Raw genomic sequence first — 107,667 nt, forward strand, 5'->3', positions numbered from 1 at the left:
TTGTTGGTTCCGTGTCTGTTATTTTGGAGTCATCCGGAATCCTTCCAGAAGGATTTGGTTAGTGAGTTTCTTAAACCATAGCAAACCGATCGTGGTTTGATTCAATTGTCATCCAAACCATAAATGAGCAGTTTGGATACTACTAGATACCGAACCTACCACTAAGTTGAACCTTCATTAGTGTTAGGTTCTACCTACTTTAACTAAAATATCATATATTCTAGTCCGTATAACCTAGGGTAGTTTGTACACCGGTCCTCTTGGTTATTTATGTGTTCTGGAGGTAATGTGAGACCAAGTATAGTCATCTGACCAACAACTGTTTGGCCAGTTGGTTGTGCATCTTACAGGTCCGATTTACAGTGGAGGTGAAATCCATCATATATTGACTTGTGTTAAATGATATAAATAAAGTAAAAGTAGGGATGTGCTTTCACCCCCTAACATAGCCTTAACTGTTTTTATATGACCTTTAGGACCTAAGATATCTGTGATGATGTAGTTAGCGAGTTTATTCAATTTAGGTATTTATTCATGATGTATCCATATCATATTGAATGTAATAACTCTTGGAGTCCATTGCAAAAAAAAAAAAGTATAGTCATTTGAAAGAGTAAAAGCTATATTTTGGTACCCTATTTTTGTTCTTTATAGCATCTCTGCAACAAACATTACTAATTTGGAATAGATGTTAGGTTTCTGTTTAAAAAAAAAGTTGTTCTTTATATGTTTTTTTGTTCTTTTATGTGGTTGTTAACTAGACCTGTTTGTTCGCTAGTGATTGATGGTGTATTATTTAAGATAGGTAGATCATATATATGTATATTCTCTGCGATTTATTTAAGATCGGTTTCAAATTTTGGTGCAACTGTTGTAATTGTTGTTACCAGATGCTTTAGAAGATAATGGCTTGTCATTTGAGTAAATATAAATATAGAAGAACGATTTTCTTAGAAGAATAATTGAACATATAGTGGCAATACAATTTTTCTTCTAACGTTTGATTTCCAATGAAAAACAGGTATAACAGAGCGAGGCGAGGAAATCATTACCTTCATTCCAGGAATGTCTGTCTTACGCATAAACGATTTACAAGAAGGTGTTCTTTTCGGAGGTTTAGAAACCGATTTTTCACTCATGCTACTACAAATGGGTCGAATGATGTCACGAGCAACCGCAGTTCTTATTAACTCCTTTGATGAATTAGATCTTCCTGTTCTTGAAGATTTAAGATCAAAGTTTCAAAATTGTCTAACTTTAGGTCCTTTCACTTTAACTTCACCTTCACTTTCTCATATTGATGATGTTAATGGTTGCATTTCTTGGTTAGATACTAAAAAACCAACTTCAGTAGTATATATAAGCTTTGGGACAGTCACTACTCCACCACCTAATGAACTAGAAGCCTTGGCAGAAGGACTAGAAGAGAGTGGTGTCCCATTTTTATGGTCTATTAAAGACAATATGAGAGTTCATTTCCCTAATGGGTTTCTTGAAAGGACTAAAGAAAGGGGGTTGGTCGTGTCGTGGGCTCCACAAGAACGGATTTTAGGTCACGCATCTTTAGGTGTTTTTGTTACACACTGTGGATGGAACTCCGTATTGGAAAGTATAACTGCTGGAGTACCGATGATGTGTCGTCCGTTTTTTGGTGACCAGAGAATCAACAGTCGATTAGTTTCCGATATTTGGGGGATCGGTATTAAAATACAAGATGGGGCTTTCACGAAAGACGGAATGATTAATGGTTTAGATTTGATCTTGAAGGTTGAAGGCAAGAGGATGAGGGAGAAAGTTGGTTCACTTAGAGGACTTGCTAAACATGCTGTTAGTCCTTATGGAAGCTCTAGCAAGAATTTTGAAAGCCTTTTAGAAATTGTGTGTGGAAAATGAAATGAACAATATAGAGATAGCTTCTATTTTGGAGCAGAAGTTTACTTGTACTAGTAAAGAATGCATATTTTAGGTTTTTAGCTTTTGATTTTTGATAGGGGAGGGAGTAATCCTTTTTTCCCTTTAGATATGTATGAAGATTAACTTCCATTTCAGAATTTATTAGCTCAACGAAGGTAAATTAGGTTTTTGTGGAATCATTAATTGTTGATTAAGGCCTATGTATTTTGAAAAGAATAGAAAATTTGACTTTTAAGTTTGATGAACGATTCATTTCATAAAAAAAAAAAGTTTGATGAACGAAATTATGGTCTTCGGAGCTAAATTTGAAATATAGACAAATGTAGGAAACAAAGATTTCTACTAGGCTAGAAATTGGGAGCTAAATTGGAATTAACCCAAAAGAAAATAACTTTCTAATGTTTAAAACCTCTAGGTCAACTCTACGGTTGTGGTTTTTCTTCAAATGTCTCAACTCGTACGTGCATATGTCTGAATCTACAATCGGAAATTGATTAGCCACATCCAGACTCATTCAAAAATAAAATAATGTGTTTAACTAATATAGATAGGGTTAGTTTCGTGTTGTCCCCTAATTTCTGATCAATTGGTCATTTTAACCTCTAATTTGTGTCTGCATATTTGTTTTGGTCCAAAATTTCGCCAATTTTTTCTATTTTGCCCTAGTGGCATCCTGCGAATATTTTCAATGTTTCTTGATAAAAAAAATCTCTCTCATTTCCTTTTCTCCTCCACCTAATCTCTCGTGCTTTCGCCACCTAATCTGTTTATGCTCTTGACCTCATCATTTACAAATCATTAGACCCTTCATATGTCTCCAGAGCAGGGCACTTGAAGTCTCGAGGCTTCTCTACAACATCTCCATAGTGAGAGGCGGCGGTGCCAACTTAGCCAGCTTCGGAGTTTCTTTATCTGTTATCTTTTTTTTCATTTCTACTAGTTGTTGTACCATCAAAAACCTAAAGGTAGGTCCTTCCTCCTCTTCGACCTCTGCGCCCAACACAGGAGGTGGTGGTGCTCTATAACCTTCTCCCTCTACTATAAATGTTGCTTCCTCGTGTTCTCTCCGAAGCTTCTCCAATTCCTTATGTCTATACTCTTGTCTTTTCTTCCTTGTTGTTTTCTTTTCTGTCTGTCGAAGTTTTTCCATGACTTCCAAATGCCCATCATTAGTAATTAAGGGAGTGACAAGGTGGGGGCGGTATGGCAATCTATCTCTCACAACGGACGACAGGGATTCCCTTTTCTGTTTCAGTTTTTATCTGCTTCTTCATCTGGTTTAACTCTTCGTGTACCCTCAAGAGGATCACTACATCACAGCCAAAGCATTCCCTTCCCGTTTCATTTTTATGTCAAATGGGTTTCCTCTTCCGTTCAGTTATCACATCTAGACATTTAGATACTGAGTTCATATGAACGAATTTTCAAGAATTGCTTTATGCTATATCAGAGTTCAAGGTGCCTAAGAGACAGGTACCGACTTCCATACATTCTCTCTGGTAGAGTAGGACTCAAGTAGTAAAGCTCAGGAGCGAGCCCACACAAGCCCAAATGTGGGCTCCCTTTAGTAATACCCACATGTTCCTCAGGACCCAGGTTGAGACTTGAGAGCACCCGTTCAAAAAACACTTAAACCGCACTCAGCCGCTGACTAACCAAAAACCACTTATTACTTCTACATAACCAAGTCCTTAACTCTTAAGGAAATTACATACAATCAAAGTCCTTATCTCATAGGGAAATTACATACAATCAAGTCCTCTCACTTGGGAAATTATATACGATGTCGCATATTTTACAAATCCAAAACGACATCCGTTTTTTTACTTCATTAAAGTCTAATTCTTCGTACAAAGTTTTCATTAAGCCCATAACAAAATAATAGAATAGATGATGAACAATCCCGAGGATAACCCTCCACCAATAATATAGACAATTATCAAAAGAGATAGAAAAACTCTCAACAAAAAAAAAGAAAAGAAAAAGAGATAAAAAAAAGACTACGATCAAGAGAGACAGATGGATGGAGATATTTCTCATCAAGGATAGAGACCACTTGATAAGGATAGGGCGAGAGAGAGGAGTACAGACAAAACACGTCGGTAAAAGAGCAACAACCCCTTTGTCGCAAGGCAGAAAAATTGAGAGATTCCCTTTGTCCCATTCTTCACCTCTCCATATTTCTCAATCGCCGGTAGAGGAAACCTCTCTATTCACGACACTATTTATTATTATAATTTTTTATGTTGTGTGTACAAGGTAATGCATGTGGGCAAAATTCTCAGTTTTTTCCAATGAGTTGGTTATAAATGAGTAGACTTGTAATTTCGGTTTGTGTATATATAATTTTTCGTTTCACTTTTAACCCAACTAGTATAATTCTTTTTGTGTACGGAGTTCTTTTTATCATTAACACTGAAACGTGCCCCCACAACAAATAATTTCTCGCCTTGTCCACCCTCTATCAGTCCAGCGGAAATTCGTTCCTCATACATGTGGTTGAAGTTAACATGTGCCATTTAGGTTAATTCTTCGACATCTTGACTTGGTTAAGGCTGATCAATTATTGGATCAACTGTGGTGGGCGGAGATGAAGAAGAAGATCATAACTTTTTTGAAAGGGTGGTTGGTGGTGACAATATGTAGGCAACTTTTGTTGGCGTAAAGAGAATAAGTGGTGGTGAGCACACAGAACGGAGTAAGTGCCAAATTGTCAATGAGTCAGTGGGACAGGGTGGCTAGTGGTGGTAGTTGCTCATGGGTTTGATCTTCACTCTTTTTTAAGTTTAGATCAAATTCTCTTGAATGGTGAGCATAACCAATGTTTTCCCCTTTCATGGTGGAGGTGCCTACAAAACCCAAGTCCAATAGTTTTGACCATAGTCAAAGATTTAAAGAGCACCTCTATTCAAAATTATTTTCGACCGTTACAGAGTGGTCAGTTTCATTGACGCGTTGATTTCCCGCGTAAACCCTAACTTGATAACCCTAAGAATTATCAAGACAATTAGAAACTAACAGAGAATTAGAAACTAACAGAGAATTAGAAACTAGAGAGAGAGAGAAATTAGAAAGTCAGAGTCCTTCTCCAGAGGGATAATCTTTGACTTGTTATTTACTCTCTGGTAAGTACTTCAATTTCCTTTTGGTTTTATCATCTTTTATTCCCATTAAACCCTAAACCCTTGTTTCTTGTTTGTTTCTATATCTGACAGAATTCTTAAACCCTAGTTCCAATCATAATTTCCTTACAAACCCTAAACTCTTTTTATGTGTAGTGTTTTTCCCATTATTTGATCGTTTACGAATCTCATCAGACAGGATCTTTGAACCCATTATTGCTTATAGTAATTTTTACCATATTTGAAAAATTAAAAAGAAAAGCCATGAGCATTCTTCAATATCATTCTAGTGCTGGTTTTGGAAATGGTGGTGACAAAAGAAGGTGTTGTTCAATGGGTTATTAGAGAATACAAGAGCTGTTAAACTCCTCAAAGTGATGGAAAAGTCGGAAAGTACATATTGTGTTACTCGTGCTAATGATGAACAAACTGTTGAAATATCTTTCTATATATTAAGATATCTATATAATAGATATTGGGTAATATCAAATATTAGAAACTAGTAAAGTTAGAAACTAGTAGTATTGTAACTCTATAAATAGAGTCTTATATTTCTTTTGTAATCCATCAAGGAATAAAACAAGTTCTTTGATCAATTTCAACTTGGTACCAGAGCCAAAAGTCTTAAATTTGTGTTTGGAAATTTATATTGATTGAAAGAGAAGAGCCTTTCACCTTCATCTTGTTTTTCCGGTTTAGCTAAAGTGAAGGGCAATTGATGCTTCCGCAATAATGATTCTCAATAAGGCAAATTCAAATTTTGCTAAAGTTGTTGGTCAATCTGACAAAATTACTTATAAGTGTACACACTGCAACAAAATTGGTCATACCAAAAGTCATTGTTATGAACTATTAGGCTATCCAGAATGGTGGGATCATAATCGAAAGAAAATTTCTAAGAAGACCCTAGTAGATCCAACTGTTAAGCAAGCTTCATCGACGATAGCCACTACAGGTAATGTAGGCAAGACTTTAAATATGTCTACACAATTTTCGAATAGTACTTGGATAATTGATTCTGGTGCTACAGATCATATGACTTTTGATTCTAAACAGGTCTCAACCATAAACCAATCTTCACATAAATATGTCTCTAGTGCCAATGGCACCTCAGCCCCTGTTATAGGGGAAGGACCATTAACTCTGACGAACACATTGAACTTAGACTCTGTTTTGGTTGTCCCATCTTTAGATCATAATTTATTATCAGTGTCTCAAATAACCACCACTCTATTTTGTGTTGTCATCTTTTGGCCTGAATTTTGTGTCTTTAAGGACATCCGGACAAGGCAAACAATTGGTTATGGTGTTAGGCGAGGAAAGTTATATTACTTGGATTTAGTATCTGAAAGCTCTAATAAATTGCGTCAGGCATTAGTAGTGAACAATTCTGAAAGAAAAAATAAAAATGAAATATGGTTATGGCATCGCCGTCTGGGGCACGCGTCCTTTGGTTACCTTAAGAAATTATTTCCATCGCTATTTATTAAATGCGATGTTTCAAGTTTTCAATGTGATGTTTGTGCACTTGCAAAAAGTCATCGTGCATCGTTTCCGTTAAATTTAAATAAAAGTCCAACTCCTTTTATGATCTTACATTCCGATGTCTGGGGTCCATCTAAGGTTCCTACTTTGGGTGGGGCACGGTGGTTCGTTACCTTTATTGATGATTGTACTAGGATGACTTGGTTGTGTTTGATGAAATCTAAAAGTGAGGTAAAGTTATTGTTTCAGAAGGTTCATAAACTGTTTAGTACTCAGTACAACGCAAATGTTCAGATACTTCGTAGTGACAACGGAGGAGAGTATATGGATCATGAACTTCAAACTTATTTGGTTTCTCATGGTATTGTTCATCAAACTACTTGTCCAAATACCCCTCAACAAAATGGGGTCGCTGAAAGAAAGAATCGTCACTTGTTAGAAGTTATCAGGGCTATGTTGATCGAAGCACATATGCCATTATCTTATTGGGGAGAAGCACTTCTTGCTGCAACCTATTTAATTAATAGAATACCATCCAGTACTATTGATTTTAAGACTCTTTTTCAAGCTCTATCGGATGTTACAACTTCTCCGACAGTTTCAAATTTACCTCCCCGTGTCTTTGGGTGTGTAGCATTTGTTCATCTTCATGAGCACCAACGTACAAAATTAACTCCAAGGGCATTAAGATGTGTATTTGTAGGGTACGGTGCAAATCAGAAAGGGTACAGATGTTATCATCCTCCAACTAAACGAATGTTTGTTACATCAGATGTTATCTTTCATGAAGATTCTAAATATTTTTCACCTGAGTCTGAACTTCAGGGGGAGAAAACTAAGCAGGAAGTTATGACTCTTGATTATGAAGAAACGGATAATCATATGGAAGAGAACAAAATTGGATCTAATATTGAAGTAAATTTGATTCCTGAAGAAATAAGTAGAGCTGAAATTGAAATTCCAGAATTACCAACACCTAAATCGGTAATGGAAGAAAGTGTTAATGAAATCGTTGAAATTATGGATTCACCTCCAATTGAAGTCGTTGAACCAAGGGTTAGTAATACACCAAACCAATCAGTTGTCGAGGATGTTCCTGAAGCACCTTCCGAACCACCTAGGAAAATATTACCGTCGCGTCAAACCAGAGGTATTCCTAAACCAACATATGAACCTGAGCTGTCTAGTAGAGTCAAATATCCTATGAGTCAGTATGTGTCAGATCATCGGTTGTCAGAATCAAATAAGTCGTTTGTAAATCAATTATCTACTGTATATATTCCTAACAATGTACAGGAAGCCTTATCTGATTCAAAATGGAAAGCAGCTATGAATGAGGAGATGAAATCCTTACAAAAGAATGACACTTGGGAGCTAGTTGATCGTCCAAAAGATAAAAATCCAGTGGGATGTCGGTGGATTTATTCAGTGAAGTATAAAGCAAATGGTACAATTGAACGTTACAAAGCGAGACTAGTGGCAAAAGGCTACACTCAAACTTATGGAGTCGATTACACAGAGACATTCGCTCCAGTTACAAAAATCAACACTGTTCGCGTCTTGTTATCGTTAGCAGCAAATTTAGATTGGCCACTACAACAATTTGATGTAAAGAATGCTTTTTTGCATGGGGAACTATTAGAAGAAGTCTATATGGACCTTCTACCGGGATGCAAGATACCACAAATACATAACCAGAAGGTATGTAGATTGAAAAACTCATTGTATGGATTAAAACGATCACCAAGAGCGTGGTTTGGAAGGTTTACAAAGGCTATGAAGGAATTCGGTTATCACCAAAGCAATTCTGACCATACCTTATTTACAAAAAGGCAGAAAGGAAAACTCACAGCGCTTATTGTATATGTTGATGACATGGTGGTTACTGGGGATGATCCTGAAGAACGAAAGGCTTTACAGAATTACTTATCTAAAGAGTTTGAGATGAAAGACCTTGGTCCATTGAAATACTTTCTTGGAATTGAAGTATCTCGATCTAGTAATGGAATTTTCTTATCCCAAAGAAAGTATACTTTAGATTTGTTACATGAGGTGGGTATGTCAGCGTGTGAGTCGATTGATACACCTGTCGAAGAAGGATTAAAGTTGTTAGTGGAGCCTAATCAGATACCGGTTGATAAAGGAAGATATCAACGACTGGTTGGAAGGTTGATGTATTTGGCGCACACGAGGCCAGATCTTGCATATGCGTTAAGTATTGTTAGTCAATTTATGCACAATCCCGGTGAAAAACACATGAATGCTGTTTTACGCATTTTGAGATATTTGAAGGCGGCTCCTGGAAATACCTTTTGTTTACTAAAAATTCGAGTTGTCGAACTATTGATGTATATACTGATGCAGATTGGGCCGGGGAAGTAAATGGTAGGCGATCAACTGCAGGATATTTTACCTTTGTTGGTGGAAATCTTGTTACATGGAGAAGTAAAAAACAAAACGTTGTTGCACGTTCAAGTGCAGAGTCTGAATTTAGAGGAATGGCTGATGGTATATGTGAAGCGTTATGGTTAAGACTCCTGTTGGATGATTTAGGATATCCTTCTGAAAGACCAATTCAATTATATTGTGACAATAAAGCAGCATGTGATATTGCTCACAATCCTGTTCAGCACGACCGCACAAAGCATGTTGAGGTGGATCGATGTTTTATTAAAGAAAAGTTGGAAGACAACATTGTAGAGTTACCAAAGGTCCAATCTGAAGATCAGTTGGCTGATGTTCTTACCAAAGCAGTTTCAAGTCGAATATTTTCGAAAATGGTAGACAAGTTGGGCATGTGCGATATCTATGCACCAACTTGAGGAGGAGTGTTGAAATATCTTTCTATATATTAAGATATCTATATAATAGATATTGGGTAATATCAAATATTAGAAACTAGTAAAGTTAGAAACTAGTAGTATTGTAACTCTATAAATAGAGTCTTATATTTCTTTTGTAATCCATCAAGGAATAAAACAAGTTCGTTGATCAATTTCAACTCAAACTTCATCTAGGGTTCTTCGCGCTGAAATGCTAAAGAGGCGCTTCAGCGAGACAATTCTAAAAGCAAAGCAAAAGGAAATTCAGTTATTCGAAATCGACCAACAACGACAAGGTATTCATTTTGTCTCAACTTTATATATATTATATATAAATTATTTTATTTTAATTCAGTATCGTAGTTACGGTTTTCTAACTTTTGTTTGATAAATAGCCAAAAGAAGAGCTACTGAAATTGAAGTCGAGTTATGGATGAATCCGAAAGTGAAGAAACCAAAGATGCAAGAGGAGAGCCAAAGAAAACTAGCCCGAATTGCACTAGATAAAGTATGTACTACTCTTTGTTTTGCTTTCGGATCATCTTTTAAAATCTAACAGCCTTCTTTTTTGTCTTTGTAACTAATCATGAGTGATCTTATTGTTTTGTGTAGATGGGGAAAAACTGTGGATATAGATGAGAATAAAGATATCATCAAGGAAATCGATACGTTGGCTTATCGTGGGCATCTTAAGGTCAACTCACTTGAAATGTTTGGACTTACATGAAAGATCAATCATTATTCTGCGAAAGAAGACGAAGAGATGTGAACGGAGGAAAACCTAGAGCTTGATCAATAAGAGAACAATATAATGGAGAGTATTTAATGTACTATAATGGAGTGAAGTTCAAAAGAGTACAGTCTTCTTTTATTATGTAAAAATTAGGGATGGACGTATTCTATTTGAGGAGTAACTATGTGTTGCGGCCGTACCCCGATACCAAATGCAATGCTTCGCCCTTCCCAAGGGCATATGCAAGAGCATTTCGACTTTGCAAAAGTCGTTCTGGTGGGGTAAGTCCAAAGGCATATGTACCAAATCTTGGTCTTCGATATGCCTTCCTAAATTCCTGGGTGGCCTTGGAATCCACTCCCCAGAGCTGGATAATCACGCTATGTTGAGTAAATTAGCCTGGAGAATTAAATCTGAGCCGGAGTCCAAGTGGGTACAGCTTTTGAAAGCCAAATATTTTTATAAAACTGATAATCCAGGCCCGGCTAAATCCCATCATTCATGGATTTGGAAGAATATTAATAAATATCTCAATATAATGGGAAATTATACTATGTGGGAGGTACATAACGGAAAAAGTATAAATATTTGGACCGATAATTGGATTCCCACTCTCCCATCTATTCCCTATAACCATAATTCTAACCTATCTAAGGTATCTCAGCTTATTGACCAAGGTAACTGGAACGAAAACCTTCTTAATAATGAGTTCGATACTGCGACTAAGAATCTTATTCTAGCGATCCCGATTTCGATAGATAGTGAAGACCAAAGGAAATGGACTCTTACTAAAACAGGCAAATTTAGTGTCAAATCCATGTATTAACACCTGTGTATTAGTATGAATTCACCCTAACCCCTTTCTCCTAATTGGAACTTTCTATGGTCCTTACCGGTTGTTCCTAGGGTAAAAATATTTTTATGGAAAATTTGTGTTAAAGCCCTCCCTGTTAAGGATAGGATAGGAAGATATATTGATAATAACCGAAACTGCCCGAATTGTAATGAGATAGAATCCATAGAACATGCCATACTCCACTGTCCACTGGCAAAAAATATTTGGTTCTATTTTAATATAATATTTGAAAATATTATATCTGTTAGAGAATGGATTTTCTCCTGGGAAATCAATGACCAAACGGCTTACACAGCTAACAACATTCATTACGCTACCATCATGTGGAACATATGGAAAATTAGATGTGACCATTGCTTTCAACATGAAATCAATACGCTAGACAAAATTATTACTATCATAACGACTTTCCCACAAATTCAAAAAGTGAACGACACAAAAACCAAAACAGAACAAGGAAAATGGAACCCCCCTGAAACGTCCTTTTTAAAGATCAATGTGGATGCATCTTTTATAGACACACAAAGTATTACTGGTATCAGTCTAATCATCCATGACAATGAATCTAAATTAGTCGAAGCTGTCTCTTACACTTCAAGAAGCAGAAACCCGGAGGAAGGTGAAGCAATTGCGATCCTTAAAGGAATGCAATGGGCAGAATCTCATGAATATAAAAGAATCATTATCGAAAGTGACAACATTAATATCATAAAATATCTACAGAAAGGAAAGAATAATATTCAATGGCAATCCCAAATACATATCAATAGAATCCAAGAAATAAAAAGGAGGTTGGAAGTAGTTAAATTCTCTCATACAAGCAGGAAATTCAATAAAGCAGCGGATAAGTTGGCAAAATGGGCAAGAAAGAAAAACAGATCGAAGGTTTGGAAACAAGTACCTTATTTTCTTTGTAAGTTGTATTGTAATAGAACTCTTATTTCTAGCTAATATATATTACCTTTCAACAAAAAAAACTATGTGTTGCGAATATGCGTAACTCTTCGCTAACAAGATTTTATTACATTCAAATACGCAAGAGCTTTTCTCTTCTACAACATGGTCGATATTTCCTCATTCAATCTCATTTCAGCGAAACAGCATTCCGTTCGACCTTCGTTTTGTTAGCATTTGGAACACACACACAAAAAAGCCTACCAACCTTTGTTTTACTAAGGAGGAGGAGGAGGGCATTGGAGAGACTACTCTAAGCCCAGTGCTAAGAAGGTAGCTTATAATTGGAATATGGATGTTTTTTTCGATGGGTCAATAGAGGCGCAATATTCTCTTTTTTGTTTTCATTTTTTATAGAAAAGTAATATAGCATCCGTATCTTGGACCGAGATCTAGAAGGTGAAAACCAACTTCGTAACCACTCCCACCAAGGGTTGTTGACAACAGAGGTGTTGGTCTTATTAATTCTGATGGGGCCATAAGGGACAGGTTGTTGCAACTTGCAACAGCCAGAGATGCCTTTATTCCCATTGCTGTTGAAGGATTGGACAATAGTTATGGTATCCTAGGAGACGAGCGCCCGTATAATAATATGGTGTAATTTTCTCAAGGAAATATCTCACTCGCCTAGACTCTACTATTCTCTTTATCTAAATTTCAAACTCATTCGAACGTTTCAACTGGTAAGTTCATCCGAATCTTCGAGGTTTTCTTATAGCCTTATGTATGACCACATAACGACAATTATAAAAACAATCATCATACTGAATAAGTAACTAAATTAAAAAAAAGAACATTTATTAATTTCTTTAAGTTCTTCTCTTTTGATGATACTTTATTTATTTTAAGTAGTATAATTTGACCTTTCCCTCCACCAAACTAAAATTCAAAATTCTTCTCTTCTCACTACTCCATCTTCTCATTCTTCCCCTTGCCATCATTCTCCACCTCCTCACATTCTTCTCTTTCTCTCTCTACTTGTCTCTTCTCTTCCTCTACTACCTCCCTCGCCATCTTCTTCTTCTTCGAAGCTCTCATCTTCAAACTCTGCAACAATTCCTTCAAAGCCTTATCTTTGTTCCTTCTATTCTTTATCAAAATTTCACTTATATCAGCTGGTGTCATCTCTGCATTTTCAATCACTTCTTCCATTTCTATCACAACCCCATTTTCCATTTGCTCTTCTTCATTCAATCCAACATAATTTTTCAGTAAAACTTTCAAAGCTTCAAATGAACAATAACTCATATTTATATGCATATCCATTCTTCCACTTCTAAGCAATGCCGGATCCAATTTTTCGATATGGTTTGTCGTAAAAATGAAAATCCTTTCACTTCCACAACATGACCATAACCCATCTGTGAAATTCAATAAACCAGAAAGGGTTATCGAATTTTCTCCATCAGGAATCGAATTCGGAATAAACCCATTTCCCATTTCTACTAGTAGTGGAGTTACATTACTTTTTTTTGCTTCTTTCTTCCTGTTTGTGAGATTGACTGAACAATCAATATCTTCAATAACTATGATTGATTTTGATGTAGTCTTCATTAGTAGTTTTCTAAGATCGGAATTTGTTTTAACTTCAGTTAACTCAAGATCATAGATATCATACTTGAGAAAGTTGGCCATGGCAGCAATCATACTAGATTTTCCTGTACCAGGGGGGCCATAGAGAAGGTACCTGTTGGGTCACCAAAATATATCAGAAGTGAATATCATTAGTTTATCTATTAGCACCATAACTATTTTTGTAATAGAATATACGATCAAGCTATATATATCTATTAAAATAACTTCGATAAGAAAACAATCTAATGAGCCCAAGCTAAAATTGTGATATATGACCCCTAGTTAACGGTCGTGGGATCTGTATTTGATACAGTTGGTCAGTTGGACACTGGAACTTCATACTATATCTAGTAAGAATCTATAACCTCAAAGATCGATCATCGTTTGAGCTCAAAGTCATTGAATCATGGCTATGGTTAACACATGGCAATACAAATCCTCGAATCCAATATCGACAATGTTGCTAATAGGTGAAGGAATTGTGTTTCCCACAAAATCCCTATTTTGAACCACCTTAGGATTTTGGTTCTTTTACACCTAAAATGTCAAGTCAATTTTGAGCATCCAAATTCTTAATTGGTGATATTTTTTCTTATTATAATCTTTTTCAGTTTACCTTTATAATAATATATAAGTTCTCAAATAACTAAAGCAAAATCCAAAAAAATCTTATTTTAATTTAAAAGGATTCTTTTTTTTTTTACTAAACAAATTAAGAATATTTTCTTGAAATCAGATTTGAAAATGTTTGTTTTTTGCCCTGTTCGTTTGCTCATGTCGAACCCATCCTTTTCAAATATAAGAAAAACCCGAATTAAGAATCCATTGACTGGAATAACTTAAAACATTTTTCGAATTTGATTAGTTTGAAACATAATTTTCGAATCCAATAGACAAAAAATTAGCCAAAATCATAAACCGAGTCAAACATCGGGAATAAAAAAAACAAACATTTTGAAATCTAATTCGAGTTAATTAAGATCTCAGAGTCACATTATCTTAAAAACAAACATTTTGAAATCTAATTCGAGTTAATTGAGATCTCAGAGTCAGATTATCTTAAAAAACCCACTACCATAGACAATTAGGAAAAAAACAAACATTTTCAAATTTCGGAGTTAATTGAGATGTCAGAGTCGGATTATCTTTAAAAAAAAACCAACTACCATAGACAATCAGGGAAAAAACAAACATTTTGAAATCTAATTCGAATTAATTGAGATATAGAGTTGGATTATCTTAAAAAAAACCCACTACGATAATTAGGGAAAAAACAAACATTTTGAAATCTAATTCGAGTTAATTGAGACCTCAAGTCACATTATCTTTAAAAAAAAAACACTACCATAAAGAATTAGGGAAAAAAACTCTAGATAAAGAAAATAGTAGCTAGAAGATGAAACTTACCCTCTTTTCCAAGCTCGACCAGTTTGTTGATAAAATGCTTTACCATCTACAAACCCTAGAAGATCATCCATGATTTCTGATTTCTTCTTAGGATCCATTGCCAAAGTTTCAAAAGTACTTGGGTGTTTGAAAGATACAGGTTCCCATGGATGACCACCTCTTTCAACTGATCCACCACCTGTATTAGTATAAATCAAACGATCTTCATTTGCTCTTCTAATTTCACCAGCTTTATCTATAATATGATCAAGATATGAATCAAGAATCAAATTTTTATCGTTTTTCTTGATTTTTAAAGTAAACCCTCTTTTTTCTTCAGGTAATGGACGCCATGAAAATGCTTGATTTTGTCTTTGAGTTACTGTATGTTCCCAATAAGCTATAACTCCCTTAAAGTTATCAATAATGGAGTCATTATTTGATAACCCATATGTTAATGAACTTGAATTTAGGGCTTTTGTTAGACTTAAACGATTCCCTGTTATTGAAGCAGAACTACTAAGATAGATTTGAACTGAATTATAGAGTTCATTTGTATTTACTCCATCAATTTCAGTTATATCAAAGTAACAATATGGAGAGAGAAAGAGAAAGATTTTGTTGAAGAATTTGTTTACAGCAAATCTAAGTTCTGGTGGGAATACAGAATTCAGTATACTTTGACAAAAAGCAAAAACCCCCATTAGTGAAGCTAATGATGTCCAAATTTCTTTCATTTTGAATTTTGAATTTTGAAGATTGAATTGATAAATTATGAAGGTTTTTGTTGATGGGTATGTTTGATTATTTGATTTGATAAGAGGGTTTAAGCATATAGAGAGGGGGAATAGAATTTGGATTGATTTTGGGGAAGATGGATTTTGATGACTAAGAAAAATGGGTTCTCTTTGAGTTTGGAACTTTTTATATTTTGTGGGGTTATTGGAGTAAGAAAGAAGTTTGACCTTTTGAGTTTTTTTTTTTATAGGAGAATTTGTTTGTATGCTTTTATTGAATAGAGAGAAGTCAAAGAAGAAAAATGAGGCTTTGGGATGAGAGGCTGAAATCTAGATAGAGAATGTGAATATCTAAAGAGACATTTTTGTAGATGAATTGATCAACAAAAAGAAGTATTTTAAATCACAAGGATAGCAAGTGTGTCAAACATTTAAGATTTAAGATTTAAGATAATATATTTAAGATCTGAGAGATAATCTCACAATAACTAGAGAAGATGTAAGAAGATGATATCTTTGAGTTGATCTTTGGGATTCTAATCTTTCAAAGAAAATATGTGGTAAAATGATATTTTTTGTTACTTGTGGGAAGTCTAGAGCTTCTAAGAAAATATTATAAGATCTTTTGGACATTTTACTCCTAAGAATTAAGATAAAAATATCTTTGTTACTTTAAATGAACTAAACTATCAAAAGAAATTTGCATATACCATGACATAGATATGAATGAAAAAGGAAGAGCATAATGATATTATTAAGGTTTATTTTTCAAATGGCCCATTAGTTTATGACCAGCTTCTTGCGTAGCCCCTTACTTTATCGAAAATATCTAGATGACCTATTTTTTCTTACGGTTAAGTTTCCGTTAACTCTCTCTCCTCCATCTCATCACCTCTCTCTGTCACGTCATCCCTTTTGCCACCTCATCATCTTCTCCGATAAAGTCGTCGACCGAGCAAAATTTTCGGCGGCCAGCTGGCTACCTTCATAAGTAAAAAAATATATTTTTTTAATCTCTCTCATTTTCTCTCTCTTCTTCCTTTTCTCTTTCTTCTCAATCTCTCTCCCTCTCTATTTGGCGGCAAAGAGTTCCCCCTTCGCCGTCCAGATAGAGAGAGGGAAATTTTTTTTTTTTTAAATAAGAAGATCGCCAGCCGGCCACAAAAAATTTTGGTCCGTTGGCGACCTTATCAGAGAAGATGATGAGTTGGAAAGAGGGATGATGTGGCAAAGAGAGGTGATGAGATGGAAGAGAGAGAGTTAGCGGACATTTAACATTAACGAAAAAAAGAGGGTCATCTGGATATCTTCGATAAAATAGGGAGCCATTTGGAAAATAACTCTATTGTTCAAGTAGGACCATTAGATTTTTAAAAGTTTCTATGGTAATGAACTCCGTTTAAATATGTTTAAATTTTTTGTGGCGATACATTATTTTATTGACTAGATCGTAATCCTAAATATCACATTTTTCTGAAAACCAATTTTAAACTTGATATAAAGTAGGTGTGAGATTAAAAATTCTTTTTTGATGATCATAATCTTTTAATATTATCGTACTCTTAACTTTGACGCATGGCTACATGCAAAAACAAAATCTCAAATAACTAGTACTATTTTTTTTGAAGATGTTATGTACTTAAGATCGTGACTTAATGACTCACCCGAGTGAAAGAACAGTGTAGATCGAAGTTAAATTTTAATAATTTTTTGTCTTTTAGTGAAGGTGGTCATCAAGTCATAAATTAAGTCACTTTTTTTTGTCACTGTAGCATTCCCCATTTTTCCCCCTCAAAACGACTAGCTCCTCTAAAATGACTCATTTATTTTCACGAGCTTCAACGGAAGGGTCTTTAAATCACATTTTATAAAAAATCAAATGGTATATACTATATACTTTGCTTTCCGTATTTGTTTTTTAGTGTTTTAGACATAGATTAAGGTAGTCGTAACACGGGGTTGATGCATCATCAAGATATGATAAGCACGAAACCGCCGAAGTTAAAATCACTAATCGAATTTTTGTGTAGTCAATATTCTCAGCTAATTCATGTTCAACAATAAATAAAGCTAATCCATTTACCCTTTCTTGAGACCTGGTAGAACGCAAGTAAGACTTGATTAACTTCAACTTTGAAAAACTTCTCTCTGCAGAAGACACAGTAATCAGAATGGTCAAAAGAATAGACACCCTTCCATCAATTTCAAATACTCTAACACTTCAATTGGTCTTTTAGCATTGTCTGGCAAAACCCTCTTTAAAACTTTATGTTCAGAATACAAATCATCCCCATCAATGTCGGCGTGTTATTCATCCATATGAAAGCTTTCTAAATTGGTGCAACAAACCTTTAAACTCTCATTGTCTAACTTCTTTAAATAAAATAAAAATCCAAAAACGTTTGCATATACTTGAAACTGTTTAAACCTAATTTTAATAGATGAAATAGCTTGATCAACAATATGAAAAAAGTAGTTGATTCGAAGTGTAAATGTGAGATAAACCTTTGTTGAGATTCTAGATAATGAAATAGAAACGTGAGATTGATGATTGAAGAGAAATTAGGAAAAAAAATTAGATTTTAAAAATATGTATTTAATTGAAGATTTAATGTGTCTTTTAGGCTTCCATGAGTAGCTAATTAAGTTTAAATGTTATGACTTTTTCTTTTCAACCTAATTTGAGTAGATTTGTAAGTTTTGTTATTCGGTATCTACATTTTTACTTTTAGAGTGATTTCTAAATGAAAAAATTATCTAAAAAATAATATAAGTTGTTGGAGTCGAATCCCTGACCTAAGGTGCGCATTTAAACTACTCTAACAACTCTACTACCCAAATAGATTTGATACATAAGTGCAGACAATAATACATATAATATTATCTATATATAATGTTATAAATTAGAGGCCCCTTAAATTTGAGGGCCCTAGGCGACCGCCTGGGTCACCTAGGCTCAGAGCCGGCCCTGCCACCATTCCGGACCATAACCAACTTTTGGACCAAGGCTCATGCCTTAATAGCAATATAAGTCCAATATTCACACAAAATCCACAAAAATGTCAAAATTTTACAAATTTTTTGATTCATCAAACAAATCATTTTTTATGACACAGTATAACAAATCATTTTCCCATGACACTGTTATGTTACTGCATTAAATAAAATGTAGGTAACTTTAGACTTTTGCTATTTAGATGCAAGTTAGTTTGTATTACGTAAAAACAACCATGTCCTTACGCATACCTACACTTTTACTAAACAATTAAAACATTAGTGATACATTTGTGTATTTGCACAAGAAAAAATAAAGACTTTAAAAGAAAAAAATTGTTACTTACATTTATTAAGTTTGGACCTTAAACTTATCTAAACAATTAAAATATTAGTGATACATTTGTCTCTTTGCTCGACCAAAGTTTGGACTTTAAAAGAAAAAATAAAGAACCTAAAACAAGAACTTTTTAGCTATTTTTTGTCAAGTCTATGTCCATCATATTTTTATTTTAGGCCTATAGCCCACAAACCCTTGTCTTCATCTCTCTGCCTCTCCATATTCTCCCCACTTTCTCTCTAAATTCGCCAAAATAGAGTCCTTTTGTCAGCAGAAGGCCAATTCCCCCTTCACTAGGAAGGGCCACAAGAAAGGGACACTTCGCTTGTCATGGTCATGGGGGTTTCATGGAAGTTTTTATGAACAGAGAATATTTTGGCAACAGTCTAAATTAATTACACAAGACAGAGTGAATGCCCCACATGCACCTCTTTTTATTCTCTTGGCTCATTCTGATATATATATATATTAGAGATTAAGATAAAAATCAAGACTAAAATATAAACTCATTTATTCAAAAACTCACTGACTTCCTCATTATCCAACTCAATATTTAAATGTACTACATATGATGGATCAGACACCCAAATTTAGGTTTATATATTTTAAAAACATTTGGTAAGTACAAGTTAAAAAATTGGGTTTGTTTAAGTTTCATGACCTAAATGGGTGAGGGAATCATCATCTCACTAAACATAGTTCTTAACCAATCAAAATGAGTTATTATGAGATGACTCATTTCATTCCTTGTCAATTTTTAAATGTTTTTGGATAGCTACTAACTTTGAATCAGACATTACATCACCAAAAGCAATATAAAAATGTTTTTGGATGAAAGAGACTTTATCTGCATCTACTATAGAATGTAAATAAACCCTAGTTTTCTATGTTGAATATAAACAAAAATTTCAATAACACAAACAGAAAATTGGAGGGTAGGCAGGTAATTTGAAATTTAAGATGGAGTATTATATGGAAAACACAAGTTTGTTCAATAAGATTAACCATGTCAAACAAAACCTACACACAATAAAGTTGGATCATTTCCAAAACTGGGTTCAATTCCCATGATCAATTTTGTTCCTTTAACCCTTTTTAGGGTTCAAAAAATTATACCAGAATGTGAATTGTATAGAACTAGAAAGGGATAGAGAAAGGTTAAAGATAGCTCACATAATCTCATGGCTTTAGAGCAAGAGCTAGGCCAAATTTGGGTACTGAATAAAAGGACTTGGAGTCATACTCTGCAGAAACCGTAATGAAAGATTTTGGCCTCCATTCTCGCTGGCATAGCATTGATGTTTTTCCATTATCACAAAATCGCGTTTTTATGACAGTGAAAGGATCAACGATGTGAGAGCTTCCAATTGTGAAACTGTTTTCGTAGGTGGAAAATCTCCGAGTCAATTCAGCAGCTACTGTAGTACCATTAATGGGATTCACCGCATGAATATACGAGAACTTCAAAGTTTCTCCTCTGTCCGCTCTGCATTTACAAAATAAACGTAATTAGACGATTCATTTTCATTTCATAAGTGGACGAGAGAGATAGAGACTGCATACAGGATAAGAGCAGCAGAAAACTCAGGTGTATTTAGCCCAATCCCAGCATTGTACTTGATAAAGGAAGCAGATTTACTGTCGAAGGCAACTTCACCACCAAGACTGAGACTTTTGCTGCCAATGGTTGCTGCTAGCTCTAGGAGTGGGGTTGGAGTCAACCCAATGCTAGAATTGATAGCTGAATGAGGATGAAGATACTGCAAATCTAACTGGGGAACCAATAAAAGGGAACAGCATCAGAAATTTGTTTCACCATACAATAACATACTATCTGTATTTATAGATATAACTGAAGAGTTTGTTTGAATTCTAAAACATGATAACTCTGCAAAGTATCTTACCTCATTTATCAAGATCATGAAGTACCGGAAAAATTTATTTGTAAGTCGTGAAATTACTAACCTTGGCAGATCTCTGATCAGGTAACTTGAAGGTAAGTGCCGCTTTGGTATTTGGAAGAACTTCATTCATAATAACTGTAGTAGAGACCTGTACCGGAAAACACAAGTAGGTTTCAAAACCTCAGAAGCTTCTGTGACTCAAGAAAAATACGAGGATGAGGCACCCATGAGGTATATGTATTATTCTTTCATATAATCAATTTAAACACGAAAAACATAGTATAGAATGATAAGGGAGCAACCTATGCTCAAACAGTAACTTGGGATACTTATGAAATCACTAAGAACAACACATTAAATTTGAGATCTTGGTTCAGAATCATACATTTGAACCAGTATCAACTTTGACATTGACTGTAGTACTTCCACTGTTGTATTGGGTGCTTATATCTCCACGAAAAAATTGATCTTTCTTCAAACCAGTAGCAGTAAGGCCCTGCAATATAAAAAATGTTCTACAGTGACAAAAAGGTTCGATATAGATGTTGAAATAATGGTCGTTACATATTTAATGCTTTTGTGGATGAAGAAATCAGTAGTAACTTGAAGGGGAAGTCCCACATAAAGGATTCAGCTACCTTCTCAAGTGACACGTTCTAAATTTGTGCAGTCAGAAAGTGCTCAAGTGAACAAAAGCTCTAGCATACCAGAAGGCTGGCTGAGCCAACACAATCATATAATACGTTTGCTGCAACCTTTTCTGAATGTGGTTTTGGGGGTTGTTTTGTAGATTAATCCCACATCATTCGGAGGTTGGAAAGAGAAGCTCCACAATAAGTGGTTGGACCTCGTTTTGCACATAAGTGGTCAGAATCTTTGTGGGGTAACTTTTTGAAGTATTGGAAGAACAGTCGGCTGAGGGAAACTTAACCCTAAACACCTTAGGGGACCATAACGACCAATTAAACAGAGGGAGAAATATACAGGCCAGCTGATGCATGTAGTGCACAACAGCTTTCTACTGACGAAACTAAAAAGGAAGACCATAAATTACCATTCCACCATTGCTGGCCACTGTCACAGTAAGCTTCTGATCGAAGTTGTAATCTCTGGTCAAAAGATCTGCATAGAGCAACAAAGTTTTGAATGACAAGTTGATCAACAGATGAGTATTCGTGACAACTTGTCATAGCATAAACAAGACCAAAACATAATTATTGTTCTGATATAAAGCAGCGAGATATTACCTCATTGTCAAGACCTTTACAAAGTAACAAAGTACTGTGTGTTCACTCGGATGCAGTTAACTTTCGAATTTTTTTAACAAGAAATTAACTAATATAGGTTTATTATGAACTCACGTCAGCAAGATAGGACTCACTGAAGGAACAATCCTTGGGAACAAACTTGTGAGCCTAATCTACTTTAAATTTATTATAAACATTGGTGGTTACCACTCATACGAAAATAGAAATATATATGTGAATATAGGAAAATATTACGTATATATCTTTTATAAGTTATTCTACTTGTGGAGCCAAAAACACGCACAACACATATTGGAGCACCTCATGGGTTTTGCATGTGGCAACTTGAGGTTTTGCCGTACCATAATGCAAACGAAAATTCTTTCATCTTTTTAGAGAGGAAAACTCAAGCGGTCAACTAATAGAGAATGATTTTGCATAGCTATAATGAAAACTTACTACGTTAAATTGAGATCTTAAGAGTTACAGAAATAGAAGGAAGTTCTAAACGTGACAATTTTGGATTTGATAGGTTGAAGTAGTACGTTCCCGGCAAGGGGTTTATTTTAGAAGGTTTTACCGGCTGTGGCTGTTACGTCAGAGTTATCTATATTTTTCCAAAAACGAAAATTTGAAGTTTTTTGAATGATAAAATCATTAATTAGATCTTTGCCTTCTACAAATGCGTCTTTTCCAGATGATGTTAACCTTGCATTGAGGTGCACGTCAAAAAGGAAAACTAAGAATTATAAGTTTGCACAATAACAACATCGATCATACCAAATAAATCCATCTATCTGAAGTCCAACCCACATGTTGAATCAAGTAAGACATAAAATATAACATTCATGAGGTTTACTAACTTCACAAAACTAGATATTAAAAACAATATTATTACCTTTTGCTCTCTTGCCAATTTCCGCAAATGGTGCTGGACCGTTGCCCATGTCTACTCCAAATTGTGGTGCACTGAACTATCCTTTAATAACCTTTAATAGCATAGAGATTACAACTTTTATGTATAGAATTATAAGCACAAAAAAGTAGGTACTAGGTAGTACACAACGTTATTATTATGCAAGTATAGAAAATGTGAGTCATGTATTTCAGCACAAATAATTTTGCAGCTTAAATCCACAAAGCTGTTAGAAATATGTATGCAGCAAAATTCCGAGATGAATGCATCCTATTCACGTGTTCATTAGCTGTGCCCCAAAAACATGGTGGTATTGAGAAAGAATAAGCTAAACTGTGTCACCTCCTTTGCACCAACAAAAAAGTTTAAGTGACACACCCACACACTATCTTTTTATATCTCCACAGCTCCACTATCAGTAGAAGTGGTTTTTGTGGTTGTTAACGTAGTCCAGAGCTTAAAAGAAGCATAAAATCCACCACTAGCATTAATAATTCGACAATTCCAGCAACCTAATACCCAAAAGAATACTTTATATGAATTTAGTCCATCCCCCATCAAAGATCAAAACCCATAGTAAATTTGCGACGACTCTCTCCAGCCATTAAATTTTTTTATAGAACGGTTGGTAGCTTAAAAGACACCATGACTTAAAAGCCATTACTAACTAGCACTCACCCAAAGCCATTACCGACTAGCACTCACCCAAAGAATTCAAAACCCATAACAGTCCAACTAATATGCCAGAAACCAAAGAAGGGTAGTGGATTAGGACATTTGTCTACTTTCGAGAGTCCACAAATGTCAGTATGGGGACACTCAAGGGGTAGAAAGATGTCTTGCGTAGATAGAGACATTTTCAAGAGTCTATAAACATCAAAGACATCGGATTTGGACATGACATTTTCAAGAGTCTATAAATCACTTTGTAGCAATTTTAATTTTCATAGAATTGAAATGTCAATGAACATTCTGATCAAGACATTCCAAGTTCCATAAATTGTCCACAAATATCCATGGACAATTAGGAAGCGCCTCTAATTGTCAATAAATGTCTATTAGAGACTTTAATAAATCCAAGGTTTTTTCTCTAATACCTAAACTCACTACTCTCCTTTCTCCTTTCAATCAATAAGAGAACCACACCGAAACTAAAGAAGATAAAAAAAAAAAGATGCAACTTAAATCGTCACAAAATCTAACAAAATACAAAAGAACAGATAAAAACCCTAATCGCAAAAACTAGGGTTTTGACATAAAAAATAAACCTTTATCATTTCTAATCACTTTTTCTCTTCCTTAAATCGAAGAGTTTGAACATAGAAAACAGTACTAAACATTAGAAACAGCGATGGGAATTAAGAAGAAGAAGAAGAAGATTGAAGATGAGAGAGAAAGAGCTTACAGAGAGAGAAAGAGAGAAAATGAATCGGAGGCGGTAGTCTATCGCCGAAGTGTTTGATTTGAGGGAATGGCGGCGGTGTACTGGTGGTGCTGTTGCTAAGTTGGATGGAAGGCAACGAGACACCAGAAAACTACAGAAGAAGAATTTGCAATTTCTAGAGAGAGAAACAAAATATAGGAGATCAGCAAAGGGGCCGGCCTTTCACAATTTTAGGTAAATAATTACACAAGTGCCACTGTATTTTCATTATACCGTTTCTGTCCTTCTTCTTTGTTTAAATACCGTTTCTATCCTCGGTATAATTTATGATCGCCCCCCCCCCCTTACCCTTTTATAAGGCCTTCCCAATTTTGTTAAAAGGCCTCTCCATGAACCATTTTACTTGCTAAATTATCACCTACCCGTAAACTATATAAGTTTTTGGACTCCTAGTCCAAAAATCTACTCCCAAACACATATTTAGCCCACCCTAAGATTAATATAGAATTTTAAGTCAAAATAATAATGATAATGGATATTTAGTCCAAATTAAGCAATCTCTATAGAGAAAAAAAAATCTTTATCATTTCTATTTAATCATAATACCTATTATGACATTTTATATAAGAAAAAACTCACTTTTGAAAACCAATCCCCAAAATTCTCTTTCTTTTTTTTTCACAGATTTTTCGATTGATTTCAAACTTACTTTTTGTTTCGTAATATACACGTAATTTAGTATCAATTACGTATATTTCTACAACAAAAAAAATATAGTGTAGTTAAAATATGTATAGATGTCAAAGTTATAGTGTTTTTCTGTTTATTGAGTCTTGTTTTGTTTCATAAATAACGTGTTATTTATTGTTAAAGTTTCATTCTTTATTCCTTTTTTTTATGTGTCATACATAACACATAATGTATCAACAATGTTTCTTCCAAAAGAGAAAATGACTAAAATCTTATTTTCTGGGAAGGTTGGACCTTAATCCTCTTTTGAATTTTATTTTGGGCCTAAACCCCGTGGACCCTAAATGATATTGTCTAAAAGTCCTTCTCAAAATTTAAATTATAGTCCTTCTTAGAATTAAAATAACCTATTTCAAGAAAAAAATAACAGTGTCTTTAGAAAGTGAGAAAAAAAAAGAAAACAAAAGATATTTCAAGAGTTAAAAAAAGAAATTAAAATCTTTACTAATAAAATAATAACTAATTTAAGAAAAGGAAACAAAAGAAAATAATACCAAAAAAAATACAATATCAAGAATATAACAATATTAAATATAGAAAATCGGGTGCCACGTTTGGAGAGAATGCCTAAAACAATACTATGAGGCGACTCTAGAAGCACTGGGTTAGAATTTCGTCACATTAATACAACTGTCCGTGCCTTGGAGCACGAGATATACCCTAGTATAAAAAAAAGCTCAGAGATCCTAAAACAATACCATGTGCTTTATCCAAAGCGTCAGACCTAAAATGAGATCAAAGACATGTATCAGAATGTGATACCAAAATTAAGTTGAGACTCTTCAAGAGACGAGTGTACTCTTTCAGGAATAAGAACATGAACAACATGACTACGTGGATATGGTTGGACCTGGCCAACTGTGAGGTCTTAAGGTCAAATAATTCTACTTCCCTCTTTGGACCAAATATTTAATAAGAAAGAAAAAATAAACACCTAGAGAAATTAAATGTTGGAACATGTCTATGACAGCACGACATGCCACTTTTCCAAGGGCTTCCACCCTCATAGTTGTGTGTGAGAACATTTCAATACTGCATACAGCAGGTATCTATGCAATATATGCTTTAGAAAGAAAATATTTTGAAAAAGAATTCTAAGGGAACCTTTTAGGATGAACATTTCCAAGTTTAAAAAATTTCTCTAGATGAAGCATAAACAACTCAACAACTTGAGAAAGCAAACCACAAAGAGCGGTTCCAACACCTATACATGATCACACCATTATCGACTAACGATTAACTACTGCTTATGTTTAACTTTTCCTTACGCTAAAGTATTTAGGATCTAAAAGTTCTAAGTTAACACTCGTATGATTTTAATATGCTTCTTACACCCATCAATATCATTGTAGGTCAAATTTGACTTTTCGTCTACGACCATCCCTATTAAACTGAAATTTATTTTGGTTGAGCTTACAATAATTGAAACAGGTAAGCAAGAACTCATCAACGGACGTAAACTTCAACATTGAAATTCATATTTAGCAATTGGGTGTTAGGACGTAAACCTCAACGATGAATGCTTTACATCATATTGAGAGAGAGATACTCAAACCACTTCAAAATTTATTTAATGACACTTTGTTGTTGCATACGTAGCTTTAAGGGCGCATTCAACCTCTTATAGTGATTTATGAGACTTTTTGAAAGCTAAGTATCTGGTATTCTATTTGTGGTTGTGTCTAATGACAACAATAATATCTACCCAACTGCATTTGGCATTGGTGATTCGAAAAGTTTGAGTCGTCTGTTTGGTTTTTATCTTATTTAAGTTGAGCTGTTAGTGATGCTGAAGTAATTTTTCTGATCGACGTAAGAGTATTTTGAAAGGAGTTTGGACTGTGTTTTCTGATGCGATACATAATGCATGACATGAAACATAAATGACAACCTTAATGGTTTGATAGTGATGATGCAAGGGAACTTCCTATCATGCACGTTGTGGAATACCTAAGAGCAATGACGCAAAAGTGGTTTTGTGGTTGTCGACAACAAACTTGTAAAGTAGATATAATTTTTACCGAATGGACAACGAACAAGATAACAAAATGGATGGAAGATTCATCCTGGTTTTTTTCGTTATTCTGACTAGTTTAACTGAAATCGATGGAAACTTTGGTCGAAAGTGAAAAAGTTGATCTAGATAACAAAACTTGCATTTGTCGGGTTTTTGATTTAAAACAACCACCATGTGCACATGTTATCGTTGTTTGTAAACAAAACTAAATGTTTAAATTTATTACAATGAATATTTTCATCTTGAAACAGTGTGTGAAGTCGAATATGTGTACCCCATAACCAAGATTTAAAAAAAAAAATTATGCCTTAAGCCAATTTTCTCTCACAAGCTCGAGGCGCGCCTCAATTTGTAAAATACGAAAAAAAAAAATATGAAAGAAAATGATATCAATTATGTAGAAATATATCATGACAAGTTTTTCTACTTCAATACCATAGTTTAAAGTCTTCATTGTGGTCAAACAACTAAAAAGTAACAGCGAAAAACAAACCACAAAAAATTCTATATGTTTCTTCTCAACAGTCAATGCAATGCATTAGTAAATTCCTAATGAGATCATCAACCAAGGATGTGGTAATCATCTACGTCATCACTACTTACATTGTCATCACATTTAACAACTTGCTCATTTTGTTCAGCTGTCTGAAAATCTTCTCAATTGCATGAGTAGTTTTCCTCTCTTTATTTTGAAATAAAAAATGAGATGAACATATTAGTTTCTTTCTTAACAAAATAATTGCATTGTAATAATAATTAAAATACCACTAATAAGTCTTTAATTACATATATCACTTTTTCTCTTTTACTAGATACTACCCTATAATATTTATTTTCCATCTTTTCGTTATTAGTTGTGACGTTTCTTCATCGGACTATACAATCTCCATTTGAAGAGTGTCGATATCTAACTCATTAAGATTTTGCTCCCAATTAGTATTAGTTGTGTTATCTCCCTCTGCAGCGTCCCAAAAAACCATTTGTTGTCACTAATAATTTCATCAACAACCACAGTACCTTCCGCCTTCTTTTTTTGTCTTGCTCTTTTTTTTTTGTCTGACATTTAGCTACGTGTTGTACATGACTAAAACTAGAGCATTTACCTTTGTTATACCCGATATATTCATTCTCTTTATATGAATCTAAAAAGTACGTACATTAAATTACATGTCAATAGTCAGTCGTGCTGATGGCAAAAAATGGTTTTCCGTTAGATCAGCATGAAATAGGGAGTTGATGCATGACAGCCCCCGTTATGTATGAATCCTTTGTTATGTCGGGGATTGATTAGTTTTGTGTTCCTGCTTTCAACTCTGCTTCCTCCTCTGTTTCTCTTTGTTCCAGCTCCTACCTCCTGTTCCTCGCTCATCGCTCATCGTTCCTCGCTCATCGCTCCTCGCTCTTGCTCCTTGCTCCTTACTCCAGCTCCTTGCTCCTGTTCGTTTATTCCTGAGGGACGAAAAACCTGCAAAGGGTTCGGAAACCGCTCCGACGCTCAAGCGAGTCAGGGTGCTCTTTGCAGTAAAGGAATGAATATTGATTGATCGTGTCCTGTGAAGGACGATGTGGGGGGCCTTTTATAGGCGATGTTAGGCGGACTATGATTAATGGCGGTGGTGAGGCGGTTGCCGTCAAACCGAAGGGAAAGTTTTCTCTCTTGAGTATTTAGGGTTTCTCTCAGAGTCTATCCCGGATCTTTGATAAGTGGAAGTTCCTAAGTTCAAGGATCTTTCGTAAATATCTTGTCGGTGTGATAAACTCTAGAAGAGAAGTTTCCTCCTTTTAGATATGTGGAGTTCAAATTAGCTTAAACACTTCGAGATGTGTGGCCGACTGAGATCTTTCTAGAAGTTTCGGGATTAAGTCGGTAGGTCGCTTGGCGCTGCTCCCTCCCCAGTTCTGGGCGTAAGACACTGGTCAAACCTGTGTGGACCCCCCTCACTCCTTGGAAGACCCTAGGGCTGATCTGTCCATGCCAAAATCGTCCTGCAGAGCTGGTTGCTTCCGGCCGACCTCCTAGTTAGGGGAATATTCGGTGGACCATCGAGAACTCAGCGGTCCTGCTGCCTTAAGCCGGTTTGACCATGTAGACTTCAGGTCTGATCTTGACTCTTCAGACGTTAGTCAACGCCTGGACATTTTATGCATCATCAAGTTGTACATGGACGTCTAGTAATTGGACATCTTGCATTTAACATAAATACTACTCCATCCGTCTCAAAATAAAAGTCTATTATTCATTTTTGTATTGTTTCAAAATGAAAGTCTCATACCATACATAGCCTATGATATCCAATATTTTGACAAATATACCCCTCCTTAATTCTATCAATATCAAGTCCATTTATTAGGATAGATAATGCATGTTACTCTTGTCCAACAAAAAACACTGGATTGATGACAATAAATGCTCACATTCTTATGTAATAAGGACAATACACATGCAAAACGAAAATAAATCGAGCGAGTTTCGAAAATGGACAATGAATATGAGGCGGAGGGAGTATTATAAATTATCTGATTAAAGCTTGACCGATTTCTTTCATACGCAGATGAACAACTAGTCAAACTTAACACTCTAATGACAAATTTTTGTAGTACAGTTGTACAAGTGTCATAAGATGTCCACCAATGTGCTGCAAAAAATAATCATTCACCGTTAAAATAGTAATAAACTATGAAAGTGTTAAATTGTAAGTACGAATAATATATGGAGATTACCAGGTGTTCGTTTTTTCCTAGTTGCATTCCGGGTGAGCATAAAGTTTTTTATTGCCTTCATACTTGTCATGTTGTCCAGATCCTCATGAGCTTCATTTCTCTTCATTCGGAATAAGCTTATCTATACAATTGTAACATTTCCTCATGTAGATATCGATATATTTGGAAGTCCAACTTTTCATCAATAATATCTCATATTTCTTTATACTTCGATAGAACATTGTCTAAATATCAACAATATCTTCTTTGAGCTTATACATTGCTCTAAATGTAAATCTCATAACTGACATATTTTCTGAATTAACCAATCTCAACATGTTAACTAAAAGTTTTGTAGCCTTCAACAAATATATTAAACTTGACTACAAATTAACGTCTCTCAATTATATTGTTCTGACTGATTTTCCTTTCTTCTTTATTCGTCCATGAACAATGTTCAACTTACTAGACTTAAACATCTATTTTAAACACGACTTACTTTGCGACAAACTTTGTAGAGTGAGATTTGTCATAACAAATCGTGTTACAATGACCACGAATGAACTCTCTCTTCAAGGTTTTTCTCATTAAAGCAAGCACTCAACCATGACTATATATGAAGTTACTCACTTGTTTGCTTTTCGATAACCAATCAGTTGGGGTAACATATATATTTTCTCAAATTTTAAGTCAATGCAATGGGTAGCACACGATGTCAAATATAAACTCTTTTTCTTTTCCGTTAATTTCTCTTCTTTTTTGCGAGCAACAAAATTATCAGTTACAACTTACCTGACATGCTATTTTCCTACTTATTCAACATCCCATCTAGAAGCTTGAATATCATGTTAAAGTATTTAATTAAGTCTAACTTGTCGATGATTCTCAAAAAGATTGTTCCTTCTGAGGAAATAACTAAAAAGTTAAGCAATTGACTACCTTTAATGTCTGTTCAACCTCACGTCTTCTTCACCTCTTCAACCATCATGTTTGTAGTATTAACTTCCTCTTCTATTATCTAATTAGTCAAATAATAACTCGACAAAATTTTCAACCCACACCATTACTCACCAAGAAGCATATTAGGGAAATGAGGTTATTTACTACACAAGAAGGTATTCCATTTAAAAAAAAATCGACAAATATCTATGCATATTTTTTGGTGGAATTACACGTGGCTCACTTCAATCTTGTATGTTATTTTTTTGAAGCTTCAAATCTATCTATTGGGCTTCGTGTCTCACGACTTGATACTCCACTTGGACCACTACTAGTAGTACTTTGCTTCGTATTTAGTTCTTGTTCTTCTACTTTACCAAAATAAGAACTTTACTTAGCCATAAAGTTAAAGCTCTTTTGTGTTTGATGTCTTGATTTAACCATTAATCCATGTAAGCTTTCATTACTTCTTTTACTTCGGGGTGGTACCTTGTCACATGGTTCAACATCTCGATGATTACACGAGAGATAGTTCTTCGGTCTCGTCACTCCTCCCGTTATCGTCTTCTTTTACTTAGGATGTTATCTTAGGCTAACACTAGTACTTGATCACATCTTCTCCATCTTTTCGACTATTATGTTGTAGTATAAACCTCCTCTTTAAGCATCCAAGTAGTCAAATCATAACTCTATGAAATTTTTAACCTACATCCATACTCACAACCGATTGAAGCATATTGGCAAAAGAGGGGTTCTTGGCTACATTGAAAGGTATTCCATCTTCAAAAAAGAATCGACCAATATATATGCATACTTTTCCAGTGTTCCTTAGCATTTATTGGTGGAACTCACGTGTCTCATTTTGATTTGGTATGTTAACATTTGAAAATAGAAATATCTATTGAGCCTCGTGTCCCACGACTTGATACTCCACTTGGACCACTACTGGTAGTACTTTGCTTCGTATTTAAATCTTGTTCTTTTACTTTACCAAAATAAGAACCTTAATTAGCCATAAAGGCAAAGTTCTTTTGTGATTGAAGCCTTGATTTAGCCATTTTATCTATGTAAGCTTTGTTATCTTCTTTTACTTCGACTGGTACATTATCACATGGTTTAACATCTCGATCATTACGCGAGAGATGGTTCTTCAGTCTCGTTAACGTTTCCTTTATCGTCTCTTTTACTTTGGGTGGTACCTTATGCTAAGACTAGTAATTTGTCACGTATTTTTCACCTCTTCAACCATCATATTTGTAGTATTAACCTCCTCTTCATAGGTTGACGAAATTTTCAATCCACGTCCATACTCACCAACCGATTGAAGCATATTAGCGAAAGAGGAATTATTTGCTACACTGAAAAGTATTTTGTTTTCAAAAAAGAATCGACCAATATCCATGCATACTTATTTCATGTGTTCCTTGACATTTGTTGGTGGAATTACATGTGGCTCACTTCCATCTTGTATGTCATCATTTTAAACGATGAATCTATCAATTGAGCCTCGTGTCCCACGACTTGCTACTCCACTTGGACCACTACTGGTAGTACCTTGTTACGTATTTAAATCTTTCTCTTCTAATCTACCAAAATAAGAACCTTAATTAGCCATAAAGTCAAAGTTCTTTTGTGTTTGATGTCTTCAATTAGCCCTTGTATCCATGTAAACTTTGATCTCTTCTTTTACTTCGGGTGACACCTTATCATATGGTTTAACATCTCGATGATTACACGAAGATGTTTCTTTAGTCTCGTCACCCTTCCCGTTATCGTCTTACTACAAAACTTGCACTAAAAAAAAGTACGCTTTCCCGGTAAGAGTCGGTCTTTGAGTTTGAATTAAGGAATTTCCAAGTTGAAATTTTTCTATGGTTAATACTCATTCTGACTCTCTTGAATAAATAGCTAGAAAATAAAAAGTGAAGCATCAACTATTTACCATTGCATATGAAATGAGACATCAAATGAGTTATGAAATAATAAAATTACATGTGAATTGTGATGATATGAAGACAAGTGTATAGAACAAAGAATAAAAGACTTAACATTATTTATGATACCACTTAATGTAAAGTGTAACAACAAGGAATACACATTAAACTTTTGTGTCACAAAACATTTCGGTCGGTTATCCAAGAGATAAGTCTGTATGTTCGTTTTTATTTGGAACTAGGTTTCCGCCGCGTCTTACGGACGCGACAGATCCCTCTTGCTAACGCCTTCCAAGAGGAGAAATATAAAATAAAAATACAATTTTAAACGAATAACAACAATCCAAAATTCTTCTCTGTAATTAACAATAATCCAAAATTAATTACAGTCAATTTAATTAAACCAAAATGAACAGAGGAGTGGAAGGGGGAGAAAGATACAACCGTATGTTTATGAGAGAAAATATAGGAGTGAGATTTTGAACTGAATTAGAAGCAACTGAATTGATAAAATTCGGGGGAAGTGTACGTGCAATCTTGAGAGAGAAAAGTAGAGAGAGAAGGTTAGTGGGTGGAGTTATTTTAGGGAGGTTATAACCAAATATTCAAATATATATAATTCATTCTTGACACTAAAACCCTTCTATTTTAAGTCTAATTACACGAAAGAGATTTTATATCATCCGTCGGATGTGTTCCCAACCAAATCTCTATGATAAATTGGACGGCCAGACTTATCTCCTGGATAATCGACTGAGCTGTTTTAATATAATAGATTTGGTTTTAATCAGATCCAACGACATATAAAAGTTATAATGATGTAACCAAACTCAAAGCGGAAGGGTATTAGTATCATTTGATGAATCACTATGCGTAACTTTCTCGACTTCACCTCACTCTTCTTTCTTTTTTAAATCATGTTCCCTTTTCTCTAAAACAAACTAATTTCAACATTGGGAACTGAATTGAAACTCTGTGCGATCCTCCCTCATTTTCCTGTGAAAAGATTATTGTTTGATCTTGGAGGTGAAAGAAATAAAGCATACGAATATCTCAAATTCTGACATATTTAAATGTAATCATAAGATGCCGTCCATTAATCATCACACATGGTTCAAAATGACGACCGTTAAAATTTGATGTATTTGATCTAATTTTTGTATTTATTTGGTGAGGATAAAATTTCTTCATTAATGTGTTGTTTAAAATTTGAGTTAATTCCTATATGGCCCCCTACTTTGTGACCAGCTTCCTTTATGGCCCCTTTTTTTTTCGTAAATTCAAATATGGCCCCCTATTTTCAGTTAAATGTCATTACTACCCTTCTTATTAATAAATTTAAAACATTTAAAAAGAAATTATTTCCACCTCACCCCTCTCTCTCTCTCCACCTCACCCCTCTCTCTCTCCACCTCATCTCTCCCTACAATTCACCTCTCTCTCTCTCTCCAACTCACCTCTCTCTCTCCAACTCACCCCTTTCTTCTCCGGCAAGGTGGCCGGCCGGGAAATTTTCCGGCCGGCCACCTTCAAACCAAAAAAAAAAAAAAAATTTCTCTCTCCTCTCTCTCTCTAAATTTTTTTTTTTAAAAAAAAATCTCTCAACTCTCTCTCTCTCTCTAAAACTCCGGCGAAGGGGGTTTCCCTTCGCCGAAGGAACTGTTCGTGAACAGATCTCTGTTCGTGAACAGAGCTGTTCACGAACAGCTCTCTGTTCGTGAACAGATCTGTTCACGAACAGATCTCTGTTCGTGAACAGAGCTGTTCACGAACAGCTCTCTGTTCGTGAACAGAGCTGTTCACGAACAGAGACTCCGGCGAAGGGAAACCCCCTTCGCCGGAGTTTTAGAGAGAGAGAGAGTTGAGAGATTAAAAAAAAAAAAAAATTAGAGAGAGAAATTTTTTATTTTTTTTTAGGTTTGAAGGTGGCCGGCCGGAAAATTTTCCGGCCGGCCACCTTGCCGGAGAAGAAAGGGGTGAGTTGGAGAGAGAGAGAGGTGAGTTGGAGAGAGAGAGAGAGAGGTGAGTTGGAGAGAGAGAGGTGAATTGGAGAGAGAGAGAGAGGGGTGAGGTGTAGGGAGAGATAAGGTGGAGAGAGAGAGGGGTGAGGTGGAAATAATTTCTTTTTAAATGTTTTAAATTTATTAATAAGAAGGGTAGTAATGACATTTAACTGAAAATAGGGGGCCATATTTGAATTTACGAAAAAAAGGGGGCCATAAAGGAAGCTGGTCACAAAGTAGGGGGCCATATAGGAATTAACTCTTTTTTTTTTTTTTTTTGAGAATTCGACTACGATCAACGTTAGTCGTTACAAGGCATTGATGCATCATGGAGATGTAATAAGCACGACAACCGCCTAATTTAAACCGAGAATGAAAGAGGCCTAAAGCCCGACAACAAAGAGGCCTAAAGCCCGACAAATTATTACATTATTTATAGCCTACATTACATAGGATAAATCTTGATGGCAACAGCTTCCACCGAGACTCGATCCCACGACCTCATGGTCTTAAGAGGGGTGTCCAACCGTTACACCATAGGGTGGTGGACAATTAACTCTTAAAATTTTGACTTATCCCCGTAATATGTTTTCTTTTGTCTAAAAATAACTTTTTTTTTTGTGTTTTCTTGGGTTAAATATTACATTCAACAGAAATCTTCTTTTGACTATTTGACTTCATTTAGTTCAAAAAAAAAAAAACTATTCGACTTCATTTTTATTTTTTATTTTTCTCATAATTTGTAGAAGTTGGAATAAAAGTACCCGAGGATTGGAAAGTGGTCAATATTTTAATTGGGGCATTGTGTTGTTTTTTTTCATTCCCCCTCAAGTTAACTTCTAATGTTTTGGTCTACCACATTTTGGTGTAGCGGTTGGACACCCCTCTTAAGCACACCCCTTTTAAGCCTATGAGGTCGTGAAACCTTATCTCGTTGGAAGCAGTTTGACATCAAGATATATCACATGTAATATAGGCATATATAAAGTAAATAATATAATAAATTTGTCCTGTTTTAGGCCTCTTTCATGTTGTCAGGCTCTAGGCCTATTTCATTTAAATTTGGCGATTATCGTGCTCATCACATCTTTCATGATGTATCAATGCCTTGTAACGACTCGCTCAAAAAAAATGCTTTGTAACGACTAACGTAGATCGTAGTCGATTTCTCAAAAAAAAAAAAAAATCTATTTTATTGAAGATAATCAACAATGTATTAAGCTTCGATCAATCTTTTATTGGTGTAGTTTGCGATTTTTTCTGCTAAAGGTGAGTGATTTGAGATTGAAGGGGAAACCTCAAAAAAAGTGTTCCACACGCCAATGGTGAATCACAGTGAATCAATGGTGAAGGAAGTGATGGTTTCTGTGTAATGATTTTTGTTTTTCTTTCACACACACACTCTGTCTCTGCTAATAGTTGAACATGGTGAACCACGGTTACCAATTTTTTGATTGGTAATCTTCCAAATTAGCATGTATTGTTCCACAACTGTATGAGCGACAACTGAGCTTACAAAATCAGAAGACACAAATGCAGTTTATTTTGCAAAGGAAGAACAATTCATGTCACAAAGTCGACTGAATCAACCATTAAGAGGTAATCGCTTTCAACAAACTAGACAACCGAATCAATATTCTAAACAAATTAATCAATCTCAACAAACAAGATCTTATCAAGCAGGGGAGAAGGCTATTGATTTCGATTTCACAAGTATACCTTGTGGAATCTGTCGAAAATGGGGGCATTTAGCTTCAGAGTGCAGATTTAGGTATGCACCACCTGAAGATGAATATAAATATTTAACAGCAACAACAATCAAAATAACAGTGTTTCAACAAACAATTTTAAAAAGAAAAATCTCTATGAAAAAAAGGAGATAGTTCTGACCAAGTTAAATCTGAGTTAACACCTCAAACACATCAGTAGCAACAGTTTCGTCGGCAGATACAGGAGCTTCGAGTCATATAACTCATGATATAACCACAATCTTTATCCTATTACTTTTCGAGTTCAGCCATCAACTTCTCAAGAAGCATATCTTTTATACAGAAATAAGATTATACACATTTTTCTCAAAGACTCAGAAGGACCATGTCATTTCTGTCGATTAAGCAAGAGAAAAGCACTTCCCTTTGCCCACTCAGAATGTCTAACTACTTCTCCTTTATATGTGATTCATTGAGATATCTAAGGTCCCTCACCTGTATCATGTAAAGAAGACTACAAGCATTACATCCTGTTCCTAGATGACTTCGTCAGAAATGTCTCGCTTTATCCTCTCAGAGCAAGGTCAGATACCTTCCAATGTTTTACAAAATTTAAACAACTACGTGAAAATATGTTCTCTACAACCATCACCATCAAGTATTTTGTAGGTGATGGGGCACCTGAATTACCTAACGGAGAGTTTAGTGACGACCCCGTTCTGCTTTACCAGTCCCAAAAATAGTCCGATTACATGCCAAGATAGTTGGAACAAGCCGACTATATGGATGCCAAAGACACCCCCCCTCCCCCCGGCTGGAGCAGCCAAGAACTTTGTTTCTGACCTCAAGGTCAGGGGTTAGAGGCGTTCTGGGTTCCTATTCCCTTTAAAAAGTCTGTTGAACCTTAAGAAAAATCATACCTAAGCACTCGCTTAGTGGAAAGAAAGTGATCTGAGCTATGACAACCAGAAGCTTGGCTCGGAAGCAGTCATCGTTTGAGGAAAGTGTAATAACTCACTGGTCTAGCTCCATCTCTCTCGTTCCAACTCTCTAGCATATCTGAGAAGAGTCTGATTGATGATTTGCAGTGAAATATCTCCTTGCAAAGTGCAGATTCTTTTCCTCTCTATAAAAATTAAACTCCAGTCTTTATTTCCCAGTCACCTACAAACAAAGATTCTTATGAGATATAGAAAATTCAATCTTTTTAAAGTTAACGAATGCATGTGTTGCCATTATTAACCTCATTCCTCCTTTAAAAGAAGTGAAATGCATGTACGATTTCTTATCGTTCAACACCTATAAGTAACTCAAGACCCGATGGTGACAACTCCAACAACCGGCACCAAACTAGAGAATGAATAAACAATTCATTTCAGTTACTAAGAGAAAGTATTGAATGTTAAGTAAAAGAAGTTGACCCATGTCAAATATGCATGTCCCAACTGCCAAATACCATGTGCTATTTGATTAAACTTCCCATAGATCACATATTCGATAAGATATAACAAACACAGGTTCTTGATATAAAGATACTCAGATAACTCTTGGTCAGAAGAGAACATCGACAATTGTTTGCCATCAAAGAGAAATAGTCATAGACTCGTGCGCCTTCTTGCTGCATCCTGAAATTTCATCTTTACAAGGAGACGAAACATTTTATAAAGCTCAATGAATTTATTTTCGATAATTAAGTTCGGAAGGGGAAAACCTAGGTAGCTGGCTAAGAAATTTTTCCGATGCATTAGCAAGCGAAGACAAAAGGACTTACTCTTACCCTTTGGGCTTTGATAGGTCACACCCAAGAGATCTACAAGACTGGCTATCATCACAACTATGCAGCAGTATGTTTTATTGTTCATGATACATTTGATTTTTAACTTCCGAAACAACAAAGAAATGAATTAACAGTCTGGCAAACATATCAGTTTCAGTGGCAAATCTAAGTTATATTTACATTTATTGAACTTCCCTAAATATTAATACCGAATAATGTAGTTTAAGAATACTACCTTAGTACCTTACTGTCTTCACCAGGAGATCGATGAGTAAATATAAGTCCCACGTTACACACTTTGAGTACTCAAGACACGGCAGTAAGCTCCCCCCATGAAAGCTTGCTGCAAGTTACAGAAAGATTGCTTCAACCATGACTAATTTAGTAACCTGAATTCAAAATAAATGAGAATACTATAAAATATAGGAAAGAAACTCCTTGGTTCCATGGAGGGATCAGGGATAGAAACCCTCCATGAGACTTTAATAGGCACTTACATCGATTGGCTGAATAATCTGAAATTAGTAGCAATTTGATGATTACAACGAAGAGAACTATGGAGATCAATTATAATGCCAAATCCCTTAATCTTTCATAGTTAAAACTATTCAAACCCTTGTTCATTTGGTTCAATAATTGGTAGATTTCGGATGCTTTCGGATGAGAATTATCATAAGCTATAAATCGATGTATATCTCCATTGATCTCAATAAAACTCCATCCAGGACCTGCAGCTACATTTCTCTTCTTCATCATATTCCTTAGCCTCGAAACATCATCCCACCTACCCATTTCGGCATACATATTCGCCAAAAGGACATATCTCCCACTGTGTAGAGGATCTGTTTCGAGTAAGTGCTCCCCGACTGTCATGCCCAATTCGACATACCCATGCATTAAACACCCATTAAGTAAAGCTCCCCAAATAATCTTATCTGGTTTTAACGGCATTGTACTAATAAATTTCTGTGCTTCTTCTATTTGTCCTGCCCGGCCTAATAAATCGACGATGCATCCATAATGCTCAATAGTTGGTGAAATGCCATAACTATCTTTCATATTTGCAAAATATCCCCTTCCTTCATCGACCAAACCTCCATGGACACAAGCTGTAAGAATCCCAATAAAAGTTATGGCATTCGGTTTGACTTCACTCTTCTCCATCTCCACAAAAACCTTTAAAGCTGATTCAGAGTACCCATTAATGGCGAGACCAGAGATCATTGCACTCCATGCTGTCACATCTTTCTTGGGCATCTTGTGAAAAACTTTTTCTGCCATATCTACCGAACCACATTTTGCATAGAAATCTAGCAATGCAGTTCCTAACTCAAGCCCATAAACCAAACCATTATCATCTATGAAGGAATGGATGAACTTTCCCTCTTCCGCAGCACCTAAGCTTGCACATGCATTAAGAACACTCGATAAAAGAGATCGATTAGGCTTCAAACACGAGTGATCCTTTAACTCCCGAAACAACAAAATTGCTTCATTATAGCAACCGTTTCGAACGTACCCAGAAACCATGGCACTCCAAGAAACATCATTTCTCTCAGGCATTACATCGAACAGTTTCCGAGCTTCAGTTACCAACCCATTACCACAGTACCCAGTAATCAAACTAGTCCAACAAACTATATTTCTATCAAGACTTTCATTAAACACTTTATGAGCTAATCCCATCAATCCATAACTAGAGTATTTATTAATCAAAGAACTAGTAATATAAACATCCAAATCTAATGCAAATTTCAATATCTGTCCATGAACTGTAGAAAGTGAAATGCAATTAGGGCATGATTTGATCAAAATGGGGAAAGTATGAACATTAGGACTAACATTTTCACATCTCATTTGGACATAAATCAAAATACCCTTTTCTGGGTTTGAACTTTTTGAGTAAGCTTTGATCATGGTGTTCCAATTAAAGATAGTGGGTAATTGAATTTGACGAAAAATTGATTCAGAATAGCTTAAATCTCTATATTCAGATATTGAACTGAAAGATAAAAGTCTGCTTTTAATGTAAGTGTATCGAATTAAACCAATGGTGATTAACTGAGAATGAATTTGTTTTAGTTCTTTCATGTTTGAACATCTCTCTAATAGATTTAGATATTCAGTTTTTGTTGGATCAAAGAAGGGTTTTTTAGGGTTTAATTTTGGGGGAACAGATCGGAGATATTCGTTGGATAAAAAGCGGGAAGATTTGAGAATGTTACTGGTCATAACGAACTTGCTGAATTAATGTCGAAATTTTCTTAAGCTTTTAGCTTTTATATGGCCAGAGCTTTGGGGAACCCTCAACTCCTCAAGGGGTTTAGTGTCTCGATAGTGTTTCGTGGACGGCTTGAGTCGCCGATCGAGGGTTTTAGGATTTCGTGTGAGAATTTTACCTTCTTCTCAGAATGGTGCTTCATCGAAAAAGTGGTCGGGGTCGGGGGTGGTGCTAAGAGGGGGTGAATATGGAGATTAAAGAGTAAATGTAGACACGTTAATTGTTGAAGTGAAATTGAAGTTGCGCGTCAATTTGAGTCAAATCTACATGCCCCTAGAATTAAACTACAGGCGGCAAAATAGCGACCTTCCGTATTATCACGGGTGGGTCCCTAACTAGCCACGCTGATCTCTTACGTGATATGTCAAGTATAACCTATACTCGTAGGTCACAAAGAATTCTTTCGAACACGTTACGCAAGACTTAATTACTTGAGTACGTTACAAAGTGATAACAAAAAATATAATGTGTGCCTTACATGACAAGCAATTTCGTCAGCGCCACAAAATTCGAACATTTAAAAAGTAATCATAATATGCTACAACGGGTCGAGGAAAATATAACATACACACAAGACAACTTCCTCCGACGGGTTACAAGTCATGCATTTCAAAAATGTAACAATAATATGGGGCATGCTCTTGATAATAGACCCAGGCATGTAGGATGGATCCCTCTTCCTTTTTAATTTACAAAATCTAAGTCGATGCGGCTCTAAAAAAACATTATGGAAAATGTTGGAATTAACTTGGTCATTCGTGACCAAAATGCTTACACAATCAACACCAAAATGACGCATACAAGAGCAATAAATTGTGAAAAAGGAGAAGCTAAACCAATCGTAGACGGAATTCACCTTAGGAGATGAGGTGTTAGATTGGGACAAACGTTTTGACATCCATATCTCATGTACAATTGTACGTTTCATGAGCAATACCAGCCAGTATTGCTCATAGAACTCAGAGCCTCAGACTAAGTAATGCGAGACAAACATCCCATTATCACCATATGTTTTTGTATATATAGATGTCATCTGTCTCTATACATATTTGTTTTTCTTTCCAAGTCAGATGAGTCGATTTCAGATCAGTTTGATTCAGAAGATTCAGATCTAAAAGAGTTAAACCAATCAGATTCAGACAATAGAACAAAATAGAAGCATAAGACATTATATGTCTCTCCACTGAAGAAACCAAGGCTTGAATCTTACCATTTCTAATCAAAGTTCATCATATTTTGAGTTACGACACCATTAAAATTTCTCTCACCAAACAGGTGGTACAATGCATGGAAGTATAAAATAAGCAAAGAAACACATAAAGTGATCATCTAGGAGTAATAGAACTATCCTAATCTTCGTTTTTTGTTCTGGTCATAGTGAGATGTTCTTTCTCTGACTGAAATGAGTCTCAAATTCGCATTTAGGAATACGAGTTTCCACGGAGAAACTTGTTTGTTCTATACGATTCTTTCCAACTCTCTTGCGTAGCTGAGAGTCTGATTGATGAGTTGCAGTGAAGGTATTTCCTTGCACGGTGCAGACTCTTTTCCTTTCTGAAAAAATACAACTCCTTTCTTGATCTCCCAGTCCGGGCGCTCCTGCAAGCAACGAATAGTATCAGATACAGATAATTTGATCTTATTATATCATGAATAAATGTTGGCATTGTTCGTCTGTCAACGAACTGGTTTTCGTATTTGATTATGTTGATTAGTCGGACTCCCAAGTTTGGGCAAATAAATCTTTTACATGGCCCAGACCGTACAAAGACTTCAGTACCCATGGTTAGTCGCAACCAAACTCCCACCCCTAAATCCTGTGCCTATTAGTATGTTCTAGAATGCAGATGCCAGATTTGATCGGTAGAAACTTCCGATCATCCCATCATATAGACAAAATATAACAAACAAACAAAATTAAGACCACCAAGTCCTGATTTAGAGAGAGAAAGTTCTGTACCTGTGTTACATACTCAGCCAACTCTTGATCAGAAGAGAACATCAATATTTGTTTGGCATCAATGAGAGAAAGGGAGTCATATGCCTTCTCGCTGCAACCCGCGATTTCATCTCTACAAGAAGCGGAAATGTTTTAAGAAAATTAACGAAGCTTGATTTCCTTTTTGAAATGTTTTAAGAAGATTAATGAGTAATGACTTTATTTTTTATAATGAAGTTCGAAAGGGGAAATCTAGGTAATGCTGGGTCGACAATTAAACAGTTGTCCTACGCTTATTGAAAGACAAGAATTCCCTCTCTGACCGGTCTCACCCAAGATAGCTATAAAACTCTATAGTTGCTTATGTAAAATTATTTTTTATAATATCTGAAAATCAAAAGCTACTTTTACCAGATCTAACACACTAATCGGTGTAAATGGCAAACCATGTTTATTTTATCTGATAGTTATTGAATTTTCCTAAAGGTCGATAACGAAATAATGTTGTTTAAGAATACCAATACTACCTAACTGTTTTTGCCAAAAGATCCATGAAGTAGACATAAGTCTCATGTGGAACAGTTTGTCTAGCACTCAGCACACGATTATAAGCCCCCTCCATGAAAGATTGCTCCAGTACGACCGCATGCTTTATGCAAGGATTCTCCATAGCAGATGCAGAGAGAAGCTCTAGTTCAGTGTGGAATTCTGCAATCCTATTTTGGACCAGGAGCCTTAGAAGGTTAAGGCCCAAGATAGGATACTCCTGAGGGGATGGTGGGAGACGGTTACTGGTAAGCAAAACATAAGTGATATTAGAAGGAGACGAGAAAGTTAACTTTTGAAATATTACTATATTAAAGATTCATACACCTCTCAGAAGAAAACAACCCGAGATGCTTACCTTGTATCTGTATAGTAAGGTTTCAACTGAAAGAAATCCCTCTCAAAGGCCTCTTGATCTTCTGCCTTCACACTAAGAACAACAGCATGCTCATATATGTCCCCTGAAATTTATCATAGTAAACATCATACAACAATGTAATTATAAACTATGAATAATACTACAAGATATTAAGATCTTAAACACCTACATAATGCTAAAATGTACTTCGGTTATAGAACTATATATAAGCTTACTAAAAGGATCCATGAACTAAGGATATGCATGCTGCTGGAAATAAAAATTCCATTCACATGTTAGGATAGCTGCACTAAATTGGAAATTGCATCAAGCTTGGTTGGTGGAGGACTAAACCCAACTTGGAGTTTGTGGGTCTGAAGCATCTAACAGTCTCTAGTAGTGGAAAAAAACCTGTTTGTTTCGTTGCTTACCCTTATCTAATAGCAAAGTGGAGTGTTGGTCAGAGCAAGCCGCCCTATTCTATAATACGTATTATTTCATTCAGAGATTTCCGCTTCATAGAGTCCTCCACCAGATATTTGTTAAGAAGATCATCATTGGTCTGACTTAGGCTAAAATTAATGCGTTGCACCTAATGAATTGATGGTAGGAATAGATAGATATGCACGTAGCATAAAACTAAATCTAGAGAGAGAAATATCGGAAGAAACCAAGGGTCGTGCAACCGCTATCCTTTCTAAGCTCAAATTCACTATCAATTTTGTATGTATCGAACCAAATACTTTTCAGTAAGTTGGAAAACGCAGTCTAACTAACACGTAAGAGAAGTCCAATCTCTCATAGCCGAACCGTCTAAATCCTTTCGACCTCCACAACAAAATTTCTAGAACAAGAGTTCTATTGGAGGTGCCTACCGTAAGCAACAAAGTGATATGCAAGAAAAACACTTCATGTCTATCTTCTCTAAGAGGGTAGAGAAGATCACAGAAAACATAAAATATACAATTACATACCAGTAAGTATGTTACCACTTGCTATAACGAAACAGAATTAAACGAAAAAGTAACAGTTTGAAATGGATCTTACTTGCAATGGACAATTCATGAACCGCATTAGGTGATGCTTCCAACATTGGTGGTAGGCTTCTAAATTCTGTCAACATGACCTAAAGAAAAACAGTAGTAAAGAACCAAAATTGAGAATTCGAGCTTCTTCGAAAGTTAATTTTCCAGAAGGAACTCAACCCACAAAGTAACTTCTACTAAATCACTGATATTCACTATACCCAAGTATGTTTAACCCTAAAACAAGGTTCCTTCTTTGAAGAATTTTCATAGTTTCAGGATACCGTAGGAAAATCATATTCAAAGATTAGATTCATGAGTAACCCAGAGCACTAAACTCCAAAGCAACAAAAGAACGAACAGTTGATCTTAAACATGCTATAAGAAGAAAAAAAAAAGGGAATTTTAGGGTTAGGGTTTGTGAATAATGGTGATTACCTTAAGCTGAGAGAGTAAATTTGTGCAAGTATCGAGATCATTCCTAACGAAAGCAGCTTTGAATCGTTCGAATAACTGAGTTACCTCTGTGAGTTTTGGATCCATCTCTTTTTTTTTTTTTCTCTCTCTCTCTCTAAAAGAAGTGAAGAACAAAGAAATAAAGGAAATCGTTGTTGGAGTGGTATGGAAGAAATAGAGAGTGGGAATTAGGAACCGGACTGGAGACGGAACCAGCCTGATTATCCTGATTTAAAAATAACCTAGTTCTTGACTCGATGAGTCACACGTTTAAAGGAATGGTCCAGATTTAAGTCACACTTTGTAAAACTTTTGTCTTTTAGTGAAATGGAAAATTAAGTCACGAATTTTGTACATGTAGCACTCCCGATATTAAAATTGACTCGAGCGAGAGTACCTGTATTTATTTTGTCCCCACTTTCGGAGAAACAATGATATTTGAGTTAATTCCTATATGGCCCCCTACTTTGTGACCAGCTTCCTTTATGGCCCCCTTTTTTTCGTAAATTCAAATATGACCCCCTTTTTTTATGTAATTGTCCTAACTACCCTTCCTTAAAATCTTTTTTCAAAATTAAAAATAAAAATAAAATTATAATTCCACCTCATTTCCTCTCCACCACACATCTCTCTCCATGTCAACTCTCTCTCTCCACATCACCTCTCTTTCCAACTCACCTCTCTCTCTTTCTCCAACTCACCTCTCTCTCTTTCTCCAACTCACCCCTCTCTCTCTCCAACTCACCCCTCTCTCTCTCCAACTCACCCCTCTCTCCAACTCACCTTCATCTTCTCCGATTGAAGTCGCCGGCCGGAGATTTTTCCGGCCGGCGACTTCCAAAAAAAAAAAAAAAAAATTTTCTCTCATCTCTCTCTCTCTAAAAATCCGGCGAAGGGGGTTTCCCTTCGCCGGAACCGTGAACAGACCGATCTGGTCTGTTCACGGCAGACCTTCAAAGAGAGGTACTACTTACCAGATCTATAACCTTATCATCTCTCTCTCTAGAACTTTCTCTCTCTCTAACTATATTGATGATTTCAGGAGTTCCATGGACAGAAGAAGAACATCGATTGTTTTTGTTAGGTTTACAGAAAGTAGGTAAAGGAGATTGGAGAGGAATTTCAAGAATTTTTGTTAAAACAAGAACACCAACACAAGTAGCAAGTCACGCACAGAAATATTTTCTCCGACGAAGTAATCTCAATCGGCGACGTCGGAGATCTAGTTTATTCGATATTACAACTGAACTTGATAATCATCATCATCAGCAATTTCCTTCATCATCAATTCCACCTCCTTTTCAATTAAATCTCGGAATCTCCATGAATACTTCATCAAATCTCACCGATTTAACTAATTCACAGATGAATATTGTTTCATCGATTCCACCAGCTTCAAGAATGAAAGATCTAACCTTGGATTCAAAATTTCACACGGATTTGTCGTTGAATCTGGCTACTACTACTACTACTTCAACTGATCATCATCATCATCATCAGAAGATGTCAATCTCATCATCTTCGTCGTCATCATCATCATCAAGGCATTCAGGTTATCAAGTTACTAATAATTTCAGTAATGGTGGTGATATTGATTTGAATAATGTTATTAGTGTGGCTTAAGATGGTGTAAAAATGACAGAGGAGAGAGAGAGATCCGATTAATTAGTGGTTAATCATGATTAGGATGTTGGTTAATCTATATTTAACTCCTCTCCTTTGAAGGTCTGCCGTGAACAGACCAGATCGGTCTGTTCACAGCTCCGGCGAAGGGAAACCCCCTTCGCCGGATTTTTAGAGAGAGAGAGAGATGAGAGAAAATTTTTTTTTTTTTTGGAAGTCGCCGGCCGGAAAAATCTCCGGCCGGCGACTTCAATCGGAGAAGATGAAGGTGAGTTGGAGAGAGAGAGAGGGTGAGTTGGAGAGAGAGAGAGGTGAGTTGGAAAGAGAGAGGGGTGAGTTGTAGAGAAAGATGAGGTGGAGAGAGAGAGAGAGGGGTGAGGTGGAAATAACTTTTTTTAAATGTTTTAAATTTAGAATTAAGAAGGGTAGTAATGACATTTACTTGAAAATAGGGGGCTATATTTGAATTTACGAAAAAAAAGGGGGCCATAAAGGAAGCTGGTCACAAAGTAGGGGGCCATATAGGAATTAACTCATGATATTTTCTAGGGTACAAACTTTTGGAGAAAACAAGAAAAGTTAGTACTCTTTTGTTTCCTCCAAACACCCACTTACCCATCTTTAATATTTTTTTAGTTTCTACGTCCTTCATCTTCCCCTCCCCAACCACCAACATCAACTCCGCTAATACCTCCACCACCAATTCCAACCACCATCAGCTAATACCTCCACTACCATTTCCGACCATCATCGTCATTCTCCTTCTTTTTATATCTTCTTCCCTCTTTCTTTTCTAGCCCCTTGGTTGAATGGAATCACTTCCCTTTGTATGATATGACTACTTCCTTGTTTTACAAGATAAGTAACAGATTAAAAAGTTCAATCTCATTCGAGGGCAAACGAGCGAGTTCCGAATCTTTTGATATTGTAGGTGGAGAATGTTTTCTTACAAGAAACGTATATAAGTTTTCTACTTTTAATATAATATATACTTTTGGAAAAATACCACGAAATAGTTGCATGTTAAGGTACAGATGATAACAAGCATTCCATCTTAACACTGACTATTCGAATTCGGTGAAGCAAAAACGTATCTAATTAGCAAGTTGTATATACTTGTCATGATATTAGCTTATCAATGAATGTTGGGTCATCTAGGGAGAAAGTGACTTACCTACTTAAGGGTAAGATACTTTCTTGAGAAACTATTGGTATTTTGGTTAGTGTTGGTACGGGATGGTACTGGGCAACGTATTATATAGTTCTCTGGGTAACTCTCTGTCGATTAAGAGTCAACCATGGGTATGCAGTTAAGTCTGTTATTGTTTGCTAGTCCATGATTGATATATATATATATATATATATATATATATATATATATATATATATATCAGTGTGTGTGTGTGTCTGCTACTATCGAAAAAGATTGTCTCGTCGTCTTGTTTTGGACTCCTCTACTAACTTGACTCGTGTCGGTGAATTACTGACCTACTACCAATTTTTAGTATGTAGGCTTGTAGTTAGTAGTTCATCTGGAGTGATGGGATTAGATGATGGTCTTGGATTACAGAGGTTCTAGCACGATGGCTCTTTGGTGTTATTTCTTTATTTTTCTTTAGCTTCAAAGTTATACTTTTCCACGTATATACGCATTACATAAGTTGTATAAGAATATATAGACTTGCACGGGTTTAATAGAGTTCTAGTGGTTCGGCTTGGAACCATAGTTTGTTAGAATTTAAGTTGGTTCAACTGTTGTGTCAAAATGAGAATGCATGTTTAATATGACAGGTTGGACGGTTCGATTTACAGAAGAGACTCTGTCAAAGTTAGTCTTCTGTCTAAATTGTCGGAATGTGCTCGTATCTATTTTTGGGACACATGGCAATGCAAAAAGAATGTTCTAGGGGTTTGAAGAGACACCCTTTGTGTCCAATGGCTAAGATATAACTCAGCCATTGGATGTGTTAAGTCGATCGAGTTTGTCGGCGAACACGTAGGTCACACCAGTAGTAAACGAGCCCATACATGCAGGCGGGTAATGAGCCGGCGTAAAAAAACCAGGAGCTGGGTGAGGATCCTACTCGTCTCCCGAGTGGCCAGCTATGAATGCTCGAACCCATGGATCGAACCTGCCTGGTATTAGGCACCCATTAACACCTTTCGGAACGACGAGCCCGTGCAGCCGTGCAGATCACATGCTCTTGGTTTGTTTTCCCAACGGACCCATGGACATGATTTGATACCAATGGCATATAACAAGGGCCATCTCCACACTAACACAGGTAATTCTATACTAAAATAAAACCATTCCTTCGCTTATAGACTAATAATGGAAAAAAAATCAATATTTTATAATAAAAACTAACCATTTGTAGTCTACGGTTATGCCCTTTATAGTTTACATATTATTTTTTTCTTAATGGTACATTGGGTGAAAAGACAATCACACAACAAAACTTTGGTCAAATTTAATGTTTTACATAACTTATGGTTGTACGGTGAGTGACTCACAATTATACAAAGTTGAATATTATTACAGGATACTGTTATCACAGGAGTAAAGTTTTACAGAAAAAAAAAAAAAAAATATCATCAAGCAAGCAAAAGTGTAACATTTACATTCAGTCAACCACTTTTGATTGGAGTGGTTATCAAGTTGGTTTCCAGTTTCCACCCTCTATATGTCAGGAATTAGAGACACGGAGTCATACCTCGTAAAGTATGTTTGAACTTAAAAAAAGAAAACATTTACCTTCTCTCTCTCTCACATGTATATACACATTCCCTTCTCTACCTCACATGTAGAGAGAGAAACACGAAGGAGGAATGAACTTCTCACAAAATTAAATAAGCTTCTATGTGGGTGAGGTTTCTTCTAGACAAGGCTCTTAAATTCCTGTTTAACATGAAGAAACAATACTAAGATCAGCAAGCGATATTCTTGTTCGATACTACGAGCATTGTCTTCCCTCTTTTAGTGAACCGCTGATAAATAACAGATTCGGGATAACTTAATAAGCAATCATGGTAAAATCAAGTGAAAAAATTACAAAAAGCACACACGCACGCGTCTGTGTGTATGTATAAGTTTTTGAGTAGAACAAAATTTGATGGTAATAAAACTCGGTTCAAATTCGAATATGACCCAAATTCATTCTTGCAGCACCTGTTTTATGTGATCTCCCAAAATTTAAAGTACAAAACCACGACTTCGCTATAGTACCCATAACTAGGACGGGGAAGAATATCGACGATGGTGTTCAAGAAAAAAAGAGGGTTTTCGGCAACCATAAACAGAAGTGCTCCTACTTTTGACTAGCCAGAGTTCAGGAGACAAATATGGCAATGTAAGACGAGAAAACGCCAGTTTGCTAGGAGCGCATCCATAGTTTTCTATTATCGGCTAACATTTTTTCGTCTGGTGTTGCCAAACACAACCTAGAGATACTTTGATAGACTAAAGGTGTTGAATATGGTTTCACTGAATTGGGAGATTAACAGAGAAAAATAGAACTGAAAGTGTGGGCTGTTTCTCTAAGATGATCAGATGACATTTTATAATGGTACTTGGTGATGATTTATGGTAAGAAGATAAATGGACTACGGAGACTAACATGAAAGTAGTAAGATCAGAAGAGACCATGTCTTATTGTAAGAAAAATGAAAAAATATACAAGAAGATGAAATATACCTAATGATCATAGAACCGGGAATGCCGCCTTTGAAACCTGTGAAATCCAAATAACAGCAAAGTATCAAGTGATGATGAAGACAACAGCTGATTACAGGGAAGAAAATTACAGAACTAAAAGAATATCATATAGCAAAGAAGAAACGCGAGAATATCATGGCAGATAAGAGCTTCAAGTGGAACAGCCAAAACATGAGAACCATTCTAATAACATGCTTTACTGACCTACGGTGAATAGAGCCTTCTATAGAAGGATCAGGTCCCGTAGTGAACTCGTAATCAGTCTCATCAGCTCTGTACTCCCCAATTTCAACAGATGTCCGAGAACCCTCATCAGAATTTGAACTATCAAAGCTAGAACGACGATGGCCTCTTCTCGTTTGACTGACTCTTGATCTTCTTTGGCTTCTTGATGTCCTACAATTATCAAATACCTTATACAAAATACATGAGGTCCACCAGTTTCCACGACCCCTAGGCCTAGGGTAGTCGTCAAATTCATCTCGTGTTTCGTCTTCCCCATACTCAATAACATAGTCCCCTAGAATCACCACATGTGGAACCTCAGAATGAATGGTACTAAGAACATCGATAATCTCAGAGGATTGCTGAAAATTCTCCCAATCAAGTTGCTGAGCCGGGTCTATCTTCAATGGTCGAGCATCAGGATGTTCAAGCTTTGAATGATTCTGAAGCTCGAAGTAGTTGCCCTTAAATGTACATTTCTCTTGTTCACAGTGTCGTAGCTTTTCGTTTAGATATAGACGAATATCATCAATAACAACCCACCCTGTAACTTCTCCTCTACATAATGGACAAGTGGGTCGTTCATTTCCTTTGAATTCCATCCGATGAACTGTTTCTTCTGATGTTGAAGGATCACTACTAGTTGTTGGTTCCCCAAATGCAGTTTTAAAGCGATCAAGACAGTTTGAATGTGTGTAGTCAGTATCACACATTAATGGTCGACAACCTCTCTCATAGGAAGTACACTGGAGTAGGACTCCATTGTGTGGGAAATCTAGACATATAGGGCAAACTACATCTTCCCAATTCGGAACTAAATGAACAAGCTCCATTTTGGACGAGTTGGTTAGGAGCTTGCTCTCATGAAACATATCAGAAGTCATGCAGTATCTCTGGGTCACTGTATTGGACTTAAAATGTATGACCTGATGATTCAAACCCTCCCAACTGGGCTAGTTGATTGACCGTTGACGTACCAACAATATAGGCAGCTGGTCTAGAGTGAGGCGTCGGAAATACTTCAGCTGCACATGATCAAGTAATTTCAGAGATCCAGATTTATGAACAAAAGAAGTTATGCTTAATTTAAACAGTCTCATCAATGCCATCATCATTCTCTTCAGAAAAATCGTGGTCATCGTCATGGAGTAACCGAGTAAGTTCAGGAAAATATGAATCTAGACCAAAATGCAGCAGTTTTGTTCTATAAGGTATGAAAAGTTCTACAACTCCGTCCCACTTCATGTTACCATCGTCTATGCTACCGATTAACTATAGAAGCGACGTAATCAGAAAATAGAATAGGTTTACTTACACATGTAAATAAATCTATTTTATTTTCTGATTAACATCGCTTCTCAATGATCCCTTCATTAATGGATATTAGGACATCTTCTAATGGGATATTTTGGAACATGGGAAATAAAATAACTATGACTTGAATACTCAATCAAGTCATGAAATCTAATTATCAATAGAAACATATACTTAAACAATATTAGTAATTAAATATAAGAAAAAGCTCACATTCTTTTCTTACTTATTCTAATACCTAACAAAATCATCACTTGTTTTCAAAAACTAAGTTTGTTCGCATAAATTTCGCCCGAGGTTTCTTTAGCTTCCTTAAATTCATCATTTGTATTTTATCTAGGTCATCTTCTTAATGGTAAGAGGAAGCATTTAATCAGATGATCCTAAAAGTCAAAACTGAAACAACTGAATGGAATCCATCAGAAAAACCCTAATCGTCACTCCAACGATTAAGGTAATTATTAAATTCATAAAGAACAAATCGAATCCATCAAAAACGATTATAAAAACTACTGAATCAAAGAGAACCATTAAAATCTGTCCTTATTAAATTGAAAGGAAGAGAAAGAACAATAAAAGTATCAATTTTGTAATCAAATTTTAAATTAGATAGAAGGAATCGAACCTCATTTTGATAATAAATATCAAAATCCTTTCCTCCAATAATTGAACTTTTAGAGAGAGAAAGTAAACCCTAGAAAGAAGATCGTTGTGATGAGAGTCAGAAAGAGTTTCTTCAGATTTTTAGATGATGAGATCATCCCTCGGACTTTTTAGAGGTAAAACTTCAATATTGATATAGTAAATCGCGAGCTACCAAATTTATATGGACTTTTGGAAGTGGACTTTTTAGAAGTTACCCCTTCCCATTACTAAAGTCACTGGGGGTGGGATTTTTACGGGGCTGCCCGTTACCCACTACGGGCACCCGTGTCCGAAACAACCCATGGACGCCCATGTCCGAAACAGGCATAACCCGCCCGACCTGATGAAAAATAGTGGGCGGGCACGGGTGGAAGACCTTACCCGCACCCCCGCTCACACCCGAGCCCGAGTCATATTGTCCATTGGACACCCGCAAAAGTTAGTGTTTATTATGTCTTATTTGATATGAGCACTAATGAAACTAGGCTTCAAGAGTTGGGGTTGACTTTATAAGTCTATCTCCGTGGAAGATTTCCTTCTGTTCCCAATTTGGGACTATCTTCAAGTCCCCATAGAAGATTTCCAACTCAAGGTAACTTGATTTCACATAGTCCCACATTGTCCCTTTACAAGTGAGAGTTTGGTTCAAAGCTTTATAAAGTGGTAGGAGGTTATTTCTTTAATCAAACTATGTTGCTCGGATCCAAGATTGAGAGTGAAGTGTGTATCACTTCTATAACACAGGTTTGGACTAAGAATATGGAGTTGTATCACGACAGCAGGTAGGAAGCTTTAATCAAGCTAGCTTTTAACCCGACACTCGATTCGCCTGAACCCGGATGGCCCGACTATATTAGCGGGTTGTGGGTAAGAGAATTTTGAAAAGTACCCGCCCGATTCGCCCGGTTTCCCTAATAGCCAAACGCCTAATCTACCCGACCCACCCGAGCCCGAAGCTAGTATACCCGTGGGCGCCCATACCCGCCCGATTCCCACCCCTACTAAAGTCTAATGTCCACTGTTTTGGCGAAAGCATTAAAGTTTGCGGGGAAGACGGTGGAAAACAAAAAAAGTTAAACCAAACACCACTTTAATGTCGCCGAAAAAAGTCGTCGACCGGATGTTGCCAGAGACTTCATCATCTTCTCTCTCTCTTCTCTTTCTCTCTCTTCTCCCTCTCTTCTCTCTTTCTTCCCTCTCTTCTCTTGTTCTCTCTTTCTTCGCAATGGCTCCGGCGAAGGGGAGGAGCCCGTTCGCCGGAGCTCGTCTGGTTTAATAACCAGACGAAACCAGATCTGGTTTCGTCTGGAAACCAGACCTCCGGCGAAGGGGCTCCTCCCCATCGCCGGAGATGGAGAGGAGAATAAAAAAAAATTGTCGCCGGAGATGGTGGAGCCGCCGGAGAAAAGAAGAAGCTGAAAAGGATTTGGTTGTTTGGGGGAAATAAAAAAATCTAATTTTTTTTGTTTCCACCCAAAACTTCACACCCCGGAAACTATTTACCTTTCCCCAAAGCGTTGGCCAAGTCTAATTAATGGGAATATTCCAATCAACATATTCATTTCTTGTTATATCACAAGATCTATGGTCTATGTTAGTGACTAAAAAGCATAGATACATCACAAAGATGTGATAAATACGAAAACCGCTTAAATCCAACAGCTAATGAAAGGAGTCTAAAGTTCAATAACATATTAAAGAACCTAAAGCCCAATTAAAATATTATTTGTGTTTGTGAGATACGCATATTTTGAAAACCATCGCTTCCGGGGGGAAAAAGTTATGCCTACAAAATGCGAGCGGCTAAAGGAACCAACCGGAATTGTTATTCGCGTCGGGTGCCTCTAAGCACTCATTCTGCCCTCTGAGCACTCATTCTGTCCTCATAACTTTGTTTTCAAACATCGATATACAATGAGGAGTTAGTGTTGGGTTTTGGAGTCACCTAGTGTTCTAAGCAGTTTTAGACGTCTAGTACGTCTAAAACTAACAGGATCACATGCAAGAACTAAAGATAAACTAGAACGGGATAGATATTTACCTTAATCGTTTTCCCTCGAACTAAATCTAATGCCTTTATCCCGAAGATGAGAGCTTCAAATTGCATATCATCTACTTGAGATACCCGAGAAAACGACTTGATCTCCCGCCTTTACAGTCAGCAAGGACCTTATCGAGAGGTTGAGACGAAGAACTCTTCTTCTTTAACTAGATAAATAGAATGAGAGTTTTTTCTCTAAAATATCTCTCTCCACTCAATGGTTGTAGAGATAGATTTTCTCTAGAGAAACTTTCACACCTTTTCTATTCAAATATTGGTCTGTATATAGAGAATCCTAAAGTTAGAAACTCGTTCGAATTAAGATTTAATGAGACCTCCATAAAAGATAAGACTTAGAATCCCATTCTGAGCAGGATTTCCAGATGGGAGTTTTGTCTCATCTGGGCCTCATTTGAGTGGTCGGCCAGGGCAGCCCAATTAGTGGGTTGGGCCTGGCCGCCCCTTTGCCATGGTCGGCCATGACATGGCCGACCCCTTCCCTTTGATCTGGGCCTCCCTTTTGGGTCTGGTTACTTCTATCTTTGTCTGGATCTCACCCGAACCTTTTGTGCCTATTAGATTTGATCTGATCTACTCTTTTAACCCCATCTGATCAAACTGTCACTCTTTGGTGTAACCCGTTGTACGATCCGGTCGAAATTAGTCGCAGATCAGTAAAGTGATCCGGCGATCGTAATTGGCTTCTAGCTAAGCATTATGATCCCTAAATTGACCGAACTAGATGATCTTTTGCAGAAAGTCATTATTGTCCTATCTGACGAATTGAGCGCATTGTCATCTTGATCGAAGGACACTCCTTCAGAAGGACATCTCCTTTAGACGGAATGATATCTCCTTTAGTTAGAGGGAGTAAAGAACCTTGTTTTAGAGAGAGAAGAATAGTCAAACCACCATGGAAAGAACCTTGGTTCCAAACCAACCTTGATCTAGGATGAAGAGTTAGAGAGAGAAAAAACCTTGGTTCCAACAACCACCATTAAAAATCCTCTCGGATTGGTCTCAGACTGGTTAGTCCGAGACTTGACCTAAACTTTCGGACTGGATAGTTCGAAACATTTTGAACTGGTCGGAGTCTGAAGGTTTGCTTGGGTTTCCAACAGGTCGATCTGAGACCTTTATACATGTGTTCCACTAAATGTTTGGGGTCAACGGGGATTAACCATAGTCAATCTCTTCCCCCGGGTGCTAGCAACAATTTTTCGGTTGCTTTTAACAGCTTCCGACAAATTTATGCGGTAAGTTTGTCAGGATATTGTCCAAAATAATCCCTAAGAGCATTTGCGATGGGACACTCAAGAAAAACTCTATACATGTTAAGTGTCAAAAGTAAATCTATAAAGCGTCTCTGTTCTATGTGGTCATTAAAGACACTCTAGTAAAAATAACTTTTTCCAATGTATGCACTCTAAAACTCATGATATTGAAGTAAATGGTTGAGGTGGGGCCACTAAAAAAAACTCATGTACACACTCTAATTCTAGAGTGTCTCTCTTGATACTCTATATCATAAATGCATACACCTCATAATAGAGTGTTTAACAAAGTGTCCCATTGGAGAAGGTTTTTTAACAATAATTCCAAAAAAGCATATGTAGCACTCAAAGTGTTGGGGTTGAGTCCCATTGGAGATACTCAAAGTTATCTTTTGTAGTTTTCTACTTCGACAGAAAAAAAAAAATTTATACGGTAAAATAATTATTTTTTTGCCATAATTTTCTCCCTATCCACTATATTTTCTGTAGTTTATATTTTTTTTTTCTCCCTCTTACTCTTCATGTTCAATTCATAGTTTGTTTACTTCATTTTTGTGTTTCATTTTCAATTCAAGATTTGACCCGCGACGGAGATTAACTAAGAGGAATCTACGAACGCGGCAGAAACCTAGTAATACAACAAAATAGGTCTCCACTTGTCGCTTAAGCCAAAGAAGATGTGACCCGCGACGGAGATTAACTAAGAGGAATCTACGAACGCGGCAGAAACCTAGTAATACAACAAAATAGGTCTCCACTTGTCGCTTAAGCCAAAGAAGATGTGACCTGCGACGGAGATGGTGCAGTTGGTGAGACAAAATGTGGTTTTCTTCTTAAGAGGTTAAGCACTCTTCACTAGTGAGGTCTTTTAAAATTGTGAGAGCTAGGTGTACCAAAGAGGATAATATCACTAGCAGCCCAAAGGGTGGTCCGCATCATCCCATAACTAATATAAAAATCACAACCAATTTTCTTATAACAATCTGCAAACAAACACAATTATCTCTTTTGGGTCATTTATCCCACAATTCTCTCTCTCTCTCTTAATTACACCCAAGTTTGGGAGGAAAATCCATCTCCATTCCTTAGACAATAAATCCCAACTTGCCCATCCCAAGAACAACTATCAAGCCATGAATAATCTAGCCGACTCTGCTTTTTCAAATATATGTGCAAATCTATATGTAAGGGTAAATCATGATATTATAAAACAAACCTTTTCGAACAATTTATTGGAGCATCTTTTTTTTTTTAGAGATACCCGTTTCATTATGTACATATATCAATTGGTTCCAGCAACCTCATCAGCTTTTTGTCTCATTTTCCATAACTGCAGCTCTCTGCGAATCAGACTGTCGTGGCAACTTCTTGAAATGTTCTTTTAAATCCCTGTGCACAATAGAATAGTATATTAGTGGAGAATAAACCAATGTTTGAAAAATGTTAAAATTAGGGGTGTCAGCGAGTGATCCCAATTTGAGTATCTTGCTACCCAGAATTCTAATCAAACCCTGTTAAAAGTCAGGGTTCTGATTTCTATCAGTTCCAGTACTTCTATAGTATATGGATCCAGAACCGAAACCTACAAAATACTCAAGCACCCATAGGTATCGAATACCAATTGGTCATCTTTGAGGCTTGTTATTTAATAACTTTATACCTATAAACTTAAAGCATCCACGTGACAGAAAGACAAAACTTTTACTAGAGTAACAGTGGAGGAAAGGGAAAACCAGATATTATTATGTTATAACTGCCTCTTTCTAAAGAAGAGAACGAACGAATTATACGTGTTTAGTTGATAAACTTGGATGGTCTTTCAACAAAAAAAACTTGGATGGCATCTAGAAGCAAATGTTGAATGTCACAAAAGAGTAGCTACAAACCTGCAACGGGGTACATGGCATGTTGATTTTTTGCAAACCCGTGCATGAAGTACAAGGAGATACCACATTTTGTAACAGAGAGGACAACCTCCGGAAGCACGAGTTTTGCATTGTATACCATGGCGAAATAACCTCTGGGCTTTACTGCAGTTCTGGTACTGACATTGAGCGTGTCGACATTGACAAGCATGGACGAGAAGGTCAAGCATTTTCCGAAGCTGCAGAAAACCATATTACTATATCATGAGAGAAATTATAGAATGACCTCGAACTGTTCTTTGATAGTAGAAAGACAAAGTATTGATATTGCTTAATACATATACCAGAGTTACGTACACAACACACAATCATAAAAGCATTCTAATTCATCTCGGATTTCATCACTGATGGCACAACGACAATCAGAGTAAAATGTATCTTCGCCCTAAAACTAGAAACAGTTTCCACATCTAAAACTATCGTGACTATACATCCAAGCACCATTGATGCATTTGAAATCACCTGAAATCATTTTACTATCTAATCGTTACAAGGATGATTCAGATGAACATTATTTTGTCCTGTTTCGGCATTATGTTTTCCTACAACAACTAATTTCTTCTACCCTACAATCCCTTCGATCTTCAGAATAAAATCTGCCTTTTCAAAAGAGATGTTGATTCGACAAATAAGACAATATTATTCTTTACAGCTAAAAATGGTTTCTGCAGGGTCTTTGCTTCTTTTCTTCTGATATTGTTTCGAGATGGTCATATTGCTAATACATTGTCCCCTAGCTCGCATGGATACCGCTATACGGATATCAAAGATGTAACATGGTTACTCCTTTTTAGTATTTTTCTTTTTGTTATACCGATTACCAAATATCAGGGTACTAGTGTCGGATACTCGGGTTTCATATTTAAAACAAGCAGTGAGCAACACAACCAAACAAAACACCATTGCACTAAGAGCACATAAACAAAACCTAACAAACATATTTGCGACCATAATTTAGAAGGGGAAAAATTTACTTGTGAAACTCGTTTTTGTCGAGCTTTATTACTCTGAGCATCACACTCAGCAATGGATGGACAATTTGTCATCTCATGCGGCTTATCAATATCCACGTCATTCTGGTAACAAGCAACGTATACATCATAGTTAGGGCATACAGCAATGGATGAATGTCAACGAGTATTTGTGTTCTTTTATCTATCTCAGATGTATAATAAAATAAGTTTTTCATTTCAAATTCTCATTTTCAGCCATAAAATATGTCTGAAATGAATGGGAGTCTTGTTTTAAGGTTAGGATTTATCGAAGTAATTAAATATGTATCAGAACCCTATTAAGTTTGCAGTTATTAGGTTTGGCAGTATTAGAAGAGAACTTACTGGTGTACCAGTATGTTTATCCATATTATCCATAGGGTGTTGGGCCCCTTCGACTTTTTTCTCTGCTTCATAGCAACTGCACCGAAGTTCAAAGAGGGCACGAATCAGAAAGACGAAAATACACAAACTTATACTGAAAACCCAAAGTTAAGACTTCCACAACTTTTATAGGAAAACCACCTTTTTACAATTTTAAGTGATAGGGGAAAAAATATTAACATCATGTCAAACAATCAAGGCTCCACTAAGGCTACCTATATATATATTATGCCGTGTATCCTAAATTACGCATCAGTAACTCCGCGGGCTCAGGATTCAGACCTGGCTGAGTCGAGATAGAGCCAAGCCCAGTTGCATAGGTGGTAAGAATAGGTTAAAGTAACAAAAGTGTCAACGAAGGACAACAAAAATAACATTTTACATAACTTACAAGGGACACCTTACTACTAAAATTGTAGTTCATGAGTAGAACTAGATGGCATGTTTTAGCTCTTAAAATAAAATTCAATTCCATAAAGTATAAAAAATTATATAACTCTGCCCTATTTCACGTTAACATCGTCTTATGTTATGAGTTAACAATAGAATCAATGTAATCAGAAAATAAAATAGGTTTATTTACATGAATTAACAAGCCTATTTATTTCTTTATGCTTCTCAATGATTTGTACATTAATGGATACTAGGACATCTCCTGATCGGATATTATGGAATATGAGAAATAAAATAACTATGACTCAAATGCTCAATCAAGTTGTGAAAGTTCACGATCGTTGATAGATCAGAAGATATGAACTAAAATGAAGAACAAAATAGTTGACGTGGTTCGGTCAGAGGATCATGACCGACATCCACGGAGAAAGCCATTAATGGTTGTATTATATTATCTCTACAATCGTGGGACTGATTGGTCACAACTCCATAGACTTGACAACTCAATGTAACTCAATAATCTAGAATACATAGAGGTCATTTGCATATATATACTTAGGTATCTTAGTTTCCTAAGACTTTGTCTAGACTAAGTACAAGATAACTAAATAATATATTCTAAATCTTCATATATCTTAGGCGGTTAATATTTTATATCTATGGATCCCGATCCATCTCGATCCTTATATTTTAATATTCCCCCTCGAGTTGGAATGCGGAACTTGTGAAGTATCTAATTTGAAGCTTGAACTTGGAAAAGATGAACGTTGCTCGCATACGATTAGATTCAAACCTTGAACTTGAAATTGCTTTTTAACGTCGAACAATTGTCAATGGTTGTGAGTACTTTGTTTGCAACTTCACTACATAAGCAACTTTAGCTTGGTAATTTGAATAGGCTTTGAAACTTGAAATTCATTAACTAAAGTAATCTTGGCTAGTGTTGGGTAGAACTTGGAAAAATTAATCGGCGTCTCATGGGTTGCGCCTAGTTGTCAATACTTTATCGCACGAATGGGCGGCGACTAAAAAGACCTCCCTGGTTACCATGGCTTCGTCAAGTAATGATAAATATCTTGGTCAAACTTAAGTATCATCCTCCATTATAATTGTTGTAGTGAATCGACAAAAATAGTGAAAACTTATCAACCAAACAGTAATTATAGGCAGCTATACTTTTACTTCTTTCATGATTTTTCGTCAAACTCAATTGTGAGATGAATGTAGTCACAAGATAGCTTGGAAAAGTAAAAAATCGACAAAGTGATTGTTGATGATTAAATCACAACGAAAAAACGTTGAAAGAAAATGTCAAAAAAAAATAGTGTCAAGTACAACAAAACAATGTTCTTGTTTTGTCGGATGAGCGGCAACAAAGTAATGTTGTTGGGTTTAAAATCGACAAGAAATTATTGGCGAATGCCAAAAAAAATGTTGGATAAGTAACAACAAAAAATTGATGGTGTCGGGAAAATGCCGATAAGAGATTGATTGTCAGATAAGAGATAACCTAAAATAGACCGAGAAAGAAACAACACAAATGATATCGTTGTTATGGTCGACAAGTAATTCATTGTAGGAAAAAGTAAAGATCACTAGTGGAATTCCGGAATAAAAAAACAAGATAGAGATATTTTATTCGTTAAAGGAAAAGTCAAAAATATAATTTTGTAAGAAAGAGAGATCATTGTAGGCATTATGATTCTGAAAATGTCATGGGTTAATCCTTAAAAGAAATAGATGAAATAATCTTGTTAGTATCACAAAGTAAATCTATTTAGTGTCACAAAGTAAATTGAATTTCGGTACTGGAAGTCTGGAACTACCCAAATTGATGGAGGTAAAGTGGAAATCCGATCGATTGAGCAAAAAAAAGAGACGTTTGATTTGAACAAAGTTGTCTCTCTTAAGGACCCGACTATGAGAGAGACAAAGATAGAAAAATCGTTGGAAAAAAATAGAAGATCGATGAAATAATTATGGCATGAATATCATAATGACAAATTAAAAAAGGGAAGTCGATCGAGAAACCCATCATACTTGTATAAACTTTGAGCAAAGAAAATATATATTAACTAAAGGAGGAAAACAATAGAATAAACATGAAATTGGAAATTCCATCGAGCCTCACCGGATATTAAAGGTGCATACAAGTGATAGATGCATGGTCGGACCCAGTTGGGGCCTATGGGGGCACGTGCCCCCACTACCCATAGTCGAAAGTAATTTTAACCCCAAATTGTCCCAGCTATCTTTCTTGAAATAAACGTAATTCCGCTATTTCAACAAGAAATAATGCTTGGCCAAGTGGTAATGTGTTCAATTAAGTGCAGTGGAGGCCGCAACTTCAAATCTCACTATCTTCCTTCCCTTTAGTTTTTCTAAATAACTTATTTTGAGTGACTTTAAAGGCGATGAAAGTGTTCCTATTTGTTTTTTCCCCTACTTTGTATATAGGGGTGTAATCGAGTCGAGCTGCTCGAGCTTGGGTCGACTATTGCTCGTGCTCGACTCGGAAATTAACGAGCACGGGCCTAAAATCATGCTCATTTCTGTAAAACGAGCCGAACTTGATCATTCTTTAGTGTATCCCGAGCTACTCGTGAACAACTCGTTTAACATAATATCTATAATAGTATAATATATAATTACGTATTAGTATTGAAACTTGTACATAGTATATCAACCATTAAACGTTTATTAGAATATGAAGCATTAATCATTATTGTTGTATGTGACAAATGACAATCGAAGTATTTTGATAATTTAAGAAGCTGTTTTAATTTGAAGTATTTTGATAAACGAGCTTAAAACAATGCGAGTTCGAGCTCTTTCAAACATATACTAGCCAAGCTCGAGAACTTGGACAATTACTCAACCGAGCTCGAGCAAACAGTCAAAGACCCTGACCGAGCTTGAACAATTTACTACTCGATTCACTCGGCCCAATTACACCCCTATTTGTATCCCCATAGTACCCATATGTCCTCTTCATCCTCCATTTTCATGTTTATTTTCTTGTAATATTCTCTTTAAATTCACTCTTATCTCTCTTTCTCTTCTTCCTTAATCTTTACAGAATATGGGTTATTAGGATTTTGGAAGGTAAAAGGTCATTTTATTAACATATAATTCAAATATATTTTATTAATATAATTTAACACTAATTATTTATATTTAGATTTCGCAGCTTAATTAGTTAAGACTGTCGCTATGGCATACATGGATCTTTAGTTTGGACAAAACGTATTATTTTTTTAATAATTTATTTATTATTAATTTCGTTAAAGGTTCTTAATGATGCTCGGCAATTTGTCATTGGTTATGGTATTTTTTTTACTATTTAATATAATCAAATGTGCTCCCACAACAAAAATTTCCTGAGTCCACCACTAGATAGAAGACCACTCAAAGTTTGAATAAACCCAATTAGAAATTTCTAGGGTTTTAGAGATGGGGAGAGTATGAAAGTGATATAACCAGAACAAATTGAACAAAATCTAGGGTTTTAGTTAACAACCCATAAAGGTAAGGAGATGGGGAAACGTGTGGATATGCTTGCCAATTAGAGATCAAAAGCAATCAGGATAGCATCCACATTGAATATATCATATTATGCTAATTGGGACAACTTGCTGGACAAGATTAAAAACCAGATGCCGTAGGCAGTACAAGAAGGTTGGTTAATTGTGGCTTTGTTGGTCTCCAAAAGCAAATAATGAAAGAACAAGATGAGGTCCTTGATCACCAAAGGAGATGAGAAATCCAACGCTTTGTTGCGTCGTTGCGTCATTGAGGATGAGCCAACACAACGATTAGAAACATCATTGGAAAAAATAGGAGTTGAATGAAATCACAACAAATTAAGAAAAAACGGTGGGAATTGCGAAAGCTTGAATCGGGATAAAGAAATCACAACCAAATAGAGAATTTGGCCTGACATAGAAGATTTTTGAAGTGACAATAATTACAAGATGACGTGAAAACATTTAGAGAGAAAAAACTGAAATTCGTTAATCGATTTTGAGATGATGATAGTCACAACGAAAGTCAATTTGATAAAGAATTTAAACATATTAAAAGAGATTATATCATAACGGAAAAGTTTTAAGATTAGGGATTTTGAATAAATTGACAAAAATCAATTGATTAATGATTAAATCACAAGGATTTAAAGACTTTGAAAAATTGGCGATTTTGAATCATGATTGAAATACCTCCAACTTAGATGTAATCACAACGAAAAAAAATCGTCGGAAATAAAGAAGCTTGATTCAGGATAATTAAAACAACGAATAAAAAAGACATTGGAACTTGATAATTACAAGAATAACTTGAGATCGAATTGAAAAAAAAAGTTGGCATAGTAATTGACTGATTATTATATCACAACGAACAACGTTGGAAAATTTACAGTAGCTTGAATCATAAAGTTGCCTTGAAAACAAAATCAAAAGTGCCCTTTTTTATTTCGTCCGCTAGAACTAACTAACCTTGTTAAAATAGTCGCAGCTTTTCAACAAAAAAAAAAGAAAAAATAGTCGCAGCTAAGATAAAAACACGGAAAGGTGCCTTTTATTTGATAAAGGGTGATTTATGTGGCCAAGAATGTTGATAATGCCTAGTGATCCGAAATTTCATGAAGTTGGTTTAAACAGGAAAGCTTGATTAATCACTAGATAGTTTGGAAAAAGAAAATCAACAAAGTAATTTTATCGATTATTTAATCACAAACAACAACAAGAAATAAACGGATCCGAAAGTTTAAATCAGGATTGGACTACCCGCTCAGATACCATGTGAAAGTTCATGCAAGTTGATAAATCAGAAGATATAAACTAAAATAAAGATCTTCAATATCATTAAACATAAATATTACTTACTCATGACAAGTTAACTAATAAAGTCAAAGCTAAAACTACTGAATTTGAATCCATCAAAAACGAATTGAATCTTTACTCTAATAAATTCATAAATAACAAATGGAATCCATCTAAAACGTTATAAAAACTACTAAAATCAAAACCAAGCATTAAAATCTGTACTTATTAAATTGAGAGGAAGAGAAAGAACATTAAAAGTAGTATCAATTTTGTAATCAAATGTTAAATTAGAAATCAAACCTCATTTTGATAATAAAATATACTATCAAATTCCTTCCTCCAACAATTGAACTTTAAGAGAGAGAGAAAGTAAACCCTAGAAGATAGATGAAATGAAATGGAAAGGAGATCATCCAACAGTCATTTTATAGGTTAACTTCAATACCGATATAGTAAATCGCGAGCTATCAAATTTATACTTATGGCGGGGAATTTAGGGTTACCCCGTCCGTATTAAAAAAATCTAATTAAAAAGAGGCATGATTCATTGAACATTTGAACTCGACCTCACCACCGTGGATTTTGAGCTCGAGCTCCACAGCCGTAGATCTCCATAATTAGTTTACCCTTGAGAGTTATTAAAAGCCAATGACTAAATTACATCAATTTTTTGAGTTGATGAAGCCCAACAGTCTGTGTTGCTAGGCCTAGTTAAGATGGTAAACAATATGTTTAAGGGAAGACACACAAACGGGCATTGCTTTCCAATGGGCCATGAGAATTCCTAGTGAGTTGGTGAAGTAGTGTTTGGCTTTGAGGGAGCAAGGAGTGGGATAATTTATAGTATCACAATCTCACGAGATTTTTTCATTAGTTTTCAACGTGGGATTAAATTCTCAAAAGGAACAACACAAATAACTTCTAGTTTTTGTGCTACAGTGCTTGTTTAGAATTAGGAAAGGTGCTTGGACACTTTATAATTGGAGAGGAAGAAGTGAACTTTTTTTACGTCATGGGCTTACCCGCTACCCACCGCCTATACCTGAATCACCCGAGCTTCTTAATGGGCTTGGACGGACAATGGGCAAGGTAAGTTTCAAATTGCCCGTCCGACTAACTCGCTTATCCTAATATCTATTGAAGTTTGGTGTCTGACCCGTCCGACCCCATGCTTCAAATGCCCATGGACGTCCATACCCGCTCGATTCCCACCCCTACCTCCGACCGCCTATCCCTCGAATTTCTCTCAGATTTATATTTCTCGGATCTCTCACTCAAATCTCTTGTTCAGAGATCTCTATGTCTCTCGAAACTATCTTTCTCGGATTTCTCTCTTTCTCGCGGCTGAAACCTTAGGTAAAAGACATATTCGGGAGAGAAAGGGGAAAAATGAAGGTGGTTGTGACTGGAATTGGTGTCCAAAGATGAAGAAGAAAATTTTGTTTTCACAAAAAATTTGACCATAATTTCCCTTAAAAGTTTTGTTCCCAACACATTTTCTACACAATTTTCTCCTTTTGCTATAACGCGGAATGATTCTTTTTTTTATTTGTTAAGGATAACGCGGAATGATTCTAATATAAGGAAGATGTTTTGTTGGGACTACTTTTGCAAAGCTGTTTTTTGTTTTAATGAACAGGGAAACAACAAGAACAAAACATTCTAAAGACCTTATCCCTGCATAGCTGATCTTGCTAGATTATGCGCAAACCAGTTATGCTTTCGATTGCAATGCGTGAATGTGATATTGCTGAAAATTTTTCTCGAATTTTCTATTTCTGCCACCACAGCCTGTGAAGTCCAATGCATATTGGATTTGCTTTGAGTTAACCGTGAAATGAGAGACCGGTTATCTGCTTCAATTATGATGTTGTTTATATCAAGCGATTTTGCCCACTTCATAGCTTCTAAAACAACTTTGACTTCTCCTTCTTCACTGTTTCTTGCTCGAGATCTGATAGAGCGGGTATTTAAAGTACTAAAATTATAAGGTTTTATTTTAACATTCATTCGGAAAACATTATATCCATCTCAGAATGAATCACTACATGGAAAGCAACATTGAAAGATCAATTATTTCCAACCATTCTCTGGAATATCGCGAAAGCTAGATGTAAGACTCAATTTCAACATACTAAAATAGTATTTCAGAATACAATTGATACAATTCAAAATTATCCAAAATATCATCTCACGGAGAACCTTGCCAAAACACATTTGGTTTCTAAATCATTAGATCAATGGAAACCACCTCCTCATGATCATTACAAAATTTATCTAGACGTCTCATTTCTAACTTATACCAAACCTATAGGTATTGGAATTGTGCTTGGCAAAACATTATAAGTAAACTCAATTACCGGCGGATTACATTCAGAAAACCCATGTGTCTTGAGACAAATGTAATATAGAATTAACACATCTAATAACAATCTTCCGTCAAACACAATTATTATTATTTTTTTTGGTCACTTATCCCACACGCATAAATGGACCATCTCCATTTACTTCCTGTGGAAGAAAGAGTATTTTTAAGCCTAGAAGGGGAGCAAAGTTTTTTGCAACACGAAAACGAAAATTATGAAGGAACTGAAAATTATATTTTAAGGATGACTTTTCTACAAAATTAGAAAAATGTATAGTATGTACCCATCCATCCCCACCACACAAGGATGGCACTGTAATACAAAAAAAGGGTGGATTAAATCAAAGAATCACCTCAAAGATACATTCAACAGTTAGGAAATACTCATTATCTCTTTCTAATCTCTCTTTCTCTATCTAAATTACACCCCAAGTTGGGAGGAAGATCCATGATGTTTGATGATCGGCAGCGCTGCTCCGTTCGTCATAGACAATAAATGATAAATCCCAACTGACCCATCCCAAGAACAGCTATCAAGCCATGAACAACCTAGCACTCCTTTGCTTCTCCAAGTATATGTAAAAATCTACATGTAAGGGTAAATCATAATAATATAAAACAAACCTTTTCGAACAATTTATTGGAGCAGCTTCGATCTTTTAACCCGGTATCTCTCTCTTTCAGAGATGCCCATTTCATTATGTACAGATATCAATTGGTTGCAGAAACCTCGGCAGCTCTTTGTCTCATCATTTCCATAACTGCAGCTCTCCGCCGTGAATCAGACTGCTGTTGCAACCTCTTCAAATGATCTTTCAAATCCCTGTGCACAATAGAATAGCATGTCAATGCAGAATAAGCCAACATGAGAAAAATGTTAAAACTTGGGGTTGTCAGCGAGATCCCAATTCGAGTATCTTGCTACCCAGAGCCCGAATCAAACCCTATTAGAAGTCACAGTTCGGGTTTCTATCGGTTCCAGTACTTCTATAATATAAGGATCCAGAACCAAAACCTACAAAATACTCAAGCATCCATGGGCATCGAGTACAAATTGGTTATCTTCAAGGCTTGTTATTTAATAACTTTTCATACATATAAACTTGTAGCATCCACATTACAGAAAGACAATATTTTGACTAAAGTAACTGTGGGGAACTGTAAGGGAAAACCAGATATTATTCTGTTACGACTGCCTCTTTCTAAACGAGGGAAAAAACGAAACCTCTTTAGTTAATAAACCTGGATGGCATCCAGAAATAAATGCTGAATTTCATAAGAGAGTAGCTACGAACCTGCAACGAGGTACATGGCATGCTGATTCTTTGCAAGCCCGGGCATGAAGTTGAAGGAGATACCACATTTTTTTACAGAGAGGACAACCTCCAGAAGCACGAGTTTTGCATTGTATACCATGGCGAAATAACCCCTTGACTTTACGGCAGTTCGGGTACTGACACTGCGGGTATCGACATTGAGAAGCATGGACGAGAAGGTCGAGCATTTTCCGAAGCTGCAGAGCCAGATAATCATATCATGAGAGAAATTAGAGAATGACCTCGAACTGTTCTGTGATGGTTAAAACAAAAAAGTATTCATATTACCTAATACATATACCATATTTACTTACACATTACACACAATCATAAAAGCACTCCAACTCATCTCATATTTCATCACTGATGGCACAACGACCATCAGAATAACATGTATCTTTGTCCTAAAACTTGAAACAATTTTCACATCAAAAATCATCTTCACTGTACACCCAAGTATTATTGATGCATTTGAAGTCACCTGAAATTCATTTTGCTATATAATCGGTACACAAACAATTCAGATGAACACCATTTTGTCCTATTTCAGCATTATGTTTTCCTACAACAGCAGATTTGTTTCCTACCCTACAATCCCTTCAGCCTTCTCAATAAAATCTGCCTTCTCAAAATAGATGTTGATTCGACAACTTAAGGCAATATTATCCTTTACAGCCAAAAAATGGTTTCCACAGGGTCTTTGCTTTTTTTTCTTCTGATATTGTTTCCAGGTTTCCAGCAATGATTTAAAATACGTTTTTGCGCCTCAAGGCGGTTTGCTTTCACAAGGCGAGGCGTGTGCCTCGATGCATAAAAGGCGTAACTTTTTTTTGCAAGGAAAATGATATCAATTATGTAAAAACATAACATTCTACTTTACTAACATAATATAAAGTTGCAAGTATTTAATAAACAAAAATGCTAATATTTTTGTGTTGCCGATCAACTCAAATATAATAGGTTACTTTAGATTAGCACATTCTGTTTTCGAGTTTAAATATGTACGCCTCGAGGTGGAGGGATCAGGTAACCGCCTCGCCTCGAGGTGTACTCCTTGAAAGTTTTAAAAACATTAGTTTCCATATGGTCATAATGTCATATTGCTAATATATTGTCACCTGGATCGCATGGATATGTCCCTATACGGATATCAAAGATGTAACATGGTTACTTCTTGTCAGTATCTTTCTTTTTTGTTATACAGATCATAAAATATTAGGGTACTCGTGTCAGATACTCGGATTTCATTTTCAAAACAAGCAACGAGCAAGAGTCAAACAAAAACATCATTACATAAAAGCACATCAATAAAACCTAAAGAGCATATTTGCGACCACAATTTAAAACGGGGGAAATGTACCTGAGAAACTCGTTTTTGTCGGGCTTCAGTGTTCTGAGCATCACGCTCAGCAATGGATGGGTAATTTGTCAGCTTATGCGGATGATCAATACCCCCGTCCTTCTGGTAACAAGCATTGCATACATCATAGTCGGGGCAAACTTCACATCGCCACCCTTGACCCGCTTCAATATCTTGATGGCAACTGTTACAAGTAGTGACAAAGGCAGGTGCTGTTGGATTATGGAGATGATATAGAACCATCATCGAAGAATGCTTCGCTCGCCTTAGAGTATCATACTGATAATGATTCCCTTGACAAAGACTCAAAAATGCCTGTCTGGTGTCAAAGAATTCACTTTCTAGAATTTCATCCTTATCCTTTGTATCTGCTTCTACACCCTTGACTTCAACCTGCTTAGATATTTATCTCATTAAAGATTTTTCATGACAGCTAGATTACAACTTGGTCACTGTCACGTCAAGGACCAAAGTACGGTTTCTATTTCTGAAGTTGGAAATGTGGAATCTGAATTTTAGTTGATTTTGAATATTAACGAGTGTTTGTATTCTTTTGTCTATCTAATTGAAATACATAATAAAACAAGTTTTCCATCTCGAAGTAATACAGATATGTATCAACTCTTGTACGATACGAATTACAATAGATTTATCAATCATTTTCATTTTTTTTTTCTTTGAAGCTTTTAGTCATTTTCATATTCAGATTTAAAAAGAGAAAAGAACACAAAAACACCGCCTAACTGTGCAGTAACAAGTGGGTTTGGCAGAATTAGAAGAGAACTTACTGGTCTAAAAGAATGTTTATCCCTACTATTCATAGGGTGTTTGGCCCTGTCCTCAACTTTTTGCTCTGCTTCATAGCACCTGCAGCGAAGTTTAAGGAGAGCACAAAGAATCAGAAAGGAGAAAAAACATAAACTTTTATCGAAAACTCGATGTTGACTTCCACAACTTCTCTCGAAAAACCACCTTGTACAATTTGAAGTGGTAGAGGCAAATAACATCATGTCAAACAATCAAGGCTCCACCAAGGTAGTGTCTTGGCTCTAAAAGACTATTTAACATTATCAGTTTATCACCCATCATTCTTAAGACCACCCAGTGGTCAGCACTATAAACCTTAGTATGGTTTTTTATTATGTATCATGCCATGTTATCCTAAATTACACAAGAGCAACTACACGGGCACGGACATAGCTGAGTCGAGATCGAGACCCAAGCCCAGTTGCATAGGTGGTAAGAATAGATTAAAGTTAACAAAGGTGTGAGTGGACGGCAGCAAAAAGAACATATTACATAACGTACAAGGAACACCCTGCTACTAAATTGCACTCCATGAGTAAAACTAGATGGTATGTTTTAGCTCTTAAAGAAAGCTTACTTGTCACAAAGTTGGAAATTTTTGCATTGGTTGCAAGCCCAGCGGTTTCCAGATACCATTAGATTACAACAGTGATTGCAAGCATACTGCAAGTGAACCATGATAAAATCTTCCTTCATAGGGGAAATGGTCTCGCCAAGCTACACAAATCATAGAGACAGTATAGTCAGAAAGAAAAATAAAATCCCAAATAATTTTAAGCTGAAATAAGGATAATAATGAGCGAACAACCGAGCCAAAATGGAAATAAAAATTACTTTCTGCATTAATAGAACATCTTTTGATGCGTTTGCAGAAAGATTAGCTTGACCAGCAGCTTTTAAAGCCCTCTTTGTTATTGTCATTTTTGTTTTCCCTTTCTTTTGTTGCTTTCTACCATCTTCTTCTTGTCGAAGTTGATTGATCATATCCTCCGCAGCACCAGGCCAGTAGTCACCATCAAAATATGGTAGGCGAGCTGCTGTCACCTTAGCTTTACATTCACCAATGGATGTAAAGAAATGGTCATATAAATTAGTAAGTTCAGCCACGATACCCTCCTTAGAAGCCTTCCGTAACATAGATAAATACCTGAAAGAAGAGGAGTTATTACATCCCAAAGAGGTATTTGTGGAGAAGAAGCACTAAATTTTTAGCAGTCCCGGAAAAAAAGTAAAGTTTATTAAGCTCACCACTCCCTGAGCTTATCAGATTTCGGTGTTTTCTGAATTTCGGGGTGGCAATATAATATATAGTCTTCACCCTTCAATGGAGGGCAAGCCCATATGTAGCAGCTCGTGAATCCCCGTAACTTGCAATATTCGAGGTATCCAATCTGGAACAAGTGCCCCATGTTCAAAATTGTCAATGTTATCACTATATCCCAAGTCTTTATTCCAGAAGAAGTTAAGAATCAAGTATCAACCCTAAATATAGTGATCAAATAGAATACCGAAGAAAAATTAAAAATCAACAGCAGAAAAAAATAACTTTTAAGTACCAGAATTTCATGATAAACGAACGTACGGAGAGCTTCTCCAGTAACTGTTCGAATCTCAGGCCTGAAGTATTTGACAGAATCCAGATATGAAAGATACACGCGGCGCTGGTTTGGGTATTGACACTCTGAACCAAATTCTTGAACGTACATACCAAAAAGGCACACTTCCACCCCTTCAATCTTCTGAAACAACAGAATAACCTGGACAAAACATTTTTTTTAATTCATCATGTGCAGACCACAGTTCTATTTCTTTCTTTTTTCCAAACCGTAGTCATTCTATCTCCGAATTGCAAATTACCAACAACATATAGATTATGTGACTCCTATAAACATCAAACTGTTTTTTAAACGCAACAAACGAGAAACAAACTTATACACTAATTCATATTTCAAACAATAAGTCATGCAAACCTTGGATTTGTACGGGAACTCTGACGGGTAATTATCTTCTTGGAAAATTTCTAGAAACCGTTGCTTTACTTCCAATTTTTTATCAACGGATGACACAACTCGCACAACAAGTGCTTCTGCTCCTGGGATCTGAAAAACTAACAGCAGTTAGTTTACACATAACACAAATATAATATAAGAGAATTACTCTCCTACAGAACAAAAGTATTAATCAAAGCTTCATGAATTAAATATACATCCTAAAAATAGGATATGAGTTACTTGCACTAATCAGTGTCTCCAGACTATAAAAAAAGCATTTTGAGAGAACAAATTAAATTCGTACAATATTATGTCATCTCATTTCATTCGTAAAGAAAATATCTGTTGTCACTTCTAGATTCTACATACAGTAGAAATCGTATGCTACGGAAAAATTGGAAAATTATCAAACGTAATAGTTCTGCAAGTTTTCTAAGAGCAAGGAACTTTCTGAATTATTTTTTCAGGTTCAGTATTAGAACAGTAGGATCATTGCAATCCCTAGGGAGACCAAATTTTCACCCCCAGGGTTTTTAGGCTTTCTACAAGAAGTGGCACGTCACCTCATCAATGCTCTTTCCTTGAACCCGCGCCCTTTCTTGTTTCTCATGCTTCAAACGCCTGAAAAGACGATGCTCTATGTGATCACTAAGGATTGTTGTTGGCAAATCTTTTGCACCCAGCACTGCACTTTGCGGCAATGGCTTTCTCTCTCCTCTTTCGACCTCTGCTACATAGCAATTTGGACAAGTATATTCAGCTTGCCCACCATCATTCCTTCGCCCATTAAAGAGGGCACATATTTGATGTTGCCAAGCTTCACATTTGTCACATTGAACCCACTGCAAGGAAACACATAATCATGATCAAATTAGTAGTATAGCCAAAAAAGAACAGTCAACATAGAAAAAATGATGTAGGAATACCACTTACCCATTCCTCAGTTTCCTCGTCGTTTCTCTTCTTCTCTAGCCTCATCTTCAGAATGGCATTTCCATCAACCTCGATAGTGTCACCTCGAGCCTCATTATAACAAGGAATGCAAAAATAATGCCTGGTATCACCACTTCCCATGGTATAAAATGTTGCATTGCGCTTTATTCGAGCACCACATGGTGTGCAATAGATAGGAGGAGGTTCAAATGTAAGTTTTTCCACCGCACACAATTGACATGAGTTCTCAGTCATTGAGTGCTCCAGTGCTTGGTTCTTTTCAGCCTTCGCTTTGCTCTGCAAGAAGAAAATTTTGAAGAAAAATATTTTCATCTTTATCTGAATAGTAGTAACGGAGGGAAATAGGCTCATTAACATTTGAGACAGAACAGTCTACGTACTTCAATAAATTGGTATCTTAAAACCCCCGTTCAAATCTCTTTTGTTAACCACGGTGTTTGTGTTGTTAATCGTTTGCAACATACTAATGGGTGTAAACCCCAAAATGTTATATGTTTTGCATCAGTAACTACTAATAGTAGCAACTGAAGACAAATTCGTTTTGGGACTTAAATCCATTAAGTGGTAGTAAGTGTTCTTAACTTCTTACTTCCTATTATCACTTAACGGGATATATAATATTATGATTCCCGGGAAAACTAGAAACTGATCAGAATATATGCATTTTAGGAGTACATGGCCACATGCAGAACTAGAAAACGCATTCGGAACAATTTAGATGTAAGAAACGAGCGTGTCTAACCTGACCAACCCACTGCCTGAGACCCACAATATGCTCTCTTATTTGCTCCGGTGTGAACAGTTCAGTTAGAGAAACACCCTTTACTTTTGACTTACTGGACTTCCCTGCTGTATTTTCAGCAGGTACTGCAGCAGATTCTTGCATGACCTGATCACTCACTTTCTCAGTTTTCAAGCTCTCCTGCTTAGCAAGAGTAGCAGGTTCATTTGCAATGATAGGTTTGGCATCCGACTTCGTTATGCGATTATCTTCATATTCTTCTTTCTTGACATTGGAGAAATCAGGGCTCCTTCTCTCAACATTCCTCACCTCTCTAACCTTTGATACCGCAGCAAGTTGCATTTCGATCTGTTCTTCACTAGGTTGATTCATAGCAGCTACTGATACAGGAGAACGTGCGGCCTTAAGAACCAAAGAGGGAGAAGGAGAAGGATGTTCCATCCTCATGCGCTTCAATGAGGGTTGTACATTTTGTGAAGTTTCAATTGTTGATGGACTAATCTTTGCTGTGGACCTAGCACTACCTCCAACATCAAGAGATCGCCATGATCCATTCGTGGCGCTTGCTGAACCAGTAGTAGATAGAGCACGAGTACTTGCCTTACAGCGTGACTTGATATAATCACGAACTGGAATACACAGGGGACAATCTGGAAGCCTACAAATTTTACAATGCTGCAACAATCCCCGGGTAGTACGGCAACGATGATATTGACATTGGTCAGTATTGCACCCTAACATATGCTTCAACAAGTTCTGCGCCGTAACACAATTAACTTCTGAACACTTTCCTTCTGGAGCTGAACACTTATGAGCATGACACAAGAATAACAGCCACCTCCGTTGGTCGTAATGCTGCTTATCAAGGTTCACATTCCTACGTGCACCTGCTGCAACACTTGATGCTTGAGGCACCATAGTGCTTCTTGAAGCAACACTTTGACTGGTAAATCCTTCTGAAGGTAGGTGAGGTCTCTGAGCTTCATTTTGTTCTGTCATTCGTTGTTGAAACTCCTCTTGGATGTGCTGGTTGTGTGATCTCTGGTCCAGTGTGTGCATCTTTTCTAGCGATTGAGGACCCTGCAGTAGTGATTCTTGCTGTGAACCACCAGTGAAGGAGCTAAAGTTATTTTGAGATTGTGCAGCTTGACTTTGAGTATGCCCCATTTGTTGAATATGCCGAGAATTTTTTGGTGGAAACGATGTCTGAAAGTCCTGGGTGCCCAATGGGTTACTTAACATTTGAGTATTTCTATAGTGATCTTCAGCAGTCGTGCTTTGATGGAATTGGTTCTGTAGCTCAGAAAGTTGGAATTCTACAGGATCCTGTAAGTGCAACACTTCATTATCAGATTCAAGTCCATGCTCAGGTAGCACGTGACTCCCTACATGAGGTGGCAACTGGGACTGCCCTAAAGCATCACTTTTCAACAAAAGCTGCTGGTGATGTTGATTCTGCTGCATTTGTTGGTCCTGGTGTTGAACAAATTGTTGTTGTTGGAGCTGATTATGACTCTGCTGAATGTTGGGAAGTTGTTGTGGAGCATGGGGCGATTGGAAATTCGTCTTTGATGAGTCAATTATTTGCGGGTTCACGTGAGCAGTCGGTTTCACTGCCTGCAAATTAGCATGATTGCTCATCAACAAAGAGTTTCCCTTTGTGTTTGGCTGCATGTTCATGGGATTAATGTTGTGGCTATCCATCGTAGATCCGAGAGATGCCACACTGCCATATAAGTTTCCCGATCCAGACAAATCAGCAGGGTTTATACCATATCCATCACTGGTCAATGGCACCATTTGCTGGGAAAGTGCTGTAAAATAGGAAAAACAGAAAAAGAACTTCAGTTTATGTTGGACTTAGAAAATTTCATACTAAATGACCCTAAAGAAGAGAATGAGACAGTGAAACAAGACAAGCTTACAAGGCATTAGTTGTTGACGTTGTTGACTGAAGGGTTGAAGCAAAGACTTCGGTGAGTTTCCATAGGCCGGTTGGGTAAGATAGCCATCAGATGCTGCAGGACCATTCATCAGTTGCATGTTGTTTCCAATCAAACCTACACCACCATTTAGAGCCCCATTTGAAAATCCATACGAGGAATTCTTCTGCTGCAAGCTAGATCTCATTCCCATGCCCGCTTGACCTACAAGATTTTGCAACATACGACTGTTTTGACCAGAAACGAACTGCTTTGGCTTTGTTGATTGCGATGCCATTTCCGAGTCAGCTCCAGAAAATCCGCCTATATTGTTAGAACGGTCAGCTTTAGTGTAAGACTCTGCATTGCTGAAACCTGGAGTAGGAATCATTTGACTTGTAGTTCTCTGTGCCACCACTGACGCCATTGTTCCACCAGATCCAAACGACAGACCAGCGGGTGATTGTTCGTTGACATTAGATAGGGATCCTGCAGAGTTATGTCTTATTACCCTATAAATAAGATTTAAGCTAAAGAACTTTATGGAATAGTAGTCTTAGAAGTACCATTAGACGAATTGAAGGTACCACCATGTACTGCACCACGAGAACCGGTTGGCAAAAAGTGGCCTGTATTGAACGTACTTGGTTGCAGGGTATTAACACCAGTAGAAGAAATCATGGGATTAGCCGCAGAAGACGCATGTGTCATGCCAGGAGTTGGTATCATTGTGCCGATGGCTGAGGAAGAAGCCTGCTGAGGTAATTGTTGACTTTGATTTGAACCAGGTAAATGTCTGATTACAGTACTCAGACGCTGCTGCAACGTGTTCATATTCATATAGTCCTCCTGTTGTTATGGAAAAATTGATGGGTTAGAAATGTATCAAGCAATGTGAATTTGCATAAAGCAACCAGGGCTGGTGATGTGAAGTTGTGAACAAGATGATCTCCAACAATTTAATCTTATATAATTCTTCTATAAACCAACAAGTTATAATCCACATAAAAGTTATGCGGTGATCTAGATGTTTTGTAGAAGAAGTTTAGAGGCAAGAATCAGGCACAAGAGTAGACCTTTGAAATTGCTGTCCTGTATAGAAGCTCCTCCAAGCGTTTTACAATATCTTTTATCCTAGGGTTCATTTCTGGATTAGCTGGTTGCTGCTGGAGAAGTCGGTAGCTGCAAAATATTGAAGAGCAATACAAAGTAGTCAGTAATCAAATAATTGTTTTTAATTGTAGAATTGATATATTCCGCTATAAACATATAATAATGAATTCAATGATGAAATAGATTCTAGATGGTCTACCATTTGGGGGAAATAGTCAAACCCAACAAGAAAATATGGCAAGTTATTAAGTAGAGTTCTTTTAAGAAAGCAAGGGAAGTTGTTAATTAGATAAATAGATACTACTCAAAACAAGGCATATTGTTCTGGAAGCAATATGATGAAACTCATCAATGTTCTTATATACATTATATGACAACGGCCGCACAAAGATCAAGTGCTTCTAGGATTACTCTAACTCCGAATGGTTTTGAAAATTTGCAAAATAGTCAGAACCAATTTTCTAAAAGATACATTGACTTAGGGGGATAGGGGCATTCTTGGGACCACATGGCCAGTAATAAGCCCTAATATGCAGCAAGTTGTCAAGACACGAGTACAGTAGGGGTAGTTTCTATGAGTAAGTGAGCATTTCTACTGTTATTAACATCTTGTTACTATTTACAATCTAGGTTGGGGTGAACTTGCTAAGCATTAGCATGGGATGTTTCCAAATACAGTTCAGAGTGAATCAGAAATCAGGTAAGAGCCTAATTGCATATCTATAGATTATAGTTGCCAATAGGTAGTAGACTGGGGCCTAAACTAACAAGAACACACTAAACCTGAAAGATGAGTATAATATTAGCAACTTGAAAGCTTACATTCTTTCCCGCATAAGTTGGCGTGTCCTCTCAAACTCAGGATCCATATTCAAGCCACTTCGTGGACCCCCTACAGTTTGCATCTGGGTAGCTAGAGAACCGCCACTATGCTGAGGTACACCAGGCAACTGAGAGCCTGCTTGATTGGGTACTTGAGCTGAAATATGTCCTGACATATGGGTCTGAGCGTGCATCTTTATTCTGTGTGCCAAGTTTTAACAAGGTTGATACTTGCTCCGGCAATTCCACCATTGAGACATCAATAGCCAATACTTATAATGCAAAGACGACTCTTTGCTGACACCCTCATCAATGAATTGTTTGCCCCTCTTAATCAACAGTTAAAGCACAGAGATCCACTGTACTTGAAGAGAAAAAACAACAATATGCAATTAATACGGGTGCATCCAAATTGAAGCAAAATAGCCCTGCGTATAAAAATTCAAAAAACAGCAAGATTCGACAAAATATTCCGAACATATCAAGCTGAGGTTATGAATACTATTACTTTGATATTCAGTATATACATAAGGAGATATATATTTGTTCGCAAATAGTGGACAAACTAATAAATGTTGTATCAAGAAAATAGATTGAATCCAAATTGTGAGAGTAATTATGAGGACAAAAACCCCAGATTGCATGAATATTTGAAAAAATAAAATTAAATAGGGTGTTAGAAGCCTTGCACAAAATTTTAGTACATCGGCTGCATAATTTTATGTTACCTTTAGTAATTAGTATGCGTGCTTTTCCTACAACAATTTTTCATCACTAGAACAAAGTGGTGAGAATCAGAAGTACACAACTGAAAATAGAAAGGTGGCAAGTACACTTTTTAGGAGGATTTACTTACTAACTAGTTTCTTTTACAGGGTGACAGAACACTGATTGAGCATCAAAATTTGAAGATGTTATTGGCTGGTCGTCTATTTAAGACAGCTAATCTAGGACAGATTTTTTGAAAATTTAGGACAGACTTTTTTGAAAATTTAGGACAGTTTAAGCGAATAGATTGAACAGTTGCATCAAAACTAGGTTACTTTAAATTGGGTTTGGGTTTTACCGTTGTAGTGACAACATTGTGGGAAAGAGGAAGGTAGCAACTATGGGGATTAAAGATAAAATATAGGGGTTACACTCCAAAGTATTTCTAGTAAAGTAGAGCTTTAATTAACACATTCCACAATCCGAATATGAAACAATGAGCGAGTAATTGGAAGTATTGTAATGACTATTTACTTGACACAAGCCAGTAACCCTAATGAGCTGTTGAATAACAGATAAGGGCCTTAACGGATTTCATCCATCAAGAGTTCAAGACAATCAATTACCTCAACTAGTTTAAAATAGATGCAAATATTATTATATAGAAAATGCAACAACTAGACAATCCCAAAATGCTCCACCCAGAATCACATTCTATTCGGTGTGTTTGGAAATGAAGAACACAGAAAAACTACTAGGTCGAGCTGGTTAAGGTCAGAGGTACAACTTGAACTAAACATCGAAGTTAACTACCACATTATATCCACTCAAAAGCGAAAAATATAATTGCAATTCCCAGAGAAACTCCTAAATCACAAACAATTAATGACAATAAGAACGAGGGAGAAAAGAGAGGATGATCACTCATTAAAGTTAATCAGGGTTGAATTCTGAAATCTTTCGCAGCGGAAACAAAATTTGCGAATTGAATGCTAACGATATTATACTGATTTACCTTTGCCTCACTCAACAGAGTTAAATGATCTTCTTGCCCCCCGCCCAAGTACTTCACAGTTATTGTAGCAGTTCTAGCTCTGCAAGTGAGAGAAAAGCATCAGTAATTCAATAATCAGTTAAACGGAAAATTAATCATAAACTAATAACCAATGAGATCAAACTCTAAACCGATTAAAACTCAAAAAATAATCCCCTTTTCAGAAGTGTCTAACTAAAACATACTAAAACCCTAAAATAGTAAACCAAACATAAAAGCTTTTACTTAATTAGACAAGACATAAAGAAAAATTCCTAAATTATAAGTAAAAAAAAGTATGAAAACCTAACAACCCTAACACAAACCCTAATTAGCAAAATAGAGCGACAATAACCTGAAAAAAAAATAAGAGAAATTACGGTCTATTGAAGTTAGCATGAATCGATCAGAACTAGTATTGATTATTATTGTTATTATCCAGTAATCAAACCGGAGTACGAAGAAACTGAGTTTTAGAGAGAGAGAGAGAGTACCAAATTGACGAACGAACGAACGAACGAACGAACCAGTCAACCTCAAAACTTCAATTGGGGATTTTGGGGTTCGATAAAAAAAACACTTTTAATCTTAGAGAGAGAAACAAAGATTGAAATTGGAACTCTATCTAGCCCTTCAAATTCTTTTTCACATTTCTTCTTAAAGAAAAAAAGTTGGTCATTTTTAGACTCTTGTCGGACTCCGCCGTTATTATCATACACGTTTTTTTTTACTAATCAAGATAAGTTTTCCACTTTAGTGGTATGGTCATCGACTCATGGTGTATCAATATTTCTTCTTTCTTTTGAGAGAAAAAAGAGAAAAAAAAAAGAAAGTAGAATTTGGAACTTGAGAGAGAGAGAGAGAGAGGTAAAGACTCAATGTTAATATGTGAGTGGAGTTGGAGGGGTTCCATTTAGAAGTATCATTGGTTTTATGTCAACTCCAATGTTGAGTTGCTATAGTACAAGATTTTTATTGTTGTATTAAGTTTTGGTATAATAATAATGAACGTTCGATATATTTTGTTCATTGATGAAGTTATGATTGCTTCAATCTTCAACAAAAAAAAAAGTTATGATTGCTTCAACATATCTATTTTCGGTATTACTTTATTGAACGAACCAACACATTAAGTACGGTGAAATTAAGACACAATATCTTATGTGGAATACTAAATCTTATGTAATCGCAGGATTTATTAGCATGAATGTTGATGTCATCTTAAGATCATTATTGCTTGCTTTTACGTTGAATTTGTTATCTACGTGCTCTCACGCCTCAGCTATTTAATGTATCAATGTCGTGTGATTATTATTTCTACAAATAACTTGTACTTACAGCATAGAGATCATGTTAATGGCAATACAATATTATTTTTGTTTTTGTTTTTTTCTTATAAGAAATCCCGTTTCCATCTTCGTGGTTGATTTATTAACTTTAGAGTTGACAAAATAATTCTGTACTTTTCAGTCAACTATGTAATCGACAAATCAGATAAATATTTGACAACATTGCTGAACTTTAAATATCGAGAAGGATATTTTAGGCGAAACACCACATCCACCACTACCATAAACCATCTCACAATATCCATAAATGAAGCTTCAAAATCTATTATACAAAAACACAAAGTTTTGTGCTGACTTTGACAAACCGAAAGAAAAAATCCTACCATTTGCTCCCTTTTATATAAAATCTTGACCGTTCGTTCCCTTTGATATAAAATTTTGACTTTTTTTATCTCTCACCTACCTAAAAAAAATTAGTTTACCCACTCAATGAAACATTATACCAAAACAATGAATCTGGACCGTCTAATTTGATTTGTCCTGCTTTATTTACCGTAACGAGGCAATCATACTCCTGACATTATCATCTCCACGATGATATTAACTACCGTTAAGAAGAAATCTATTTTTAACATATGGATTTTAGAAGAAATCTTCCACAATATCCACTTCCATTGTCAAATCTATGCATCCATCTGACAAGGAAAATCTTTAACATGCTTTATCAACTCCATGGTGATATCTATGAGATTTGTCTCACCAAATCTTTCAAAAGAAAACAGATTCTCCAATAGATGGGATAAATTTTGCCATTATCATCTCCGCGGTGAAATTCGACCATTAAGAGGAAATCTGTGTTCTAAAAGGTGGGATTAATGAGAAATCTTTTGCCATAACTACTTCATTTCCTCAAATCTTCACATAGTATCGACTTCTTCATCAAAATCGATTAGAAGATGGGGGTTACAATCTTCCTCGAACTTCTCCTTCAAACTCTGGGCAATGGAGTTACGAATTGGTCGACCTCTCTACAAATTCTTCGTCATTTTAATCGACTAAGTTGCTCTCAGGAAAGCTAAACAATCGATTTTGATTTCCTTTTCCAATTTTTGCCTCAAGTTTCACTACTTTCTCATGGTTGATTGTTCATTTTCAATCGCCTAGAGCTTATAGCTTTTGACTATTATTCAGATGTTTGATTGTTCATATTCAATCTCTTGATCTTGTAGTCTCTCTAACTTTTATATATTAACTAATAATGATTATATCTCATTTATTCCAACGACTCATACTAAAGAAAATAACAAGTTTGTTTAAGTAATTTCAGATCATATTTTCATGTTTATATTAATTTTCTCCCATCTCTTTCGAGAACTTGGGTGATTGTAATTCGTATTTGTCTTATATAGGTTTGTTTATCAACGTCGTTGTTTAACTTCTTTCACAAAAACAAGTGTAGTTCCTTGTGTATGTTTTGCTTCAAAATATCCAAGAGAAAAAAATATACAACTTAAATTCATTAGAGATAAAAAAAAATTCTAAGTTAGTTCATTTTGAATTTTCGCTAAATGCATAAAAAAGTTATGCTTTACATTATCTATAAAGGTCTTGTTTCAGACAACGCTCCATATTCTCAGCTACCCCACAATCACAACCACCTCACCAAAACTCAATCAACACCACCACTACTTAACACCACCACCAACTCAACATCCTTCGTCATTGCGACAACTCCACCACTAATAACCACTACTTATCACCACCACCACCTCATATCCATTACTCAATCACCACATAACTGCCACCATTGTACCACTATCACCACACCTCCATTAATATTATTCCACCGCCACAACTCAACCACTGACACTAGATCTATTCCATCGGCCCTATCGTAAACATAAATTCATTTCTAATCAACACCATTACTGTCAGGGTCGTGACTAACAATTTAGGGGTTCGGTGCTAAATTTGAATCAGGGCTCAGTTGTATAGATGTGAGGTCAAAAAACATTATACGGGAAGATATAAACAAAAATTTAAAATAATTTACCTGTAAGAAATTATATTAAATCATTGATGAATCCAAACTCAATGAATGGCAGTTATAGATGATTGGTCTAACATCTTTTCAAATAAAGATTTCTTTGATTTGTATAAGTTTTATTCGAAATTAGAAACTCAATTTTTCCATCTTCACAATCCAAAATTAGTGGCTAAGGAGGTAGATTTGATAGAGAGCGCAATCGAGAGAATGGGGTAGAAAAAAAGATTAGATAGAAATTTGTAGTTGAGAATAATAGGGGTTTGTGAGAAGGAGAGATACAAAGGGAGTAAGAGAGATAGAGAGAAAAAGTGAAAGAAATTTGTGTGAGAGAGAAAAAGAGAAATTTTCGTGAAAGATATTAGATTTCCAGAGAAAGAGATCTATGTACGTATATATACACACACACACACACACACACATATATATATATATATATATATATATATATTCATACATATAATAGACTAGTCCATAGAGAGACAAAGTGAGAATGTTTCAAAGATAGAGATTTGCGTGAAAGAGATGAGATTTGTAAAGAGCGTGAAGAGACTCGATTTTGAGAGGCTTCAGTGTATTTTCCACTATAAATGAGATTTGAACCTAAGACAATATGTGTTGAGCTCACCCAACTCACATCTGAGGCTCTGAGCTACTACACATTTGTTTTCTAAAGATCACTATTTATTATTAGTATTATTACTAGACCAAAATTAATAATTAATTAACCTCTAAAAAAATTGATCACTTGTGTTGGGGTCCAGTGCGGGCGCAAAACCTGCATCCCCTTCACACGGGCCTGACTGCCACCACTAACGACCACACAACCGCCACAACTCCACGAGCAACAACATGGGAGATTTGCTGTTTGGACTCCCTTTCTTATAATCGACTTGCTGTTTGGACTCCCTTTTTCCAGAGTTGCATTTTGGACTCCCTTTTGACGGAATCATCCAGGAATATTCCGTCTCTAAAGTTATAATTACAAAAATTCCAACTTTATCCTTACATTATTAATATTGTAGTTTGGACTCCCTTATTTATTCATTCATCTTCTTCCTCCATTTAAGAACACACACCATAGAAACCCTAATACCCAAAACCACCCAATCACGACGGCTAATTATCATGGATAATATTAATTTTGGTTAATTAAAAACAATAATTTCATAACTTGTGGTTCTTCCATGAATCCACTAAAACACTTACCAGGCATGCCACTAAACTTAATCAAAATTGAATTGTTCAACATTAACACTTCAGTGTTCAATAATGTAGATGGGATACTCCATTATTTTCATTAAATCCATCATACATCCAAAACTGAAACTAGAAGAACTTCAAAGATTGTTTTTCATTAAATTCAACATGCCTCTTCTTCCATTAACAGTCATCACCCTACTTTCACCAACATCACACTTTTTCTCTCTCTAAACTTGTATATAAATAAACCACTAACCATACCCATGTTTCTTTTCCTTCGTCAATTGGCTTCATACTTTGTGGCTAATATTTAGTTAACAAAAATTTTTGGTCCACATGATAGGTCTTTCATCCCATCTCCATTCTCATCTTTGCAATACCAATGGATTGTTATAGAAATTAGATTGTTTGGAAAATGGGTCTTTCCCGATTCTACATCTTCAATCTAATTCATATTTGAGAATTCTAGTGAGAGAAAGAAAGAGGAATTGAAGAAGAGGGTAAAACAGTATTTTCACCTATTATTATTTTGGAGCTGTTATATTTAACCTTTTATTTTAAAAAAGGGAGTCCAAAATGCAACTCTGGAAAAAGAGAGTCCAAACAGCAAGTCGATTATAAGAAAGGGAGTCCAAACAGCAAATCTCCCCAACAACATATATCCACATCACCACTATACTACCGCCTCTTCATTATTAACACAAAAATAACAACTTTTCGCATGCTATCGCCACCACCAATACCAAAACCATCGTTATCACAACTAACAAAATTTCAACATCTCATCAAATTTTGTATTTGAAAATATAATTTTTTGTTATGATATTTTATATTTCTTTCTCTCTATTTATACATTTTTTCTTAATATAATTGAATAAGCATAGTTATTTATAAATAAAAAAATCAAACAGTTAATATGGAGATGTAATTTACTTTTCTATTTATTTTCTCATGGAATAATTCATTTTAGAACGATTTCAAGATGACTACTTTGACAAAAGTGATAATGGGGGGGGGGGGGGGGGGGGCGCACGGTAATGATTGAGGTGTGCTGTGGTGGTGGAAGTATGATGGTGGTTCTGTTGATATAGGGGCAGTGATGACGAGGATATGGTGGTGGGAAAATGGCGGTGGTGGTGGTGATAATGGAGGTATGGTGATGATGGAGATAAAGGTGTGGTGGTGGTGATGGAAATATGGAGGTACGATGGTGGTGGTCGTGGAAGTTGATTGTGGCGGTGGTGGAGGTACGGTGTTGGTGGTTGAGGTATGGTGGGGGTGGTTGAGGACCCATGGTGACGATGGTGGTGGAAGCATGTGATGTTTGTGGTCCAGAATTGGCGATGGTGGCGGTGAGTGATGGTGGAGGTGCGGCGGTGGAGGTATGGTGACCGTGAAAGTTTTATTCCGGTGGAGCAGAGGTCGACAAAGAAAAAATTATAATAAAATAATATTCTTGTATATGCAAATTAAGTAACTTAACTTTGAAGTCAAAAACAAAACTTTTGAACTTTAAAATAAGTCAAATTTTAATTTAGGTGAAGTCGGAAATTTTTGCGTTAATAAATTAACTTTGTAACTTCTCTGCTTAAATGACTAAAAAAGTTACTTATTTTTGTGTTGCCAAACGAGTGAAAAAGATTAATAAAATAAAACAAAAAATCTTAAAATAAACTATTTGTGTATCCTAGAGGAGCATTAGTCCATATGAGAAAAACGAATTACCTAACGATGTCGCCAAAGTACCAAGCTAGAACAAAATGAAAGTGGAAGAAGCCCTCGAAATCCATCATATATCCATTGAACTTCACCAACATAACCAGAAACAAAAAAAAATAATGGAGACCACGTTCACCATTAAAACTAAGTTTACGAGGTATAATTTCTTCCCTTAAGATAAACGAGGCAATAACTCATGCTCGGTGTGCGCAGTCAGTTTTATAATTCCAACTGTTGGAGATAAGTTTGGAGGTGTAATCTTAGCTATTGAAGATAAATTCGGAAAATATAATCTAACCCTTGAAGATAAGTTTGAGAAGTGTAATTCTAGCTATTGGAAATGAGGGTATATTCTAAAAAAGATACATTCATCCTTTATTATATAGATAATTAAAAGCGTCAAGGGCTAAACTGTTGGATGTTAATTTTTGGACTCAAAATTAAGGTGTATCTAATTGGGGCTCAATTGTGATTCACTAAAATCGATAGGCCCCCCAACCAAAATTCTATTCCCCAAACGAGGCACCATCTTTTAGAGGGAAAAGATATATATATTCGGCGTCGCTGCCATAGCCTAAACAGCGACAAGGGACGATAAGATCTCCACTTGTATGCCCTAGTTTCCTGACGCAGATTACTGACCTCATCTGCAATTCGTTCCTATCAGAAGGTTTGAAAGATATGAGAGTAAAGATCGAACTGACATTGAGAGTTCAAGTAGATAGAAGATGAATTAGGAGTACATGTATTTTGATTTGAAATTGGGATTTTGTTTTTGATGAAATGAAAGGAACTTAAAAGTAGAAGAGTTTTAGGGTTAGGGTTTTTGTTTGTAAGTAAAAATGGAGGGTTGTTTTAGTAGTAATAAACGGTCATTTGATCATCAATCAACGAGTAATATTGATCGGAATGATTTTAACGGAGGGATTAAACGGCCATTTAAGCCACCACCTCCACCATTGAAGCTTTCGGCAGGTGAAACCCTATTTCGAATTCTTTGTCCTGCAATTAAGACTGGTGGAGTAATCGGGAAAGGTGGTTCAATTGTTCGTCAGTTTCGTGAAGAAACAGGTGCCAAAATTCGTATAGATGAATCAGTTCCTCGTTGTGATGAACGAGTTATTCTTATTGTTGCTGAAACCCTAAAACGGAAAAAAGAGAGTGAGGGCAACGACGGTGGGGATGTTAATGCTGGAGGAGAAAACAGTAACGAGGAAGAAGATTTGGGGAGTAAGTTGATGAAGTTGGTGGAAGATGAAAATGTTTCACCTGCTCAGCTAGCTTTAATTAAGGTTTTTGAGAGGATATTGAAAGTTGATGAGGAAAGAGTAGTGGGAGTTTCTGGTGGAGAGAGTGAAGATGGAGTAGGAGCAGGAGGGGAAGTAGGAGGGAGAGAAGAGGAGAAACCAACAACATCTTCGACAAATTCGAATTCAGTAGTTTGTAGGTTATTGGCACCAAGCTATCAGGTGGGTTGTGTGCTTGGAAGAGGTGGGAAAATTGTGGAGAAGATAAGGCAAGGAAGTGGAGCACAGGTTAGGGTTCTTCCAAAGGATCATATCCCCGCATGTGCGTCTCCTGGGGATGAGTTGATTCAGGTATAAATCCAAATTGGTTATTATTCTGTTTCCAATTTTCCAATACTTGCTTCTTATTGAAAAGTTATGATAGTTTTATACTTTTATTGCTTGAATTGAGTATTCATGTTAATAACATGCTGTAAACGATAAAAAACTGCTTTATATGGCAATTGCATTGAGGCCTTAGCAACAAAAGAAGAAAGCGTTTAGCCGGCATTCGCCTTTCTGATGAACTTGGAATTTCTTCAGTTGTCTTTAGCATTTGGAATCGGCATGCTTGGACCAAGTCACGACCGTTAATCGTTTATCGAGGTTCTCTTTATCTTAAAACTGTATCTCCAATCTGAAATATTATAAAATGAAAGAATCTATGTCTCTTAACATTCGGACTACATAAGGATAAGGAAAGCAAGTGGAGTTCTGATGCTTACTTGACATGTTATTGCTATGTAATTTGGTGCATTGTGTAGGTGTCTATTATTAGTGAAAGTGACGGATGCGGTGAAATCGCAAAATGGAGGCACACCCGTACACACATTAATAGTCTTTGTATACATCAGTTCTTAATTATTAATTATTAATTATTTTACAGTTTTATATCACACATTGTCAAGTTATGCACACCAAAGGTTAACCTAGAGTACTATGTATGGTCTAAATGTGCGACAACAGAAACACTATATATATATATATATATATATATATGACTACATACAAAACTTTATATGGATATGGAAAGTACCAGCTTAAGTGCTCCAAGTTTCGTGCACGTGATAAGTATTTGAATGGATAAAAACCACTAAAATGGAGACTGCACAATTCCGGGTATGTAGTTTCTGTTGATGGTATACTACTAGCAGCGTGGAGAGAAATAAATTATTACAATTCTCACTCTTCGTAGATCTATTTTGTCGTTTATTATCGAAACTCTCTTTCTCTTTCTCTCTCTTTCTCTTTCTTGCACAAACATTTTGGTGGAAACAAAAGTAGTTTTAGCAAGGAATTAAGTTTCGATGAGTTTATTGGAAATTTGCGAAATATTGAGGAAAATTTTGATTAGGTGCACGAGATCACACTTACAGCTATTTCGTGCATAGTTTCCATTAATATGAGAGAAATTTCGACCGAAATTGTTGGAAATTTCGAATTTTTCAACGATATTATGAAAATTTTGACTAACATAATTGAAATCCAAAAAAAAATCCGAAAACTAAAACTAAAACCAAAAGCATATATCCTTCCTTCATGCTTCTCATCTTCATTTCTCATAGATATCTCTATTTTTATGTTATGTTTTTTAAATCTATTTGAATGATTTACCCCCTGACTTAAGTGTGTAGATTGATTTTATCTTAGTAGATTCCTGGTGTGACTGTGTTATTGACGATACCTTCTCAAACTAATAGAGTTTGTTATATCTTTTAGGCGTTATTGTCAAGAAGTTACTCAATTTACCCTCGGACGTGAGTGTGCAATTGTTTAATCCCCGTCAAACTAATAGATTATGTTAATCCGTTGTATGCGCCATTTTCATGCTTCATTTTGGTTTAATAGTTTTGTTATATACAGTTGCATCATATTTCTATTATGTCCATGGATTTGTGAAATTTCCACACTAACCCAAATATTTCTATGAAATTTTTCCATTTCCGGACTGACCAAAATTTTTAAATTTCCATAGAAACCAAAATTTTGTTCCTTGGTTTCTAGATGTTCGACATTTATTTCTCTCTTCTCCAAATTGTAATCAAAACATTTTGTTTTCCGAAATTCTGGAGACCGTTAATTTTATTTGGTTTTGCAAATTTTGCTCTTTCTCGTACTTGTTTAGTTAACCTTTTTTTTAACTCATATTCTTTCCTTCCTTAAAAGAACATACTATTTTCATCCAAATATTTTGTTATTTCTCCCTAAAGGTATAAAGGAATACTTACTATAAGTGTAATTTCCTATCACTCGAGTCCGAAAGAGAAATACTGTGCTCGTTTGGTTGAAATATCAAATATTTCTAAACTTAGTACCATTGTATGTAAGAAACAACAAAATTATAAAAGCTATTTAAAAAATAAAAGTAAAACTCAGAAAACCTTGGGAAGACAGAAAAACAACATGCAAATTAGTTGTAGGATCGATAGATGTCCTACAAATAGTGTTCTGACTACACATTTCGACGTATAATGAAGTAAGTATCAAGTAGATCCATGATCACTGATGAAAGTTACTGTGCTTGCAACTCTACCTGTGGAACTATCTGTGTTGGTCAGTTCGTATCGGAGTACAGTAAGTCCAGATGACTGAGTTGTAGGTCATGAATAGCCTTTTCTTGGAGAAATACAATATTTTTGTTGTGGCCAGACAGGTAGGAATAAAGGTGACCATCTGAGGCCTTCGACACTTAGCATGTTTATTCCCGCTTCCTTTAGAAGCAAGTTAGGTAGGTTCCTCAGAGCCTGCTGCTGCTGCAGCAGTATAGACTATTGGAACAGCCCATGACAGGTATAGATTAACTCGAAAAGCTAGCAGGCAAAACAAGTGGGAGACAACCTTTGTTTAGTTGGGGTAAATCTGTGGTAGGTAGCGGTGGTCTTTTCTACGATTAAGGTTTGTCGTCTCCAGTATTCAGATAAGTGGGAGAACAGAGAGGTTGTTGCTAACTTTTCCTAATCTTCGTTATACCTCGGCTTAATTTAGCGAAATGCTTTAGTAACCAAGATATTCTTACTTTTATCAGTCATTCAGTTCCTTTTAGTCTAATACTAAGCGTCATTTTATTTTTAAAGTTCTAATGTTGTTTACCAACGTACAAGTTGCCTTCACTGTTTCCAGTTGCTTCTTAATTCGTCAACTTTTCTTTAAGCGATATGTGATGGTATGTATGTCCTTGGAATCTATTTTTGTACACTTCTCTATTTGATGTGTTGTGGTCATCAGATAACAGGGAGTTTTTCAGCTGTCAGGAAAGCTCTTGTATCCGTTTCCAGTTGTCTGCAAGACAACTGGAGGCCAGATGCAATCAATGGTGCTCCACCTAAACCGTCAGGGCTTCGGGGCAGTGCTATGGCTGATCAGTTTCCTTCGAGGGGGTATCCATCTGGTACACATTCTGTGGATCATCATTCAAGGGTCTATTCTTCTTTTCCAGGATCTGAGAGTATGGAAGTGAGCCACAGAAAGGTTCCTGAAGAGGAGGTTGTCTATAGGTTGTTATGCCATCTTGACAAAGTTGGTAGCTTAATAGGGAAAGGTGGCTCTATAATAAGAGCTATACAAAGTGATACCGGTGCTTCCATCAAAATTGCTGATGCATCGCCGGATTCAGATGAGCGAGTTGTTATCATATCTGCAAGAGAGGCAAGTATAAATCATTTACTACTTTCCTGTCAACTAGTATAGTGCAACTGGCGAGTAAGTACCATTTTTTATATTTCAATTGAAATAGAATTAAAGAAATCTTAGGCACTTTATGTTGATCGCTGAGACACTGAAGGGGATAGGATCAGGAATGGGTTGCATTAAGAGGTCTCTGTAGGTAAGTCAACCATCATGGTCATAACTGTCATTTGTACATGCATTTTCTTGGACCATTCACTATGATCATCGATGCAACAGATAAGATGTTTTATGATCATCAAACTTAGTTGTTGATTGATACTCAAGATTTCTTTGGACGGATGAACTGATGGCCTGGAAAAGTATGCAACAGATAATATGTGTTATGATTATCAAACTTAGTTGTTGATTGATACTCAAGATTTCTTTGGACGGATGAACTGATGGCCTCAAAAAGTATGCAACAGATAAGATGTGTTATGATCATCAAACTTAGTTGTTGATTGATACTCAAGATTTCTTTGGACGGATGAACTGATGGCCTATCCCATATTTCATTGTCATGGTCATTTTCAACACAATCCTGTATGTTAGTGTCATATGAGTATAACTTTTTGAATATGTACAATTTCTGTGTGAATCTTTATCTCAGTTGTTAAACCCTTCTTAATTTTTTTCCTGATCTTGCTAATTTTCATTTGTTGCAGCATGCGGATCAAAGACATTCTCCCGCCCAAGATGCTGTTATTCGTGTCCATTCTAGAATTGCAGAGGTGGGATTTGAACCAGGTGCAGCAGTTGTTGCTACTCTCTTACTGCCTTCCCAGCATGTTGGATGTTTGTTGGGTAAGGGTGGTTCCATCATTACGGAAATGAGAAGAACAACAGGTGCTAGTATACGCATTTTTGCAAGGGAGCAAGTTCCAAAATTTGGTGTCCCAAATGACGAAGTCGTGCAGGTATTTTATACTTTCTGCATCAAGTATCTTATAGTTTTACATAGTAATTCACTTATGTTGTACAGGATTATGAGGGCATTAATGGAACTTATGTAGTTTTTTTTATCATTAGTCTCAATAGGTTGAAACTTGACATATGAAGATCTTATCAAATGGTTTTGCATCATGACTTAATATGTGTCTTGACTCTTGAGAAAAAACTGCATTTTCATGGTTTGAGGTTCTTTTCTATATGGTCTTGTGCTAACTATTTTACTGCATATTCACTAACCTAACTAATATTAGATGAGGATGTATGTAGGGTTTCTTTTCACATTTTCTGTTAATTTGGCTTGAAAAATGAAAAAGAGGGAACAATTTGCATTTCAGATTTCCTGCAATTAGTTTCAGTTGATTAGATCAATTGTTGTTGGAAATTGGAAATATCTTCTGCTTTAAAGAACAGAAGAATGAATCTGTGTTGGCAACTTACTGTTCCTAATTCCTATGATCTACGTTAGTCGTTACAAGGCATTGATACATCTTGAAGATGTGATAAGCACGATAACCACCTATATTAAACCAATAATGAAAGAGGGCTAAAGCCCAACAAAATGAAAGAGGCCTAAAGCCCTGCAAACTTATTACATTATTCATACCTGTAATAACCCAAATTCAATAACCATGGATTCCACCTCCTCTAGGAATCGAACCTGGGACCTCCAGGTTTTGGTGTTTATGTCAACATGTTTCATTTTTTAGCTGCATTATTTGGCTTAGAATTTAATGTCGGACCTCGGTTCTAGTCTATATATGAAACTTACCCCTGGTATATTTTCGACAGGTTATTGGCAATCTGCAATGTGTTCAGGATGCTCTATTTCACATTACTGGTAGGATCAGGGAAACCATTTTCCCGATAAAAGTACCTTACCCGAACATGGGTGGCCCGCCATATATGTCTTCTCCAATTGAAGGACACACTCCGATGTTTAGACCAAGACACGAGCATACCTCTCCAGGACATTATCCTCCTTCAGTTGGATATCCCAACAGTTTAGACCATTCTACTGGGCCTCCACCATACATGGACCCACATCGGATGCCCATGCATGGAATGGATAATCCTGGTATCAGTAATGTGGATCGAGTTCCGTATTCTTATGGCAGTGATAGACCAGTACATGGACCTACCTTCGATAGACCTCCATCTCCAAGGTTATGGGCTCCCCAGGTAAGTGTTATGTTCTTTCTTGGTTGGTCATTTCGATTTTCTAAACAGGCAAATCTTAGAACACAACAAATCCATCATGTTTCTTTTTTCCCCAGCCCGCAAATGTTGGAAACCTTAGGTGTCCTGCAGAAGCAGGGGTAGTCTTGGACCCGAGAAATGGGCCCATTAACAGGTATAATATCAATCCTTTCCTTTCTGTAATATAATTTTTTTACGTATCGACTAACGAAGCAAGATCATAATATCCAGATCCATAGAGGAAATCTTCTCTAAATATATAGCACAATACGTCAAGAAATTATTTAAGATCAAACATGAGTCTTGAAATTGCACATATCTGTGTTCTCTACTGATCGATACACAAAATTTCAACCTTCAAACACTTTTCTTGCAGTGGAAATCATGTGGGGCCTGGAGCATATACCACCATTGAGGTGCTAGTTCCTTTAATGTTGTTAGGTCACATCTGTGGGGAGAATAGTAGTGAACTAAATCAAATCAGGCAGGTAAGGGACTTGTTATGGTGTTGTTTCATTTTCTTCTTTTGCTACTATGCATTTATGCGTATCTCAGTGAGCTGCATCTCTAATTTTATCTGTTTTCCTGCATATATGGGGATCAGATCTCAGGTGCAAATGTAGTTGTTCAGAAATCTAGACCTGGGAGTACCGAAGGAGTGGTCGTAGTATCTGGAACACAAGATCAGATATATGGAGCTCAGAGCCTTATCCAGGCTTTCATTCTTTCTGGAATGAACAAGCCCTAAAATTCTTGTCTGTAGATCCAAAGGTAAACAAAAGTGTAGAAGCGTCGGCTCAACTCGTTAACATTAGCAACTATATTTGCAAATTTTGGCTGAAAGATCTCACATCTTGTAGTTAGAATGTAAGAAAACCTTTATTTGTTCTTTATCTTGTTTCATTCCTACAACATTGCAGATTTGGTGTGGACACTAATAAGATATTGGATTCAACAATCAAAGCTTCTCTCACCTGGCGAAACCCCATCTCTACCTTCTTGCAGTTTTATCCTGCTATCCCGATCAAAGGTATGTACATCTTAAAAGACTTTTACCCTCATTTTACTCATTGGTTGTGTTTTTGATGAAATATTTTTTTCCTCTGCCTGGATTTAATTTCCTTTGACTTGTAAAATATTTCCATACGAAAATGTACCAGAGTTTCTGCTTTGTTTTTTGTTTTTTCTCTTAGTAGAACAATTTTTGTATAACAAGACCTAGAATGGTGAATCGAGGCCTTGTTAAAAAAAATTCAGTTTCTCAAATCCATTTTAAAACAGTTAGATACAGAGACAAGGGTGAAATAGTGTATGATGAACCAGCTTGAGAGGTAACAATAGAAAATGATAATAAAGCAGTCACTTTGGACGCCTGATATCGGTATTTGATAGCACCTCGTGGTCAAGTATCGATATCTTTCTCATGTCCATATTACTGCATAAGATCTTAACAACATATCCCTGTGGTTAAATGGATTAATATAAAACTATAAAACCATCATCCAGGTGTATCATATATGAATAATAATATCTAGGGTCACTTTGATATAAGGAAGTCATATGTCTGCATAAACATAAAAAAGCATAATAGTTTACCCAAATTGTGCTTATGGTATACGGTCAACTAACCATTCCTATGACATTTTACATACAGACATACAACATGACAGCCATCGATAGTCTCAAAAGTCAGAAAGATTTAGAAAAGTAGCCTCCCCAGACGATAAGACACTGAAGCCGAGTACCAGTCAAGAGTAGCACTTCCGAATTTCCTCCCGTCAGCAGCAACGCTCGATAAAGTCAAGAACACCAAAGGTATGCCATGAAGATGCTTGTACTACTTGAACAAAAAATCACTTCCCTGCACAGAGTAAATAATGTATGTTAGTTTGCTTTTGAGTTTTCTGTATCACCAACAAACTCGTACATGCAAAAGAAGATAATGCCTTTATTGACAGAGACTGATGGGGGTTCTAATACTTATGATGATAAACTAGGTTTTCAAGTTTGAACGTTTATTTATTGCAAAAGAAGATAATGCCTTTATTGACAGAGACTGATGGGGGTTCTAATACTTATGATGATAAACTAGGTTTTCAAGTTTGAACGTTTATTTATTGCAAAAGAAGATAATGGCTTTATTAGCAGAGACTGATGGGTGTTCTAATACTTATGATGATAAACTAGGTTTGCAAGTTTGAACGTTTATTTATTGAAAATAAACTTCGAGATAACCATTGCCTTTGGTTGTCCTCAATATATTTAGGTAAGAATTTTGGATTTAGGGAAAGACTAATGACAATATGTGAAGGGGTTATATGAAGTACCTTTCTGGAGTATCATCTCACGGAGTGGTATAACGAAGATGTCGTTCATAGAAGCTTATCAACTGCAATTAGAGTAGAAAAACATCTTAGTACCTCCTTCAAGCTCCAATATTATATCACTAAATCGTGTAAGTAGAGGCGGAAATACCAGATAGGGATAGTTTTCCTTGAGATATTTGTTATCCACCGTTATTTCTTTCCCGTCCGATCTGTAAATTTATAAAAATCGAGCAAATGATTCCCAACATACACAATAGGATCTAGAAACATGACATGCTTATCTTGCTTACTTTCTTTTTCTAAAGAAGAGAGAAAGCAAAAGATACTCCTCAGACTTCAGACAACCAATAGGTCCAATACCATCAATACCATTTCTGGGTGTCGCCTGAGGCTGACTCACCGAGTACGGCTTGTTTTGGTTAGAATCAGTACTCAGTCATGTTATGTTGTCACCAATAAAATAATACAAGCTTAATTTGAAGTGCAATTTAGACCCAAAATCAATTCAACTTGCCCATTCACAAAAACTAGTTGAACCAGGCAGATAACCACAAATATCCTGAAATCTGACTCAAATTAATACAATTCTCAGTTAGACTTCATATCTAAACTTTTAAGAACAAACATCACCGGAAACCTAGAGAGGTTTCACATAACGAAACCACTAGCACCATAATACTTGTTTTCCAGCCTATTCACGAGAGTGATAACCCAAAAAGGAAGCGTTCTAAGATTTGGAAGACAAATATAGTAGGAGTAGTAGATATCACCGGACAAAACAGGACTCGACTCCTAACTAGTCTCAGCTACCTCAGACAATTAACCATAAAAATATTTATCAGGCAAGCCATGGGAGAAACTCTGCAGCCATGTGCATTCTCTTCAAGGCATTGCAAAGTAGTTTCTGATCAAGGGCATTTCTTATTCTTAATGACATGGAAGGTGGCAGCATCCGAGAGTCCAACAAACAGGCGTGAGTTGGCGGAAAGCCATGAGCAAACCTCCCCTCAGTGAGACTTGCCCTTTCACCTAGTCGGGAGAGAGCTCATAACCTTGTCTGTGGGTAAGTTAAACTGGGTCGACCTTCTCTTTTGCTAGTAGTATCTGCTCGAGAGTATTGTTAGTAGCAGAGGAGAGAAGGCGATCTACACTTTATACAGTAAATGTCAACAAGAAAATCACACCTTAACATAAACAGGGACCATGTAAACACTGCTCAATCAAGTAATAACCATCAAAAATCTCAACTGGGTATTACTAAATACATTCAACGAGAAGGATGAGGGGTTAAACACAATGGGGTTTTCCAAAAGGGTGGTACGAACTACGAACTACGAACTACGAACACTTCATGAAAAGATACCAAAAATATTATAGGATATGAGATTAAAAGGGAGATATTGTTCAATGATATTTTCGATTCATACCAGTGGCAAGGTATATATACATGGACTTAGCCCTTAATTGTCGGCTGAACATGTAACCAAGACAAATCTATAGTAAGCAAAATACCTAGATTGTCTCTGAAAGTATATCAATTTTTTCACTACTTTCCCAGTCTTAGGCTATAATCTCCTTACTCTAATTTGTGGTATATACTGACTTGTGTCCGAGTCTATGTTTTCGTTCTTTTGAGTTTGACCAATGGAGAACTCATATACCTTTTGCAGAGATTCTTGTGTCACAGCCACGTGCGCTCGCGCGCGCGCACACACACACACACTTATAGAGATATTTATGTTCAATCTTCAAGATCTCCTCAACCAACCTTTAATAACTAGATTAACGAAAGAAAAAAGGATACTACATGAACCACAATATAGAGGTTCTCCGGTTTCCTCAAGGGTAAGGTTTATCTGTTATTGTATATCTGTATGTTTCGATTCTTCCAAGTTCACACACGTTCATCCAAATTTTGAGAAGAGAATAACAGTAACCCCAGGCTTAAAATCCAACACTAGTCACTCTCCTTCATTAACTAATTTGCTTTATGTGGTATCCTCATCCACATTTAGTACGAGTCAGGCAACCCACATACAAATTCTACTTAAAAAAGGCACAAGTAAGAGAAGACCACCTCCTCAACCAACCCATAATAGCAAGGTTAAAGAAACAAGACGGGAACGAGCTAACCACAATCCACAATATAGAGTTTTTTTTCAGCTCTCTTTTGGACAGTTAAGGTCTATCAGCAATCAAAAGTCAGTTCACTTAATGTGTCAAGTTTTCGTCACTGACACTGAGTCAACACCATGTTTTTGTGTGTCCAAGCCGATATCCAATATGCGTGTCTTGACGATATTTGATGTGGATATTAATGTACACTTGGTAAATACGTTTTACACACTAGCTTAACTATGGGTAGTAAGACTCTTTCCTCACATCAAGAAACAAAGTAATCTGCAAGCAAGTAGATCAGAAAATGGTAAAAGCATGACTAAATGTCCCAATGTAAATTGTAAATATATGAACAAAAAGGTTAGCATAATGAGAGATGTAGGTTTTAATATAAAACCAAACACAAATTCTTGAAAATTAACACTATTGGCTTAAGAAAAATAACAGTAATAGACACAAAAGATGTTAAATAACAAGAATGAGTTAGTTCAGTTACCTCACAGCCAAAAAAGTAACCAAGTTGTCTTGTACATTGTCTGGTGACGCTACATAGCCAACAGTCCTGATGATATTGGTTATAGTAAATGAGTTTCCCGAAGTTTCCATCCTATTATTACCACCTGAATCATTCCTCATTGGTAATTCACCATCTTCTACCCTAACTGTTTCTAACTTATCTCCTGAATCCACGGAATCCCTTGCTTCATTTTGGGTCTCGTTCACTTCTAAAGAAGGCAAACCGTTTTTACACCTCTTAACAAATCCAGATTTTCTCCTACGAGCTCCCGTGAAACGATTGCTATTGACAGGTTCACCAACCTCTGGTATTGAAACCCTATCTGTATTACCATCTTGCTCTGAAGCCTCGGTACCAGAAACACTTACAGAAAGGTTTCCATTTCCCGAACTTAAATTTTCTGCCCCTTTGGGCTCATTGAGCTTTGAGTCTTCACTTTCTCCCTTGTTTTGTTCATCCTGTACGCGAATGTCTGATGACCCATCCCCATTCTCAGTTTGACGGGAGTTGCCTTCCAGATTCTTATTCTCTTCGTTCCTCAATATCCCATTTCCTAGATCCTTGCTACTAGCTGATTTACTAACACTAGCACATACTCTATCAGAACGACGAAGACTTGAATAGCTTGAAGTGTCAACCGAAGCAGATGATACAGCCCCAGACTTATTTCCATCTCTCGAAGCAGAGCCATTCCCAGCCTTGGAACCAGAGCCCTTTACAGACTTAGAACCAGAACCATTCCGAGCTATAGAAAATGAGCCAGTCACAGACTTAGATCCAGAGCCATTCACAGACTTAGAAGAAGAGCTCTTCCCGGCCTTAGAACCAGAGCTCTTCCTGGCCTTAGAACCAGAGACACTTCCAGCCTTAGAACCAGAGCTCTTCCCAGCCTTGGAACTAGACACACTCCCAGCCTTAGAACCAGATGAGCTCGAGGTTAAACGCAAGCGTTTCTTCTTCGGTGGAGTAGGAGAACCCCCGCTTTTGCGCTTAGTCCCTGAAGGTGAAGCTTGTTCTACTAATAAACTGTAAATTATGAAGAAGAAAACAAGAATGAATAGAAAGAATTGAAGTATGAATATAAACAAAAGTCAGAATAACAATAGATGAGGGTATAGAGAGAGAGAGAGAACCTATCTTCAAATGCTTCCAGGATTTCTTTGCATTGTTTCACATTTTCAAATGGTTCCCATGTATTGGCCGATTCAGGCCAATCCAACCTAAGTTATAGAAAAGAACAAAGGGTTAGTTCTAGTGAGAGAAAGAAAGAGGGGTTTTCAGTTCTGTCAGTAAGAATTAAAACAAATCAAAATAAGATTGAAACTTTCGATTTGATTTTAATAATACGTACCATTTTATCAAGTATTGAGGTTCTCCCTTTTGGTTATCAATCAGACATAATCAAGCAAAAATTAAAACAATATCAGTTGAAATAGCAAAAATATATTGAGATTGAGATAAACAATTACTAAGAAAAATAGAGCTAGGGTTTCAAAATTAGGGTGATGGGTAGCTGAGATTTTGAGTTGATAATTTGGGGAATTTTTACCTTTACAAATCTTTTCTTCCGTATATATTCAATATCATAATACACTTCTTCATTTTGTTTTTGTTCTGGTTTTGGTGAAGATTTCTCATTTCCATCTTCTCCAGCTACAGCATCTTCTTCTTCTTCTTCCTCCTCCTGTTCTCCTTCAACAACGATAGCATCTTTCTCTTCTTCTTCTCCAACGATTGCATCTTCTTCCCCCTCTTCTCCGTTTGCAGCTTCTACTTGATTACTTTGATCTTCGTCCATAATTTCTTCCTCTTGTTCTTCTCCATTTTCCTCTTCATCTTTCTCTTCCTCTTCATCTTTTTCTTCCTCTTCTTCTTCTTCTTCTTTTTCTTCCTCTTCTTCTCTTTCTTCCTCTTCCTCTATTCTTGACATAATCAAGTCCTCATCTTCCGATTCAACTTCATCGAACTCGTCAGGTTCATCCCTCAGCCTCCTCCATTCTCCACGTCCTCGTCCTCCTCTCCCTCTCCCTCTTCCTCTCCCTATTCCTCTTCCTCTCATCCCTCTCTCTCTCTCTCTCTCTCTTCGTCTCTCTTCGTCTCTCTCTCTTCGTCTCTCTCTCTCTTCGTCTTCACTCAGTAATTTTGGTTGTTCATCCCCACTTTTCTCTTTCTCTACTTTAAGTACATTTCTTCTTCATCCCTAATTTTTATCGCGGACTGCTATAATGACAAAATCTTTCACAAACCCCTTGACAGAATCCTTGACTTAATGACTCTCTTTCAAACCTTAACTTTAATCGACGTTCTTTTACCCGTATGACTCATTAAGTCAAATATTTTATCAAAATTTTTTTGTACACTTAGCATTTTCCCTTCTCTTTTTGATAAGGCTAGGCATAACCGGTGCTTCCGGCACGAATGCGTTCTTCGAGTATTTTACGTGTTTGAAACAAATATTCCGATAAAAATATGTCATCTCTTATAAAGGAGACACATAGTATGGTAATAAGAAAATATAGTCCAAATTGTTAGACACTCACAAAACTTGTTATCTTTCGTGACTTGTCGTGACTCCCAGTTTAGTGGCTCTAAGAACATTAGAGACACATCAAAACAAGTCACTTAAAGTTTCTGCTAGTTTTCTTGTTCTCTTGTGTTTTTCCACAATGAATAACCTCGATTTGTAAAAGTACTCGATTAGTAGATCTCCTTTTATCATTATTTGATTTCCTTTTTTTAATAGAAACAAACCAAACTAATAATTTGATAATCTAATTTCGAAAACAAACTATTGATTGTAAAGTAATGAAATATATTTCAACAAAAAAAAAACTAATGAAATATACCCAAACCAAAACAATTTCTAAAGGTAGGCGAGAAATAAAATACTAATATAGTTATGGTTGATCTAATATACAAGTTAATTTATTTGGAATTCATGATATCATTTAGGTGCTTTGAATTATATATAATCAGTTACAATTTGCTAGAAAACTTTATATCACACATAAGTTTATACTCAGTATTTGTAAGACTTGAGATAAAAGACACCAACAAATTACACTTGAGATGTCTGTACGTCCACATTAAAAATTAGACACCTTTCAACAAAAAGAAGAAGAAAAGAATTGGAGGCAACCTTAACAATGAGTGCATATCAATAACTTGGGTAAGATATATACGCAAAAAAACAGTTTGAAGAGATAATCGTACTGCTCATCCTTCACTGAAGAGGGATAAGTGCGCTATTACTTCAGAGTTGGCATGACGCGAACCATGATTCTTTAATAATCATGGACAATAAAATAAACAAATATAATTATATAAACGATTTACATATATATTTACATATATATATATATATATATATATATATATATATATAGGGAGAGACAGAGAGTCTGGGGTTGAAATTTTAAGTTTAACAAAGAAAAATAAATGAAGAACCGATGCCATAAATTGTATTATCAATCTTTTTATGATTTTTTGTTGGTATATCGATTCCAGAAAACAAGAAATCGTATATAAACCTTACTAAAAAAAATTGAAGTGAAAGAACACGAAAAGTATTGGCATAAGTTTATTTTCCCTATATTGCATTTGCATGCGGTAGTTAAGAGTACATTAGAGTAATTAAGAATAAAAATTGAATGATTAACATCTACTAAAGTAATGAAAATTAAATATAAGGTCCAAATTCAGTTGACAATTTTTCTCTTTTTTGATCCTAGTCACTTTGTCCTAGTCACAACCAATGTGTTTTGTTATATAGATACTCCTATTTTTTAGAGCCCAAAAGTTTCCCTATGGGCACCAAATACATTTATCCAAAACGGCAAAACCTATTAGTCCATCTAATTTGACTTGGGCCCAATTTCCTCAATGAGGGACTTTTGTCAAAACTCTCGATAAATTATTTTATTTTAGGGAAAGAAGATCACTCAATTCTACATAATAAGTGATGGGGCAAGATCCATATTATGTTCTATCTAATTTGTTTACCTTTTTTTTTATGAGATATCTATTCTATTTACTTAATAGTATGGAAATGTATTCAAGAAGAATAGAGGCTAGACTATATTAGTAAAAGAATGATGACATAATCCCTCCACTGCAAAATTCAATTTCAATCTTAAAATAATGTGACAACATTTATTTCTAAGATTTCATAAGAAGAAACTCAATATTCTAGATTTCTCTTTCGGGCTTCTATGGTATACTCGATACTAAATACAAAACTATCCATCTAAAGCACCTAACTAATTTATAAATGTCTAAAATGTTTCAAGAAAATACTTAATATTTGAGATTTCTATTAAATATTTCAGTTGTCCACTCAACATTTGAAATTTCTTTTGAAGATCTTAATAGTGCTTTATAGGAATTTCAATTAAGACTTGACGCATAGGACAATTTGAATTTAGCCAAATTTTGTTTAGTTTTGAGCTGGAGATGCTCTCAGTAATAGAAATCTTTTAAATTATTTTGTGGAAGAAGATTTTTTAAAATAGGTTGTTAAGTTTTAAATTTAAATTTGATGTAGAGAGAAAATGGTGAGGCCGACTTTAGCATTAAACAAAGCTAATATAAAGGGTGGACGGGTTTTAGGTCCAAATCACAGGGTCAATGGGTTTATAGCCCAAAGCTAATATTAAATAGAAAATAAATTCATTAGGAGTAATTTACATGTCTAACCTCTTTTTTCTCTACTACTACCTAACTTAGCCCAAGTTAAATAAAATTACCCAAATTAGAAGATACAAATAGTCTTTTCAGTTCCATGAAAATAATTACTCAATAAGAAGTTTTCATCCCTATAAAAAGTATCTTTTGACCCAAAGAAAATTGATCGTAACTCTCTATTCTTCAGTTCACCGACAGAAAACCTAGAGAAATCGCAGAGAAAACTCATCCATATTTTTTAAGTCTTCACTTGGAGAAAACTTAGAAGAACATGATGCTCAATGGATTAAATTTCTTTGTTGTACTGTATTCTCGTTTTGTTTTCAATGATAGATTGTGTGCATGATTTTTTTGTCCTTATTCTTAAAGCTAGGATATGAATTTTTTTTTTAAAATTCTTTAGATCTTGTCCCATTGTTGCTCTCTCTACAATTTTGTTTTCTCTAGAAAATTTGCGTTTGAAGTAATTATATATTTCGCAAATTTTTCGTATGTTCTCGTATCATTTTCTTGATTCTACAACATATTTACGTCTTGTAATTTTCCGAGTTACCCAAAAAATCATTTACGTTTTGTGATTTTGAATGAGCGAGTTTGTTTTGCAGTCGGCAACTCCCTCAAATTTCTTGTAACATTTCTATGGTTTTTCATAAATTGTTTAAATTTTACCAACATTTTCTAAACTCTGACAAAACATAACAATACAAGCGCAAAAGAAGAGGGTTGTACTAACTTGGTTGTTACTAGATGAATTGAAGGATAAATAGAAAAATTATTTAAGTTCTTAGTTCTTGTAATGGATTATGTTGTATTTGATTATGTTGTAATGGGTTTCTCTTCATTTTAATTACTCTAAGTTTTAATACAAATATCGTGAAATACGTTAAAAATGTTGAGAGTTAATGGAAAATGCTAGAAAATATCAAAAAAATGCTAGAATTACTACAATGATGTCGACAACATTTTTGGATTATCTTTGAGTATGTCCATACAATGTTTGGCATACATGGGTGAAGATAGAACCACATGACTCTTTCTTATTATTTCTCCATTTCATATAAGAGACAATATAGTTTTGTTTGCGACCATCTATTTCATGATCGGGTAACATGTGCATTTACATAGTAAATAAACCTTGAATGATACGAAAGCATCAACATAAAAGAATAAAAATGTAAAACTTTGCGGAAAATTTATATATCTCTGTTGTAGTTAAATTCAACTTATTTATGTTCGTAAAAATATGATGGTTCAGAGTTTAGAACATGTTCGTATAGTTGTCAAAATTTATGCACAAATCAAAGAAATGCTACAAGAAAATTTATGATTTTTGTAACAACGCATATAATGTTGTTAGAATCAATAAAATGCTACAAAATATTAAAATGTCAGAAAATAAATGTCAATTTACATGTATATTTTATATGAAAATAACACCGAATTTTTATTTTAGGATATAATTGTGTTGTTAAAAGCAGTAAAATGCTTGAAAAAATTGAAAATTTTGTTAATCTAAACTACGTAACTCAAAGAACATGTTAAAACCTTAGTATGTTGTTGGAATCAATAAAATGTTAGATAAATAATCGAACTTTTGTTCACCTGCTCTAATCAAGTAATGACCGAAAACATCTCGGAAGGCTTGCACCCCACTCTCAAACTCTTGGCGGACGTGGATGAAAATCAGACCCTACACATCTGCCATGGTTATTTTCTATTTAGGGCCCGTTTAATATGCGGGAATATCTGAGTAAGAAAATCCAACTTTTTCTAATGGGTAAGAAAGTCAATTCTTTCAAATGGAAATCCAGCTTTGAAGTGTTTGGTAGTGAAGGATATAGTCCTTCGGTCTGAAGGAGATGTCCTTCCGAAGGAGTGTCCTTCGACCAAGATGGCAATGCGTACAATTTGTCAGTTAGGATAACGATGACTTTATCCGGAAGATCATCTAGTCCGGTCCAATTAGGGATCGTAATGCTTAGCTAGAAGCCGCTTACGATCGTCGGATCACTTCGGTAATCCGCGACTAACATAGACAGGATCTTACAACGGGTTACACCAAAGAGTGGTAGCTTGATCGGCGAGAGTTGACTCGTGGGAGCTTGCCTATAGATGGATATGATCCAGTCTGATAGTGCCAAAAAGATAGAAATAATCGGGCTCGGAAAAGGAACCCGAAAAAGTGCAAAACCTACTGGGTGGGTACCCGGATCACACCCGGTTAGGGGAAACCCATAAAGGGGCTGATATGGCCGGCCAAGGTACTTAAGGAAACCCATTAGGATTTTCGGTCAGAAAGGTTTTGATAGTTTACCTTTTCTGGGACTCTTATTGAAACCTAATTTGAGTGAGACTCCTATTAGGGTTTCTCTATATAAGCGTCATTAGAGCTCACAAAAGGTTGTTGGATTTTTCTCAGGAGAAAACTTCATCTCTCTCACAATTTACAGCTAAGTGGAGAGAGAGGGTTTTAGAGAAAAAACTCGCAATCTATCTATGGAGTCAAAAGAAGAATGGTTCTTCTTCTCAACCTTCAATGGAGTTCTAGCAGACAACAAAGAAGGGAAATTAAGTTATTTACTCGGGTGTCTCAAGTAGAGGAACGACAATTGGAACTCTCATCTTCTTCGGGATAAAGTCATTGGAATTTAGTTCGTGGGAAAGCGAATCCAGGTATTCTACTTTCAGTTTTTAGTTCATTATTAGTTCATGTATATGATCTTGGATAACTAGTGTTAATCATATGATGATTGAGATTCTGCTTACAACATTAGTTAGATGATTATGTGTATTAGACACCTACAAAACCCTACAGGTAGAGCCTGGGAAATTATGGGGTGCCTTTAAAAGGAAATATACTATTAGATTTCTTTGAGATATTTATTGGACTTCTTTTAGATACTTATTGGACTTCTTGAAGATGCCTGTAGAAAACCCATGTCTCTTCTTTGAAGTGCCTGTAGAAAACCCATGTTTCTTCCCTAAATTGACTTAGAGAGAGAAACGTAGCAGTGAAACGTGGGTTCTTGTTTGAATAGATCTTGAATCAAGCTCTTGATCATCTTAACGATGATGCTCATTAAAGAATCTGTAGTTTAATTTGACATCATTTTACTTTCCACCAATCCCAATATCAAACCCTCTTTGAGCTCTTTCTCAAAATATCAACCAGTCTTCTCTCCCTCTCAGATTCTTCCATGGAGAAATCATCATGACAACTCTACCCAAATAACCACATTATTTGGGCATCTTGGACCAGAACTAGATTATGCATAAGGCAAAGTGCACACCCCAGTCTTAGGATTAAAATAACCTGCCATATTAGTCTAAGATCTTCCAAAAGCAGTAAAGAGAGAGAGAGAGAGAGAGAGTCAACAGAAGGTTAAAGAAAGTAAGAAACCCTAAAAAGATATCTTTTGTGTTGTTATCATCAACAAAAGGTCAAATCCCACTTTCACTTTCCCCTCAAGATCTCATCTTCTTTCTCTCTCTAGTTCATCATGGCATCTCATCATCTCCACCACCACCAACAGTGGCAGCAGCATCAGCATCAGCAGAACAACCACCACCCAAGTTACCAATCCTGTTGTTGTTCTTGTCCTCCATCACCTCCATCATCATCACTGCCTTGTCATCAATCTCATCATCACCACCCAAGACGAGAAGATAAATTTTTTTGTTGGGAAGACGAGAAGAGAGATAGAGAGAAAGACGGAAGAGAGAGTGTGTCCTTTTAGCATGAGAATGTCTTTTTCACATCTATTTTGTGAGGAAAAAAATCAGACATTTTCCCACTTTCTTTTACCATGAGAAAGTCATTTTCTTACTTACGAAGACCAGCCAAAAGAGAAAATCGATTTTCTCAGACTATTTTCACACGTATCAAACAGACCCTTAAGGTAACAACCATAAGAATTTGCATCACTGAAATCCTTCAATGATTGAATAGCTACCCATAAAAATGTAAAAACATTAGGAGTAACGAGAATGGGCCGCGACTTTGGGGAATAAAGAAAATTCTCTGCGGAATAAATTCTCGAGGGAATCCAGATTTTTTTGAAAGTTCTCCGGAGAATAAATTTGTGTGGGGAATACAGAATACATTTTTTTGAAAGTTCTCCTCCATCTCATCTGTTCTCGCCGCCTCATCATCTTCTCGCCGCCTCATCATCTTCTTCGGCGAAGGTCGCTGACCGGCGACCTTCAAACATTAAAAAAAAAAAAAAATTAAATTTTTCTCTCCTCTCTCTCTCTAATTTTTTTTTCTTTTTTCTCTCTCTCTAGAACAGATCTAGAGAGAAAAGAAAAAAAATTAGAGAGAGAGAAAATGATTTTTTTTTTTTTAATGTTTGAAGGTCGCCGGCCGGCGACCTTTGCCGGAGAAGATGATGAGATGGCGTGAAGATGAGGTGGTAGAGAGGTGATGAGATGGAAGAGCCTTCTAAAATTTGTTTTATTTTGAACTCCCAAAATTAGAAGCCCCTTAGCAATAAAAAGAAACATAAAAGTCAATCTTATTTGACTAATTTAAGAAAAGTCTTTATTCCCCGGAGAATTTTCTTTATTCCCCAAAGCCGCGGCCCGAGAATAAAGAAAATTCTGGAAAAATGTTTGAAATGTTATTCTCCTAATTTAAATAACACTGGAGAATCTAGGAAATGCTGGAGAAATATTAAAAATTTGGTTAACATAATGTAAGCAAGTCAGAAAATATATGATACATTATTATGTTGTTGTTATGTCGATTCATCACCTAAGTTGTTTTAAAAATTTAAAAGTATTTTTGAGTGTAAGTATAAAATTGTGTTTCTAAAATCAATAAACTGCTTGTATTTTAGACCGAAATATATTTTCATAATTTGGGTGACTACTTAAAATGTTTAAACCGAATTTATCGAAGAAATCACTCTACGTATATGATCTGTATCAAACCCCGACAAAAACGACAAGTCTTGTCTCTTCGCGGCATGTTTTGTTATTATATATATATATATATAGGATGAGCCCCCCAACTATATGGATGAAAGATTTTTTCAAAACCAAGTTCATATAGTTGATTTCAACAAAAAAAAAAAAAAAGTTCATATAGTTGCATTATTCCTTCCTATGACACCAACCATTTTCTACAATTTCCTTTTCTTTCCAAAAGAGGGTTGTGTTTAATATTAGAGAAATTAAATAAGATATAATCTTTAATCAGAAAACACAGTAAATGGGACAAATTCATATAAAAAATGGCCATTTTAGACACTATTATCACACATACATGTAATTGTATCTTATCTTCGCAATATTGTCTCTGATCACTCTTCAGGTCAATGTGTACATTTTTCACTACACAATTACTCCAAACCTCTTTCAACAAAAAAAAGATTTA

General features: G+C 36.0%; 10 protein-coding genes, 1 long non-coding RNA gene and 1 pseudogene across 23 annotated transcripts in view; 4 read left to right on the forward strand and 8 right to left on the reverse strand.

The window, feature by feature from the left end:
* The window catches only part of LOC147537277 (anthocyanidin 3-O-glucosyltransferase 7-like), a 2,855-nt gene extending 750 nt beyond the window's left edge, over positions 1 to 2,105 (forward strand). For both annotated transcript variants that reach the window (XM_086643300.1, XM_086643299.1), the window contains one exon: positions 1,022 to 2,105. In XM_086643300.1, the coding sequence (XP_086499426.1) occupies positions 1,022 to 1,893 (872 nt within the window). In that variant the 3' untranslated portion in view covers positions 1,894 to 2,105. The remainder of the gene's footprint in view (positions 1 to 1,021) is intronic.
* A 6,768-nt stretch (positions 2,106 to 8,873) lies between these two features.
* Positions 8,874 to 10,215, forward strand: LOC147537278 (uncharacterized). Its single transcript, XR_015224910.1, has 3 exons — positions 8,874 to 9,639; positions 9,739 to 9,851; positions 9,956 to 10,215. It is a non-coding gene; the product is annotated as an uncharacterized LOC147537278 (long non-coding RNA).
* Positions 10,216 to 12,669: 2,454 nt separating this feature from the next.
* LOC147537279 (AAA-ATPase At5g57480-like) lies at positions 12,670 to 15,957 on the reverse strand. The gene is made up of 2 exons (XM_086644589.1): positions 14,869 to 15,957; positions 12,670 to 13,573 (listed from the first exon to the last, which is right to left on the reverse strand). Exons 1-2 carry the CDS (start codon positions 15,582 to 15,584, stop codon positions 12,793 to 12,795), a joined length of 1,497 nt encoding a protein of 498 aa, XP_086500715.1. The 5' UTR covers positions 15,585 to 15,957; the 3' UTR covers positions 12,670 to 12,792.
* Positions 15,958 to 19,865: 3,908 nt separating this feature from the next.
* Positions 19,866 to 24,617, reverse strand: VDAC4 (voltage dependent anion channel 4). 3 transcript variants are annotated; one of them, XM_086641443.1, is made up of 7 exons: positions 24,391 to 24,617; positions 22,968 to 23,058; positions 21,877 to 21,944; positions 21,208 to 21,318; positions 20,884 to 20,970; positions 20,482 to 20,690; positions 19,866 to 20,404 (listed from the first exon to the last, which is right to left on the reverse strand). In XM_086641443.1, exons 2-7 carry the CDS (start codon positions 23,014 to 23,016, stop codon positions 20,098 to 20,100), a joined length of 831 nt encoding a protein of 276 aa, XP_086497569.1. In that variant the 5' UTR covers positions 23,017 to 23,058; positions 24,391 to 24,617; the 3' UTR covers positions 19,866 to 20,097. The 3 variants fall into 3 exon arrangements, with proteins under 3 accessions (XP_086497569.1, XP_086497570.1, XP_086497571.1); XM_086641444.1 differs by having other exon boundaries at positions 22,968 to 23,048; positions 24,391 to 24,565; XM_086641445.1 differs by having other exon boundaries at positions 22,968 to 24,091; positions 24,167 to 24,565.
* Positions 24,618 to 36,278: 11,661 nt separating this feature from the next.
* LOC147537281 (pentatricopeptide repeat-containing protein At5g66520 pseudogene) lies at positions 36,279 to 40,752 on the reverse strand (annotated as a pseudogene). Of its 5 annotated transcripts, none has more exons than XR_015226175.1 (5): positions 38,696 to 40,498; positions 38,434 to 38,541; positions 37,665 to 37,720; positions 37,342 to 37,585; positions 36,279 to 36,916 (listed from the first exon to the last, which is right to left on the reverse strand). The product of XR_015226175.1 is annotated as a pentatricopeptide repeat-containing protein At5g66520 pseudogene, transcript variant X1 (transcript). The 5 variants fall into 5 exon arrangements; XR_015226179.1 differs by lacking the exon at positions 37,665 to 37,720 and having other exon boundaries at positions 36,279 to 36,494; positions 36,603 to 36,916; positions 38,442 to 38,541; positions 38,696 to 40,460; XR_015226176.1 differs by lacking the exon at positions 37,665 to 37,720 and having other exon boundaries at positions 38,696 to 40,752.
* A 911-nt stretch (positions 40,753 to 41,663) lies between these two features.
* LOC147537282 (26S proteasome non-ATPase regulatory subunit 8 homolog A-like) lies at positions 41,664 to 45,067 on the reverse strand. Its single transcript, XM_086641851.1, has 6 exons — positions 44,786 to 45,067; positions 44,370 to 44,448; positions 43,323 to 43,425; positions 42,946 to 43,209; positions 42,440 to 42,551; positions 41,664 to 42,078 (listed from the first exon to the last, which is right to left on the reverse strand). Exons 1-6 carry the CDS (start codon positions 44,888 to 44,890, stop codon positions 41,938 to 41,940), a joined length of 804 nt encoding a protein of 267 aa, XP_086497977.1. The 5' UTR covers positions 44,891 to 45,067; the 3' UTR covers positions 41,664 to 41,937.
* A 768-nt stretch (positions 45,068 to 45,835) lies between these two features.
* Positions 45,836 to 46,516, forward strand: LOC147537283 (uncharacterized). Its single transcript, XM_086642447.1, has one exon. It carries the CDS (start codon positions 45,836 to 45,838, stop codon positions 46,424 to 46,426), a length of 591 nt encoding a protein of 196 aa, XP_086498573.1. The 3' UTR covers positions 46,427 to 46,516.
* Positions 46,517 to 48,945: 2,429 nt separating this feature from the next.
* LOC147537284 (uncharacterized) lies at positions 48,946 to 52,799 on the reverse strand. Of its 2 annotated transcripts, none has more exons than XM_086643301.1 (4): positions 52,306 to 52,799; positions 50,346 to 51,391; positions 50,121 to 50,157; positions 48,946 to 49,325 (listed from the first exon to the last, which is right to left on the reverse strand). In XM_086643301.1, the coding sequence occupies exons 2-3, from the start codon at positions 51,248 to 51,250 to the stop codon at positions 50,121 to 50,123; spliced, it is 942 nt and encodes a 313-aa protein (XP_086499427.1). In that variant the 5' UTR covers positions 51,251 to 51,391; positions 52,306 to 52,799; the 3' UTR covers positions 48,946 to 49,325. The 2 variants fall into 2 exon arrangements, with proteins under 2 accessions (XP_086499427.1, XP_086499428.1); XM_086643302.1 differs by having other exon boundaries at positions 48,946 to 49,414; positions 52,306 to 52,475.
* A 3,788-nt stretch (positions 52,800 to 56,587) lies between these two features.
* Positions 56,588 to 64,667, reverse strand: LOC147537285 (histone acetyltransferase HAC1-like). Its single transcript, XM_086643303.1, has 5 exons — positions 64,458 to 64,667; positions 58,903 to 58,978; positions 58,540 to 58,641; positions 57,527 to 57,744; positions 56,588 to 57,029 (listed from the first exon to the last, which is right to left on the reverse strand). The coding sequence occupies exons 1-5, from the start codon at positions 64,460 to 64,462 to the stop codon at positions 56,945 to 56,947; spliced, it is 486 nt and encodes a 161-aa protein (XP_086499429.1). The 5' UTR covers positions 64,463 to 64,667; the 3' UTR covers positions 56,588 to 56,944.
* A 2,071-nt stretch (positions 64,668 to 66,738) lies between these two features.
* On the reverse strand, positions 66,739 to 80,194 carry LOC147537286 (histone acetyltransferase HAC1-like). Of its 4 annotated transcripts, none has more exons than XM_086641829.1 (18): positions 79,785 to 80,194; positions 79,273 to 79,351; positions 77,550 to 77,908; positions 76,691 to 76,796; positions 76,181 to 76,463; positions 75,618 to 76,103; positions 73,693 to 75,506; positions 72,930 to 73,226; positions 72,560 to 72,838; positions 71,976 to 72,104; positions 71,562 to 71,762; positions 71,254 to 71,396; positions 70,840 to 71,152; positions 70,583 to 70,722; positions 69,987 to 70,065; positions 69,199 to 69,591; positions 67,818 to 68,035; positions 66,739 to 67,345 (listed from the first exon to the last, which is right to left on the reverse strand). In XM_086641829.1, the coding sequence occupies exons 3-18, from the start codon at positions 77,741 to 77,743 to the stop codon at positions 67,234 to 67,236; spliced, it is 5,187 nt and encodes a 1,728-aa protein (XP_086497955.1). In that variant the 5' UTR covers positions 77,744 to 77,908; positions 79,273 to 79,351; positions 79,785 to 80,194; the 3' UTR covers positions 66,739 to 67,233. The 4 variants fall into 4 exon arrangements, with proteins under 4 accessions (XP_086497955.1, XP_086497957.1, XP_086497958.1 ...); XM_086641831.1 differs by having other exon boundaries at positions 77,550 to 77,913; positions 79,785 to 80,176; XM_086641832.1 differs by having other exon boundaries at positions 79,671 to 79,913.
* A 5,859-nt stretch (positions 80,195 to 86,053) lies between these two features.
* LOC147537287 (RNA-binding KH domain-containing protein) lies at positions 86,054 to 94,650 on the forward strand. The gene is made up of 9 exons (XM_086641834.1): positions 86,054 to 87,143; positions 90,057 to 90,476; positions 91,163 to 91,414; positions 92,238 to 92,627; positions 92,723 to 92,799; positions 93,022 to 93,133; positions 93,250 to 93,416; positions 93,566 to 93,675; positions 94,300 to 94,650. The coding sequence occupies exons 1-7, from the start codon at positions 86,388 to 86,390 to the stop codon at positions 93,391 to 93,393; spliced, it is 2,151 nt and encodes a 716-aa protein (XP_086497960.1). The 5' UTR covers positions 86,054 to 86,387; the 3' UTR covers positions 93,394 to 93,416; positions 93,566 to 93,675; positions 94,300 to 94,650.
* Positions 94,128 to 99,921, reverse strand: LOC147537288 (chromo domain-containing protein LHP1). The gene is made up of 7 exons (XM_086641835.1): positions 99,157 to 99,921; positions 98,959 to 98,984; positions 98,741 to 98,827; positions 97,587 to 98,633; positions 95,121 to 95,181; positions 94,973 to 95,034; positions 94,128 to 94,506 (listed from the first exon to the last, which is right to left on the reverse strand). Exons 1-6 carry the CDS (start codon positions 99,664 to 99,666, stop codon positions 94,990 to 94,992), a joined length of 1,776 nt encoding a protein of 591 aa, XP_086497961.1. The 5' UTR covers positions 99,667 to 99,921; the 3' UTR covers positions 94,128 to 94,506; positions 94,973 to 94,989.
* Positions 99,922 to 107,667: the final 7,746 nt, after the last annotated feature.

Source organism: Eschscholzia californica, unplaced genomic scaffold (assembly GCF_041429995.1).
Source record: "Eschscholzia californica isolate CP2 unplaced genomic scaffold, dmEscCali1.0.p SCAF_5, whole genome shotgun sequence".
Classification (NCBI taxonomy): Eukaryota; Viridiplantae; Streptophyta; class Magnoliopsida; order Ranunculales; family Papaveraceae; genus Eschscholzia; species Eschscholzia californica.

What these genes read in the sequence shown, in the direction of transcription:
- LOC147537279 (XM_086644589.1), bottom strand. Translation starts at nt 15,584, where the DNA reads ATGAAAGAAATTTGGACATCATTAGCTTCACTAATGGGGGTTTTTGCT. An exon ending in GGTCGAGCTTGGAAAAGAGG is followed by an intron (nt 13,574 to 14,868) that starts GTAAGTTTCATC and finishes GTGACCCAACAG; the next exon opens with GTACCTTCTCTATGGCCCCC.
- VDAC4 (XM_086641443.1), bottom strand. Translation starts at nt 23,016, where the DNA reads ATGGGCAACGGTCCAGCACCATTTGCGGAAATTGGCAAGAGAGCAAAA. An exon ending in AATTGGCAAGAGAGCAAAAG is followed by an intron (nt 21,945 to 22,967) that starts GTAATAATATTG and finishes TGCTCTATGCAG; the next exon opens with ATCTTTTGACCAGAGATTAC. An exon ending in CTGATCAGAGATCTGCCAAG is followed by an intron (nt 20,691 to 20,883) that starts GTTAGTAATTTC and finishes TTGGTTCCCCAG; the next exon opens with TTAGATTTGCAGTATCTTCA.
- LOC147537282 (XM_086641851.1), bottom strand. Translation starts at nt 44,890, where the DNA reads ATGGATCCAAAACTCACAGAGGTAACTCAGTTATTCGAACGATTCAAA. An exon ending in ATTTACTCTCTCAGCTTAAG is followed by an intron (nt 44,449 to 44,785) that starts GTAATCACCATT and finishes GTTTTTCTTTAG; the next exon opens with GTCATGTTGACAGAATTTAG. An exon ending in CTTTTGGCAAAAACAGTTAG is followed by an intron (nt 42,552 to 42,945) that starts GTAGTATTGGTA and finishes CGCTTCTTGTAG; the next exon opens with AGATGAAATCGCGGGTTGCA.
- LOC147537283 (XM_086642447.1), top strand. Translation starts at nt 45,836, where the DNA reads ATGATTTCAGGAGTTCCATGGACAGAAGAAGAACATCGATTGTTTTTG.
- LOC147537284 (XM_086643301.1), bottom strand. Translation starts at nt 51,250, where the DNA reads ATGACTTCTGATATGTTTCATGAGAGCAAGCTCCTAACCAACTCGTCC. An exon ending in GAAGGCTCTATTCACCGTAG is followed by an intron (nt 50,158 to 50,345) that starts GTCAGTAAAGCA and finishes TGGATTTCACAG; the next exon opens with GTTTCAAAGGCGGCATTCCC.
- LOC147537285 (XM_086643303.1), bottom strand. An exon ending in GACAAAAACGAGTTTCACAA is followed by an intron (nt 57,745 to 58,539) that starts GTAAATTTTTCC and finishes GGTTTTCTGCAG; the next exon opens with CTTCGGAAAATGCTTGACCT. An exon ending in TGCCATGTACCCCGTTGCAG is followed by an intron (nt 57,030 to 57,526) that starts GTTTGTAGCTAC and finishes TATTGTGCACAG; the next exon opens with GGATTTAAAAGAACATTTCA.
- LOC147537286 (XM_086641829.1), bottom strand. Translation starts at nt 77,743, where the DNA reads ATGCACGCTCAGACCCATATGTCAGGACATATTTCAGCTCAAGTACCC. An exon ending in TCGTTTATCATGAAATTCTG is followed by an intron (nt 71,397 to 71,561) that starts GTACTTAAAAGT and finishes CACTTGTTCCAG; the next exon opens with ATTGGATACCTCGAATATTG. An exon ending in ATAAACATTCTTTTAGACCA is followed by an intron (nt 69,592 to 69,986) that starts GTAAGTTCTCTT and finishes ATATCTAAGCAG; the next exon opens with GTTGAAGTCAAGGGTGTAGA.
- LOC147537287 (XM_086641834.1), top strand. Translation starts at nt 86,388, where the DNA reads ATGGAGGGTTGTTTTAGTAGTAATAAACGGTCATTTGATCATCAATCA. An exon ending in TTATCATATCTGCAAGAGAG is followed by an intron (nt 90,477 to 91,162) that starts GCAAGTATAAAT and finishes CATTTGTTGCAG; the next exon opens with CATGCGGATCAAAGACATTC. An exon ending in CAAGGTTATGGGCTCCCCAG is followed by an intron (nt 92,628 to 92,722) that starts GTAAGTGTTATG and finishes TTTTTTCCCCAG; the next exon opens with CCCGCAAATGTTGGAAACCT.
- LOC147537288 (XM_086641835.1), bottom strand. Translation starts at nt 99,666, where the DNA reads ATGAGAGGAAGAGGAATAGGGAGAGGAAGAGGGAGAGGGAGAGGAGGA. An exon ending in GGAAGAAAAGATTTGTAAAG is followed by an intron (nt 98,985 to 99,156) that starts GTAAAAATTCCC and finishes GATAACCAAAAG; the next exon opens with GGAGAACCTCAATACTTGAT. An exon ending in GTTACTTTTTTGGCTGTGAG is followed by an intron (nt 95,182 to 97,586) that starts GTAACTGAACTA and finishes ATAAATTTACAG; the next exon opens with ATCGGACGGGAAAGAAATAA.